Consider the following 126,644-nt stretch of genomic DNA (forward strand, 5'->3'; position numbering starts at 1 on the left):
GCCGTGGGGGTGTGGAAAGGCAGAGAAGGTTGGGCAGCCAGATATGGGGGTGCGCGAACGGGGAAGGGGGGAGGGATTCCCTAGCAGAACCCGCGGTCTAGGCCACAGTGGCTCACCGCGCAGAGGGAGGCACCCAGGTTTGTGGATGGAGACATGTGGTAGGGGACGGGCCGTCATGTCAGTCAGATGGAGGCTGTGGTGGCCGGGCAGCAGCAGACGCTAGACTCGGCGGCCCCGAGAGCTGGCTGTGTGAGGGGCTCGGTGGAGGCAGGGACTCCCAGGCCTGGGCATGACTGTTCCCTCAGATGCACCCCGCAGCGGGGCTGCTGGCCACTGGCGTCGGGAATGCCGCCCTTAGCAGCAAGGGCCTTCTCTGGCCACCCAGCTGGCCACGCCCTTTCTTGGAGGCCTTTGCTGAAAACAGCTACCCCCCCACGCTGCCTCTGAGGGGGTCCTCAGGGGCCACCTCCCACTCTGCCAGGATTGCAGGGCTCTGTCCAGGGCTGGCCCCCGTAGCGCCAACTTCTGTCACCACGCGACGCCAGCCACACAGTGCCCAAGGCCCCCGCCAGGCTCCCTGGGCCCGTCCACCCTTGCTCCCTCTGTCCCGGGCACCCAGGCTCTGCTTTGGGTTGGCTTCATGCCTTCCTTGGCTCGGTTTCTCTCCGTCCCGCGTGAGTGAGCACACTCAGATTCTGTCCCTCTCCTTCTCCTTGTCTCCCGTGGTTCGGCTCGCCCCCTCCAGCCCCCTCCAAGCCGTCACAAGGGGCAAGATGTCATCCTTCCTTCCCACCGGTGGGCGTTCTGTGGGATGTGCTCCCACTCCGTCCTTCCCCACGCATCTGTCGTCGGACACTTGGATGCTTTGCATCTCTCGCCTCTGTCAATGGCACTGCAGAGAACGTCAGGATGCGTAGTCTCTCTTTTAAATTAGTGCTTATATAGTCTGGAAGCACATCGCTGGGTCATACGGTCGACCCATCTTGCGTGTTGTGTAGTTTGGTTTAGCCTTGGGCGTGCTCAGCGCTCATTGCTGGGGTCACTCCCGGGGGTGCCAAGGATCACACTCAGTGGCCAGAGGCAGGGAGAGCACCTCAACCTGTGGACTCTCTCTCCAACCCCATCTGTCTTTGATACTGTGAGGAACCTCGTTCTTGTTCTCTGTAGAGGCTGCACCACAGACTCTCCACGATCAGAGAACAAGCAATGAGTGTGAGGGGAGGAGAGCGAGTCGAGATCAAGTACCCTGGGGGAGCAGCCCGGGGGCTCCTTCCAGCGAGAACCCCAGAGATGCCTTCCATTATTGGGGGGTTTCATGAAGATCCGCAGGGGAACAGGAGGAAAAACGAAGTGTGCACACAGCCCTCACAGGACCGGCAGGCTATCGGAGACAGAGAAGCAGAGAGGCGAGGCACGACCACAGACGGGGTAGAACAGAGATGAGAAGGGGCCGCCAGACCCACCCACAAGGAACGTCACATAGCAGCCGGGCCGCGCCTCGAGTCAGTGGGCAGGGGTGGGCAGGGACGCGAAGGAGCACGGCTCCCTTTCACGGGGAAAATCCTCAAGAACTCAGTTTTGCGGGGGAGTCACAGAGGGAACTTTCTGGAACCCGCAAGCAGCCTCACGGACAGAATCAGCCTGTGGGCCAAGTCCTGCTGGGAGTCAGACTCTGAGAGGGTCTTCAGGGAGGAGAACAAAGGTCTTCGGGCGCCTCAGCCCAGTTTCCCTTCAGCCACACACGCTTTCCTCAGAGAAACCTCTCCTCAAGGTCACCCACCCAGCAGAAGAGAGATGTGAACGGGCGGCATGCGCCACGGCCTGAGGGGCCAGTCCTGTCAGGGGGCAGTGTCTCGAGAGGAGAGACATGGTGGCTGAAGATGGGTGGCAGAGAGAGGGGGCCTGGGGGCAGGGGTTGGGGGAGCTGACCCCCTCACCCTCTGGCCACCTCAGGTATGGGCACCTCAAAGCTTGATGAAGAGAAGCCTTCCCGGGTTTCTGGAAGCATCTGAGAACAAGTCTGGGAAATGGATGGCCCGAAAGCCAGGGAGGGACTCGAGGTTCCCCCAGGTACAGGCCCTCCTCAGTCCGGTTTGCTCAGCTGCCAGGTTGGCCCCCAGGAGAGACAGGACTGAGCCCGTTTGGGCAGCTGCTCCCCTAGACCCAGTGGCGTGTCACGTGAGAGGCCTCCATGTGGCCCTGTCATCCGCTCAGCGCCCCCAGGGGGCAATGCCCCGTCTGCCTTCCACAGCTGGGGGCTCTCCTCGGCCATAAGGTCTGTGCCAGCCTGCTCTCCGGGGTCCAAAGGGTCCCCCTGCTGTGCCCCAGGAGACGCCAGGTGAAAAATCACAAAATAGGGCCCCAGCAGAAGACTGGAGGGTCAACCCAGCAGGATGACCCCTCCCCCGGAGGAAACAAGACAGAGAGGGCCACCAGAAGGGCTGGACAGGCACGCAGTGGAGTCCTGGGCTTGCAGAGAGCCCAAAGCCCAGTTTCAGGGTGTTCCCCTGTCCCCCGTGTCCCCCGACGAGCACAGCCCTATCTGGGCTGAGGCAACTCTGACCACCTCTGTGAAAGCCGGTCTTGGGCAATGAGCCCCCATGCCATGGCCAGGAACGGGGTTCTCCCAAGACAGGAGCTTCAGGAAGGGGACACCGCTGGCTTAGCTGTGACCTCGGGGCCCAGGAGACCACAGGGGCTTCCAAGTCATCTCTGCCCCTCAGGCACATGTCTCCAGGGGCACATATCCCCAGGACAGGGAACAGCAGGCAGAGGTAGCCCCAACTTCGTGCAGAGGAGTCAGAGGGGAGGTGGGGGTCCCTGGGAAGTCCTGGGGGTCCCCCAGTGCCACCAAAAGCAAAGCTGGCCTGAAGAGAAGATGCTGAGAGGCACAGAGCCAGGAGTGTGCCTGTTTTGCCTGGCATGTAGAATGTTCTGGAAATGTTTTTTAACTTCCTGCCAACATGCAGGGACTGGGAAATTCCATGTTAAAAACCAAGGCTTTCGGGAGTGTGGGGGCGACTAAAACCTCATGGGAAGGGGGGCGTTCCGGTCCGTCCTTCACGCCCTACCGAGGTCACCAGTTGCCCCCCACGAACGGCTCTCCAGCACGGCCACAGCCCCAGAAGCACAAGGGCTTAATGCAGAACCCAGCAGCTTGGAGCAGAAAAGTGAAAGGACTATGCGTTAATCCAGGCAATCATTTCTGCCCAGAGGGGAAAGGGTGTTGCTCCCTTCCGCCCTCCTCCCTCTGGAAAGAAAGATGGCGGCCACATGGGAGCCTTGTGGACAGCAGGTATGAGCCGGGGTTGTGGGGGCGACTAAAACCTCATGGGAAGAGGGGCGTTCTGGTCCGTCCTTCACGCCCTACCGAGGTCACCAGTTGCCCCCCACGAGCGGCTCTCCAGCACGGCCACGGCCCCAGAAACACAAGGACTTAATGCAGAACCCAGCAGTTTGGAGCAGAAAAGTGAACGGACTATGCATTGATCCAGGCCATCAAGTCTGCCGGAGGGGAAAGGGTGTTGCCCCATTCGCCCTCTCCTCTCTGGAAAGAAAGATGGCGGCCACATGGGAGCCTTGTGGACAGCAGGTATGAGCCGGGAGTGCGGGGGCGACTAAAACCTCATGGGAAGGGGGGCGTTTCGCTCCGCCCTTCACGCCCTACCGAGGCCACCGGTTGCCCCCCGCGAGCGGCTCTCCAGCACGGCCAGGACTCCAGAACACAGAAACCAATTTCTTAACTATCTGACTTTCAGTAGAAATACTTCCAGGGTCAATAGGTAAAAGAGCAGAAATCCAAAACCAACATTTAATTCTTGAACCCAGCCGTAGAAAGCAAATCACTTCACAATGCTTTTTCAGCATGTCTGATTTGGGGGGGGGGGGTAAACTCTAAATAATAGTGGTGAATCTTTTATTGAAACAATGAATCTAATCAAAGCAGATAGAGTGTTAACTAGAATTCATCTGCCTCACAGGGACGGGGAGGGGTGGGGGGTGGGGTTTTATTGGGGTTCTTCATGGTAAAAAATAAGTATTGGTAAAGGGAAATGTGTTTGATATTTGCATGACTGAGACATAAACCTGAAAGCTTTGTAACCTTTCCCACAGTGATTCAATAAATAAATTAAAAAAAAAATTCAAAAAAAAAAAAAAACCAAGGCTTTGAGCTCATCTTGAAAGTGTGGGGTCCTGGCTGCCAGCTGGAGCCGGGGCTCGGGGTCACTGAGTTCCCCGTGAGGAGGTGACATGGAGACACAGATTGGCCAAGAGATAGCGGGATGTCTTGGAAAAGCACCGGCTGCCCGGCTGTCAGCTGCAGCCAGCCCAAGGCCAAGTTTTAACTAAGTGTGACCCTCAGGGGCTTCATCTGTCCTGACAAGGCCGGAGGGGCTCAAAGCTCTCTGCCTGAGGAAGTCTGTGACCCACGGTCAGCTGAGAGCATTGCCCAAGACTTACAAAGGTGAGTTCACCCCAGGGGCCGAGAGATGGCCCAGTGGTTAGTGCAAGCCAGGCGGGCACCAGAACTGGCTGTCATTCTGGGCACTGTGTGACCCCCAAGCCCTGCCAGCTGTGGCCTGGGATGCCCTCAGTATCGGTGGGTGGGGTGTTCTTGGTTCCCCCCGGCACTATAGGGCTAAGTATCCTGCCCCCACTCCCCCGCCACTGACCATCAGCCTGATTGGCTGAAAGTTGCTCATGACCTCCTCAGAACCGCCTTTTTTCCTCTTGGGAGGTTTTCCTCCCCCATGAGAAAAAATAAAATAAAAAACAACCAACCAACCAGCCAGCCACTGTGGAATGTGTCCTGCCACTCACTAAGATCTAACAGGGCCGCTCACATTCCTCACCTGCCATGGCCTTTCGTTTGCTGTTGTCAAAGAACTTCTCTTGGTCTTTCTCTCTTCTTTTCTAGCAGGAAGGACCAGTTCTCCAGCCTCGGGCCCGTCTCCAGAGTCCAGATGCTTGGGGAGAGGTTCTACCCGTCCCCGAGAACCCCTGGGCCCGCGCTCCATGCCACCCTGTGGAACAGGAACTGAGCTCCTGCCACGAGCAAGAGTCACTCCCAGGTGGTTCTTGGAGACCAGGACGCAGCTGCGGCCCCTTGCGCTGCAGAGGAAGGTGAAGGCTGTTTCCATGATTGAGCTGAGGCTCATTGGGCTTTATTTTTCCTTCAATTTTTTTGTATTATTGTTTTTTTTTTCTCTTTTTTACTTTTTTAAAAAAATTTTATTCTAGGCACTGGAGCAATAGCACAGTGAGTAGGGCATTTGCCTTGCACACAGCCAATCTGGGTTCGATTCCCAGCATCCCATAAGGTCCCTCGAGCACCGCCAGGAGTAATTCCTGAGTGTAGAGGCAGGGGTGACCCCTGTGCATCGCCCGATGCAAACCCAAAAAGGCCACCCCCCCCAGAAAAAAGAATTTATTCTCTCCTCGGTTGCTTCTTTAAGTTAGATTTCTGGCAAGGAATTGGGGATCACTCCAGGGGTCACAAGATAGGATGTGGCACCAGCATGGTGGCACCAGGTGACCCAGGCCAGCTGCATACGAAGCAGGAGCTCCCATTCATTTTAAGATTTTGAAAATGATGCTTACCCAGGGCCAGGAGGAGTGGGGAGTTCATGTATTTTGATTTTGTTTATTTGTTTGTGCTTTGGCAGGGGGCAGGATGCTGGAATCAAACCCAGAACGCCCCCTCAGTCGTGAACTCCTTTCTCTTCCCATCACCTGGGTTTCCAGGAGGGATTTGGACAGCTGGGGTTGCTGATGAAAAGACTTGAGAGGAACCGAATCATTGCCTCTGTGACCCGTGTAGAGGACTGGGAGAGAGGGAATACAAGGAACACGTGCAGACCGAGGTGGAAACTGGCAGAGCTCATGCCGTCAGTCAGCAACCTTTAGTGAGCACCTACTAGGCACCAGGCACTGTGTGAGCTGCGGAGGGAGCCCCAGTTCTCACAGGGAGGATGAAAATGCCCTGTGCAAATGAGCAAGACCAGACTGAGGGCCAGGTGCACAGAGGAACCGAGGGCAGTGCCTGTGGGCAGGCTGGGAAATGCTCTCCCCGGAGCAAACTGAAAGGTGTGCAAAGTTCAGGCCAGCCAAGTTGGCGGCTGAGTATTGCCAGAGGAGGGGAAGGCCGGGATGAGCCCCTCAAGGCTAGAAGGCGGCTGCTCTGTTCTATGTTCCCAGAACAAATGCTTCAGGTGGCGCTGACCCAGGGCTGGCCTGGGGAAATGGGCAGGAACCAGAGCTCACCAGGGCTGACAGGCTCAGAATTTTATTCTGGGGTGCAGGTGTGGGGTGGTTTTGGGGGGCTCCGTTGCAAAGCACCTGTCTAGCATGCCTAAGGCTCCAAGTTCCATCCCGGCTGCCTAGCTGCGGACACGGTGGGCTCAGCCACTCAGCTCTCTGGGCTCCTTGCCGCCACAACCAAGGGGCAACCTCCGAGAATCCCCAACTGAGAAAGTGTGTGCATGCCCGATGCCACTCCTGGCCAGCACATGTGGGAACGCCACAGAACACTCCAGCAAAACTCCAACAAACAGCAGGAGCACCATGACGAAAGAGAATAGGGTGGGGTATGGGAAGGAGAGAGCAGCCCCTGGTGAGCACGCGTGCGTACAAGCACCACAGCACATGGCCCCCATAAACAGGAAACTCTGTGTGTGTGTGTGTGTGTGTATGTATGTGTGTGTGTGTGTGTGTAAAACCCCCTCGGTCATGCCACCACTGGAGCGAAGAGAAACAGAATAAACCAAGGCGTTTTGACTTATTTTATCGGGTGAGGGGCTGGGACACTCCTTATTCCCAGCTCTAAGCTCAGGGATCACTTCTGGTAGACTCAGGCGACTGTCTGGGATACCCAAGGTGGCACCCAAGTTGGCCGCGAGCAAGGGAAATGCCCTACCCTCTGCCCTACCACACTGGTCTTTTATTTCAGAGGCTGCCCGACTGAGTGTCACACTTGGACACATGCCGGGACTGGAGCTGTCAGGGCTGCAGGACTCGGAGGCAGGGAGGGAGGCTTGGGGGGCGTCGAGACAGGAAGCAAGGCTGACTTCTCAGTTCCGGTGAGGGAAGAGCTGTTTGCCGCGGGGGTGCCTGCGACTGTTCGCTGGCAAGTCTCTGGCGCTGCTCAGGTTGGGAGAAGCTGAGAAAGAGCATGTCCCATGTCTGGAGATAACAGTTCAGGAATGAACCCTGGGCGAAGCAACAGGGGGAAGGAGCAAGCAGAAACCTGAGAACCAAAGTCCCCAGGCCATGGATGGGGCCCAGGCTGCTCAGACAAAGGGCCAGGGGAGGCAGAGAAGTCTGACCCCTGGATATGGCTTGCCAGAGGTCAGCGGTGACCCTGGCTAGAAGCTTGAGTAGAGGGGTGAGGGCAACTTCCGCTCTGCGAAGGAGGCCCGCAGGGTGGGTGCTAGGTCCTTCCTCTTTCTCCAGCCTCATCCAAGCCCAGACTTTGGAACCAGGGTGCAGGTGGGAAAGGGTAAGGGTCTCGGGAAGATCAGAAAAGTGAGGGATAAGAAAAGTTATAATCAGAAAAGCTCTGCAAGCCAGAGTGATAGTCCAGCAGGGAGGGCGCTTGCCCTGCATGCAGCCAACCTGAGTTCACTCCCCAGTATCCCATCTGGTTCCCCGAGTCTACAGGAGTGACCCCTGAGCATAGAGTCAGGAGAAAGCCCCTAACAGAGCTGGATGTGACCCAAACATAATAATCACTGTCACTGCCACTGTGCTTCCATTGTTCATTGATTTGCTCGAGTGGGCCCAGTAACATTGTGAGACTTGTTGTTACTGTGTTTGGCATATCGAATACGTCACGGGGAGCTTGCCAGGTTCTGCCATGTGGGCGAGATACTCTCGGTAGCTTGCCGGGCTCTCCGAGAGGGGCGGAGGAATCGAACTCGAGTTGACCATGTCAGCCGCGTGCAAGGCAAACCCCCTACTTGCTGTGCTATTGCTCCAGCTCAAACATAATAATAATAATAATAATAATAATAATAATAATAATAAGTAAGGTAAGGTAAAGGTAAAGGCCCTCCCGTTGATCGTCAATTTGCTCGAGCGGGCCCAGTAACGTCTCCATTGGAGACTTTGTTGTTACTGTGTCTGGCATATCGAATACTCTCGGTAGCTTGCCGGGCTCTCCGAGAGGGGCGGAGGAATCGAACTCGGGTCGGCCGTGTTGGCCGCTTGTAAGGCGAACGCCCTACCCGCTGTGCTATCGCTCCAGCCCTAATAATAAGTAATGATGATAATAATAATAGATAATAACAAAAAGAGTTCTGCCATTTGGGAGTTCATTTGTCAACCAAGTTGTGTGGCCATTCATAGTCTTCAACATGAAACCCTTAAAGACCACCCAGGTGAGTTTTACCTCAGCCAAAGAAGCGATGAAAATCATGGCCAGGAGGCTGGGGGGAGCCAAGTGATAGAAGAAGCATCGAGATGATGCCAAGTGGCTCTTTCCAGCTCCCGTCCTGAGCAGATCCTTACTGGTCATTCCTAGGTATGATACCAAGTGGCCACCCGGCTGGCTGTCCAAGCTCCTCTGGCGGCAGAACCTGGGCCCTGCCCACTGCAAGGCAGGACACTCTCCAGGGTCAGAATAAGCCAAAGCAGCAGGAATCTCTAGACTAGATTCACGGAATCCCACCAGACGACACGAAACGCTTCCGTCTCCTTAACGATCAACTCTGCCAATACACAGCGTCCCGAATATGCCACTTACCATCAGGCTACCAAAAGTAGGCCCTCACAAGGTAACAAAGGATGCTCAAAGGCTGGGTTCAACCACCAGTCCTTGGGATAGAAAGGTTGGAAATCGCCCATCTGCCGCAGTGTTGGAACTGCCCGTCCCTGGGCTGGGACGCAGCCGGTGCGGTCTGCAGGTGTGAAAGGGTGAAGAATGCGGCTCTAATGGCCATGATGGGACGCCTCGGCTTCCCCAGGTTTCCAAGACTGCCCACCTGGGTCCTCAGCTCTAGTATGGGTCTGGAGAATCACCCTCATCCCCGCTTGGCTAGGTGCTCCCTCTCGGCCCCCACTGGGTCTCTGTTCCCTGTCCTTTGCAGCTGGAGGTGGCCACAGTATTTGTGGACTTGTTTTCAGTGGAGATTAACTGGCACCAGCCTGGAGGCAGGCTCAGCGGGTGATCTGATAGGGGCCGGTATCAGGGGAAGCGGATATTCTGGGCCAGAGTTCAGTCCTGGGGCTGAGTGGAACACACGCACGCACACACGCAAGTATGGGGAGAGGAGGAGAAAGCAGGGGAGAGGGTGACCTTCCCCTCACGCATCACCTTCCCTGCACAACTCCGCTCAGGAGACAGACTGATTGCCCTCCTCCTCCGGCTCAGCCCTGAGCCCGGGAGAACCCTGTCAAGGTTGATGGCCAGATTAAGTGAGCACAGGGATCGCGGCTCCCTGAGAACTAGGTACCTAGGTACGCTGCTCACGAGGGAAGGGTGAAGGTAGAGTGGAGGTCCTAGTGCCGCGGGCCAGCCACACCTCAGCCCAGCTGATTTCACTTTGCTGTAGGTCAGGTTCGCCGAGGAAGACTCAGAGCCCGGAGATCATCGGAATCTGGTGGACCCAGGAGTTCCTGCTTCTCCGGGACTCACAGTTCCTTAGAGCTTAGGCCTCTGTGGGAGTTTGGGGAACACAGCACAAGGCAGGGTTTGGGGGATTCAAATTATATCCCCCTGGAAGACTCCTGTTGCAAGACTCGGAGAGGGCTGGAGAGACAGAGGAGGGGTTACACCCATGCCTTGCACACAAGTGACTGGAGTTGGAGGCCTGAGCACAGGACCAGAAGTAATCCCTGAACACAGCCAGGTGTGACCCAAAAGCCTTCCTCCCCCTCCTCAAAAAGACTAATGAGATACATACAGTATGTTTTTTGGGGGGTGGGTGGGGGAGCTCTGTATAGGCATAAAGAAGCAAAACAGGGGAGACTGGCAAGGGCTGTAAACACACAAGGAACGCATCTCCACTGACTTTCTGTTGATGTCGGCAAGAAACTGTGGCAACTCTAAGCAACTCTAAGCGAAGGATCCCATTCGTGGCTTCAGGACAGGAACATGGGGAATCCACCACGGTCTCCATCCCAGACAAAAAGAGGGGGAACACAAGAGTTAAGACTCAACTAGGGACTGGAGCGACAGCACAGCGGGTAGGGCGTTTGCCTTGCACCCGGCCGACCCAGGTTCGATTCCCAGCATCCCATAGGGTCCCCCAAGCACCACCAGGAGTAATTCCTGAGTGCATGAGTCAGGAGTAACCCCTGTGCAATGCCAGGTGTGACCCAGAAAGAAAAAAAAAAAAGACTCAATCAGCTACTACATGCTGGAACCAGAACTCGGGCTCAGCTCGCTTGGCTGCAGAAAACCTGTGGTCTCTTTCCATCATGACCACATGGCCACAGGAGTTCATCTCCGGGGCAAAGTTCAGAGATGCTTCCAGAAAGCTCAGGCCACTGATATTTCAAACATCCAGTTTCGAAGCCGATCCTGGCTGGGGTGAGATAAAGAGGCCGATTAGAGGCACCTAGCAACAGAGCTGGGAACCAGAAATGGCTCGAGGGGCTGCAGGCAGCGATGGGGAGATAGAGGCCTCAGAGGGACAGTCACCAGGCAGCTGATTTCCAAGTCTTCCTTGGTTTCCTTCCCGCTGCCTTGCCCGCCACACCCTCACTTTGGTAAGGAGGCTGGTGGCTCGGGGCATGGGGACACCGGCAGAGGGACATGGGCGCTGGTGGTGGGATTGGGAGCGATAGCACAGCGGTAGGGCGTTTGCCTTGCACGCGGTCAGCCCGGCCAACTCAGGTTCAATTCCTCCTCCCCTCTCGGAGAGCCCGGGAAGCTCCCTGCGACATATTCGATATGCCAAACACAGTAACAAGTCTCACGAGGGAGCCGTTACTGGTGCCCGCTCGAGCAAATCGATGAACAACGGGAGGACAGTGCGACAGTGCTCCTGTAGGCCTAAAACTCGGCTCTCAAGAATTTAGTAAATCATGGTTCTCGAATGGAAATATTTAAGAACTGCAATACCGGGAATAAAAAAATCTAAGAATCTAGTCAAGAGCGGGAGAGATTCCCCTGGCAAAGCGCGCACTCTGCATGCACAGGTGCGCGCCGCGTGCTTCTCTGAGCACATCTGGGAGTGACCCGTGAGCCAGTGCTGGCAAGCCCCCCAAAAGAAAATCAGGCGTTCCTGAGAGCCATAGAGCGGACAAAGTCACAGGGAAGTTTCCCTCCTGGGAAAGGCGCCTGGCGGTGCAGACTGACAAAGCACCAGAAGGAGCCGGGTGTCAGGGGGTCCCCCAGGCAGCCCTCCTGCGCTCAGCCTGACATGCACTAGCAGGTAGAGGGGGCGGTGGCTCTGCTACTGGGTCTCCACGTGGCAAATGAAGAAACTGAGGCAGCACATTTGGTGCTTGGGCTAAAGACACCAGACCTGGAGCGTCTTAGGTGCCAGGCCCTGTTGCAGGGAGCTCCCATCTGTCCACCTCTAATGCAATGGACCACCTTTGACACGGGTGCTAGGGAGGACCCGGCCAATTTCCAGACTCCAGAAAAGCACAAAGGGAATACATTCTCTGCTGGGTTTCACTGGGGCGTTAGGGGTAAGGCAGGGAGAGGCGTTTCCGACCTGCGGGCGGTCCTCCCAGCACATGGCCATCATCTCGCCCCGCCCTCTCCCTTCTCTGCCCACTTTCCTCTGTTTTCGGGGGGCAGTAGCTAGAGTTTCCATTTCTCCACGGGTCCCAGAGGATCCAGAAGCGGCTCCTCCGGAGAGAACGGCTTGGGGGTGGGGATGGGGGTCTCTGCTCACCAGCTGCAAACGCTGGTGTTTCTGTTTGTTTTTAAATTCCTCTTGGGACCGTTTACCCGAAGGAGGATGGAGACATTACCATTCCTGGCTTCTTTGTTTGTACTTTGAGACCACTCCCAGAGGGGCTCCCAGAGGGTGCAGGTCAAGCGCCCGGTTCCCGGTACCACCTCCCCCACCCCAAGACAACATTTCTAGAACTTCGCCCTCTGGAGATGTTTGCTCTAGCCTGAAGCAAGTCAAGCCAAAGGCCTACAGTCGTGTCCTCTAGTCCGGCCGCTGGGCGCTGGCCTGTCCTCCCACAGGTGTCCTTCCGTGCGCCGGAACGCCGTGGCCAGGCACGGCTGCTCCGGCCTGGACGCGGTGCAAGGACAGCCGGAGTGGCCTGACCCGGGGGCAGCGCAATGCCCCCGCGCGCCCCTCTCCGCCGCCCGCCGCCGGCCGTACCCCCCTGCCCACTGCCCCAGGAAGGTGCAATGACAGTCCTTGCTTTCCTTCTGCCCCTGGCGGCGGCCGGTCACCCTCCCCGCCACGTCGACCCCCGGCCTGCGGCAAGCGGTCAAGCTCTTCTTCAAGGGCACAGGGGACAGTCTTGAAGAGGGCGGGGCTGCGGGGGGGGGGCGGAGGGCGCCCCCCGGGCGGGTGGAGGCGGGCGGCGGGGGCCTGCCGGGGGCGCTGCCTTCTCCCGCCGCGGGCGCACCCCACAGGTCGGCGGGGCGGGCGGGGCGCCGGGGGACCCCGCCCCGCCGGGGAGTCTGGGGCGCGCGGGCCGGCGGCTGGGCGGGCACCGACGGGCGCGGAGCGAGCGGTCCGCAGGCGCCACCAGGTGAGCTGCGCGCGGCCGGGGGGCGCGGGGCTGGGCCGAGGGGTGGGTGGCGGGGGGTGCGGGCGCCCCGCCGAGGGCACCGGCCCGGGACTCGGGGGCCAGCGCCCTGAGCGCACCGTCCTCCCGAGAGGCGGAAGCAAGTTGCAGGTGAAGCTCAGCCCGCGGTGTCCTCCTTCCGTCCCCAACCCCGCCCGTGTCCCCGAGAGGCCAACGCCCGCCCGGCAGCTTTGAACCCCGGGTTCTCAGAGCCGGGCGGTTGCGGTTTCGGCCCTGGGGCAAACCGTTGCTCCCCCAAGTGAAACCGCCGCGGCCTGGTACCCAGCCAGACGCTCCCCCCACTCTCCCCCTCCAAGCCCGGCGGTCCCGCGCCCTGCTCCCGGGAGCGTCCCTTGCTGCTCGGGCACCTCTGCCGGCCGCCCCTCCGCGCCCCCTTCGCGCGGAGCCCTCCCCGTCGCGCCCGGGCCCCGGGGACCCCTCTGGGGCGCTGGAGGCTGGAGTTCCGCTACCCGCGCGCGTCGCGGTTCCCGAGACCCCGCCCGTCGGGCGCTCGCCTCGGCTGCCTCCTCCGGGCCGGGGCCGCAGCCCCCCCAAACCCCCCCCCCCCGGTTCCCCAGCTTCCAGGGCCCCCACGCCCCCTCCGGTCGGACCCCCCATCCAGGCCCTCGCGGTTGGGTAGCGCCCGTCCCCTACCCCCCCACTCCCCACCCCCGGTCCCCTGCCCAAGCCCCTCCGGGCCTTCCTCCTTCCCAGTCCCTGGGGGCGGCCCACCCTGCCCAGCCCCTGGGGGCCGCACCCCTGCCCAGATCCTGGGGGCTGCACCCCTGCCCAGATCCTGGGAGCCCCCTCCCCGCGCCCAGCCCCAGAGGGCCGTTCCCCTACCCAAACCCTCCGGCCACCTCTCAGTCCCACCCCTGCCCTAATCCTGGGACCCCCTCCTAAGCGCCCAGCCCCAGAGGGCCGTTCCCCTACCCAAACCCTCCGGCCACCTCTCAGACCAACCCCTGGGGGCCGCATCTCTGCTCAGGTCCTGGGGGCCGCACCCCTGCCCAGATCCTGGGGGCGGACCCCCCTCTCCCCTCCTCTCCTAGCCCCTGAAGGCCGCCCCCACCCCGGCCCGGCCCCTGGGGGCCGCCCCCTACCCGGATCCTGGGGGCCGCCCCTGGCCCAGCCCCGGGGGCCGCCCCCTGCCCAGCCCCTCGGGCCGCGGTCCCCCGCCCAGCGTCCCCTCCCCCCCGGCCCGCCCGGCCCGCCGGAATCGCGGGTTGGGCGGTGACTCAGCCGGCGCCCGCCCGGCCGGTTCTTAAGCTGCGGCGCGCGGGGCGGGCTCCGAGTCGGGACGCAGCGGCGCGGGAGCGGGACCCCGAGCAGGAGCCGGAGCCGGAGCCGGAGCCCACCGAGCGCGAGCCCGAGCAGGAGCCCCCACCCACTAGCCGAGCCCAGGCCGCGCGCTCAGGTCCGCTGTGCCCCCAGGTGCGAGCACTGCCCCGCGAGGAGAAGAGCGTCCGGGAAGGAGGAATCCGCCGGGAGCCGAGATGCCGAAGCCGGTGAGTGACGGCGGGTGCGGCCGGGGCGCGCGGCCCCTCCCCGGGGCCCCGAAGGAATCACGCCCGCGCCCCCCCCCCCCCCAGACCCTTCTGTCGGCCGTCGGCCCTGGCACCCCCTTGGGAAGCGCCGCTGGCGAGTTTCTGCGAAAGTCGCGGAGTCGCGGGCCGGCAGGTGGCTCCCCAGCTCCGCACCCCACCCCGCCCCGCACCCCGACTCCGCGGGACGCCCCCGGCCCGGGCGGGCGTGTGCGGCGGGGGAGCCGGGCTGCGTGCTCCGGGGGGTCGGGGCGGGCCGGGGCGCGGTGGGGTTCCTCGGGGAGCGGAGCTGCAGGTGGAGGCGCCCCGGACCCCGGGGGTCCGACTGCCCCCACCCGCGAGGTCGCTCGGCCAGGCCCGGGGTGTTGGCGCCTTGACCGAAGTAGGGGAACAAAGCCGGTTCTTGGAAAGTTGGGTGGGTGCGACCTGCTGGGGCGCCCTGCGGGATGGGGGGGGGTGCCCCGAAATCTTTCTTGAGTTCTGAATTGCGGTGGAGGAAAAAAAAAAAAAGAGCTTGGATGTATTGAGCCGTTTGTTCTGGGAAGTTTCCTAGTTTTCCAGGCCAGTCCTCAGCGCCCTCTCGTTGTTTTAGGTGCTTTCTCGAGCCTGTCAAAGGAAGTCTGCATTAATAAAGTCCTATTGTTCCGTGGGCTTAAATAAATTACTGGGTTAATATGCTAATAGATTCAGAAGCCATTATAGTGTTTTTTTTTTTTTGCCGGAGTTACATCACCAAAGATGACTCATTCGTGATTCAGAAAAAATTCTTTCCTACACAAAATTCTTCTTTTCATTTTAAACTTGCCAGTGACACATGCCATCCGGGCTTCACAATGCCCACTCGACAGACTGACCCAAATACGGCCCTGTCCCTGCCTGGGCCAGGCGTGGGCTTGGGAGGGGGGGGTGGAGGGGGGGGAAACCCAGGGACATGGGCGTGGCTTTATTTCACTCATAGGGAAGTTTGGGGTTTAGACACAGTCACACCCATTTCCATCTTCCTTTCTCATTTCTTTAAATAAGCTGTAATTTCATATCTAGTTTCTGAGTGTTTTTTTTTTCTTTTTGGGTTACACCCAGCGATGCTCAGGGGTTACTCCTGACTTTGCACTCAGGAATTACTCCTGGCGGTGCTCAGGGGACCATATGGGATGCTGGGTATCGAACCCGGGTCGGCCGTGTGCAAGGCAAACGCCTACCCACTATGTTATCGCTCCAGTGCCTCTGAGTGTTATTATAACTATATACCTCACATCCCACACACCATCCTATTGAAGCGCCCAGCTCCTCAGGCCATCTCCCTATTCAATTCTAGAACCTTCTTCCCTTCCCAAAAAAGGCTCTTCCCAGGCATGCCCCCTCTCGCCCACTCTGGCCCCAACTGCGCCCCAGACCAAGGAGGAGTTCAATGGTGTCTGTCCCCGGCCACTGTGCCCCCAGCAGTCTCCCGGTGTCCGTCCCTAGGGTCCATCCAGGAGCTGGTTTCTGGGTCGAGTCACCTTCCCTTTCAAGACTTTCTGCCAGCAGATGTGTTGGCCTTCCTGGCTCCCGAGGCCTTTTATGGTGGGTCAGAAGCAGCCCTGACCCAAAATGACGCCAGAAGGGCACTTCCTGCCCTGAGTCAGTTACCGGGAAAACCTGCTGGCAGCCTTATTCAATAGACCATCCGTAGGCTGTAGTTTTGGAGAGGTGTTGAGGTCTCTTCCTTAGAGGTCAGTTTGAAAGGAAGTTCCTGCTGCCCCCTATGGTTGGGATTCCCTGGAGATTTTGTCCCCTGAAATCCTTAACTGAGCTCTTCTGGCACGGGAGCCCTTTTCAGTGGGGTACTTGGAGACTGTTACAGAGTAGCTTCTGTTTGTTGTGTTAGCTACAGTGTTGGTGCTAGCACCCACAGTCCACAGGGCTCTCAGGGTTCTCGGCCCAGCCCGGGCTTTTGTTAGGTGGTTTCCCAGCGATCGGCTGTTGGTCGCCAGGGTTGAACAGCAACTGAGCTTGGCTGGGCTTGGTGCTCCCGGCTTCCGCCCACCAACTGCTTCTCATTGGTGGGTTCAAACTGACTCAGGGCGTGACGCCTGTGCCTCCAAAATGAAGTGCGGTTCATTTCTGTTCCCACTTTGAGTCCAAAGTGGACTCTCATTCTCTGAAGCGAGTGTCCGAGCAGACTGCCGAGGACAGCCCGCAGAGAGGGACAGTGGACCTTGGCCCCTGGGAGTTCAGTGTGGGCCGCGCCCAGCTCGCCCAGGCCTCCCAAGGTCGGAGGTCTCCGACTGGAGCTGCCTACCCCTGGGGCCCGGGGGGAGGCGCAGACTTGCTTGAGGAAGCCCTGACCCCCGCCTGGTGCCATGCCTAGGACTAGAAGGACCCTCGGTCTGGCCCGGGGCTGGCTCTCGTGCTGTTGTCGGCCTGGGCTGTCTCGCAGCTGTCCGGGCCTGTGCTGGTGACTGGCTGACTTCCAAGGGAGGTGCTCGGGTCCAGAAGGCACCAGCCCCTTTGCCTGCTGGCTGTCCCGTCCCGGAGAACCCTCCCTTGGGTCTGGGGAGAGGTGTGCCTGGCCAGGCGGGTGAGGAGGAGGCTGGTGCAGCCCTATCACGCTGGTTTCGGGTGACAGTCGCAGTGAACTGCCTTTCAGCGGCCTCCCTGGTGCTCTCCTGGAAAGCGACGTCAGTAACAGGAGAGTTGACTTGCTGGTTCGGAGGGGCCTTGAAAAGCTCCCTTAAGCTGAGCCAGAATCCAGACCTCTGATCCTGAGGGTGCCTTGCCTCGGAAGGACACAGGCCTTGTGCGGACTATTTGAGCCTTGAGTGGGCATCTGTGTGACCCCCTATCCCAGCCACCCAGTGCATGCCGGCCCCTTCTGTAGTCACCCAGCTCCCCATGGGCAGATGGTGGGTGGGGAGCCGGGTCCCGGGCAGCAGAGGAGGATGCTGGCTGCACATGGCCATTTGTTGGCTCCCAGCTGATCCGCATGTTGGCCCACTCAGCCCTGCAGCGGATTTACCACCCCGTGATGGGACAGACCGAACCGCTGGAGTGTATATAATAACGGGAAGGGGGGCCGGGGTGGTCTGGGGGAGAATGTTAATCTGGGAGGCCAGCAGGGCACCCCAGGAGGTGACGGCTGCACCACAGAGCACTGTAGGGGACTCTGGTGTTCTGCAGGTGTGGGGGCAAGGGGGAGGTGTCGAGGGTGGGGTGGGGTGACGGCCCTGTGACAAGAGGGGTGCAGAGACCAACGCTCCAGACCTCAGGCCCTGCTCCTCACGTTGTAGCTCCACTGCGAGTTGGGCGGGAAGAGGCCGAGCAGCTGCCCCGCATGAGGCGGCAGGAGGGAGGTGGTGGGTTGAGGGGGCTCACCTGGTGGCAGGTTCTGAGTTTGGACGAAGCGGGCTACAGTGGACCCTTAAGCCACGAGGCTTTGGACTCTGGGGTCCACTGAAAGGTGGTTGGTTGTTGGTTCCATACTCAGGGATTCAGCCAACCTTGGATGTCAGTCGTGACTCCTGGGCTGTGGAAGCTGCCCCCTGGATTGGAGTGGAGGTGGGGGCCAGGCCCGTGACCCCCAGCATTGTTCAAGGTCCAGTGATATTCATGCACTGGGCGATGGCGCAGAGGTGCCGGGGCAGAGGGCATTGTGGAAGGCTGACCGCCCACATTGGCTCGCCCAGCTGCCTGGACCTGGGGACCCACCCACCCACCCCCGCTCCCCTGAGATGGGGGCCGGCAAGCGCACAGGTGTGGGAGGAAGGGTGGAGTGTGTCGCACACGTGGAGGTGGTTGCAAGGAGGCCTCGCTGCCTTCCTAAATGCTGCCCTTCCGCCCTGTCTAATGCCAGACCACCAGAAATGGCAGGAATTTGAAACCCGCGGAAGCTCATCCTAATCTGAGCTCCTTACTTCTCCCTGTGTGTGCGGGGGTGAGGGCGTTTGGGGTATCTGGGGAGCTGCCGCGCCTCCTGGTCCGCGTGGCTCAGCAGTGGGTCACTTGCAGGCCTCAACTGGGCAGTGACCTGAGGCCTCTCAAGTGCTGTCTGTCTTTAGTTTTCAGTTTGGGGCCACACCCAGTGCTCACCCCTGCGGTGATGGGAACCAAGGAAGTCCGGCTTCCTGCATGCAAAGCGGGTGCCAGCCTGCGGTTGTCTCCTGGGCTGCTAGTCTTGAAGGGGACAAAAAAGAGGCGAGATGGTTTCCTCCGTGGAGAGGCCGGGAAGGCACTCTTGATTCTTGTTTTTTGGTGCTTCTTAGCCCTCCCCCAGAACCCCAGTTCCTTTCATAGGCTTCTCTGGTCCTACAAACAAAGAAATTGCTAACAGAATTTGAGTAATTTTGTTAAGGTAAATTTTTTAAAGGTAAATTTGAGTAATTTTGTTTGGGTAAGAAAACATTTTTCATTTAATTTTTTGGGGGGTGCTACACCCAGGCTCTGTGTTCAGGGGTTACTCCTGGTGGTGCTCAGGGGACCATATGGGATGCTGGGGATCAAACCCAGATAGGCCACGTGCAAGGCAAATGCCCTACCCACTGTGCTATCTGTCTGGCCCCCAGGAAACATCTTCTAAATAATGGAATTTAGATACTTTTTTGGATAACCTGGACTTCTTGCTCACCTGCTTTCCTATAAATTAGTTTAGTGTTGAACAGCAGAGTGTGTATTTGAACTCAGTGAATGGATTTACACTTTACTCCAATTCACACTTAAACATGTCTGATGTTTCACTGTGATGAAGTGTGGGGAATTTATTGAAGGGCAGATGTTTGTATTTTCCATCTGACATCCTTACCTCTGTGTGTGTTGGTATAAAGAACTTCTTCCAGACTTCTGCACGTGGTCGTTTTTTGTTTCGTTTTAAAAGGAAATAGAACCTTGTGTTGCATATCATTTAGGCACTTTAAATGGCAATAAAATGTCTTTTGTCCGTCAACGTACCTACCAAATAAAATTAAAATGCCTAAAAACCTTCAAATTACCAGTTTTATAATTAGCTTCCTGCTCACTGAAGAACCTCAATCTTGCCATCTTTAAGATAGTTTTTTTTTTAAATAAATCTTTAAATGAAAAGAATGCTTTTTGAGTAAGCAGAGACTCTAAAGTTTGTCAGTGAAATCCAAATAGTTGATCTCCAGATGCTGTGAACTTTATAGGTTTCTTGTTTCATGTTTCCCTGGAAACACGCTTCGTAACTCTTTCCATGCAGTTGTCACTGGGGCTGAGTTTTAGTTCTGATTCGGTTTCCCAAGGGGGCTTCTCGGGGTTGCCTGGGAGAAGGGAGCACTGGTCTCCCCCCGGAAAGGTGTCATGTGCCGTGATGGGTGGTGATGTGGCACTGAGGATGGGGGGGGGGTCTCCTGGCAGGGCACTGAGGGATGAGAAAGAGCCCGTAGGTGAGCAGGACCCCAGGACTTCTCACGGTCCTTATCAAAATAGCATTAGTTCTTTTGTGAGGACCAGAAAACAGTGGCCGGAATATATTTGAGGTTTCGCTTCCCTTAAAGTTTCAAATCACCTTCTATAGCCTGAGAAAAGACCAGTGTGAAATTGTGTGTGTGTGTGTGTGTGTGTGTGTGTGAGTGAGTGTGCGCGTGCATGCGTGTGTGCATGCATGTGTGTCTGTGGTTACACATGCATGTATGTGTGTATACATGTATTTGGGCGTGGGTAGGGTTTCACCAGTGGTGCTCTGCGCTTAGGGCTCACTCCTGGTGGTGCCCAGGTGACTGTGTGGTGCCTTGTGCCAGGCAGGTGGCTTCCTGCTATGCCATGTATGTTTCTAAGTGTGTGCTTACATAGCAGTGCTGTTCTTCCTTTCAGATGGGGTGGGTGAAGGTACCTCTGACTGGCTTCTGCCAGCCAGTAGTGATTTTTAGATGACTTTAAAGGGCGGTTATGCAAGAGAGACCGAAGATGGCCGTTGAAGCCTCAAATGTTTCCCTCTGGCCCTTTGTAGGAAATTTGCCAGCCTGCTGTCACTGCTGTTGAGCGTTTGGTCTAAGCTGGGATGTCTTTTAGGTCTAAGTTAATAGTATCTGGAAGCAACTCCACCCCGTTGGTTCCGGCCTGAAGATGTTCTTCTGAGCGCCCAAGAAAGCCTTCTGCAGGCTGGTCTCACCCGTCGTGCTGGGTCCCCCAGCCCGGGAGCAGGCGTGGCCAGCGCTGAGGTTACGTTTTCTCCAGGGCTGCTGTTCCTGTGGGCTTTGTTGCTCGAGAGAAAGTGGTGGGATCCTGTGTCTCACTCGCTAAGCCATTGGCTAATGACAGGTTCCTGGCACGGGCTGAAAGAAAGCAATTTGTACCTGATATTTGAGTTGCTAAGAGAATGTTATATAAATGAGCTGCTTTTTCCTATTGTGAAAATTTAAACTTTGGGACCCAAGAGCTAGACGGGATAAGGAGCTTGCAGCTGACCTGAGTTCAGTCCTCCCCGCCATGTACGGTCCCCTGAGCACCACCAGGAGTGATCCCTGAGCACCACCAGGACTGAGCCCCAAAACAAAACCAGGAAAGAAAATTTAAACTTGAACCTCCTATAGTTTGTGAATGAGAATCCCATCACCTTGGCTGTGTAACTTGATCCCTAACTTCTACCACTGTAAAATAGAATTCTCCCCCGCTAAACACACACACACACACACACACACACACACACACACACACACACACACACACACCCAACCCTCTTCCCTCCATGCTCTTACTGGACTTCATGGGACTTAGTTTGTTGTTGTTTTTCAGCCATACCTAGCAGTGCTCAGGGATCACTCCCGGTGCGCTTGGGGGACCCTATGGAGTGTGGGGATCAAACCTGGGTCAGCCACGTACCATGGTAGATACCCTGTTAGCTTTTCGTGGCCGCAGATTGCAGAGTGATATTTTGAAAAAGGGATTGTTATCAGCTTCTAGAACAAACTTGAAATTCTTACTCTCTAGCAGATAAAGAGGGAGGAGTGATGCCCGGTGGGTAAACACTCCTGCCTCTCTCTGGGCAGCCCAGGGACTGGGTGCCTGCGGAGCTCGGGGACCCATGGGAGGAGCCCAGGCCATAGGGGACAGCCCTGACCCTGACAGCTGAGCGTGCAGCTCAGAGCTGATTGGCCGAGGGCCCTCTCCGGATGGCCGCTTCTGCAGGCCTACGGGGACCCCATGCCGTAGCTGCCACCTGGTGCTGGTGCTGTCAGCCCATACTGGCCACTCTGCCACTCGCCAAGGAGGCTCCCACTCGAGTCGGCCTTTGGGCGGTGAGCATGCACTTTCTAGAAGCTTCTCTTGTCATGAAGACAAGAGTCTAGCAGGGCGTCTTGTCACTGCAGCCACTGCCAGAGTGCTCCTGCAGGCTCCCAAGAGAGGCCCAGCCGCCTCCTTGCCTCCTTGCTTCCTGCCCCACCTCTGCAGGGGGAGGGAAGCCAGGGCAGTTTCGGGGATAGCTCTGCGCTGCTGTGCGAGCCCATCGATCAAGTCCTCCTGCCTGGATCCCCTCACAGGTGCAAGGAAGTGTGTCCTGCGAGTAACTCCCTTTGTGCACTCCTACGGGCGGACCTCAGCTGGCTCTGCCTGAACCCGTTTCTAGAAAAACAAGTCACAGAAGCACACAGGCAACGGTAAACTCTGGGCGAACACTGAGAGCGAACATTCCATGGCGGCTGCCTCTGTGAAAATGCTTTTAGTCTAGTTGACCCTTGCGGGGTGTGTGTGTGTGTGTGTGTGTGTGTGTGTGTGTGCGCGCGCGTGTGTGTGCGTGTATGTGTGTGGTGTGTCTAGTTCTGTGAAAATGCTTTTAGTCTAGTTGACCCTTGCGGTGTGTGTGTGTATGTGTGTTAGTCTACTTGACCCTTGCAGGGTGTGTGTGTGTGTGTGTGTGTGTGTGTGTGTCTGCCTCTGTGAAAATGCTTTTAGTCTAGTTGGCCCTTGCAGGTGTGTGTGTGTGTGTGTGTGTGTGTGTGTGTGTGTGTGTGTTGCGTGCCACCCTACTCTCTCCATCCCCGGCCTCAAGATCTCAGGTGCTTTATTGCTGTGATTCCGCAGTCCCGGCCCTGCCCCCGGCTCCTCGAGTCTCTGCTTCCATCACCCACTGCTATGTGGGTGACATTCTTAAGTGGGGCTTAGATGGCAGCTCGGGTGGGGGAACCTGATCTTCATTAAGAAACTGGCCAGACAGGGCCAGTCGGGAGGCTCAGAGTCCACGTGGGGCTGTTTGCGCGGATCAGAGGGCCGGAGCCGGGAGGCGTCTTAGGCTATTTGGACAATGAACCTGTGAAAAGGGACTTTGGAAGCCATGGGAAAAGACGAAATATTGGCTGCATTTTAACTACGGAGGAATCTGATCGTAGCATAGCGGCTGCGTGCACGCGCTAAGAAGGCCCAGCGACTTAGTGGACCCATTTACAGGGGGATAAAAGATCCCCCCATCCCCCCAGCTTGAGACCAGGCGAACACCTCTAAGCCATCAAGTGTAAGTGGGAGACAGGCCTCTGAGTGTGGGGGGTGGCGGTCATGCTCACTGGCCCCCTCTCTGCTGTGGTGTTTCAGATTTCCAAGATGCCAGGAAGAGTCTTAGAGCCAAGCTTGTTTCGGGGAGAGAGCAAGCTGCTTGCACGTATCCAGACCCCAGGAAGGGGAGTGAGCGAGTCGCGGGAGGCGTGTGCGTGCAGACACCCTTGCGGGAGGTCCCCAGACCCGAGGCCTGCCGGGGTGCGGGGTGCATGACTCACCGGGGCCCACGGGGCCCTCGCCCACCGCCTTTGTGTCCGGCAGCCCCGAGGCAGAACTGCAGTTGACTTGGAAACACACAGAACTGCTTGTTCCCAGGCAGCTCGGCGGTGCCTCTGAATTCCCACGATTTTGGGGGTGGGGGAGGGGAGCACTGTGACCCAGCTGGAAATAGGTCACGGTCTCAATAGCCGCTTTCTCAAGACCCAAAATTCCAAGGGAGCACAATCAAGTGTGGAGCACGGAGTGAAGTTTTCCGCAGCTGTCTTCAGAGCTGGGGAATGGGGGTGGGGGGTCCGGGGGGGGGGGGCACTGCAGGAAAAGAGGCAGGAGGGTGGCGAGTTCATGGGCCATGAACCCCTGGGAGCTGAATCCCCTGGCCCTTACACCTATGGAACCGACCTGATTGTGACCACGTAGGAAGGAGCTGGTGCTGGGTTTTCGAGTTGGTGTAGTTTCAGGAATGCAGGTATATATAGAAGCCGCAGCTTTCTTTGCTTATCCAAACAAAATTTGGAAGGCTTTTTGATGCAAGTTGGAAAACAAAAGCGGTTAGGCCAACAGACATCACCATGAACATGATTGTAATCATGTTTACACACAATAATCAATGTAAAAAGAGGAAAAAGACCACGCAGAGTCTTAGCATACTTGTTGATGAGTGGCAACACAAGAAACGGTCTTGGCCGAATTCAAAGCCAGCGCGGTTGAGTTTCTTGTAGAAGAAACGTTCTCTCGCCGATTTGTGTTCTTAACCAGGGATGAAGAGGTCAAAGATGCTTGGAAATAGCCCAAGACCAGAGTCTGACTCGGGACTGAAAGAGCAAGAGTGAAATACGCAGAGGAATTCAGTTCTTTGTTCTTGAGGCTCTGTGGGACCCTCAGCCTCCCACCCTGGGTTCAGGGCTTGGGTCAGCCTCTCCATCCCTGCACACCACTAGACTAGAAAGCAGAGGCTCTTCACAGCCATCGAGACTACAAAGGAAGGGCTGCCTTCCAGGGAGGCAGTGAGTTTAGATTCCTGCATTGACTTTCCTGTCTCCTGGGTTCAAGCCACGGTAGCATGGGGCAGACACCTTGGCCCTCTCTCGCCTTTTACGGGATCTGAAGTTCGTGGATATAATTAACCTCCGATTTTCAATGAGCTAAATCTGAAGTAGGTGTGACACATCTGGTGGAGCGGAAATCACATGTCACTGGCAGCCCGTCACCCTCACCAGCGAGAGCGAACGTGACCTTGAGTGGCCATTCATTCCGCCGGCAGTGGGCGGGGAGAGAGAGCCGAGTGTTTCTGGAAAGGCTCCTTTTTTAGATTTATTTTCATTTTGTTTTCTCGGGCCACTCCGCCCACGTTCAAGGCTTACTCCTGATTCAGTGCTCAAGAGTTACCCCTGGGGGCTCTTTAGGGGACCATATGGGGTGCTGGGGATCGAACACAGTTGCCCACATTCAGGACAAATGCCCTACCTGCATTCTGGCTCTCTGCAACGTCCCTCCCCACTTTTTCTTGAGCTGGGTGTGATATTCTTTAATTATTTCTTTCCCCTTTCCATTCTAAAGTAGTGTCCTAAGTGCCCTGTGTAATCCCGGAGAAGACACACACTTGCCGTGTGTGTGTGTGTGTGTATGTGGCCCAGGCTTTGATTTGATTCCTTGCACCACAAAAAAAATCAAAAGAGAACAAATCAGTGACCACACGTGTATACCGCCGTGGGAGCTCTTGGGCCTCCTTCTAGAAGCTCACCCGGAAGTGGAGCTTGCGGGCCAGAGAGATGGCACCAGGGGTAAGACGCTCGCTTTGAATGTGGGTGAGCCCGCTCTGATCCCTGGCACCCCATACGGTCCCCCAAGCACCTCCAGTGATCGCTGAGAACGGAGCCAGGAGTCAGCCTTAAGCATCACTGCCGTGGCCTCCCAAACAAAGCAACAAAAGTCGCGACCGATGAACAGGTGGCGGGTCAGCCGTGTTCTTGGCACAGGCCCGTGCTGATGAATTGCTCAGTAGCACGGATGCATGCAGCATCCTCCCAGCTGCCACCCCTGCCTCGGTTTCCCCACGCCGAGGCACTGCCTTTGCCGGGAGCTGAGGGGCCGGCTCAGCACAGCGGGGTGCTGGCCTCTCACCCACGGCCGCTGAGGCTGCTCTGGGCTCGGGCGTTCCCTGCTCTCTGCAGGAGGAGCACAAACAGGACTGGTCAGGCGGCTGGCCTCCCTCCCACAGGAAGTGGGTCGGGGACAGGAAGTGGGCTGCTTTCAGAGGCAAAGGAGCCCTTGAGAAAGATTTCATGCCAGGTGACTTTGGTTTTGGGGTTTGGGCCACACCCGGGGAGGCTCAGACATGACTCCCGGCTCCTGGCAGTGCTGGGACCACGTGTCCCCCAAGCGGGCTGGGCTGCAGCCAAGGAGCCCTCTCTGCGCCCAGCAGCCGTGTTCTTGAGATTCGGGGGAGGATTTGTCTCCATCTGGGCCCTCCAAGTCTCTGTGTAAACTTACAGGTAATTTTCACCACCAGCTCAGAAATGTTGACTTTGTAATTCAGACTCACCGAGAGGAACCGCCTTGAAGAGCTCTGCAGGCTGCGAGTCTGAGGGGCAGGGAGGGAGGGGGGTTGCCGGGGGAATCTTTCCTGGCCCCCATTTCCCCAGCCCTGGACAGAGGGAGCCTCGTCCACAGTGGCCGCCCCCTCACCGAGCAGCCCCAGAACCCCAAGGTTACGCCAAGGGGCGGGGGGGGGGGGGCAGCGGTCACTGGCTCTCCTCGGGGACCTGGGGGGGGGGGGTGCGTGCAGTGGCCGAGCCCTGTGGGGCAGGTGGCCACAGCCCTTCATGCCTCCCAGGAAAGTTCCAGGGCGAACAAGGCTGCGAGGAGGACTCTGACCTCATTGGGGCCATCGGAGCGGTCACCCGTGGACTCTCGTCCACCTGAACCTCTGATGGCTTTATTGTTCTTACGGGGCAATAAAAGATGACAACATTCCCCCTTGTGCCGCTGCCCGTATCTCTGCTGCCCACCTGGCCCCACCGCCCCGTTGGCACGTGGCAATGGTGACCCAGCAGGCTAACAGCTCTGTTATCTTGACCTGCAGCCTGCCCCCGGGAGGGGCGCCAACTGGGCTTCGCTTGGCCCGAGAGAACGCTGCCTAGTCCAGCAGGCCAGCCTCCTGGCCCCCTCTGTGTCTTCTCCTTCATTTAGTGTTTTGTTTTGTTTTTTTTCTTTTTGGGTCACACCCAGCGATGCTCAGGGGTTAATTCCTGGCTCTGCACTCAGAAATTACTCCTGGCGGTGCTTGGAGGACCCTATGGGATGCCGGGGATTGAACCTGGGTTGGCCATGTGCAAGGCAAACGCCCTCCCCACTGTGCTATTGCTCCAGCCCCCTTTTCCCGGCTTTGGAAAGCCCGACGTGACCGGGTGTAGCTGAAGCCACGAAGCTCTAGAGAAAGGGGGAACCAGAACATCACTGCTGGCTGCAGATGGGCTGGGGTGGCCATATCTATAGGATGTGCTTACGCTGGTGGTTCTCCCTGCTGAAGGTCAGCAGAGCCTCGAGCTCGAACATGTCATCTGGACTTTCCTACTTGGAGCCCAGCCCTGCTCTGGGCACCGAGATGGCCCTGGGTGGAGGCAGAGTGACCGGGCGTTCAGAACCACCACCCTTCCACTTGGCTCATCTTGGTTTTGATAATTGCCTTCCTACAGGAACCCGGCTTTTTATTTCAGCCTCTGTTCTTAAATGAGCGGCTGCAGGTGCTTTGGACGCTGCCTTATGGGTTAAAGCTGCTAACTCTGCTTCCCGGGTTCTCAGCCACGTTCACAGAATCTCCGCGTTCCGTGTGTGTAAACAGGGTTGCCCGAGGAGCAGGCCCCATGGCCAAGATCAACATTCCTTTTGTAGGACAGGTAGAAACAAAGTTACCTTTTAAATAGCCCTTTAAGGGGCTGGAGAGATAGCACAGTGGGTAGGGCGTTTGCTTTGCATGCGACCGACCCGGGTTCGATTGCCAGCATCCCATATGGTCCCCTGAGCACCACCATGAGTAACTCCTGAGTGCAGAGCCAGGAGTAACCCCTGTGCATCGCCGGGTGTGACCCAAAAAGCCAAAAAAATAAAATAAAAATAAACAATGCCTCTCTAGAGGCATTTAATTTAAAAAAAAATAGCCCTTTAAGAGTCTGAAATGGAAGAATTCACTTAGAAACAGAACATGTCTTTCCCCATCCTCCCTATCCAGTTATACTGCGGGGGCCAGTGTAGCTTCACCTCCCACTGGCTGTTTAGGTGCTTTGGGTCAGCCCAGGGGAGCACGGCAGGTTGCTTGTTTCCTGGCTCTAGTGGGAAATGGCCACGCGTGTCCACCTAGCACAGTGCAGGAGTCTCCGTCCTGCAGAGGGGTCGGACCCAGAGGGCTGAGACCGGGCACCTTCCCCGAATGGCTTCAGCTGGCCAGTGCCTGCTGGAGGCAGTGTAGGCCGGTGGCCTCCCCTGGGCCCAGCTGTAGTTTCAGTCTGCCCGTCTGGCCAGAGGCCTCAGCTCTGCAAACAGGCTCTGTTGGGGCCCAGGAATCGGGGCAAGAGAGAAGGAGGCCTGGGGAATCGCATAGATGCTGAGGCCCAAGTCCTTGATGACTCCCAAAGTGGCCATCACTAGGGAGACTCTGTCCTGAGATGCGGCTGGGGCTGCCACGTGTCCCTGAGCCGCCTGGCAGAACTCCGGAGAAGTGTCTGCTCATTCAGGGAGCCCGGAGCGGAAGCTGGTCTGTTGGCTGTGGTCGCCGGGAGCTTGCCGTGAGGGCGGGTCCTCGGGCGTGCTCTGTCTCGGCACCGCCTCGAATCCTCCGAGCAGATGTGATGTGGGGAGGAACGACCCCCACGGGACTGTGGGAGAGTCCAGCAGGAGGAATACAGGGTTCGAGTGTGCTCGCGCCCTGGCTTGGCCGCCTTCCCCAGACCACAGCAGAGCTGCAGTCCGTGCAGACAGCCCGCTCCCTTACGGCATTTCAGTGGAATTCCCTCTTCTTCCATCTCCGTTTTCCCCCATCAGTTTTTTCGGTCAGTTTGCGGTGCCCGTGTGACCACAGATGGCCGGGTCACACTGCCCTGTCTTCCAGCTGTTTCCTTATCGTGAGTGAGGCAGAGTGGGCAGCCGATGCGTGAGTGGACAGACTCCCTGGAAGTCAAGATGACAGTGGGGTGGCCTGAACCGGCCGCTGGGTCTGCCGTCTGGCTTCTCAGGACGCCCCGGTGATCCTGTTTCCAGGAAAGGCCCGGAACAGGGACAGCGCTCAGGACAGCGAGTAGCCCTGGTTGCCTGGGGGAGGGAGCGGAGGGGAGTGATGCCTAACGGCTCAGGGTTTCTGGGGGCTGGGGGCGGAGTGATGTCATGTTCTAAAATTAGATGCAAGAGAGACACTTGTGCAACCCAAACCACGGAGTTGCACATGGCAAATGGGTGAGTCTTTATGGGGTGTCGATTGCATTTCGGCAGAGCTGTCATTAACAAAGCATACAGGTGACTCACCCTGGAAAGCAAGAAACGCACCATCTTCCCTATGACTTTTCCATTAAGTGGACCAGAAATAGCTCGGGAAAAGGCTTTTCTAACTCATTTATCGTCTCCCCTCCCCGCCCCATTTGTCGGGGAAAGTTGACTCTCGACTTCCTATCAGAGTGTTTCTAAGTATTCGAAAGGTCTTGTCCAAATATTTGAAAGCTGTTCGAAGTTGCTGAAGTGGCGCCTTCCGAGGAAGACTGGAATGTTGGAAAACAGCGCTGACATTTGGAATGATTAGGAAAGGTCAGGCCCGTGTCGTCTTGGTGGGGCCGAGAGGCAGGTGTGCCCGTGTGGAGCTGGCAGTTACTGCTGCCCGGGAGTCCCGGCTTCCATGGAACATTTCCACTACTGTGGGTGCTGCTCCGGATTCTGGAGTACACAGGAAAGTGGCTGGGAACAGTGCAAGGTGCTAAGAGGAGACCTGGTTGCTTGCTTTTCCCTCTGTCTTCATTCGGTTTTATTAACTGAAAAGACGTGGTTGAGCGATCCTGGGAGAGCCAGTATTTCAGGAGGACATGAGCACTTTCCCTCGGGGAAAAGTCTATGGCAGTGTTTTTGTTTTTCACAAAGCCAGGGTAATAACTAGGATGTCATTCGACCGTCAACTCCAGTGCTCCCGTGGGTTAGACATAAAATAGAATATTTCATTGTCAGACAGTTGCAGGCTTGCCTCACGAGATCTCTCAGGCTTTGCTACAGGATGCTTGGGTACAACTCTGAGCAAAGTAAATCGGGAAGGTCTGAAATCATGGTTTCCAAAGTGCATCCTGAAAAGTAAGGTTCCTGGAGAATAAAAAGTCCCTGGGCAGAACAATTTGGAAATTGTAGGAAATGACACTATTCTGGGATTTTACAATTTGCACCGTCATGGCAGAGACTCTCAGACTTTCTGTTAAAGAGTGGGCTGGTGTGGGGGGGTGGGGTATACTACCGAGAACCTTAATTTACCTGACCTCACTCAATCCCAGGTCCCATCAACTCTTGATCCCTCTCCCTTTCAAGGCCAGATAATTTTGCAGGGTCCCCAGAGCCTGACTCAGAAGTGCCAGCACGCACTCAGTGGTTTCTAAATGACGGGATTTAGATCTGGAAGACTCCTAAATTAGTGCTAGCTCCTTCATTTTACAAACCACCATGAAGTGGGTTCTTGAGATGATGCGTGGGCTGAGGCAGGGGCGTGGCCAGGCCATGGGGCAGTGGGGAGTGTCCGGCCAGTGCCCTGGTCTCAGGCTAGCTGCGCTTGGTGCCCAGCCCAGAGGCTGGCACGGGCTGTCGGCTGGCTTGTCAAGGGCTTAGCACCTTTGACTGTGAAGGGACCTTGGCTGCATGGGCTGCCCTCCTGGGCCTGCCCCTTCCGAGCCTTCCCGACAGAGATGATGCCTGTTGCCCTGCCCGCGGCCCCTCCCCGCCTATCTGCATCTCATCCTCTGACTCAGTCCTTGCGTGTCAGAGCTGGAAGGCATCTCCGGACACCTGGTCCAGTGGGGCTCTGACCCAGGGGGAACACACCCTCAGCTTGGTGTCCAGGCACTCGCCCTGAGTGCAGGGTTCCCTGGGCCTGCAAGTGGGCCTGTCCTCAGAATTGTTTGAGTGGCTTTAAAAACTGCTGAGGGGCTTGGAGAGACAGAACAGCAGCGGGTAAGGCACTTGCTTCGCATGTGGCCAACCCAGGGTGATCCCCAAGCACAGAACCAGATGTAAGCTCTGAGCACCACTGGGTGTGACCGCAAAACAAACAAAAGTAACAATGAAATAAAAACTGCAGATTCCGGGGCGGAGACCCAGAACCTGGGGAGTGCCACACTTTCTCTGGGAGACTTAACGCCCATCGGTGCTGGCCAGCCTGAGCGTGAGTTCCTTGGTTCCTTTTCTGGACTTGAACTCCCAGGATGACCTGTGTCTCAGCACTCATGGGATAGCATTTGAAGGAGACACATGAATTATTAAATCTTCATCCACTCTGTGTGTGCAGGTGGGGAGGGTGCAGGAGACCAAGAAACTTTTTTTTTTTTTTTGCTTTTTGGGTCACACCCGACGATGCACAGGGGTTCCTCCTGGCTCTGCACTCAAGAATTACCCCTAGCGGTGTTCAGGGGACCATATGGGATGCTGGGAATCGAACCCGGGTCGGTCGTGTGCAAGGCAAACACCCTACCCGCTGTGCTATTGCTCCAGTCCCAGGAGACCAAAATTATTTAATCACCAGCCCCGTCCGTCCCCAACTAAGAGACTGGAAAGTAGATTCCAAGGACCCTCGTGCTGCCACAGGAGGGGCAGGTGCTTAGCAGCTCCTGCTTCCGCACACGTGGTCCTGATAAGGTGTGTGTGATCAGGGCGAGCCGGGCGGCAGAGAGCCACCACACACCCTTTCTCCCAAAGTTTGCGTTTGGAGGCCCACTGATGCCTGGGACCCGGCTTTCCCGAGGGACCACTCACTCTGAGTGTGTGGCGGACACGCCCACCGCTTTTCTGTGCAAACACGGTCTCTAGAGCACTAAAAACACTTGCTTCCTATGGACCCCTGGAACAAGGAAGAGGAAAGGCTTTAGTGCTTCGGTAAATGGGAGCCGGCATCTCCCCACGGCCCTGGAGCTGTGGGCCGGGATTTGTGTGAAAAAGTCCCTCACAAAAGAGAGCTAGAGCAGGGAGGAAGACTGTCGTCTTCTCTTTCTGAGTTTTGGGGAGAGAGAGAGTGTGTATGTGTGTTGTGTGTTGTGTGTGCATGGAGACATGCTTTTCCATGGGACAGGGACACTGGATCCAGTGGGAGGCTCAGGAATGCCAAGCACTCTAGTACTTGAGGTGGCCTTGCAAAATGGAGACTGCTGATGGCCAGACCTGTGAGACATTGGGGCAAATAGGATGGATGGATGGATGGATGGATGGATGGATGGATGGATGGATGGATGGACGCACGCGCATACACACACACACACACACACACACACACGTGCACGTGATTGTGTTAGTACACCTGTCCTTGCACCTCGCACCTTCCTGCCCAGCCTGTGGGTGAAGACTGTCCAGCACATACTGGTAGCAGTCTACACCCTTATCAAACAATCTGGATTTTGTAATTTAGGGAGCTGCTAAAAGTAAGAAATTCTGGGGCATTCTAGCCCGAGCCAGGGGCATGAGCAGTGCAGGGAATACCCACTGCTGGTCCCGGTTTTATTGTCCTTGTGGCCCCATCTTTGCCGGGCGGCACCCTGGCATCATGAGGACTGTGGCCTGGGCACACCCACCGAGAGTGCTGGGGGGCTGGGGCAGACCTGCGTGCTGGTCTGTGCTGGTCTGTGCTGGTGGGCGTCAGGAGCAGGCGTGGGGCCTTCAGCCTGGATTACTGCGATGTGCTCAAGTTTCCATCCCAAAGGCCACGACGGGCCAGGAGAGCAGATCCGGGCAGTGCTGGGTTCAGGAGACCGGAGGGCAGGACCCTCGTGGTGTCCAGGTGGGGCGTGCTCCAGAGATCCGTCCCCCCCACCCCCCAGAAACCTCTCTGAACCTTTGCCACGGATGTGGGGGTTCCCTCTGGGATGAGGAGGTAATGCATCGACTTTGCAAGCTCCTCATCCGATTCTTCTGGCTTTTCTTAGGAATTTGAAATGGGTTTTCCCAGGCCCACGGGGACTCGGGCACCCAGGCTTCAGGGTGCATCTCAGCCCCTCGCACCCTGATCTGTGCCGTGTGCTTGTCTTACTCTGCATTTGGACGCCTCTGCCTGTGTCTCCGTTGTCTAACCCCCCTCTGATTAGCACTCTCTGAGAGGTGTCTTCTGCCGTTTCTCCCACTGAGCATCCTGGCCATGGGACCCTCCTCTCCCTGCACTCACCACTGCAGTCAGTTCTCAGGAGTCTCCTGCCCACTGACCATTGGAAGGGTCCCAGCAGATGGTGTCTGGGAAAATCTCTGCTTTTGTGGGCAGAGAGCGGGGCTCATTGCATGGGCGAGTATGACCTCCCATGCTGAGTGCCTATGTATGCTCTCCTTTGGGGTGCTTACACACGCAGGTGTACATGTGTGCTGAGCCCCACCAGCCACGTGTGTGGCTACATGCCGAGCCTCTGGACTGTGTGCACGCTCTCACACGCGTGTCTGTGCACATGGTGAGTGGCGTGGGCAGGGCTGTCACTTCTGTGGAGACCGCGAGTGGCTCAACTCCTGTCTTGTTTTTTCAGATCAATGTCCGGGTCACGTCCATGGACGCGGAGCTGGAGTTCGCCATCCAGCCCAACACCACCGGCAAACAGCTGTTTGACCAGGTCAGTGGCTGTTCACCAGCGGGGGGGATTTGTTTGCTGCCAGATGCCACTGTCTCCCTGGTGGCAGTGAGTCCAGCTGCTGTGAGCGGGACCTGCCACCCTGCTGCCCCTCAGCACTGAACCCTCCCTACCCTGGGCCTCAGGAGTCCCCAGCTCGCTCGGGTTGGCACGGGGCACAGGGAAGGACGAGAACCTGCCTGCTGAAGGGAGTCAGCAGCCCTGGACTCCCCACCCAGGGCCCCCTGTAACACTTCAACTTTGCCAGCCCCTCCTGCAGGCCCTAGATGACAGCTGTGCAGGTGTGCCCGGGGGCTGGGGGTGCAGATGCTTCAAGTGACCCTGAAGTTGTCCCCTGGCAGAGGTCCCCATCCCTAGGTGCGGGACAGTGCAGGGGGAGGGCAGTCGGGGCTGTGCTCATTGGCACTAGAAACCCCAAAGTGGGCATTTGCATGGCACCTAGAGGTGTCTCTCACCCTGCACCACAAGATCCCATCTGCCTCCCCATTAAAGCGCATCTCACCCCTGGAGGCAGATTCCTAGTGGGAAGGGGGTGGTTCTCAGGGGGACCCTCGTGGGAGCAGGGAGCTGAACGGACAGGTCCTGAGCAGCCCAGGACTCACTGCTCTGCCCAGCTGTGCGCAGGCTCTCAGGGGTCTGCAGACTGGACACCGAGTCTTGGGGTGTTGTTGGGACTGGGTGGCCTTCTGCTCTCCTCGCAGCTGTGGGCGTGATGGGGACCCTCCTGACGGGTGCGAGAGTGAGGCGCAGTGGTGACCCCCATGGGCAGCTAGCTCCCAGCTCTGCAGGGAGCGGGCATCTGTGCTGGGTCCAGTGAGGCTGCTGAGAGCCCCCAGAAATGACCTGAGTTTGGTACCCGTGCAGGTGGGCTGCCTGGGGGGCCTGCCCAACCCCTCCCATCACCTTTCTCTCTCCCTGCCAGTGGACAGGCAGATCCCGCCCCGGGGAGCAGCCTGGAGGAGTGTGGCTGAGGGTGCCAGGGTGTGCCTGCCCGCCTGCCCCCGGGCTGCTCGGCCACGCCCCTCGGCCCGAGCGGTGCCATGGCGTGGAGGGCACCCCCTTCTTGCCTCGCCCACTAAGGATAAGGATTTACGGCCAGGTGGGGCTGGACTTGGGGCAGGAATCTAAAGGTTCCCCAGAGGTCAGCCTGCAGTGAGGGTGGAGTGTGCGGGCAGGGGAGAGGCCGTGCGGGCAGCTCTGCAGGGTGCCCCAGGACCCCAGACCCGTTTTTGCTTTTCATCTGCCTGTTCATCTTTGGTTTGGCTCCACCCAGGAGAGACCCCAAGCACTGTACTGCCAGGGACGGAATGGGCAGCTGTGGGCACCCTCAGCCCTGTGCTGTCGGGTTAAAGGACACATGCACAGAGCCGGTGCCTGGTCTCCTGGGTGTCCCAGCACCACCCCGACAGTGTGCCAGAGAAACCCCGGGCAGACCCCACTCACCCACAGCCCCAAGTTTTGCCTGTCCGGCCTTGGCCACTCCAGGATGATGAGGATACTCCTGCCCATCCTGTCATGCTGTCCCCAACCCTGACACACTGTCCCCCACCCTGACACACTGTCCCTCCACATGTCCATGTCTTTGCTTGGCATAGAGCCTTGCTCTTCTCTGTCAGAACCTTCTAAAAAGCTCCAGCTGGGTAAGCCGGGCTTCAGCAAGGTCTCCCGAGTAAGGCTGGTAAAAGGCAAAATTCTCTCCTCTCCTTGTGACCCACGGAAGCCTGGTGACAGCCACCTACACCCCCCACCCCCCCTGGAGGAGCAGCCCGCGTTAGGGGCAGGGTCTGGCCAGGCCTGGACTCTGGGCACTGGAAATTGACTTCTGCCACTTCGGATTGGAAGTGGAGCGAGTGCTCCAGACACCTGATTGGTCGGCTCGAGTGTGTCCGGACACCTGATTGGTCAGCTCGAGTGTGTTCACTTGATTGGTCGGCTCGAGTGTGTCCGGACACCTGATTGGTCGGCTCAAGTGTGTTCACTTGATTGGTCGGCTCGAGTGTGTCCAGACATCTGATTGGTCGGCTCGAGTGTGTCCGGACACCTGATTGGTCGGCTTGAGTGTGTTCAGCCCTTGCTCCCTTCACATTCACTAGAAGTATTATTTTTGGACAGTGGTCACCTGCTTTTCACGTTTTATATGTCGTGGGACTTGAAATCCCACAGCAAAGCCCTCCAAGCCCTGTTTGAGGATGTTCAGCAGGTTGCTTTCCTGTTTCCAACTTGGATTTTTTTTTTAATAACCCCCCATCAGTGCTCAGGGCTTACTCCCAACTCTGTGCTCAGGAATTACTCCAGGTGGTGCTCAGGGGAAGTCTGCCACTGGGGCTGAGGCTCTTTTTCAGATGGGAACTGCAGGTTTCTGCAGGCTGAGAGGAGGCTGGTCCCTCTGCCCGGGGTGCTCAGTATGCCCGCTCCAAGGCTGGGCACTAGCCTGCAGAGAAGAGGCGGACAGGGCCTACCCACACTGGCACCTTGGAATTCCTTCCTTGGGCTCGACAGGCAGTCAGTGTGTGTGTATGTGCTGATGGCGCGCACGCGTGCACTGACACACATAACACACGCTGTCTCCCGTAGGTGGTGAAGACCATCGGCCTCCGTGAAGTGTGGTACTTCGGCCTCCACTATGTGGATAACAAAGGCTTTCCCACCTGGCTGAAGCTTGATAAAAAGGTACGTCGGGGTTAAGTGCCCGCAAGCTCTGGGACGCAGACACTGCAACTGGAGTGCCTGGCCTCCCTCCGTTTTGTTCCTTTTTATTTGTGTAAAAGTTTCTGCAGACTAAAAGGTCGTGGGTTTCCCATCAGCTAGGGTGGAGATTGGAAACTCGATCCTTGCCAAGTGGGGGGCTCCCCGGGGCTTTGCTTTGCAAAGTTCTGGGCTTCCTCACCCCGCCTGGGAGACTGTTAATCTTCTAACCTGTGAATCATGCACTGTTTTGTAAGCCTATTGGGGCTTTGTTGGAGCCTGCGCTAGATTATCTCCCAATTTGAAAGCCAGGCTAATGCCACTAACAGTAACGAAGGGAAGTGGCATCTGACTGTTTCCTCCCCACCCCTGTCCTTGGGTCCCTGACAGGGCAGGAGGGCAGCTAGTTGGGGTGCAGGGGGTGAATCGTAAAAAGCCGGTTTTGTGGCACAGGGCAGAAGGCCTGTGTGGGCAGGTGCCAGCCACACGGGCAGATTGTTCCCAAAGTCAGTTTTTTTTTCTTTTTGGGTCACACCCGGCAATGCACAGGGGTTACTCCTGGTTCATGCACTCAGGAATTACTCCTGGCAGTGCTCAGGGGACCATATGGGATGCTGAGAATCGAACCCGGGTTCGGCTGCGTGCAAGCAAATGCCCTACCTGCTGTGCTATTGCTCCAGCCCCCAAAAGTCAGTTTCTTACCACTGAAAAAGGTGGTCGCACCATCCCTAGAAAACCTGGGCTAGTAATCGGGGCCGGTGACTGCCCGCTCAGAGCATGGCCGTGGAACGGGCCAGGCGAGGCCTTTGCGTCCTTGATGCCAGGAAGCCGACCTCCAGTGTAGAATCCTGGGCCCAGCCCCGAGGGGTGCTCTGGCGGGTGGGGCCACACCTGGCTGGGGCCGGGTGCTGAGAGCCTGGCTCGTCCCCCAGGTGTCTGCCCAGGAGATGAAAAAGGAGAACCCACTCCAGTTCAAGTTCCGTGCCAAGTTCTACCCCGAGGACGTGTCGGAGGAGCTCATCCAGGACATCACGCAGAAGCTCTTCTTCCTGCAAGTGAAGGAGGGCATCCTCAGCGACGAGATCTACTGCCCGCCCGAGACGGCCGTGCTGCTGGGCTCCTACGCCGTCCAGGCCAAGTTCGGAGACTACAGCAAGGACACACACAAGGCCGGCTACCTCAACTCCGAGCGGCTCATCCCGCAGAGGTAGGTCGGGGGGCAGTACACACAACCCAGTTCAAGTTCCGGGTGACCCTGATCCGGGCATGCCCACCCTGTGGTCGGCCACTGGTGGTCTCAGCAAAGACTTGTGAGGGATCAGAGAGCTGGTCCTCAAAGAGCCGGCCTTGTCTGTCTTGGTTCTGAGTCTGTCACCACGGGGGAGTGGGACCAAGGATTGTTTGATACGACATGGTGGGACACCGGGACACATCACTGCCCCTGCTGTGGATTGACCCTATCCTCCCCCACCCCTGTCTCTTGCAGAGTCATGGACCAGCACAAGCTCACCAGGGAACAGTGGGAGGACCGCATCCAGGTGTGGCACGCCGAGCACCGCGGGATGCTCAAGTGAGTGTGGACTCCGCTCTGGAAGTGCTCCCTTTGTCCTCCCTGTGGTCCGGAGGATGTGACAGGCTCGCGTCAGAGCTTGCTCTCCATGACGTGGAGGCCTGGTCTCCGCCTGACGTGGCCGGCCGGGTGCGCCCTGTGGGATCCCCTGAGCTTCTCCAGGAGTGAGCTTGGAGCCAGGAACGGCCCCAAAGCAAACAAACAAAACGTGGTTGCACTTTGGGGAATGTGGGTGCCCCCCGCTTTATGCACAGGGGTTCCTGCCCCCCACTTTCCCCAAGAGAAACAGCTGGAGTCCAGATGCTGGATGTCGAGGGAGAGGGAGGGACCAGGTGCCCAGCAATGCGGGTGACCGGACTCTGGCCTGGGGCTCTCCTGGGTGGTCTCCACGGCCCTCACACCGCTGCCCGCTTTCTTCCCGCACAGAGACAGCGCCATGCTGGAGTATCTGAAGATCGCCCAGGACCTGGAGATGTACGGAATCAACTATTTCGAGATCAAGAACAAGAAAGGCACGGACCTGTGGCTGGGCGTGGACGCCCTGGGGCTGAACATCTACGAGAAAGATGACAAGTGAGTCCCCTCCCTCCCGAGGTGGGTGTGGGCTGGGGTCGCCGAGTGACACTCGTGCCCGTGGGCCACTCCCCACTCTGCCAGCTGATGCCAGCCCGCAAAGCTTTGTGGGTTTTCCCCTGGGGACATGGATGTCATGTGTGAAACCCCCGGGGAATTAATCCCCACCACAAATTTTGGAAGCCGCAGGAGCCAACTGCCCTGGGCGTCAGCCCACCCACCCCAGAGTGCTCGCGGGGCCTGGATGGTTCTCTCGGCGGCCTCCCTGGCTGTCTGAACAGGCAGAGCGTGGACAGGAGCTGCCCGCTGCCCCCCTTCTCTCGTGTACCCGCCCCGCCCTGCCTCACAGCCACGCCCTGGAGGGAGGGGGCTCAGGTTCTCTGAGCCCAGGGGTCGGTCGGTCATCAGCCCCTCCTCCAGCCCACCACCAGAGCCCCCCAGATTTGAGATGGGGTCGGAGGAAGCATCTCCTGGGAAGACAAGGGTGGGGGTCCCCAGTTTTGGCCTGAGCAGCAGAGTGATGCCATGGGGTGCCATGCCCTTTGACCTGCGCCCTGCATCCCTGGGGGTGGGCACCGCGGCCCAGGTCCGGGGGTGGATGCACAGGGCCTGGCGCCTGCCCCTGCCCCAGACCCCCTTCAGTGATGCGCGCACACGTCCCTGGGGGCCGGCTCACCTGGTCTATGTGCTGACCACACCTCCAACCGCAGACCCTGTGGCTGGTGACCAAAGGCGGCAGTCCCCAGTCAGGCCCAGCCAGGCCTGCACGCCCTCACCCCTGCGCACGGCCTGCACTCCCCCGCCCCTGCCAACCCTGCTCACAGCCCAGGTGCCCTTACTCCTATTCAGGGCCCACATACCCTCACCCCTGCTTGAGGCCCACAGGCCCTCACCCCTGCTCGAGACCCGCACACCCTCACCCCTGCTCACGGCCCATGCACCCTCGCCCCTGCTCATGGCCACGCGTCCTTGCTCCTGTTTTGCGGCCTGTGAGCTCATGTCTGGTTCCCTCCATCCAGCCCGTGCCAGACCCCCAGACCCCCAGACCCCCTGCTTAGGCCTCAGTTTCCCACGGTGCCCCTGCCACCCAGGGCCGTCTGGTGGCTGCCAGGAGGGAACCCCAGGAGACTGGAGTGAGCTGTGGGCCTGGCCAAGGGTGAGCTGTGCCGAGCCAGAGGGTGGGCTGCCGTGCGGGTGCGGCCGTGGGAACCCGTGGACACCGCCCGAGCCTTTGAACTCGGTTCAGATCTTGTCGCCCCATTGGCCGGGGCTGTCCAGGCAGGTTTTTCAAGCTCCAGCAGGTAACCGGAGGCGGGGCCTCATGGTGTGCTCAGCTGGTGACAGGCCCCTCCCCACGTTCATCCTTACTCACCCAGAATGTTCTGGGCTTTCTTCAGTGCCCTCACGCCCCCTCCCCGCCCCCAAAGCTGTCAGTGCTGGGCCTCTGTCTCTGGGACATGTTTCCAGACACTTCGTTGGGGTTTGGGATTTGGGGCTACAGTGTGGTGCTCAGAGCTCACTCCTGTCTCTGCTCTCAGGGTCACTCCTGGGGGGATTGAACCCGGTCAGCCACGTGCGAGGCAATACCCGCCCCTCTGTATTAGGGCTACCCCGACCCTACTTTATTTCTTATTTAATAAACTGTGGGGCTGGAGCGATAGCACAGCGGGTAGAGCGTTTGTCTTGCACGTGGCCAACCCAGGTTCGATTCCTCCGCCCCTCTCAGGGAGCCCGGCAAGCTACCGAGAGTATCCCGCCCGCATGGCAGAGCCTGGCAAGCTCCCCGTGGCGTATTCAACATGCCAAAAACAGTCACAACAAGTCTCATAATGGAGACGTTATTGGTGTCCGCTTGAGACACACACACACACACACACACACACACACACACACACACACACACACACACACAGGTTCTCGGGGCCCTGCGGGAGGAGAGCCATGCATGACAGCCTGGCTGGGGGCTGAGTAGTGTGGAGGGTGTCGCTTCGCACATGACTGACCCGGGTTCCATCCCTGGCATCCCGTCTGGTCCCCTAGCAGCTCCAAGAGTGAGCCCTGAGTGCAGAGCCAGGAGGAACCCCTGAGCACTGTCGGGTGTGGCTCAAAAGCCCTATCCCCTTCCCCCCCACACACACTCCCCAAAAAGAGAAAGCGGTGGCCTGGGACCAGAAGTGGTTCCGTCTCCAGCACAGGCGAGGCCCTGAGTTCTGCCCCAGAACCCCAGCTCCACCCCCAACCCCACCCTGCCTCTGTGACCCAGCAAGGACGGCCCTTCCGATGTCTCTGTTCGAAAACTCTTCAGAAGGGTCGGAAAGAACGGAGCCCCCATCCCGAGCAAGGTGGGGGCTGCCCCCGTCTTCCGTCCCGTCCGAAGGGAGTCACTGCTTTCACAGCTGAGTCATCACCTGGATCACGGCTCACAGCGTCCCGTTACTCGAGGCTTGTGGCTAGCAGAGCCCAGCGAGCAGGGGGCACATGCCCGCCCCGGAGACCTGCTGGGGCCTCAGACCCCGCGCCCACACCTGCTCTGTGTGGGGGTCCCAGGCCCCGTGGCGCCTGGCCTGGCCCTGGCTGGAGTGTGTCGTCCCAGACCGGGCCCCAACTGGCACACCCGCAGCCCCGGCCCAGAGCTCACCAGCTCCTTTGTTCCAGGCTGACCCCGAAGATCGGCTTCCCCTGGAGTGAGATCAGGAACATCTCCTTCAGCGACAAGAAGTTCGTCATCAAGCCCATTGACAAGAAGGCGCCGGTGAGTTCACGGGCCGGGGCTGGTGTGAACGTGGAAGTGTCCAGACCGCAGTTGGCTTTCTCTGTCTGTGACCGTGAGCCGGGACATGCTCAGAATACCAGGCTGAGGGCACCCCAAAGCTAGCGGGGGAGGCCACTGCCGGCTGGGGCCACCCTGTGCTGTGGAAGGTGCCAGGGCCCTTCTTGTGTCACCTGTGTTTTGGTATACCCTTGTTCTTGCAAAGAAAAAATAGAAACGGCCCCAAGCTCTGTCCGCGTGCCCCAGAAATTGGCGTTTTCTGAGCTTGTGTGCGGCTTGTGTCCCCATGAGTCGGTGGCTGCTGTGGGTCCGTGGCCTGGGCTGTGGACGGGCAAGGCTGCCCAGAGCTGGCCTGGCCTCTCCTTGTCCCCCTGACCCCCCGGCTTCTCCACTCTCGGTCCTACTTTTCTTTGCGGACCTCCCCTCCATTCCCCCCAGATCTTGGTGCGCCCTGGCAGGGTGCTGGTGGGGAGCAGTCCCCCACAGAGAGATCAGCGGGGCCGTCATCCTTAGGAACTACTGGGCAGGGACTCAGAGCACCCACCCAGAGCACAGACTGCACCATGAGGGACTGGCTGGTTCTGTGGTCTGCTCTGCTGGTGTCTCCTGCTCTCGTCAACGTGCATGCAACAGTGCAGTGGGCTGTGACAGCCCCATTCTCTCAGTCTGACTTTGTGTTTGTTTTGTTTTTGCTTTTTTGGGTCACACCCAAAAAGCGATGCACAGGGGTTACTCCTGGCTCATGCACTCAGGAATTACTCCTGGCCATGCTCAGGGGACTATCTGGGACGCTGGGAATCAAACCCGGGTGGGCCGCATGCAAGGCAAACGCCCTACCCACTGTGCTGTCACCCCTCTTTCCTTGTTTAAGGACAGAAAGGCGGGCACGGGAAAGTCGGCCTCTCCCAGCCACATTCCTCTGCACAGGCCCCCGGGTACAGGTGATACTTCTCATCACCAGTCCCTACCCCCGGCCTGGCAGTGGCTGGCCCTCGCACCCCGAGCACTGCCCTTCTCTTTCCAAGGAGCCTGGGCAGCAGCTCACAAACCGCTGGCTCCTCCCCCGCCCTCCGGGGCTGGGCAACACCCTGACACCCGCCCCGTGGCATGACTTGGTGTGTGGGATTGTGACGTGTGTGACCTACGTGGCCCAAGGTGGCATGTGGAGTGGGACCCACGGTGCTGTGCTTGGCTCCCAGCACACTGAGCACTGGCCTGGAGGAGCACCTGGGGAGCAAGGCCCGGAGCCGGGCTGGTAGGGGCAGGCCCCGGGCGCTTCCGGTGTGGGGGAGGGAAAGGCAGGCGAGTGAGGGCTTGGGGTAGCCTTCCAGGGTGCTGGGCTGCAGCCTTGGCACCGAGTCCTGGAGCTGAGAGGCCGGTCCGGCCAGTTCCCCAGGCTGGGTCAGCGCCCAGAGGAGAGCAGGGGTCACAGGTCTTGGGGGAGGCCCGTGGCCGTCCATGAGGAGCCTGAACCTCCCGTGGCTCGGGGGACCTCCACCCTCACCCCGGGGACCTACGCCCTCACCCGGGGGCCAGTTGCAGGTGTCCTCTGGTACCCTCTGCCTCCGGGGTCGGGGACCCTTTGCTGGACGGGCCCCCGGGCCCTGCCTCAGCGTGGCCTGCTCTGCCCGTAGGACTTTGTCTTCTACGCCCCCCGCCTGCGCATCAACAAGCGCATCCTGCAGCTGTGCATGGGCAACCACGAGCTGTACATGCGCCGCCGGAAGCCCGACACCATCGAGGTGCAGCAGATGAAGGCCCAGGCCCGCGAGGAGAAGCACCAGAAGCAGCTGGAGCGGTAAGCCGGGGGTTGGCCCGGGACGCGCCAGGGACGGGCCCCAGAGCTGCCCCTGCCTGGGCAGAGATCGGGCGCCGGGCACTGGTTGGTGCTGACAGGCCCTTGGTCCAGGCCCCCAGAGGTGGGACACACTTGTGATGTTCTCCTGGACGGTGTCAGGGTTCACAGTGCTCCCGAGCACGCAGTCCTAGTGTGGAGCTGCCCGGATGGAGCGTTCTGGGGTCTCTTTGGAGGGCATGCTGCTTTGGGGCGTTGCTCGGGGGACCAAGCGGTGAGGGGCGCGATCCCATGCTCCCGGGAACCCGGGAAAGGCTGACGGGCAGAGGAGTGTGTGGGCAAGCACCGAGCCGGACTCTGCCCTCGTGTTTGGATCTGGACCTCACAGCGGGAGTCTGAGGGTCAGCGGGGGCCGGCAGGGGGTCTGGGGGGACTCCTCGGCAGTGAGGACCCCGCTGTGACCACAGGCAGATGCTGGAGACTGAGAAGAAGAGGCGCGAGATTGTGGAGAAGGAGAAGGAGCAGATGCTGCGGGAGAAGGAGGAGCTGATGCTGCGGCTCCAGGACTACGAGCAGAAAACCAAGAAAGCTGAGAAAGGTGAGTTCAGCGGCCACGTCCCCCAGAGCTGGGCCCGCGCATGCGCACTGGTGCGAGAGGCTCGGCTGCGTCCCTGAGCGCTGGGTCCGCGCATGCGCACTGGGGGGGGGGGAAGCCCACGATCCTGAGCGCTGGGTCCACGCATGCACGCCGGCACTGCGTGTGTGCCTACAGCCCAGGGCATCTCCTGGCACCCAGTGGGACAAAGAGCGGGAGGTGGCTCGAACCGGAAGTGCCCTTGGCCTTCTGGGTCCTGAGCTCAGCAGTGATATCCTTCCCCCTCTCCTCCCCATCCCTGCTTTCCATGGGGGTGTGTCTAGGCTCCCCCCAGCCCCCCGGAGCAGGGCTGTGCTGCATAATCCCCTTCCCCCCAGCCATGCCTTATAAACTGAACTCGAGGGATGATGGGGTGGTGATGGCCCCAGTAAGTAAAACCACCTTGCGTGGAAATTTTGGGGTCTGTAGAGCATGCTGGGCCAGGGGACGGCAGCCTTGGCCGGGCTCTCATCACCGTGTCCCTGGAGAGGGGGATTGGAGGGGGGATGTCCTGGGAACCACGCCCAGTCTCAGGAGACCAGGGCATGCACAGGCCACTTCCCCGGGCGAGCTCAGAATGTGGACGTGGTTTCTGCAGAATCAGAAGCTCCCCACTCCGGGGGTGGGACGGGACTCGGTACTCCAGCAGCGCCCTTAAAGCCCCGCGTGTGGGGTGGCACCGGCACCTGCTGGCACCCAGGGAGCTGTGGCTCAGCCCGGTTTCCCTCGCAGAGCTCTCGGACCAGATCGAGCGGGCCATGAAGCTGGAGGAGGAGCGGCGACGTGCCCAGGAGGAGGCCGAGCGCCTGGAGGCTGACCGCATGGAAGCCCTGCGTGCCAAGGAGGAGCTGGAGCGGCAGACGGTGGACCAGATCAAGAGCCAGGAGCAGCTGGTGGGAGCCTGCGGGTGTCGGTGGCCCGTGGGAGGGGGTCGGGATCCCCGGAGGTGGGGGGGGCTTCCCAGGCAGGCCGTAGGGGGGTGTCCCGGCAGTAAGGGGCTGGCTCTCTCATGTACAGGCTGCCGAGCTGGCCGAGTACACCGCCAAGATCGCGCTCCTGGAGGAGGCACGGAGGCGCAAGGAGGATGAGGTGGAGGAATGGCAGCACCGGGTAAGTGGCAGCTCCCGGGGTGGGGGGTGGGGAGCCTGGTGGTGGGGCAGCCCGCCTGGCAGCTTGGCCCTTGTGCAATCCTGCCAAGGCCGGTTGTTCCCCCGGGCAGAAATCCCCGGAGGAATGGGCTTGCCCCGGGCACCAGTGAGTGCGGTCGGATTAGCAGGGGACAAAGAGCGCCCTGTTCCCTTCCACCCACTCTGGGCGACCCCCTGGACTGTCCTTCCCCGCTGGGCAGCCCCGGCAGGAACCTTAACCCTGACTATGTGCAGTGCAGGCCCCCGGGGCAGCGTGTGGACTGAGCCCTTGTGTCCAGGGAGGGGACTGGTGGGCCCCCGCACCGGGTGGTATGCCTTGTGACCGGGTGTGGCTCTGCTCCCTGGCCCAGCACCCAACAGGCTGTGTCAGCAGTGGCCATTCCAGTGAGAGCCGCTGCCCAGTTCAGATTTGCTCCCCGAGCGCCTTCCTACCTCCTGCTCCCCGCCCCCCGTCCCCCGCCTGACCCTTCCAGGGCCTCCCGGCCGGGCCTTTGCCCACCCACCCCCAGGTGGCCTGTGGGAGCTTCTGGGCTGGGGACACAGGTGCAGACTGAGCCCAGCCCCAGTCTGGGTGGGCAGCGGGGGGCAAGCCAGAGAGTTGCTGGGAGGATTGGGGGTCCAGGCCCATGTGGGTGCCGTGCTCCCAGGCAGCGGGGCCAGAGAGGACAGGGCAGGCACAGGGACAGCCTTGCCCACTCTCCCAGGGGCTGGGGCCTTTCACAGACCCACCCTGAGCACAGATAAAGAGGGCAGAGAGGGTCAAAGCTCGCTAGGGTTTAGTGTGCACACCCATGCATACACACACACACACACATAACATACATAAGCATACACACATGCACACACACACATGCACACACACATAACATACATAAGCATACACACATGCACACACACATGCACACACACACACACACACATGCACACACACACACACACACACACACACACACTAACTGCTGCCATGTTGTGTGCAAAACGGCCCAGAGCACCGGCTAGAAACAACTCCCAAGATTGCGCAGGGTCACTAGCGGCCAACCTCGGGTCCCCACCAGCTGATGAGCAAGGCCAGGAGAGCGGGCTGGGCTCCGGGGCCACGGGGAGCTGTGCTCAACCGCCTCCTGTGCTCCCCAAGGCCAAGGAGGCTCAGGATGACCTGGTGAAGACCAAGGAGGAGCTGCACCTGGTGATGACCGCGCCGCCGCCGCCTCCACCCGCCTCCTACGAGCCCGTCAACTTCCACGTGCAGGAGAACCCGCAGGAGGACGACGCGGAGTACACGGGCTACAGCGCCGAGCTGTCCAGCGAGGGCATCCTGGACCACCGCAACGAGGAGAAGCGGGTCACCGAGGCCGAGAAGAACGAGCGCGTGCAGCGGCAGCTGAAGGTCAGGCCCGGGCGCAGGGGTGTGTGCGTGCATGTGCGCGGTACAAGTGGGTGTGTGAGTGCGTGAGTGGTTGCATGTGTGTGGGATACTGGGTCCGTGAGTGCATGCATAGGAGTGGGTGCGTGTATGTGGCAGGTTGGGTGAGTGGGTGCATATGTGTGCGTGTGTATGCGTGTGTGTCCACGTGTGTGTCGCGTGAGTGGGTGCATGAGTGGCTGCATGTGTGTCACGGTGCGTGGCATATGTGCGGCATGAGTATATGCCTGTGGTTGAGTGGGTGCGCGCACGTGTGCGACGTGTGTGCGTGCATGTGCGCGCGCGTGTGTCGGGCGCTCTGCCCACCGTCCTCACTGCTGGTGCTCCTCTTGGCAGACCCTGAGCAGCGAGCTGTCCCAGGCCAGAAACGAGAACATGAAGACCCACAACGACATCATCCACACCGAGAACATGCGGCAAGGCCGGGACAAGTACAAGACGCTGCGGCAGATCCGGCAGGGCAACACCAAGCAGCGCATCGATGAGTTCGAGGCCATGTGAGGCCGTGGGCGCAGACTGGAGCCCGGCTGCGTAGTTCCCCGATCTAGACCCCCCGCTCACCTTCCAGTTCCTTTAAGAAGTAGTTATTTCAGGGGGAATATTCTGGGGCCGGGGACCGCTGAAGGCTCCCTGGTTTATCTTTCCCAATTGTATCGAGTGCCAAACAGGCCTGATTATTATTATTATTATTATTGTTATTGTTATTACTGAATCACTTCCTGTTTTGCGTTTGGAACCTGATCAACTGAATCCTGACTGACCAGAAAGAAAGAAACCTAGCGGACAAGAGAGATCTACCAGAAAACAAAGGGACCTACCAGAAAAGAATGGGATCTACCAGAAAAGAATGGGATCTACCAGAAAAGAATGGGACCTAGCAGAAAAGAAAGAGGCCTACCAGAAAGAAAGTCTACTGAGTTCGCGTCAGACTTGACGTTGGCACCTGTGGTGGCTTCGGATGATTAAAGATCACCACATCGTGGCCTGTCCTCTGTGCCATATTTCTCATGCTGTCTACCATGCGTTCAGATTAATTCATATTGATTCCTTGGAAGCATCCACCTCTTTTGGCGGAGAGGGGTGAGATTTAGTGTGAAGACGGACGGAAGCACTCTTAGACCCATATACGCACTGTTCCCATGCCCTACCGGGACCCTGCCCGGTCCATGTTGGCCGCACCCGCTCCCCAGAGATCGGATTGGTTTGTCTTTCATGCTGCGAGCGATGCCTAATCAGCGATCATCTATTGAGAGGAGTATTTATACGGGAGAGATAAAATGTGTTTGTAACATTGGCCTTATAAAGGGAAAATTTTGTTCTGTATATTTTGTTACCTTTTACAGAATAATAAAACTCATGAATATGGACACGTTGTCCGTGCAGTGTTGTGGGCATGTGGAGGGCACGCTGGGTCCATCCGCGGAAATGGATCCGGGGCCGAGTGGAACAGCAGCCACGGTCACGCTGCCCCAAGCGGGGGCCCGGGTCTCCCTTGCAGGCCCAGGGTGGGGGGCCACTCAAATCCCACTGTGGCAGCTGGCAGGGAGCCGGGGGGCGGGAGGCGCTGCCCCGCGCGAGACGAGAGCTGCTGAACCTTTATGGGAACCATGTGTGCTGTATCTCTCGGCTGCAGTGATCTGCCCCGCGGCTGCACCCCCAGAACAGCTTCCGTCCTGAGGCAGAGTGGGGGAGCCAGAGTGCAGGCAGGGCTGCCACGGGCAGGGGGTGCCCCGCACCCTCCTGGCCTGGGTTTCCAGCCCCGCTGCCGCTTCAGTGCAGGCTGAGGGTCATGTCGGTCCACAGGTTCGGGTTGGAAAGAACTTTGTGCCACTGAAGGTTGGGCTGGGAGCCGGCATCCGTGCTGCCCGCAGCGTCCCCCTCTACGGTGACAAGAGAGGTCAGTCAGCAGGGGGGGTGCCCTTGGGTCACCCCTTTACTCTGCGTCTTAAAAAAGGAAGATCAAGAAAAGTCAGGCTCCCTCAGGACAGGCACGGGGTGGGGAGAGGTACCATGACAGGTACAGGGTGAGGTGAGACCCCCAGGACAGGTACGTGGTAACCCCCAGGGGTGAGGTGAGACCCCCCAGGACAGGAATGGGGTGGATAGAGACCCCCAGGATAGGCAGGGGTGGGAAGAAACCCCTGGGACAGGTACAAGGTGACCCCCAGGGGTGAGGAGAGACCCCAGGACAGGCAGGGGTGCTGGGAGACCCCTGGAACAGGTACAAGGTGACCCCTGGGGGTGAGGAGAGACCCCAGGACAGGCAGGGGTGGGGGGAGACCCCCGGAACAGGCACAGGGTGACACCCCCGAGAACAGGTACCCGTATCGGCCCCCACCACTGGGGCCCCCCAAACTGGCATCCTCCTAATTTCAAAACGAGGACACAGCATCTGGGCAGTTGGTCCTTCTGGACATGATGCTGACTGTCTATGCTCAGCCTTGTTTTGGGGGAGGGGCTCAGACTGGGGGAGACAGGTGTGTCCACAGGAGGGGCTTCCGGATAGGAGAGCACCCGAAACCCAGCACCGAGGAGGTGTCTTCTGCAGGCCTTCGGGGGTCCTGGCAGGTGTGGGGGAGGAATCACAGCGTTGGGGCAGCTCTGCTGAGGACCAGCAGGCAGGGCGGGGGCACGACCGTGCCCAGAGATGACCCTGTCCGCCCAGTGCAGCCTCTCCCGCAAGTGGGTTAAGTCCGTGTTTTCCTTTAAGGCAATAGTCCTGCAGGGACAGAGGGGACCTGGCCGTGCTGATCCGCCCCTGCTCTCCGGCTGACTCCAGCCTGGTTTAGATTGTTGAGCTGCTCAGGGGCACGACCAACCAGCTGCCGTGTTAGACCTGTGGCGCCCAGTTCCCCGGGAGCAGTGGGTCCTGTCCACGGGGCCCCCTGGGAGCCGCACAGCTGCGCAGCACAGAACTTACTAGAACCCAGCCTGGCGCGTCCCAGCAGGCGGTCGCTCAGCCCGAAGGCCGCCTGGTCCCAGACAGTAAGCTCCAGGCTGGACTGCCGCAGCTGGGCGGTGGTCAGCCCGTTGAACACGAAGGAGTGCTTCCACTGGGGACAGGCCTGCTTCCTCAGCACCGGGGACTTGAGCCTCAGCCGCTGCTGGTCGGGCAGGGTAAGGCAGCTGTGGGTGGAACGAGAGGCCCATGACACGCGCCTGTGGCCCCGGCCCCGTGGGCAGCTGCCAGCTGGGTCGCAGAGGAAGAAGCCACACACCAAGCATACGGACGGGAGTCGTGGCATTGCCCCGTGGTCCTCTGAGGACAGGTAGAATTTTTCTTTTTTCTTTTTTTTTCTTTCTTTTTGGATCACATCTGGCAATGCACCGGGGTTCCTCCTGGCTCTGCACTCAGGAATCACTCCTGGCAGTGCTCAGGGGACCCTATGGGATGCCGGGAATCGAACCGGGGTTGGCCACATGCAAGGCAAACGCCCTACCCGCTGTGCTATCGCTCCAGCCCCCCCTTTATTTTTAGGCCGAATTTTTCTTCCAGCTGGATTGTGTGTCCACCACTTAGACTCCCAGGACACGTGGCCCCAGCCTCTGCCACTGGAGCTGAGTAGGGCCCTGAACCAGCCCCGGTCTCACTCATCCCGGTCATTCAAGGCACAGGGGCAGGGAGCCCACTCGGCCTGGCTCCATTTCCCCCCCTCCCCCGAACAGTTCTAGCAGGGAGTTGGCACCTCAGGGTGCCCCAAAACGTGTTTGCTTTCCTCTGTGAAGTGTGGGCAGCTCAGGAAGGGAGCTGGGCCTGCAGTCGCCCTCCTGAGCACCCCTGGGGGCAGGAGCCAGCAACAGCGCCCCACGGGCCCTTGTATTGAACTCTTCCCCATGAAAACTGTCTGGGGGGCTCACAGACACCCCCCCCTCGCACCCAGAGCACTGTGGCATCCGGAGTCTGAGCAGTAGTGCAGGTGGGGGGCTAGCGGCACGTTTCCCAGGCCATGCTGCCTCCCACACCCGGGGCTCGAAGACTCCCGTCGGCCTGCAGCCTCTGCCCACCCGGTCTCAGGAACTCTTGGAAGTCAGCGTTTTGTTGGGTTTTGCCTGGACGCTGACAGGAGCTCGAAACGGTCGCCACCTCCCCTGGAGGGAGCATGAAGCCTGGGTCAGCGTAGACCTGAGCGAGCAGCACCGGGCCACGGGCCATACGTACCCCCTCACGAAGGAGTTCAAGGTGCCGTCGGAGCGTGCAGGCAGGTTCCTGGCGCCCAGCACCACCAAGCAGAGCTGGCCGCCCCGGGCCGATGGGTCGGGCTCTGCAAGGGAAACCAGATTGGCCCTCCACGCGCACTGCAACTCCCCCAGCCCCTGAGAGCATGCCTTCCCCCCGCCCCCCCCCCCGTGACATCACTGCCCACCCCTCCCCCACCCTCCGCAGGCCTGGCCAGCCCGGCAATGCTGGAGGAGGACAGGAGGCTGCTTGGGTGGAACCATGAGCAGGGGTGGCACAGAGAAGCCCAGGGTAGAGACGTGGCAGCCCAGTGGTGGCCGGTTTGGGGGGACTCGGGGCCCCCAGCCCCATGCCGGGGGTCCAGAGTCAGCAAAGGCCTCCTGGCAACACCGAACTTGGGCAGAGCTTCCCCATCCAGATCTGGGGGGAGCAGCTCCTGAGGGTGGAGTCCTCCCCGCCGTGCTCCCCACCCCAGCCTTTCCACACACCCACGTTTACTCAGTGAGCTGAACCTGGGGAGACCCCCAAGGACATGCATGGACTGGGCCCCCTGAGGCCAGCGCCCGGCCTTCAAGGCTGCTTCCCAGGGAGAGGGAGCGACCTTGGGGTCACTCCCTTCCCCTCTGAGAGGCCTGGGGGTGAAGGGAGGAGCCCGGCTCCTGGTTAGAGCTGCTAAACACGCGAGGGCTGGGCTGGAGCAAAAGCACAGCGGGTAGGGCGTTTGCCTTGCACGAGGCCAACTCGGGTTCGATTCCCAGCATCCCATGTGGTCCCCCGAGCACCGCCAGGAGTGATTCCTGAGTGCAGAGCCAGAAGTAACTCCTGTGCATTGCTGGGTGTGACCCAAAAAGCAAAACAAAACAAAACAAAAAAATACATGAGAGGTGGTGAGAGGCCAGAGACGGTTCCCTCCTGGGCACCAGAGTCAGGAGGAGCGTCCCCCACAGTCTCCCTGCCCCGCCCACCCACCAGGTCTGGCCCCAAAGCAGAACCTGCCCCCATCCCCGCTGCCGCCACGTCAGGCTCTGGGGCCGTGACATGGTGACAGTGGTCCTTCGTGCTGAGCTCACCCACCTTCGTCAGCCCCGGGAGGTCTTCCAGGCCACGCCGGGAGGACCAGCTTGGCACGGACGGCAAGTTCCCCGTGGTTCGCAGGGCCGGAGCTGTCTCCACATGGCTCGGCCTGGGTACGAGACGAGCACTGAGGCAGGAGCCGCGGGACCCGGAAACTGCTGGGCTCTGCTCAGCCCTGTGGGAACTGGTTGGGGAGGGACGACTCCTGGGCCCCACCACCTGGTGCCCACCCAGTAGAGGACACAGGAAGCCCAAGGGGCTCCGAGGCACCTTCCTGAGAGGCATCAAGGAAGCCTGGACACAGCCCGAGCGGGGAGGGACCGGGACCAAGCATGCGGACCCTCGCTGCCCTGTGCGTCCAGGCTCTGGCTTGATCTGCCCCTGTCCCTGGGGCCGGGGCACCCCCATGCTCCCCGCGGCAGACACGACCCCGCCGCTGCCCTGCCAGAGTGAGGGTGAGTGTGAGTGTGATGCCATGACAGGCTGCAGCCAACATTACTTCTTAGCTAGGCCTCAGTTTCTGTTTCCTGGAACAGGACTTGCAGTTGCTGGTAAACTCCCAGTTGAGCAATGCGCCAAGATAAGGAATTGGGCAGTTGGGTCTGGCCAGTCATGAAGGGTCGCTGTACCCTCCTTAGAAACCGTTACTAACCATTGCCTAATGGCTGGCCACTGTTGTAATCGGGCCGACGCTAAAATTAGACCAGGATATAACTTGCTTCTCAACTCCGAACCCTGTATAAACCGCTTGTGGTTTGGAGTTGGGGGTCCTTGTCAAGGCTCCTCTGCGTTGGATGAGACTCGGACCCTAGCTTGAGCTAGCAATAAAGTTCGTCTGCTTCTGCTTGATCGTGTGTGGACTGGGTCTCTCCACAGTTGGGGATCCGAAACTCGGGCACGATGGTGAGCAGCTGGGGCTGAGTCCTGAGCTCCAGCCGAGAAGATTCCAGAGCCACCCGGGGTGCCCCTTGGTAGGGGACACCGAGGGCCACTGGACAATAGCAAACCCCACCGGGGAAGCCCAGCCCTGAGCCTGCTCAGGGACGCCCCTTCCGGGGCCACCTGCAGGAGCACGACGATTCCATCCAGCTCAGCCCGCCCCGAGAGGCCCTGTGCGCTCCGCGTGGGGACCCCAGACCTCACGTCACCTTGGCCCTGAGCGGGTAGCAGCGGAAGGAGCAGGCGGCACTGTCTTCAAAGTCCCACGAGGCCAGGGGAAGGGTCACCTCTCCGAGAAACACCCTCCGGGACAGCGTGCCCAGGTGCCACACGGACACCTGCAGCTGCCGGGCGCTCAGCTGGCCCGGCGGCACCTGGTACTGCGGAGGAGAGGGAGGCGTCAGCTGGGCCCCGCAGGTTCCGAGAGTAAGGGGGGAGGGTCTGCTGGAAATCACGCAGACCTGTCCCCCCTCGGCTCTGTGTGTGGCCAGCACCGTGTCCGGCCACACTTGGCCCAAGCGGAATGCGAGAATTTGAGCTTCGAAAGGTACAAAAAGTAGTTTAGGGCCCTTGTTTGCATGGGTGGGCAAACACAGCTCCCCAGCCCCGCCCTTCCTCGAAGCCACGGGGGTCTCTGACCCCACCGGAGAGACGAGGCCACTGTGTGCATAAGACCCACCGGCCAGGCCACATTCAGGGACACAGCGGAGCCTCAGCCTCTCGTCCCTGCTCATGGTGACAAGTTACAGACCCCTCTGCCCTCAGACTCTCTGCCCTTCAGCAGCTGCTTCAGGAGAGCGGGTGGTCAGGCCCCACCGTACTAGTGGGGAAACTGAGGCTGGGCCAAGGCGGCTGTCAAGGCTGCCCCAGTCCTGCTTGCTCGGGTTCGAGTCCAGGGCCTGCTCCTTCCTATCTCCCAGCGGGAAGGTCAGGGGTTCTAAACAGGCTGGGGGGCTTGGCAGGCAGCCCTGGGCTGGCTCTGCTCCTCAGACATCCCCTAACACTGTCTCCAGACATGCAGGGGGCCCGTGGCCCCCACCAGGATGACACCTGCCATAGGGTCCCACGTTGTCATGTGGCCTCAGTGGGTTTTTTAGGTGCTCATGCCTGAATCCACCCTGCTTCCTCCCTCCGTCTTTCATTCTAAATCCACCGTCTTGGCCACATGCCCGGTCAGCTAAGCCCCGTCAGATGGTCTCTGGGGTGCCCCGGTACCCCCACATCCAGGATCACTTTGCAACTTTCCTGCGGTCTGTCTGTGGGCGACTCTGCAAGACCCAGTGATTCCTGCCCACTCAGGGACAAGTCCTGTTTCCACCACTCCAGGCCCTGCCTTGGGCTTTGGGTTGGCACCATCCATGCCGAGTCCTTGATAGACAGAGTCTCACCCAGCCCACCCAGACCTCACCTCCCCAACCCCAGCACCAAACCCCCCCTCAGAATATTTTTCAAGTAGGATGCAAATATCCCAAGAGCGTGTTGCTCAGGAAACGTGAAAGGTTGTTTCTAGAACTTCAGCTTGGCCTTCTCTCAGAAGCGGCACAAGATGGTTCTGGAATCTCACCTGGTACCTTCCCCAGGTGTACAGACGGCCCGTGTGCCTTCCACATGTGAAATGGGAAATGCTGGCAGTACAGGAGCCTTGCTGGGGTGAGGCCATGCCCAGCAGTGCTCAGGGGCTGTTCCTGGCTCGAGAGTGACCCCTGACAGTGCTCTGGGAGCCAAACGGGGTTGGTCACTGCAAGGAATCACCTGACCCACTGTCCTATCTCTAGTCCAGGGCTCAAACCCGATCAGCTGCAGGCCTACAAGCCCTTTACCTGAGTAGGATCACCCGTGGCCCACCCCAGCCCAGAATTTTTTTTTTTCTTTTTGGGTCACACCCAGCAATGACTCTGCGCTCAGGAATCACTCCGGGCAGTGCTTGGAGGATCATATGGGATGGTAGGGATCGAACTCGGGTCGGCCTGTGAAAGGCAAATGCCGTCCCGGCTGGACTATCGCTCTGGCCTCCCAGCCCAGAATGCTTAATGATCACTCTGGCTTCTCCATCTCCTCTCTCCCGCCTTCTGTGAGGTCTGTGAAGGAGAAGGTATGGGCAGGGCAGGTACCGCACCCTTCAGCTATGTCAACAACGTTGATCTCATGTAAGTCCCCCCAACCCCCCACAAATACTCAAAATATGTTAGAGAAAAGCTATGGAGAAGAATCTCAGGTGATCCCTTCGAAATTCTGTGCGCATTCTAAATGGGAACAAACAGACAGACAGAGACAGCTTATGCTTGAACATTCAAATCAAGTATTTCCCTTGCATAGTGAATTCTTGTCTCTGTTTTATTCCATAAAACTTAAGTGCCTGCCTCTCTGTGGGAAAAAAAAGGGCTTCGTTAAACGTCTGATAAGCCATTTCAGAGGCCAATTTAATCTCTAAACTGTGTGTCTAAGGTTCCACACAGAGAAATGTGTGACTGTATGGATAACAGATGTTAATGAGAGGCACCATTCCACAATATACACAGTGCCTGGAAGGAACACGGGGTTCTGTCAACGGCACCACCCCTGACAAAAACGTGCGAGGGGGTGTGGCTTCTCAAATTCTTCCAGCAAGTTGGAGCTGGAGCCATAGCACCGTGCCGAGGGCCTTCCCCTTGCACGTGGCCAACCCAGGTTTGATCCCGACGTCCCATCTAGTCCCCCGAGCACTGCCAGAGGTAATTTCTGATCCAGAGCAGGAGTAAATCCTGAGCACCAGGTGTGCTCCCCAAGAAAAAATTTTTTTGCCAAAACGTGCCAGAGCCTTTGAAGACCGTGCCAGTGGTTTGTGCCTACAACGGCCCCGTCCACGGCAGCCAAACCACATCAGGAGACAGGTAGCCACAGACTTTCAGCGGGGACGGCGAAGTCCCGGACACTGAGAACTGTTCTGCTTTGGAGAGACGGTGCAGCAGGTCGGGCACTTGGTGTGTCACTGGCCCCGTTTGCTCCCCAGTGGCACCATGTGGAGTCCCCCACCCCCCACCCCCCACCTGGAGTGATCCCTGAGCAGAGTCGGGCATAACTCCAAAACCAAATCAAAACTGTGTTTCTCCATAACGTCCCACAGGGGGAAGAGAGAGAGAGAGAGAGACAGAGACAGAGAGAGACAGAGAAAGAGACAGAGACAGAGACAGAGACAGGGAGGGAGGGAGAGAAAGAGAGAAGAGGGGGGGGAGGGAGGATGGGAGAGAGAGAAGAGGGGGAGGAAGGGAAGGAGAGAGAGGGGGAGAGAGAGAGTGGGAGGGTAGGAAAGAGAGAAAAGGGGGAGGAAGGGAGCAAGGGAGGGAGAGAGAGAGACAGAGAGAGGGAGGGAGGGAGAGGGAGGGAAAGGAAGAGAGAAGGAAAGCCCCTGTCATAGAGGCAGACGGGGGTGGGCGGCAGGAGGGCACCTGGGGTCACTGGTGCTGGGAAATGTGCACTGGAGGAGGGTCGGGTGTTGGAACAAGAAATGACTGAAACCCAACCATGATCAGCTTTGTAACTCTGTATCTCACGGTGACTCAAAAAACACATAAATAAGCTGGAGCACTGTCCTCCCATTGTTCATGGATTTGCTCCAGAGCGGCCACCAGTCACATCTCCATTGAGAGATTTGTTGTTTGTTTCTGTTTTTGGCATTTTGAATAATGTCTCGGGGAGCTTGCCAGGCTTTGCCCTGCGGGTGGGACACTCTCAGTAGCTTGCCAGGCTCTCCGAGAGGGGCGGAGGAATCAAAACTGGGTCAACCACGTGCAAGGCAAACGCCCTACCCGCTGTGCTATGGCTCCAGCCCAAATAAATTAAATGAAATAAAAATAGTCATCTCAGAGTCTCGGTTCTCCCAAAGGTGAGGAAGGACCCCCAGAGCTCGCTCAGGGAGCAGGAAAAGCCGGGCGGGTGCAGAGACTCTGCCCGCTATCGGCTACGTGCGAACAGGCCGGCCCCTCTGTGCTCCTGCCCAACGTGGCCTCCCCCAGTGCCATCCCGTCTCCTCCCTGATGCACAGCCCTCAGCATCTGGTCACCTCTCCCCGCCTCCAGGCACCAGGTGCCGGCCACACCGCACTCCGACACCCCCCACCCCGGATCCCCCCATCCTACTTCTTAGGGCTTCTTAGCGTTCTCTAAAAAGTACTCCTACAGAGAGATAACAAAAGGGAATGCCCTGCCACAGAGGCAGGGTGGGCCGGGGGGGATGGGGGTGGGAGGGATACTGGGACTGGTGGTGGTGGAGAATGGGCACTGGTGGAGAGATGGGGACTCGATCATTGTATAACTGAAACCCAAGCACAAAAATGTGTTAGTCTACAACTGTACCTCATGGTGTTTCACTAATAAAAATTTTTTTAAAAATACTCCTATAAAGTGAACAATGCTTTTTCATCAAACAACATGCCACCTGGTTTTGCCAGCTGTTGAGGCCGGGGAGCATTGGGGACTGGGAAGCTGGGGGACAGGGGATCGTTCTATGCACAGCTCCCTGGGCACCCCCCCATGCAAGCCCCTGGGTGGCCCCACTGGGGTGGGGAATCATTCACCCGCCCTGCTGGGCCCTCGGACTCTACCCTCCCACTGGACACACCACAGTGGACATCCACTTCCCAGGCACTCATTGGCCACACCGTGGACCTCGAGGGCATCTGTGCCTGGATTTCACTGACTCAAGAGTCCGGGCACTGGACTCTGGCCAGGGTCCAGCGGGGGTGGGGGACGGCCCAGGGCTCCCATGGCCAGTACCTGCAGGGACTCCTGGAAGGCGGGGTTCACCGTGTTCCTCTGGACCCGGGTCTTGCGCTTTCCCTGCGAGGACCTGTCGGGCAGCAAGTAGGTCTTCACGTACCTGGGGGGACACAAGAGGGGAGGGTGGGTGGCAGGAGGGACCCGGACAGCACTTCCTGGGCGTGGTTGAGGGGGATGGTGACACGCCTTGGTGGTCCTCTGGGAAGCTCCTGGGGTGCGAGCCCAGGTCTCCTGGTGCCATGCTGGAGACTGCCTCCCGGGCCCCAGCTGGGCGGGGGCCACACTCAGGTCTCCCGAGCTGGGAGCCGGGGCCGCGGGTCCTCCTTACTGACTTTCAGTGCTCCCCAAGGCCCCCAAGACACTGCTCACACTTGCTTCCCTGCTAGAGCCTCAAAGCCTCTCTCATGAGCACTGAGGTCGGGGTCATGGGCATGGGCACACCCCCCGCACCTTCTCCTGATCTAGGCTGGCCCTCCACTAGGCTCCCCTTCCTCCCCCATCCTGGGTAGCTGTGACCCCTGCCCAGGTCCTGCCCAACAGCCACAGAGCTCACGGTGCCCACATGCCCAGGAACCTTCGGCCTCGGCCTCCTTCTCCTTCCGGTCAAGACTTCTGGAAACTGCTTGACTCACGGCCTCCGGTTCCTCACTGGTCACTGACTGGCCCTGGCCCAACAGCGACCACACAGGAATAAAGCAGGAAGGAGCTTCCGGGAGCCTGAGTGACTGTACACTAGGAGGACATTTGCTTTGCACGGGGCTGACCAGGTCTGGGCCTGGGCCAGCTCCAGGGTCCAGAGCTTCCGTGGCAGGACACACAGCCCCGTGTCATGCAGACACCTAGCAGCAGTGCCCGCATCTGCAGACCAGCACTTCCACTATCCTTGCTGCTTCATCATTACTGGGGGGAGTGGGGGCCACCAGAACCGCCCCGGGTGCTGCTGGGTGGGGGTCTGCAGAACCAGGTATGGGACCTCACATAAGCCAGGCAGTTGCACGTGTGTGTGTGTGTTTGTGTGTGTGTATGTGTGTGTGTGTGCATGTGTGTGTTTGGGGCACACCGGGAGTGCTCAGGGCTCACTACTCCTGGCTCTGCAATCAGGGATTAATCCTGGCAGACTTGGGGGGGCACAAAGAATACGCTGAGGAGTGAACCAGGTCGGCAGCATGCAAGGAAGCGCCCCGCTTCTATATTATTGCTGTGACCCCTATTTTCTGTCTTTGCTCTTGTTTGGGGCCACACTGGCTCAGTGCTCCAGAGTCTCTCCTGGCTACACTCAGGGACCTAGTGCAGGCCCCCAGTGTGCAAAGCCTGTGCTCCCGCCCTGAGCTAGCTCGATCCCTCAGGGAACCTTCGTCTCAGTTGTTCAGTGTCGGCTTCACGCTTCCCTTCCTGCTCTTTAGAATCGACTTTCCGTAGAGAAGTCTGTCTCTTCCTTCATTCCTGATACGACCATTTATGCTCGCTCTCATTCGCTCTTTCTCCCTTTATAGGTCTACATAATAGAACCCACACTTCATTTTTCTCAAAAGTTTCTTACATCATTGATTTCAGGTTTGGGGGGTGCTCCTAAGCAGTGCTCAGGAGGTCCAGGGGCCCTGCCAGCAGTTCTCAGGCAAAGCAAGAGCTGGTGCTGCTCGGGCCCCGCAGTGCCGGAGGCCTCCGGGGCTGGCCCTGGCGATGCTCAGAGGACCACGGAGTGCCAGGAATCGAACCTGGGCCAGGTGTGTGCTCAGCTCTGCACAGAGTCACTGTATTATCTCCCAGGCCCCAGACTTGGCATTTTCCTCTTTCTATCCTTGTCTTGGCATTAGTCTGTGCTTCTGGACCACTCAACTAAGTGTGTGTGTTGGTCTGAGTCTGGGCTTTTGATTCTTCTCTGCAAAGCTGCTTGCGCAGCCTCACCCCTGTCTCACTGCTGGAATCACCTCACCCCTGCCTCACTGTTGCAATCACCTCATCCCTGCTTGTTGTTGGAATCACCTCACCCCTGCTTGTTGTTGGAATCACCTCACCCCTGCATCAATGTTGGAATCACCTCAACCACTACTTGTTGTTGGCACCACCTCACCCCTGCCTCGCTGTTGCAATCACTTTACCCCTGCCCATTGTTGCAATCGCCTCACCCCTGCATTGCTGTTGGAATCACCTCACCCCTCCTTGTTGTTGGAATCACCTCACCCCTGCCTCACTGCTGGAATCACCTCATCCCTGCTTGTTGTTGGAATCACCTCACCCCTGCCCACTGTTGCAATCACCTCACCCCTGCATCAGTGTTGGAATCACCTCACCCCTGCCTCACTGTTGCAATCACCTCATCCCTGCTTGTTGTTGGAATCACCTCACCCCTGCTTGTTGTTGGAATCACCTCACCCCTGCATCAATGTTGGAATCACCTCACCCCTACTTGTTGTTGGCATCACCTCACCCCTGCCCACTGTTGCAATCACCTCACTCCTGCATCAATGTTGGAATCACCTCAACCACTACTTGTTGTTGGCACCACCTCACCCCTGCCTCGCTGTTGCAATCACTTTACCCCTGCCCATTGTTACAATCGCCTCACCCCTGCATTGCTGTTGGAATCACCTCACCCCTCCTTGTTGTTGGAATCACCTCACCCCTGCCTCACTGCTGGAATCACCTCATCCCTGCTTGTTGTTGGAATCACCTCACCCCTGCCCACTGTTGCAATCACCTCACCCCTGCATCAGTGTTGGAATCACCTCACCCCTACTTGTTGTTGGCATCACCTCAGCCCTGCCTCGCTGTTGCAATCACCTCACCCCTGCCTCACTGTTGCAATCACCTCACCCCTGTCTCACTGCTGGAATCACCTTACCCCTGCTCGTCTGGGATCACTACCACTTAGTTGTTCCTAAGACACTTTCGGTTCTTCATTGCTTCCTGTGGCTTTGCTCATTCTTGGGTCTGTATTTCTCCACCTAGGTCTCGGAACCAATAAATCCATCACTGGTGTCAAGATTTAGAAACTTACGGATTGCATTTTTTCTTCTTTTCCTCCCCATAGGCAAGGTTCTTGCAGGCCTTGATACAGACTTCTAAAGAGTGAGTTTCGAAGCAGTAACGAAGGGCAAATTCAATCTCTCCGGTGACATTAGCGTTGTCAAAATTCCCCATCTCTGTACAGGTGCTGTTGATGCTGATTAAACTCCCCTGAAACCAAGAACAAGAGAGCGAAGTGTTTCACAGGTAGTTTAGCGGGTTGGGTTTTGTTTAGCTTTGTTTTTGGTGCAGCTTTTTGTGTTTGTGTGTTTGCAGTTCTGTTTTTAAGATGCCAAAGAAGCTCAAATTCATGGCATGCACGATGCCCCCTCAGGCAGCACTGACGGAGCACTGCAGCTTGCGAAGTCAGCTGCCACCTTGCTCTGCCTGGCGGAAGTGAGGGCATCCCTGAAGGTCCCATGGACCTTGCAGTCAGGGTGGCACTCTCCTCTGCCCAATGTCGGGGTGACACTCTCCTCTGCCCAGTGACAGGGCGGCACTCTTCCCTGCCCACACTCGGGGTGGCACTCTCCTCTGCCCCACAGTGACTTAGTGCCTGGGTCTGTATCGGACAGAAGTCTCCAGAAGGCAAGCAGCATCCAGGCAGAAGGAGGGAATGCTGAGGACTGGGCACTGGGACTGGGGTCCCCAGGGTGGGTCTGGGAGACTCGACACAGCGAACGATCAACCGTGTCAAACAGAGATGGAAAAACGAACCTCTGAGTCCCGGGGTGATGGTGAGAAAATGGACAAAGTTTCAGAAACTAAGCCAGAAATGTGCAAGAAAACACAATCTCACTGGAAGCAAGAACCCTGGTTGCTGGCGAGAGGACAAAGGGGTACGAGCACGGGTGGGGGGGGGGGGGTGCGGCCTCAAAGACATGAACTAGCCTGGGAAATCTGCCCGGAGTCGGAGGGAAAGGGAAACCCAGTGCCATTCAGAGGCAGAGATAGAGACAGAGACAGAGAGTGAGAGTGAGAGAGACAGAGAGGATGGGGAGAGAGCGGGAGGAAGGAGAGAGAAGAGAAAAAGAACGATCCCAGCAGCGGTCCCCGGGCTGAGTGAAGGTCACAAACGCCCACTCCCACTCCTCCAGCCCCATAAGAACAGACACAGCCACCCCCTCCCCCCCTGGGTGAGAGAGTAACCCCATTTTTAAATCCAGGGGTGTGAACACGCAAGAGACAGAGTGAGGAGAGAAGTTGCTGCCGTAGGGATGGGGTGGGGGTAATGGGGTGCTGACGGGCCCCCTGACTCCGGGCTGTTCCTTGGGGGGGCTGCACAAGGGCGGAGCCCGGCTCCCTTATGTCACACTCATTTCTCCGCGAAGGGGAAACTGAGGCTCAAAATGGCCCAGGAGCGCCAGGTCAGTCAGGGGCACTCCTGTGACAGGAAGCGGGTCCAGGAAGGAGAGGGGTGTCCTTCTGCATCCCCTGTGGGGCTGGAAGAGAGGCCAAGAGGCCGGTTGGGGCTGGCAGTGCTGGTGGGCCAAGCAGCTAAGAAACGCTTTCAGCAGAGGTGCCCCCTGAGAGAAGAAGCTGGCCTCGAGAGAAGAAGGAACTTTGCCCTGTGTCCCACGGGGATGGAGCGAGCCCGAGGGGAAGTAAGTCAGGGGGGAAAAGTCTAACCCGGGTGACGTCACTCCTCGACGGGCTCTAAAGAGACAAAGCGACAGACCGGAAACCGCCCCCATTCAATACAAAGCCTTAGACGCGACCCTCGGAACGGAGGTCAGCGGGTCTGGGGTTTGGGAGGCAGGCAGGGTGCAGGGGAGGGGTGCGTGAGGAGGGCTGGGCACTGGGGTGGGGAGATACGGGGCCTCGGGCGCTGGGTGTGGTACAGCCATTGTGTGCCCAGAGCATAAACATTAACACTAATGTAAACTGTGTCACCTCAATAATCCATCCATCAGTGAGAAGCATTCGCCCCGCCCAGTGTGACGGAAGCAAGATACGTTCCCTCAAGGAAGATGCAACCCCCGTCTCCCTCTCACCCGGGACCCCTGGGTAAGTGGGGCCCCCAGATTCCTGTGCCTGCTGCTGGCTGAGAGAGCCCCTCAGGCACAAGGGGTGCAATGGAACAGACGAAGCCCTGTCCTGCCCTGCGGCCACGGGGCCCACTGTCCGGTGGCCCCAGCAGGTCACGAGAACGTGGCCGCAGGCTCCCCGCACATGCCTGGGCAGGGCGGCCCTCGCATGGCCTGCGGTCACTCACGTCCTGCTTTGTAAGCAGACACGGAGAGGCCACAGCAGCCGGAGTCCACGCCGACACGGGGGCCGTCAAGTGGCCACCAAGTCCTGCCGCTACTCCCGGGAGAGATGCCCCCGATAACGTGGGAGCAGCCACATTCCTCCCCGATGACCCGGGTCCTCCCGGGCACCTGCACTGTCGTTGCTTTCAACTCGGGAGAAAAGTCAGTCTCAGCCCACGACGACACAAGGAGAGCGACTCCAGCGGGTGACCAAAGAGAGTGACTCCGCCCGGTGACCAGCCCAGATCACTTCGGGGCCAACGATGACTCACAACTTGGTGTTCTTCGAGAGTGGCGAGCTAGGAGACGGCCTCAGGCCCGGCTCTACCATCCCAATCCTGCCCCTGGAAAGAAGGTCCCAGGGAGAGAGGCAGGGGTCTGGGGAGAGAGGGGCCGCAGCGTCTTAGCCAGGCAGAGCAGCCCCTGATGCCGTGTCCCTAAGGCGGGTCTGCTTCCACGGTCGCTGCCAGGCAAAGGGGCCCCTGAGTGTAAGGCTTGGTGCCCCGAGGAAGCTTCCTCTGTACACAGGACACGCCGCTGCAGGTCAATCTGTCTCCTTTGAGGATACCACACAGTATGGCTGCACTTTCCAAGGGAAAGAATCATTTTCTCTGTTCCTCCTCTCCTTTGTTTTGGGGCCACATTCAGCGCACCTAGGGGCTACTTCAGACTCAGCGCTGTGTAGGGAGTGCTCCCAGCAGTGCTCAGGAGACAGGTGGGGGGGGGTAAACTTGGGCTTCCCACACACAGAGCCTGAGTGCTGTGAGTGCTGGTCCTTTGAGCATTCTCTCTCTCTCTCTCTCTCTCTCTCTCTCTCTCCCCCCCCGCCCCCTTCTTTCCTTCTCCTATTTTTCCGTTTCCTTTAAGTGCAAAAGGTCTTTTTAAAGGGAACATATCATGGTTCCCCTGAGCCCCGCCAGGAGTAAGCCCTGAGCACCACTAGATGTGGCCCAAAACTTAAACAAAATTACACATCACAGAGCGTTACAGTGAATAAATCCCTGAGAGGTGCCAATCCCTAGACCACCCCAGCTCGGTTTGAAAAATAACCAGGATCCAAGATGCTCCCCGACCTCCTCTCACTCCTGTTCTTCCTACGGCCAGTTACATCCCTGTGGTTCTGGTGGCTTTATCGTGTGTGTGTGTGTGTGTGTGTGTGTGTGTGTGTGTGCTTGTGTGTGCATGTGTGTGTGCGTGCATGTGTGCATGTGTGTGTATATGTGTGTATGTGTGTGTGTGCGCATGTGTATGTGTGCATGTGTGTGCATGTGTGTGTGTGTGTGTGTTCCCTAGCAAATAGGTCAGTTCACTGCCTGAGTTGGAGAGCCATGCTTCATGCATATACTCAGGAAACTTACCTGCTTCGATAGCAACTTAAAAGAAAAAAATCCACCCGTGCGGGTAGGAGCAGTGTGAGTTCTTTCAACACCCCCAAAATATCATTCATCTCCCCCTCAACATCATCCCACTAGGGGGATGTTTCTGGAACCTGCTCGTCCAGATGTGAGTGTGTTTTTAATGCAAGCACATTCCCATGGGAAGTGGTCAGACCCGCCTTAAAAAGGAGCAAGGCCAGAAAAGCTCAGAAATATGCAGGAAACTGGGAGGTGGGTGGGGGGTGTTGAAACATTCCTGAGCGCTGTGTCCTGCTTCGAGCGGCTCCTGACTTAGGAGCGGCCCAGCGCCTCACCAACAGGCCACAGCCACCATTTGTTATGTACCGGAAGCAGCCTGGCCAACAGAGCTTGACTTCTGGGGTGATTCCTACCCACTCTCCTACCTCCTGCCCGTTGTGTGTGTTTCGGTGCCAAGGCCTCCCCTCTGCCAGGCACATGCTCTACTGCTGAGTGCCACCCACCCCAAGCTGGGGTTCACGTGTGCCCCCACATGGAAGATGTTAGCTCTGGGCAGATGCTGACATAAATGTATTCCTTTGGGGAATTTTGGGGGGGCAGGGGTTGGGCCACACCCAGCGATGCTCAGGGGCTACTCCTGGCTCTGCACTCAGGAATCACTCCTGGCAGTGCTCAGGGGATCATATGGGATGACAGAGATTCAACCCAGATTGGCAGCATGCAAAGAAAGTACTCTAACCACTGTACTATCTCTCTGGCCCCTCCTTTGAGTATATATATATATATATATATATATATATATATAATAAATTATATATATTAAAACAGAAACAAAACAGAAGGGAAAATAAGAAACGTTAATAGGAGTTTTCAATTTTGTTTTGGGGACCATACCCAGTGGTGCTCAGGGTTTACTCCTGGCTCTGAGGTAACCTACACTCAGGGATCTTGAAAGATAATTTTGCTAACATAACACGAGACTGACACTGAAGGACAGTAGACTCATGGGGGGCGGGGCAGGGGGAGAGGCGAGGAGGAAGAAGGCAGCTGGAATAAGAAGGGATCGCTAAGAAAATGAAGGTTGGAGGGATTGGTCGGGATGGGAGATGTGTGCTGAAAGTAGATAAAGGACCGTACATGATGGCCTCTCAGTAACTGTATTGCAAACCATGATGCCCAAAAGTAGAGACAGAGAGAGTATGGGGGAAATTGTCTGCCATGGAGGCAGGGGAGGGTGGGAAAGGAAGGGGAGGGATACTGAGGACATTGGTGGTGGGGAATGTGCACTGGTGGAGGGAGGGGTGTTTGATCATTGTGTGACTGAAACTCAATCATGAAAGCTTATAACTGTATCTCATGGTGATTCAATAAAATTTTTTAAAAAATTTAAAAAATATATTTTTTAAATTATTATTAGTGAAACACCATGAGGTACAGTTGTAGACTTACGATTTTTTGTGCTTGGGTTTCAGTTATACAATGATCGGGTACCCATCCCTCCACCAGTGCCCATTTTCCACCACCACTGATCCCAGTAGCCCTCCCACCCCATCCCCCCCACCCCGTCCTGCCAAAAAGATAATTTTGAAAGGTAATTTCTGAGGACAGGTCTTGTTGCCAGCAAGGGAACACCTCCAAAGGCCAATCTTTGCCGTGTGGCCAATGCCCGGCCCCTCCTCCCGTTCAGTGTCAGCCACGCCCCATCAGTGCTGAGCTGGACGGTTGTTTCCACAGGGCCCCACCTCACAGTGCTCAGGGTCTGGCAGAGCCCAGCAGAGCTCAGCCTGGCATGGGCTGGTGTGCTTGGTCCCCACATCCTACAGAGCCCAGGGCCCCCCCAGAGCTGAAGCTTGAGTCCAGGTCCCCAACTTGGACCCCCACCATTTGAAATATCTCTAAGCTGTATCTGTGTGTGTGTGTGTGTGTGTGTGTGTGTGTTTAATCTTAAATTTGGGGTGGAGGGTTGGGCCTCACCCAGCTGTGCTCAGGGCTTGCTCCTGGCTCTGTGCTCAGGGATCACTCCTGGCAGGCAGGGAAACATACTGGGGATCGGACCAGGGTCTGCTACCGCAAGGCAAACACCCTGTCTGCTGTACTATCACTCTGGCCCAAGCGTTTGTGTTTTTAATGAAATTGTGATCATTGAAATATATTTATAAATATTTACACAATTGGATAGTCTGACAGAAGCACTTACACAGTCTTAGAAAAAAATGTGAGAAATCTCTGGAGAGCAAGAGAATTTCCTGTGATTTCCTTAGGCGATACTTAACACATTCGTACGAGAGAATGCGGCGGCAGGGAGTTTGCCTGGTGCACAGGGGACCCCAGCCTGTTCCCTGGCACTGCATGGTCCCCTGAGCACCAGCAGGAGCGACCCCCAATCACAGAGCTTGAAAGGCCGTCTAGGCAAGGGCTAGCTGGGGACTGGGAGGGTCCCTTGGGAGGTGTCTCCCATGGGCCAGCCCTTGGTTGGAATGTTCTGGAGCAGCCTGGAGATGTGTTCTGCAGAGCTTCTGCCCTTCCGAACTCCCAGAATATAAACTGCCCCGATAACCTGCCTATAAACTGTGTCTCCCCTGCAAGCGAGTCCCCAGCACCCACCCTCACAACAGCGTTTCCCAAAGGCAAGAGAAGAGGAGGAGGGGGGTAGAGAGAAAGAAGGGGTGTCCTAGGAGAGAGGGGGGAAGAGGGGATGGTCCCAGGCCCCCCGGTGATGTTCTAAAAGCACAGAGAGGCTGAGCTTAGCAGTTGAGTCCTTCCTGTCACCCGCCCCTGGTTTGGTGCCTTCAGCCGCTCCCCAAGCCAGAAGTTTCTGGAAAGAGCAGCGCTGCCGTGAGTTTCCTTGAGACACTGAGGCTCAGGCTTTGGTGACTGTCTCCATCATTTAATGACCTAAAAGCTCTGACTGGGGTTGAGCCGCCCCCAAAGCTCCTTTATCCAATATGCCACAATCTTAGGTGCTCAAGTTCACGTTCAGTGAAGCGTTTCCGAATAAACAGATGAAGGCACAAGCTGACCTCACTACAAACACACTCCGGGAAGCATCACAGAGCAACTGGCAAAAGCAGGGCCAAGGCCGAACCCTTGACACGCGACAGCCCACAAAGTCCATCAGCGCGATCTGTCTGAGGGTAGACAGATCAAAGAACCCAAAGAATGACCCCCCAGGTATGGCCAATGGTTGTCTAGAAAGACACAAAACTCAATGTGGGTGCTGGAGAGACAGTTCCGTGAGTCGGGTGCTTGCCTTGCACGTGGCTGACCTGTGTTCAATCCCCGACACCCCACATGGTCCCCCAAGTCCCACCAAAACCAGATCTCAATGGGGGAAATGAGAGCCTTTCTATAATTGTTCTGGACGCCACGTCTGGCTGTGCCCAGGGCTTATTCCTTGCTCTGTGCTGAATAAGTCACCCCTCATGGGGCTCCGGGGACTGTTTGTGGGCCAAGAGTCCAACCAAGGTCTGGGGCGAGCAGGTGAGCACCTCAACCTCTATACTATGTCTCTGCACCAATTTGAACTTCTGTTTGGGGGCCACAGCCAGCAATGCTCAGGGGTTACTCCTGGGTCCTGCATTCAGGAATTATTCCTGGTGGGCTTAGGGTCACACCTGGTGATGCACAGGGGTTCCTCCTGGCTCTGCACTCAGGAGTTTCTCCTGGCAGTGCTCAGGGGACCATATGGGATGCTGGGAATCGAACCAGGATCGGCCACATGCAAGGCAAACGCCCTACCTGCTGTGCAGTCTCTCCAGCTCTCAGTTTTTGAATGATGCTGGAATAACTGAATATCCATAGGCAAAAAAAAAAAAAAAAATTAAATCTCAACCTCTACCTTGCCCCATTCTGAACCAACAATCGAGCTGGAGTTTAGTCTCATACACTGACGCTAAACTTGTAAAATATTTGAGCAGCAAATATGGGCTGACTGAGGGGGGAGGCAGGACACAGAAATAACTCACAGGGAAAGTTCTATGAGACTTCAGCATGGAAAACTCTTCCTCCTAAGACACAGTTCTTCCGTGATGGGTTACTCTTGTGTACATGTGACTTTGTTGTAAAGGCAGGTCCCGAGAGAAAGAAAAATCAGTTCCCGGGGACGGAACATTTCCTGCAGCCCTGTCCTCAGCATAGAGGGCCCAGCAGACCCCGGCCACCTCCCGCCTTGACCCCCAGTCCACACCCACAGTCCCCGGGACCTGCGTCCCATGCCACTCACATGTCTTGAGCTTCCTATGAGCGAAGTGTCAGGCTCTGGGCCGCGGGGGAGATCATGCAGCTTCAGAGCAGGGCAGCTGGGGCGCCTGGGACCCTCGGGGTCGGGGGGCTTCAGGAGGTCCGGCGCGCTGCCCTTCTGGGAAGGAACCACACAGTTAGTAGCGGCGATGGCAGAGCGCGTGGAGGGATGGCAGAGAGAGTCCCCAAAGCCTGACGGAGGAGCGTGCCGACTTCTGGGTGCTCAGAGGCACACTTGGTTCTCGTGACTGTGCCCGCACACCCCCGGCCCCCCAGACAGCCACAGTCAGGACTGAGGCATCATTGAATGGGGATATCTGGGGCCCTTTCACTGTCCTCCCGTGGTTCATCGATTTGCTCGAGCGGGCCCAGTAACGTCTCCATTGGAGACTTTGTTGTTACTGTGTCTGGCATATCAAATACTCTCGGTAGCTTGCCGGGCTCTCCGAGAGGGGCGGAGGAATCGAACTCGGGTCGCCCCAATTGGCCGCGTGCAAGGCAAACGCCCTACTGCTGTGCTATCACTCCAGCCCATCTGGGGCCCTTATGGACGAGTAAAGGCCTTAGAGAAGTTGAAGATCGCGTGCAGGCTTTCATCAGAGCCCTGGCATCTGGTCAAAGGAAATAGAACACACACTCCAGGGAGAGATTTGGCCGTGGTGTGGACATGAAAAGAAGAAAAAGCGGGACCAGGGCTATTGGCAGCAGGCAGGGCGATTGCCTTGCATGAGGCCAGCCTGGGGTTAGTCCCCGGAATCTCACAGGGCCCCTCAGCACCACCAGGAGTGACCTCTGAGCACAGAGCCCGTAGTCAGCCCTGAGCACCACCAAGAGTGAGCCCTGAGCACAGAGCCGGGAGAGATCTCTGAGCACAGAACCGGGAGTGAGCCCTGAGCAGAGAGTCGGGAGTGAGCCCTGAGCACATAGCCGGGAGTCAGCCTTGAGCACAGAGCTGGGAGTCAGCCTTGAGCACAGAGCGGGGAGTGAACCCTGAGCAGAGTTGGGAGTGAGCCCTGAGCACAGAGCCAGGAGTGAGCCCTGAGCACCATGGGGTGTGGTCCAGAAAAGGGAGAACCCTTCCCCCTGTTCTCTATGAAATGTCCTTGCTCCTGTGGGCTGGACCCCTGGACCCCAGGGGCGCACGTGGCTATATCTATATCAAATTTCCCAGAGCCTCGAATCAAATCAAATCCATTTCAAGTGCCAGCTGCTATGTGGTAGGGAGCGACGGGCCCACGCCGGGGCAGAGAGAGGGTTGCGGGAGGGTCTCTGCGTGAGACCGGGCTGGCAGCAGCCCTGGGGACCCCGCGCCACTGCACACCCATGTTCAGCCCGAGGTGAGCCCCATCTCCCGGGGGCCCTGTGGAAGAAAGGATTCCTCCGGGTCATCCCTTCCTCTCCCTCCCCATCCCTCCCACTATCACTCCCTCCCCTCCCCCTCCTCCCCTCTCTCCTCCCCCTTCATCTTTCTCCCTTCTTCCTCCTTCCCTCTTCCTCCTTCCTCCTCCTCTCTCCCTCCTCCCTGTCCCTCCTCTTCTTCCTCCTCCTCCTGAGTCTCCATTCCTGAGCACTCCATAGCAGAGCCACCCACTCCCCCCTGACCACAGGACCGAGGGAAAGGGCGGCTGCTGCAGAGTGACAGGGACAGGGGAGGGGAGCCGAGAGGGCAGCCCCCAGTCCCAGGCATTTCTGGGGCTCCAAGCCAGGTGGGTCGGTGGGTGGGGCTGCAGACACAAGGGCCAGAGAGGGCACAGAGACGGATGGATTCCAGGAGCCGGCAGGGCAGGTGGGGCTTTCAGGGCTCTCCCTGGCAGTGCTCAGGGGGGCAGAGGACATGTGGCATGAGAGATTAAATCAAGGCCCGCCCACATACAAGGCACCCACTGGCCCAGCCCGCAGAAGGACCAGCTGCATGTCCCCATGGACTGAGGGTCCGACCCCGTGGCTTCTTCTTCCTCCTCCTCCTCCTCCTCCTCCTCCTCCTCCTCCTCCTCCTCCTCCTCCTCCTCCTCCTCCTCCGCTCAGCTCAGAGGTGATGCAGGCAGGGGAGCAGGTACGGGCAGGTCCTGTAAGGGGCGGGGAGGCTGCCCGTCGCGCTGGGGTCTGAGCCCTGGCCACTGGGAGGGCCTCTCCCCTCAGCACCCTGCCCCGTCCTTCCTGCTTAACTGCTGCATCGTCGAGGGCCCTTGTCATCCACATGAGGCTAATGACAGGTGCCACCAGACCCGGGAGAGGCCCAGGAAGTCCCAGGCAGCCACGGGCATCACTGGATGCAGTGGGGGGTAATCTCTGCTTGAGCCATTTCAGAAACCAGCTCAGGGGAAGTGCCTGGAGACCCGGCAAGGGAGGGGCCCCAGCTCTCGGCCACCTGTGGCTTTAAGAGCTCCACCCACATGTCTGGGCCTTGGTGCAGGCCCCTGCAAAGAGGGTGTCCCCCTGTGGAAGCCCTGTAGTCCAGGCGCCCCTTAGGGCCCCAGGGCAGTCATGCGTGTCATCTCTGGCGCTGACCTGCGAGGGCGTGGGTGCTCATGGCCAGGCAAATGTCCTATTTAAGGGCTCTCTCTGCCCGCCCCGTCATTATAATAGCATTTATGGATCCTGCCAGGCCGGCCCGTGCCCCAGGAACAGGGGCTAAGCTGATCCCTAGGGTAGCCACGTCCGGGGGTGGGCTGCCGTCACCCACATCTGTGCCTCAGACACCGACACTGTCGCAGCCATGTTCGTAATGTTTTAAAGAAGAACAACCACCTCTCAAGTAAGGTGGCACCATCAGGAGCGTGGCAGTGGCCACGAGAGTGTGGCATCCTTGGGCATGGGTTCTTAGCCAGGCCCTGGGAATCCTGCTGTCTGGGGTGGAGCCTCACCCCCTGGGCCAGCAGCAGGGCAGGGACGGTGCCACGAATCCACCACAGGTAATACAAGGCCACAGGTCCACAGACACCATCAGCATTACCTTGCCTCAACTTCCCATGGCAGCAACTACACATCCCAGTGCCAAGGACACACAGGCCTGCCCCCTCCCCGCCTCTCCTTCAGGGCTCAGGACGCTCCGTCTGGCCGTGCCATCCTGAGCCACAGCACCCGGGGCCCTCTCTGTGCCCGTGTCGTCCTTCCTGGGGACGGCAGCCGCACAGCCTTCACGGGACTGGGGCTCTCTCAGACCCTACGGTGCTCAGAGGCTGTTTCTGGCTCTGTGGTCAGGAGTGATCCCTGGTGGAATTGGGGGACCATCTGTGGTACTGGGGCTTGAACCCAGGCTGGTCACAAGCGAGGCAAGCACTGCCCACGGCATCTCCCTGGCCCTTCCTGTGGCTCTTTGAAAGGTGGGACCACAAAGATCTGCGAGGACTCTGCTTGGGAAGGGCCCTGCATGGGCCTCAGAGCTCACGAGTAGCCATGGGGTGCCGGCCTCTTCCCTGGCCCTCACTGCCCAGTGTGGGGGTGCCCAGTGCCCAGGTGGTGCTCAGACACCCGCACTCCCCCTGCATCTGGGCTCAGCCCCCGAGGAGAAGTCAAGGGGAGGGAGCACTTCCAAAGCAGGGCCCCTGCCTGCCTGGGCACCGCGGCTGTGGGTACAGATGGTGCCACTTGGCCCTGAGGAGCCAGTGGGGGCTCCCTCGGGCATTTCCAGATTCCCAGCTGCATTGCCCGTGCCCTGGTTGCTGGGGGCCCCTGCAGCCCTGCCCACCCGAGAGCCTCCCAAATGCTCCCTCCCAGGACCCACCTTGAAGCTACACGCACGGGCGACTCGCAGACACACACAGACATGGCCACAGCCTGCAGCCTCCAGACCAGGCCTGTCCACAGTCACTCTCTGGCTCCATGGGCAGGGTTGGGCCTTCCGGGGCCTCCACAGGTGACCCGGAACCAAATGTGGACCCGCCTCCCTGGGTGGTATGAGGCTAAACGTGTCCACTATCGAGTCTGGCCCAGTGTGAACACTGCTCACCCAGAAATAATCCTGACATGACCACATGGCCATTTGGAGGCCTTGGGGTCTCGGGTGGCGGTTAGGGGGGTTCAGAAGAGCCCTGGGTCCCCCAATCGGTAGCCTCTACCTTCCTGGCCCAGGAAGGGTATGCCTGAGGCAGTGGGCAGCAGAGGACCCCGGGAATGACAGCCCGAGCCTGTGCACCCAGGCCCAGCAGGGCAGCCTGTCCAGAGAAAACCACCACAACCCAGAAGGACCGTCCACAACCAGGTTAGATCAGGGGACCAGCACCCAGGGTTCTGGGTCAAACTCGACTTCTTCCTGCCAGCCTGTGGCCCCCCATGCGGCCCCCAGCCTCCTTCCCGGGGACATGGGCAGCCTTGCCCACAGGCCTCCTTAGTGGCAGGTTGGCCCACCTGAGCCAACGGGATGCGATTCCCACATCCTGTCTCTGTCAGATTCCAGCAGGGGGCACCGCACGCCCGGCCCCTGGGGTTAATGGGCCGTGTCTGTCCGGAGAGTGTAGGACCAGACCCAGCTAGCAGTGCCCAAGGACTTGGGCTCAAGCAAGGCGAGCACCTCACCCACTGCACTGTCTGACCCGAAACAGAGACGGGTTCCATGTGGGGGCGGAGGCGTCAGGCACTCCTGGGTGCGCTCAGGGCTCCCTCCCAGGGCTGAGGTGCTCAGAGGACAGTGCTCAGAGAATAAGGATCACGCAGTCCCGCTCTGTGTGCTTCTCCCATCTTCCCCCAGGCTGTGGGACCCTGGCCTGGCCGTGGCCCCTGCCAGGAGCTCCCTGGGGCAGTCGCTAGAGATCAGCAGCTGGGAACAACCCTCCCATCCAGGCTCCCTCCCAGAGCTGCCCATGACATTCCCACAGGCCACACTCCCCCGCGGGCTCTGCCCTGAGCCCAGAGCTATGGAGGGATGTGGCAGCAGGCGGCCGTGGGTACCCTGGCGGTGGCGGCGGCAGCGATGGCCGTGTCCGACTGACTCCGGCGCTCTGGCGTGCCCACACTGTGCCCCAGGCAGGCGGCTCCAAGATGCTTCTCAGAGGTCATGTCATTCTGGGACTTGGAGAGTTCTAGAAAACAAACACACACAGGGGTGATGAGGGCATGGATTGTAGGTGTCTGCTGGGGCGTGGAGCCTCCCCAGGCCCAGGGGGACCCCCGAGGGGCTGGCACAGCAAGTCCAAGGCAGAGTGGGGTGCACCAGGAGAACCCCCGGAGACGGCAGGAGGACAGCAGCTCTGGGCAGGGGTGTTCTGTGTCTGATGCCTGTGTCTTGGGCGTGTAGTAGCCCGACTGACTCCCACCCAAGTTCTTAGACTCCCACCCACCATCTCTCTGGAGCCCTTGGAGGGAGGTGACAGCGGATTTGGGGACCCCTCGACTATAAGCTTCAGATCCTGCAGACCTGGACTCTCGTCTCTGGGTTTGGAGTACGAGGTGGGACAGTTCCAGGGGTGAAGGAGAAGGAAGGACCCACCCCACCCAGACAGGACCCCGTCAGAGCCGGTCTCGCCCCCAAACCGCCGCCTCGGACCTGCTCCCTACTCTGGGGGGTCTCCTGCCACTCCTGACCTCTCGTGGGCTAGCAGGTGACCACGGCCATCAGGTCAACCCTCCTAGGAGCCTTGTTTAGAGAAGTGAAAAAGAAACAGACAAAATTCAAGTTTGTGTGTATCTGTGGGCCGCACACAGCCGTGTTCAGGGCTGACTCCTGGCTCTGTGCTCAGGGAGTCCTGGCAGGGCCCTACATGGCAGCAGGTCAACCACATCAAGGCAAGTGCCCTAACCCCTGAGCCACCTTTCTGGCCCGCACTGTTGATTTGTCCCCAGTCTTCTCCTGTGAGCCCTGCCTGAGCTGCTCCCCCGCAGCCCTGCGCCAGGCTCCAGCTTGGCTCTTCCCAGCTCCGCCTCTGGAGTCTGTGGGCTTCACCCCTCCTGGGTAGCAGCCTCGACCCCCCCACCCCCATGTATGTGGCCCCTCTAGGCACCCCTGTCTCCCGACCTGCCCTGGAGATGCCCTCGGTGGTACCCAGCTCTCCTGAGTGTGCTGCTCAGGGCATCTCTGGGCTCACCCGTCTCTCCAGAGACCATGACTGTACCCCAAAGTCCAGGGGCGTTTGATGCGCCCCCCCCACCCCGCCCTGGGCAGTGTTGAACCGTCTCCTCCTGGGCCGGGCCTCGACACTGTTTTCAAGTTCCCCAGCCAGACTGTGGGGCACCCCCCACCCCAGCTCTGGGAAGCCCCCGGCAGAGGGTTCCCCGGCGTCCCCACTGGAGAGGGCAGGTGAGCCCCAGATGGGCTGTCCCCTCAGGGCCCCACTCTCACCCCACGCCAGTACCAGCCCCTCCTCTCACATCCTTAAGGGGGCCACGAGAAGCTCCTGGGGCCGGGTGGGGGCTCAGGGCTGGCAGTCTGGGGGAGAGGAGGGGTCGTGCACTACACCTGGTTGCCCCTCCCTCACCCGCAGTGGCCTGGCCTGAAATCTCGTGGCATGGCCCAGGGAAGGGGCCGGGAGAACCCCCCGGGGCTGGGGTCGTGGCAGCCAGTGGTCAGTGTCCCGCTCTCCAGCTGCCCCCACCATCCCGGGTGATGCTTCTCTAGGGACCAGGTGGCAAAAGTCACCAAGAGAAACAGGTGCCCGACGCGCCCTGAGCCGGCCCAAGGGGCCACAGATCCCCCCCACAGACAGCGTCTCAGTGGCCACAGGTTGTCCCGCGGAACCCATAGCCCACGGCCACCAAAGGGCCCTGGCGGACTGTCCCTTTGTCCTGAACCTGCCGAGCCTCACGTCAGGGGGCCGGTGCAGACTGGGGATCCATCAAGGGCAGAGAAGGGGCTGTGCTCTCGGGGGTCGCCCTGCCAACGCCCCCAATGTCCGCACACTGTGTGCGTGTCGTGTGTGTGTATGATGCGTGTGTATGTGCCACGTGATTATGTGTATGTGTATATTGTGTGTGTTGTGTATGTGCATGTGTGTGTGCCCTGTGTGTATAATGTGTATGTGTCTGTTCATGTTTGTGTGTGTGATATATATGTGTGTGTGTCATCTATGTGCATGTGTGTGTAATATGTCTGTGTTGTGTTTGTGTTCATGTGTATGTGTGTGTCATGTGTGTGTTATATGTGTCATGTGTGTGTATCTGTGTCATCTTTGTGAGTGTGATATGTATGTGTGTATGTGTCATGTGTGTAATACGTCCAAGTCATGTTTGTGTGTGATATGTATGTGCGATGTGTGTATTGTGTATATGTGTTGTGTGTGTATGATATGTGTATGTGTCATGTGTATCATGTGTTTGAGTGTGTGTATTACGTGCGTGTGCCGTGTGTGTGCTGTGTCTGTCATGTCTGTGTGTTGTGTGTGCGAGTGTGTGTCTGTGTCCTGTTTGCGTGTGATGCATATGTGTGTGTGACGTGTGTGTTGTGTGTGTAAGTATGTATCCTGTGTGTGCATGTATAGATGAGACTCGTGGGGCCTCCTTGTACCCACACATGTGCAAGAAGGCAGGTGTCAGGTGAGCAAGATGTGTGTCCCCACGGTTCCAGGGGTGAGGGATAGCAGGACAGCACCGAGTGGGGTCGGGGCAGAGGTGCTGTCCCGACAGGCCAACAGGAAGAGGGAGCAGGGGGGTGCTGGGGCCCTCGGGCTCCGTGAGGGGAGGCCGCTCCCTCCCACTGCCGGCCGCTCTCCCCCTCCCCTGGAGCCCAGAGCGCTCCAATCACCCAACTCTGCCCAAGCAGGCTCGGCAGAAGCCAAACCGAACCCCAACACTGAGGCTCCCCAGTCCAGGAAATCCTCAAGCAGGGGAGGAACTGACAGACGGGCGCAGAGCAGAATCTCCGAGCGACTCCCAGGCTTCCCCAGGGGTCCGTCAGCTCCGGGCAGCGGACAGACACCAGATTTCCAAGCAGGGGCAGTTCTGGGTCAGTGTGTCCCCCAAACACAAGATGATTGCTGACAGGAGAAAATTAATCTTCCTGGCAAAGGAGAACAGGCCAGGGATTCCACGCCGGTGTTAGCAATGGCACGAGGCTGGCCCGGAGGTTTCTGGGGTTAGAGTCCTTGGCACCAATCATTGTCCCCAGGAACCCGGGGGGCTGGGGCAGGGCTGGGGAGATGCAGCATCGGCTGTCGAGCAGGACTGGGCTGGGGTCCCCCAGCAGTGGGGGCTGGAGGCAGCGGCCCCGACCACCTTAGCAGGGCGGTGGAGAGAATAAGCCAGAGATACTTACTTCTCATGTGAGTGGTGACAGACAGAAACAGGTTTTCCACTGACTTGTTGAATCCTTTAAACTGACCAAGTTCTTGTAACTAAAACAGAGAGAGAGAGAGAGAGAGAGAGAGAGAGAGAAAGTTATGTGGGACAGTGTCTGTCACAGTGTCTGCTGGGGGCTTGGGGAGCAAGTGGGGGCACCGTCTGGCCAAGAGGAAGTGGACCTCTTTACGTCGCTTTTCTCCTTTGGCTTCTGACACCACATAAAGGAGGAGTACGGGGCATCCCCCAGATCTGGCAACCAGATAACAACCACCTCTTAGAAATAATGACCGACACACCGTTTGCTCGAAGATTATACTCAAGTAAATTATTGCTTCCTTGACCTCCTTTCTCTTATGGCCTACTGTCTCCACAGTGAAAGGTTTCCCTTGGGTAATAATGCCTAAGACATGGGGGCGGTGGGCTTACCAGACACAAGGACCCCAGGCGGAGCCAAGTAGAAGAGAGAAGAGAAAGGGAAGCTCCATACATCCACCTAGTCAACCAATACATTCCCGTCCATCCATCCAAGCCAACGCTCCATACACCCATCTATCAGGGCCAGAGCCTAGGATAGTGACCAGCACTCTTGCCTGTACACAGCCGGCCCAGGTTCAATCCCCACCAAATGTGGCTCCCAAAGCCTTGCCAGAAGTGATCTGGGAGTGCAGTAGGAAGCCCTGAGTACTGCTGGGTGTGGCCCCAAAACGAAAAAATAAAACCTGTTCATCCCTACAACCATAGAGTCATCCATCTGTCATCCATAACCCATCCATCCATCAATCATCCATCATCCATCATTCATCGTCCATCACCCATTCACCCATCCACCCATCCATCATCCATCACCCATCTACCCATCCATCCATCATCCATCCATCATCCATCATCCATCACCCATCCACCCATCCACCTATCCACTCATCCACCCATCCATCATCCATCATCCATCCATCCATCGTCCATCATCTATCACCCATCTACCCATCCATCCATCTATCCATCCATCATCCATCACCCATCTACCCATCCATCCATCATCCATCATCCATCACCCATCCACTCATCCATCCATCATCCATCACCCAACCATCTATCCATCAACCATCACCCATTCATCTATCCATCAACCATCACCCATTCATTTATCCATCCATCCATCACCCATCACCCATCTACCCATCCATCCATTCATCCATCCATCCATCCATCATCCATCATCCATTACCCATCCACCCATCCACCTATCCACTCATCCACCCATCCATCATCCATCATCCATCCATCCATCATGCATCATCTACCACCCATCTACCCATCCATCCATCCATCCATCACCCATCACCCATCCACCCATCCATCATCCATCACCCATCTACCCATCCATCCATCCATCCATCCATCCATCCATCATCCATCACCCATCTACCCATCCATCCATCCATCATCCATCATCCATCACCCATCCACCCATCCACCTATCCACTCATCCACCCATCCATCATCCATCATCCATCCATCTATCATGCATCATCTACCACCCATCTACCCATCCATCCGTCCATCCATCCATCCATCATCTATCACCCATCTACCCATCCATCCATCCATCCATCATCCATCACCCATCTACCCATCCATCCATCCATCCATCTATCATCCATCACCCATCTACCCATCCATCCATCCATCCATCCATCCATCCATCATCCATCATCCATCACCCATCCACTCATCCATCCATCATCCATCACCCATCCATCTATCCATCAACCATCACCCATTCATTTATCCATCCATCCATCCATCCATCATCCATCGTTCATCACCCGTCCATTTATCCATCCACCCAACCATCATCCAGTCAGATCTCAGCCCAACAATGCATCTAACTATTTACCCATATATCCAACCATCACCCATCCACCCACACATCCACCCAACCATTCATCCAATTACTCACCCATCCACCTAACCATCCATCCATCACCCACAAACCATTCATCGTCTTGACTATACACCTGAAACTCAATCATAAATAACTTTGGAATGCACAACAACCCAATAAGAAAAATTTTAAAAATCAGTACGGTTTGAGTATTTTGGTGCCGGAATAACAGTGGAGAGTTTAACAGCTCTGGAGGTAGAGCAAACTTCTGAAGGTCATTCTGGGGTTTCCCTTTGAAATTGGCAAAAGAATGCACAAATTTTCTCTCCTAGCAGCAGTTCTGAATATCCACCTGTATACAAACATAATTACTCCCCATAACTCACAGAACAGCAGGAACAGAAATAATCAAGACCATATATTTTCCTGGCTCTTTACAGTTTCCAAGCACCAGCCAGACATTTCATTAACTTCCTACAACAGCCGTGGGAGGCCACCCTGATGATTTCCACAGTCACTCCACCTCCCGAGGGGCGGAGGGGGGCAGGAACTCCAGGGATTGCCTGACTAATTCCTTGGGTCAGCAGGATTCCCGGTTTGCTTCACATTAGCAAGCATGTGCACGTACACACACACACACACACACACACACACACACACACACACACACCTATGGTTCACAGAACTGAAAGTCAACCTGTTTCTCTTCAGACAACATACTGCAGCCTGATAGCCTGTTCAGATACACACACTCACATACACACACACACACACACACGGAATCAGACTAACCCCCCTCACACATACAGGCCTATCCAGACCCTCCCACAGTGTACTCAGGCCCCCAACTCAATCACACACTCACATATATACACAGACAACCTACCCATACTCCACACACCACACATGTGCACACCCCAGCCAGAACCACCTCACACTCACACGGCTTTGCAGACCCACACACTCACACAGACTATCCGGGACCCCTCTCTATACCAGTCTATCCAAACCTTCATGCACAGTCTACCCAGACCCTCGCTCACACCCTTACACACACACACGATCTATCCAGACACACACACACATTCACATACATGTTCTATATAGACACACTCACATTCACACAGAGCCTATCCAGATCCTCACTCACACACACTCACATATACTCACATGCACATAGCCTCTCTAGACAACAAACACACACACTCACACACATTGCTTATCCAGACCCTCCCTCATACACACACTCACGTATACACATGTCCTATCCACGCACCCACACACTCACACACACACTCACATGCATGGCCTACCCAGACCCTCCCTCACACACATAACTCATACACACTCATACTCACAAACTCACACACACTCACACACATGACCTACCCGTACATGCCCATACATTCTCACACACACTCGTACACACACACTCACATACAAACACACACTCACATACACTAACACAGTCTCACATGCACGGTGCCTGTCAGGGAAAACAGCCTGTGAGTGAAGGAGTTAAGACAGGGGAGCATGGGCCGGTGAGGTAGGGGAGACTGTCCTTGGCCCTCAAGACCCTTAGACCTCGGACCCTCAGGCCTCCCTGCCCCCTCCGGGCCTCCCTGGGGACTTGGGATGCACATACCTGGCCGGGGCCGCTGCACTGGCTCTCACTGAGCGGAGGCGGCGTGGGGGGCACCACGGAGATGCTGCTGCTGGGAAGAGACCCGGGGGCCGTGAGTGGGGGCTGCTCTCGCCTTCCTGCTGCGAGGGCCGGGCCCCCAACACACTTAGGGCTCCGGGGGGACTCCAGGCGTTTCTCAACCAGTGCTGAGTCCAAGGGGGTGTGAGTGAGGGCTGAGGGGCCGTGCTGTGTGGGGGGCACATGCTGGGGAGCAAACCCCAGTTCCCCGCAGGCAAGGCATGTGCCAACCTATGCCAGCTTCCGCCCGCCCTGCCTGTGTCCTCTCCAACACCCTCACTTTAGCGGGGGCTCGGCTCAGGGGACCGCCAGCTCCCACCTCACACCCATGGCTAGTTCCTGCCTCACACCTGTGGCCAGCTCCCACCTCACACCCATGGCCAGTTCCTACCTCACACCCATAACCAGTTCCTGCCTCACACCCTTGGCCAATTCCCACCTCACAGCCATGGCCAGTTCCCACCCCACACCCATAGCCAACTCCTGCCTCACGCCTGTGGCCAACTCCCACCTCACACCCATGACCAGTTCCTGCCTCACAACCTTGGCCAGTTCCCGCCTCACACCCATGGCCAGTTCCCGCCTCACACCCATGGCCAGTTCCTGCCTCACACCCTTGGTCAGTTCCCACCTCATACCCATGGCCAGCTCCCGCCTCACACCCATGGCCAGTTCCTCTCTCACACCCATGGCCAGTTCCTGCCTTACACCCTTGGCCAGTTCCCACCTCACACCCATGGCAGTTCCCACCTCATGCCCATGGCCAATTCCCACCCCACACCCATGGCCAACTCCTGCCTCACTCCTGTGGCCAACTCCTGCCTCACACCCATGGCCAATTCCCACCTCATACCCATGGCCAGTTCCCGCCTCACACCCATGGCCAGTTCCTGCCTCACACCCATGGCCAGTTCCCACCTCACACCCATGGCCAGCTCCCACCTCACACCCATGGCTAGTTCCTGCCTCATGCCTGTGGCCAGCTCCCGCCTCTCACCCATGACCAGCTCCCACCTCACACCCATGGCTAGTTCCTGCCTCACGCCTGTGGCCAGCTCCCCCCTCACACTCATGGCCAGTTCCTGCCTCACACCCATAGCCAGTTCCCACTTCACACCCATGTCCAGTTTCTGCCTCATATCCTTGGCCAGTTGCCACTTCACACCCATGGCCAGCTTCCACCTCATGCCCACGGTCAGTTCCCACCTCACACCCATGTCCAGCCTCTGCCTCACACCCTTAGCCAGTTCCTACCCCACGCCCATGCCCCCAGCATGTTCTAGAAGAGCCGGGCCAGCGCCGGGCCAGACTTGAGGGAGCCGTCCATGTGTTGGCACTTGAAGCCACTGTAGTGCACCCATCTGCCTGGGGGTGGGCTTGGGGGGCTTGGTGGAAAGAAGGGAGCAATGAAAAGGGAGACTGGGAAAGTCTCCCGGGGCTGAGAGACGCAGGCCCCCGAAGAAATGATCTCGCGACCCTCTTGGCTGCTTTCCGCACAGCTGCCCTGGTTTCCAGGGGGCCTGAGTGGATTCGCTCAGTGGGCTGTGGTGGGGGGCTCTGGCCTTGCTTGGGACCATGAGATGAGGCTCTCCTCTCAAGGGCCATTAGCCCACGTGAAGTGCCTCCTGTGCCCGCCCCACGCGCAACCCCCACCCAGGCCGGGGCCCGCCCCCGGGTGCTGCAGGTGCACAGGATTCGTCGGAGAAACCAGTCACAGTGAGGACACTTAGCGTGGCCACAGGGACTGTGCTGGCCCTCGAGGCTGCATCTCCGCGAGCACTTTATCGTGAGGGAGACAGAGAGAGAGAATAGAAACAGATGCAGAGAGACAGAAACAGTGACAGACAGAGAGAGGCCGAGAGAGACAAAGACAGAGCGACAGAGAAATGAAGAGAGACGGGATGAGAACCAGAGAGGGACAGAGACGTGCACAGAGGGAGGCCCAGAGAGGTCGGTGAGGGCGGCCACACGCCTGCATTCCGAAGCTCTGACAGGGCCGTGGAGAGGTTTCAGGGCGCCCTTTGAGCCGCTCAGGGCAGGGCCGGGACTCGCCGTCCTTCCAGCCTCACCTCAGCCTCTGATAAGATTGCAGGAGCCTTGCGCCGGCAGTGTCGTGTCTGCCTGGAAGAGACCCACAAAGGGCATCAGTTAGTCGACTCCTCCGAGGGCGCTGCCCGTGCGGGAAACTGCAATTGGAAATGAAGACTGCGGGGGCCCAGAGTTGCACTAAGGGTTAAGCGCTTGCCTGGCCTGCAGCCCACCCAGGGCTCAACCCCCGGCCCTGCAGAGGGTCCCTGAGCACCGCCAGCAGTGAGCCCTGAGCACCGCCACTCTGGTTCAAATAACAATGATGGTAGTAACACAGTGAAGGCTTTACTAGTGTCACTTCTTGGGATTAACTGCACACCGACTGGCTGCCACAGAATGGCACTAAACGTGTCAGCTGGTCTGAACATCCTGAGGACCGTGGCCCTCCCGGCTCAGGAGCCTGGAATCCGCTTCACACGGTCGTGGTCAGACTCCAGACTCGCCTACACCACAGGAGGACGTGGTAGCTGTGTGATGGGGGAGTTCGGCAACCTCAGGCTTCCTACATTCCCTCAGCAAAGTGACTGTTTCTTTAAACATTCCTCATTGGGGAGATTAACTTAATCTCCCTGAAAAGCTGATCCCATTCCCAGAGGGCACCAGCTTCCTGAGGAAGAACATGTTTGCTCTGGGGAGAATTTTTGTTTCAAGGGAGGGGGATTGTTTGGAGCTTTCAGGGCCCCCATGGCACCCACTAGCCCCAGCATGGCGAGTGTCCAGGGCAGAGGCCAGGGCAGAGAGTTCCTGCAGGGGGGATTCCCGAGCGGGACTGTCAGCCCCCTGTTGACTCCCTTGTCCTCAGGCCTCTCGGCCCCTCCAGAGACTTTCCAGCTGCATCCCGGAAGGGCAGGCAGGGGCGGGTGCAAGGGAGGGCAAGGTGATGCTGTCTAAGATTCAGGCCCAAACCTTCTGTCCAACAGAGCACACAGTCCCTGAGGGACCCTGCGCCCAGCCTGGCCTGTGAGTGCCCAGGAGCCCCCTAGAATTATTCTGCCCCATCCCAGGCATCTCTGGGGCTCTTAATGGTGTGCACCAGATTCTCCAAGGCCCCAAGAGCATCTGCCCCTGGAAGAAAATCCTTCCATGAGGTGACCAGACCCTCCTGTGAGGCGAGCTGAGCCACTGTGAGGTGAGTTGACTCTGAGCGTGAGATGAGTAGACCCTCCTATGAGGCCAGCAGACCTTCCTTTGAGGCGAGTAGACCCCACTCTGAGGTAGCTGACACCATTGTGAGGCAAGCAGACCCCCACTCTGAGGTAACTGATCCCACTCTGAGGTAGATGACCTCACTGTGAGGTGAGCTGACTCCAACTGTGAGGTGAGTACACCCTCCTGTGAGGCCAGCAGACCTTCCTATGAGGAGAGTTGACCCCACTATGAGGTAGCTGACCATGCTGTGAGGTGAGCAGACTCAACTGTGAAGTAGCTGTCCCCACTGTGAGGTAAGTTGACTCCAACTGTGAGGCGAGTAGACCCTCCTGTGAGACCAGCAGACCTTCCTATGAGGCAAGCAGACCTTACTGGTGGGCAAGCAGATCCCTTTCTGAGGTAGCTGACTCCCACCCCCCGTGAGGTGGCAGACCCCACTGTGAAACAAGCAGACCCCACTCCGAGGTAGCTGACCCCACTGTGAGGCAAGCAGACCCCACTGTGAGGTGGCAGACCCTACTGTGAAGTGGCAGACCCCACTGTGAGGTGGCAGACCCCATTCTGAGGTTGCTGACCCCACTGTGAGGTGGCAGACCCCACTGTGAGGTAACTGACCCCACTGTGAGGCAAGCAGACCCCACTGTGAGGTGGCAGACCCTACTGTGAAGTGGCAGACCCCACTGTGAGGTGGCAGACCCCATTCTGAGGTTGCTGACCCCACTGTGAGGTGGCAGACCCCACTGTGAGGTAACTGACCCCACTGTGAGGCAAGCAGACCCCACTGTGAGGCAAGCAGACCCCACTGTGTGGTGACTCCAACTGTGAGGTGAGTACATCCTCCAGTGAGGCCTGCAGGGAGGCTGGAGGGAACCAATCGGCCGCTGCTGTCTGCCACTGTGATCTTTCAAGGGAGAGGAAACAGAGTGACTTGGAGCGACAGTTTGTCCAGACACTTCGCCCAGGGACAGTGACCTCTGAGCCCTCTGGGGGTGGGTTCCGGTTCCTCAGGCAGGCCTCCCCCAAGGCCCCTGGATTGCTTCACAGTGGGGGGCACCCCCAGAGGAGGCGACTGTCTCTCCCAGCAGTGCCCAAAGTCCAGGCCCCACGTGGCCTCCCTCCCTCCAGGGGGCACCCCCACCCCACTCTGTTTCCTGTTTCTCACTGTGGGAGGGTCCCCGCCCTATCGCCCCGTTCCCCCACATCTCCTCCCCGGTTGTCTGGGTTTCCACCTCACACCTCCTCCTGATGCCCTGTTAATTGTCTAAATGCTCCCTGGGGTCCCCAGGAAGGTGGGGGGGGGGGGGGGGGCGGCGGGGAACAGGCCAGGGAGTGGCGCTCTGCTGCCCCCTGCTGGCCAGTGTGGGGCCTCTGCCCTGGTCACCAAGGCCTCGGGGGTCTGGGCAAACCACAGTGGGGTCTGCCACCTCACAGTGGGGTCTGCCACGTCACAGTGGGGGTCAGCTACCTCAGAGTGAGATCAGTTACCTCACAGTGGGGTCTGCTACCTGACAATGGGGTCAGCTACCTCAGAGTGAGATCAGTTACCTCACAGTGGGGTCTGCCACATCACAGTGGGGTCTGCTTGCCTCACAGTGGGGTCAGCGACTTCAGAGTGGGGTCAGTTACCTCAGAGTGGGGTCAGCTTGCCTCACAGTGGGGTCTGCCACCTCACAGTGGGGTCAGCTGCTCCAGGTGGCTGTGGTCTGTCTCGTGCCATGGCAGCCCTCTAAGGAAAGCCCCCTGCAGCCAGGCAGGACCCCTGCCGGGCAGCCTCAGGGAAACTGAGCACTTTATGTCCTCCTCTATGTCCACTCCCAGGACTGGAAAGATGAGCGCCACAATGTCCTGGCCCCTTCCAAAGAGGGTAGAACAGGGCAGGAAGTCTAGTGCCCTCTCAGACACGGCCCCTGGAGCAGTGCCCACCACACCGACCTCGTGTGTACCCTCGGCATGCCAGGGAAGGATGAGAACGACCACGCTTTGGACCAGGCGTGGTGGACGAGAACCAAGTGCTCAATTTTCTGTTATTGTTTTTATTGGAGGGGAGGGAGTGTTTGTGGTGCTCAGAGGCTCCTTCGGACCCTGTGCGCAAGGGTCATCCCGGTGGTGCTCAGGAGCCTGTGGGTGGTACCGGGGACTGGAATCAGAGTCAGCCACATGCAAGGCCAGCGCCTCAGCTCCTGTTATCCTTCAGACCCAACGACCAGGTTTTACCAACCTTTGAGTCACACAAAACTGAAAACCACGTCGGACATTTGACCTCAAAAGCGCATCGACCTCTCTGACCCCCGTTCCCGGCCGGCCCCGAGCTGGGCATCTGGGCACTCCTCAGCCCTGAGAGCCTGGACCCTAGAAGACAGAGCGACAGTCACGGCTCAGCGGCCACCACGCCAGGACAGCAGGCACCGATGCCAGTGAGCACCATCCTGCTGGCAGAACGGATGGCCCGGCCGGCGCTTCCTGCCACCAGCGTCACTCTCCTGCCTCGCTGCCACGGAGAGGGGTGACTTTTCTCCTTAACTCAGCTGCTCACAGTCCTCCCTCAGAAACTCAGAGGCGGGTCTGGAGCCGTAGCACAGTGGGTAGAGCCTTGCATGCAGCCGACCCAGGTTCGATTCCCAGCATCTCATATGGTCCCCTGGGCAGCGCCAGTAGTAATTCCTGAGTGCAGAACCAGGAGTAACCTTTGTGCATTTCTGGGTGTGACCCAAAAAGAAAAAAAAAAACCAGAAAAGAAATGCAGAGGCTTCCATGAGAACAGTATCACCCAGGGCTGGGCGCGGCTCACAGCTTCCCTGGGGCTGGCCAGTGGGTAGCCCTGACCTGTGTCCACCTGGAAGTGGGTTTTGTGGGCAGCACTGACCTGTGTCCACCTGGAGGTAGGTGGTGTGGGCAGCACTGACCTGTGTCCACCTGGAGGTAGGGGGTGTGGGCAGCCCTAAACTGTGTTCACCTGGAGGTGAGGGGAGCATGGGCAGTCCTGAACTGTGTACACCTGAAGGTGGGGCGCGTGGGCAGCCCTGGCCTGTGTCCATGAGAAAGTGTGGACTTTTCCGAGGTCACTAGCCTACAGACTTTGGGAACCCATCCCTGACCAAATGAGCCGCATGAGAGAAGTTCGTCACTTTGAGTTGCTGTTTCCTCGCCCTGGCGCTGCCCTGGGCGCCCATCTGCTCACCCGGTCAGTCTCCTGCTCTCCGGCCTCCCCTGCCACAGGCAGACAATCCCTGTTCTGGACAGTGTGAGCTGCCCGCCGGCTCTCTTCTAAGTGCATTACTGTGTAGGTCTCATTTTTAGGTCTATTTCTGCTTGTTTTGGAGCCGCCCCTAGGAGTGCCAGGGGCTTACTCCTGGCTCCGTGCTCAGGGACACTCCTGGTTGGGCCTGGAGGTGCCCTGTGTGGTGCCAGGGACCCAGCTGGGGTCAGCCACATCCAAAGCAAGTGTCTCTCCCCTGGGCTGTCTCTGCCCTGGAGGGCCTGGAGTCACCTGGTTTACATTTTTGCCCTTGGACTGAGACCCTGAACTCAAACTTCTCCATGATCACTTGGGCTGAGTCTCCCAGCACCGTTATGAAAATCTCAGCTTTCCCCCGTGGAAGCTGACGGCCCCTCACCAAGTGTCTGACCACTGTAGGAGTTTCTTTCTGGGCTGCGTCCCCTCTCCTTGGTCTGTGTGTCTGTCACCCGCCCAAAGCTTCCCCCTTCCCTCCCCCATTGCCAACAGCTGAGGCTGCTACAGAGGTGCCAGGAGTGCTGAGATCAGAATGTAGCTCCTCACAAGAACAGCAGAAAAGCACCTGCACGCCCAGGGGCATTGCAGCGCTGCTCACAGTCGCCAGGGCCTGGGAACGGCGCAGGCAGCCAAGGATAGACAAAAGGGTCAAGGAACCACCATGGCTCAGCCACACGGGAACACTATGCAGCCACCAGGAAAGAGAAGTCGTGAAACTCGCCAACAAATGGATGGACACGGAGAGTCTCGCGCTGGGTGAGACGAGGGAGGGAGAGGACAGACATAGGGCGACGGCCCCATTCGCGGCATTCAAACAACCAAAGCGACAGAGGACGTGAGTGATATCCACAGACAGCAGACGCGAGGGCCAGGACTGGTCCGTGGTCGGGATCTCACCACCGAGGGGAGGGGGAGCGCAGTGAGGACAGAGAGGGGACCCCTGCGACAGCGACGGCTGGAAATGAGCACTGGATGAGAACGGGTGCTGGAGGGAAAGTGATGTGCATGGTACCTCTTCAGTAACAGTACTGCAAACCACAGAGAGAGAGGGAGGGAGGGAGGGAGAGAGAGAGGGACAGAGAGGGAGAGAGAGACAGAGACAGAGATGGAGAGACAGAGACAGAGACACATAGCAAGAAGAAAAGTGCCAGCCATAGAGAGGCTGTGGGGGCAGGACGGGAGGGAAACTAGGGACATTTGTGGCAGGAAATGCGCCCTGGTGAAGAGACAGATGTTGGAACATTGTATAACAGATGCAATCACACCCTTTGTAACAGTGTATCTTACAGTGACTCCATTTTTTAGATTAATTAATTCATTTTTTTTACAGATGTGTGGGTGCTCCGGTTTTCTCCTCCTTTTCTGAGGAATTGCCCAAATGGCCCCACTCACAAGGGACGTGCAAACGGTCAGTGACCATGGAGAGATGCCGCGGGCTCTGCCGTCCGGGGAGATTGGCTCAGGGTGTCGCCTGCAGAAACTCAGCCCGGTAGACAGACACCCCATGGGCGCACAGGCCTGCAAGCCCCCAAGCACCACCCTGAGTGACCCTGAGCACAGGACCAGGAGAAGCCCCTGGGTACTGCCAGGTGTGGACCAAATGCCTTCCCCACGCCTGACTAAGGTGCCCCGATACCCAGAGCCCCCCTTCTGGCTGTCTATGCAAAGAAGACAAAATCCGCGACTCCGGGAGAACTCAGCACCCCCTACGCCCGCTGCACCGCGAGCCCCGATAACCGAGACAAGGAAACAACCCAAATGTCCAGTAACAGGCAGTGCCCGGGCGTGGGGGGATTCTCATCCCAGCAGGGTCCTGACACCCAGGACCTTAGAACAAGTGAAATCCGGCCGGAAAGGACACAGAGAAGAGTCCACTCACTAAGGGGCCAGGCCACAGGGAGTGTGGGTGCTGGGGCCCGGAACAGGGGGCAGGGACTGTGTTTCATGGAAACTGGGCTTAAGTTCCACCAGGCTCTGGAGACGCGGGGCAGTGGGCTCGGACATGGGCATGATTGGTCACTTTTTTTTGGGTTTATTTTTTGCTCTTTGGGTCACACCCGGCGATGCACAGGGGTTACTCCTGGCTCTGCACTCAGGAATTACTCCTGGCGGTGCTCAGGGGACCATACGGGATGCAGGGAATCGAACCCCGGTTGGCCGCATGCAAGGCAAACGCCCTACCCGCTGCGCTATCCTTCCAGCCCCATGACTGGCCACTTTTTGTCATCGTTTTGGGGGCCACGCCTGCTGTGCTCAGGGCATACTCCAGGCTCTGCTCGGGAATGACTCCGGCAGCCTGAGAGGGGGCTTTACGGGGTGCCGGGCTTGAAGCCGTGTGGCTGTGTGCCGGGCCATCCCTACTGTCCCTGTGTCCTACCCCAGTGACTGGAGTTAGACCCCATACACCTCAGCACAGTCAAGAAACCGATAGAGTGTTCATCATCGGATGACTCCCATTTCACAGAAAGGGTCCGGTTCTTTAAACATTTATTCCTTGAAAGATGTAGCACTGTCGCACTGTCCTCCTGTTGTTCATCGATTTGCTCGAGCGGGCCCAGTAACGTCTCCATTGGAGACTTTGTTGTTACTGTGTCTGGCATATCGAATACGTCACGGGGAGCTTGCCAGGCTCTGCCGTGCGGGCGAGATACTCTCGGTAGCTTGCCAGGCTCTCCTAGAATTATAAAAAATAGTAAACTAATGATAAATTGATAAAGTATAATTGTTTCAGAACTAGATTTTGTATGCTCGAGGCCCTCCCGTTGATCGTCGATTTGCTCGAGCAGGCCCAGTAACGTCTCCATCAGGAGACTTTCTTGTTACTGTGTCTGGCATATCGAATACGCCACGGGGAGCTTGCCAGGCTCTGCCGTGCGGGCGAGATACTCTCGGTAGCTTGCCGGGCTCTCCGAGAGGGGCGGAGGAATCGAACCCGACTCAGCCAGGCCGGCTACGCACAAGGCAAACGCCCTACCGCCGTGCTATCGCTCCAGCCATTCATCCTTGAAAGATGAATAATGAATAATACATTTGCCAAGCGGGTCCCTGAAGGCTGCTCTGAGCAGGAGTTTGACCACAACAGATGAACTCTCCGTCTTGACTCAGAAACCCTGCTCAGCTCGACTCTCCCCTGGGTCCTGTCCGCTCACGCTCCCGGAAAGAGGAAGATAATGCTGGCCTTTATTTCGGTGGAGTTTTGTTTTGTTGCTCTTTGTTTGGGGGCCACACCCTGCAATGCTCAGGGCTCTTCCTGGCTCTGCACTAAGGAAGTACTCCAGGCGGTGCTCAGGGGACCCTAGGGATGCCGGGGATTGAGCCAGGGTTCGCCACGTGCGAGCAAACACCCTCCCCGAAGTGCTATGGCTCAGGAACACAGGACAGAAGCTTCCTGTCACCAAGGACCAGGTGGAATGGTTTAGGGACCACAAGCCTCAGATGGATGTTGCAACTGCTCAGCCACTATGTGGCAGAGGTAGAAAGGAGTGAGTGGCTGTGTTGCAGTAGAAAGGAAGGAAGGGAGGAAGGAAGGAAGGGAAAGGAAGGGAGGGAAAGGAAGGGAGACGGGAAGAAGGGAGAGAGGAAGGAAGGGAGGGAGGGAGGGAGGGAGGGAAGGAAGGATGGAAGGATTGAAGGAAGGAAGGAAGGAAGGAAGGAAGGAAGGAAGGAAGGAGAAGGGAGGGAGGGAGAGAGGGAGGGTGGGTGGAAGGAAGGAAGGAAGGAAGGAAGGAAGGAAGGAAGGAAGGAAGGAGGGAGGGAGGGAGGGAGGGTGGAAGGAAGGAAGGAGGGAGGGAGGGAGGGAGGGAAGGAAGGAAGGAAGGAAGGAAGGAAGGAAGGAAGGAGGGAGGGAGGGAGGGAGGGAGAGAGGGAGGGAGGGTGGGTGGAAGGAAGGAAGGAAGGAAGGAAGGAGGGAAGGAAGGAGGGAGGGAGGGAGAGAGGGAGGGAGGGAAGGAAGGAAGGAAGGAAGGAAGGAAGGAAGGAAGGAAGGAAGGAGGGAGGGAGGGAGGGAGGGAGGGAAGAAGAAAGGAAGGAAAGGAGGGAGGGAGGGAGGAAGGAAGGAAAGAAGGAAAGAAGGAGAAGGAAGAGGAAAGAAGGAAGATGGAAGGAAGGAAGGAAGGAAGGAAGGAAGAAGGGAAGGAAGGAAGGAAGGAAGGAAGGAAGGAAGGAAGGAAGGAAGGAGGGAAGGAGGGAAGGAAGGAGGGAGGGGGAGGGAGGGAGGGAGGGAGGGAGGGAGGGAGGGAGGGAGGGAGGGAGGGGGGAGCCGGCAATGACTCCGTGGGGAACCTTCTGCATGAGCGGCTGAAGGCCCCGTTTGATCCCTGTGCTGCCGTTTCTCCAGACATGGTTGTGGCACTGTGCTGTCTGGGATGATCTGGGAGTGGCCTCCAGGGCACCGCCAGGTGTGACCCACGCGTCCACGGGAAGAGGGCCCCCACAGTCCCTGGATACCACTGTGGATGAAAAGGCCCAGCCACAAAGAAGCCACGAGAAGACCAGCTTCCTTAGGGGAAGCCACGGAGCACAGCAGCCGCGTGAACAGGAGCAACAGCATGAGGCCCCTCTGTGAGGGACTGGCCGCTCCCCTCTCTGCATCCACACCCTGGGTGCTTAATCACACCCTGCCGGCAGGCTGCCCTAGAAGCACACGGACCCACCCAAACCGCCGCAGACGAGCAAACTCCAGAGACACTCAGGCAGCAAAACCACAGGCCCTTGTGGAAGGAGCCCAGAGGGCAGGAACAAAATTGCATTGAAAGCAGGAAGTGTGTCACACAGCAGGATGTGGGGCGGGGGTGGGGGGGTGGGGGGGTGGGGGGGGTGTTTCCCGTGGGTGGGCCCTGGCGCCTGCCTCTCACTCAGTGTTTCTGCTCCAATCCCCAAGCAGAGTCACAGAAAACTGCAGAGCTGTTGCATTTGCCATTTGTTCTAGAAAGCTGTAGTATGGCCCGCGTGAACAGTCACCGGGGTGGGGGGTGTGGCTGATTTGAATCACTGAGAGACACAGTTACAAGATGGTTCACAATTAGGTTTCAGTCATAGGATGTCCCAATACCAGTGCACATTCTCCACCACCAGTGTTCCCAGCTTCCCTCCAATCACCCTCCCCATCTGCCCCCTTCCCCGCCAGCCTGCCTGGTTCTGTCTCTGTCTTGTCTCTGTCTCTGTCTCTGTTCTCTCCTGGCTATTATGGTCTGAAATACAGGTATGAAAGGTCACCACGTATGTCCCTTCCCCTCCTTTCAGCACTCCTTGTCCAGAGTGATCATTCCCAACCATCACTGTCGCAGTGGTCCCTTCTCTGTCCTAGCTGCCTCCCCCACCCCCACCCCCCATGGCAGGCTTGCAACCATGGAGAGTCCTCCTGGCCAGTTTCCACTGTCCTTGTGCACCCTTGGTCAGTATTGGTCTCCTGTGACATGTTCTAGTTACATCCCACAGATGAGTACAACCTTTCTGTGCCTGTTCCTCTCCTTTTGACTCGTCCTGATCACGCCTCCTCTGTTCCCCTCCTTATCCTCAGCCTGATACTCTCCATGTCTATCCATTTATGAGCAAATTTCATGACTTCATTTTTTTCCTGGTGGCCGCGTGGTTAGTATACAGAGCATTAACTGCCAAGTGGCCTTGCAATTACAGACAGCGACCAGAAGAGGGCACTAGCTATCCGCTTAGCTGCCCACCAACCCCCAGGCCCTTTTTCACAGGCTTGCTTATTCAAATTCTAGAAAACTCCCAGTTAATTGTCTGTCAAAGAGGCAGGGTGAGGACTGGGAGAAGTGGGGGGAGAGACTGGGGACATTGGTGGTAGAATATGTGCAGTGGTGGAGAGGTGGGTGTTCCATCATTGTATGGCTGAATTTCAAACATGAAAACTATCTCACGGTGTTTCAATAAAATAATTTTTTTTTATTTTTTTATTTTATTTATTTACTTATTTTTTGCTTTTTGGGTCACATCCGGCGATTGACAGGGGTTATTCCTGGCTCATGCACTCAGGACTTACTCCTGGCGGTGCTCAGGGGACCATATGGGATGCTGGGAATCGAACCCGGGTCAGCTGCGTGCAAGGCAAACACCCTACCCGCTGTGCTATCGCTCCAGCCCCCTATTTTTATTTTTTATAAGCTACTTTTTTTTTCTTTTTTTATTAATTAATTTATTTTGAATACCCATCCCTCCACCAGTGACCATTTCCCACCACCACGGATTCCAGTATCCCTCCCACCCCCCCACCCACCCCCATCCCACCCTGTCTCTGTGGCAGGGCATTCCCTTTTGTTCTCTCTCCTATTGGGTGTTGTGGTTTGTATCAGAGTTAAGCCTGATTTTCAGGGAGAAACGTTGGATCATTTACTTTCCATTGATCACTTTGTATATAGGGAGATGTCGCAAGGCCGCATAAGCGGCCATGCAGTTTGGAGTAAAAGTCCTGGTTCCCACAAACTCGAGCTATGCTTGTAGAGGTTCATGGTCACCGGGGTTCCATCTGGAGGAGGCGGGATGCGGCACCTACCGCATCTGGGACTTCCCGGTGATCTCGGCTCTTTTTGGGACCTGGTGCATTCTCCAGGAGCTGTGGAGCTGCCCAACGGCCTTAATTTTTTTTTTTTTAAAAGAAAATTTCCAGAGTAATTTTTATGAACGCTACTACTTCGCCATAACTCTCAGGCTCAAAGTGATTGGAAGGTGTCACCGGGGACGTGTCCCGCAGACACGGGGCCCAAAGCTGGAGAGAGTTGGTCTCGCTTGCAGAGGCTCACGGGGCAGGGGCCCGGGGTGCAGTCAAGCCCCCACAGGGAGGGTGTCCGCAGGCTCTGCCAGGACCCGGGAAGCTCCGTGAATGGCTATTTTGCTGAGGCGCCCAGATGAAGCGTAACGGTGACATAAGGAAGGGTCAGGACAAGAAGAGGAAATGTTGAACTACAAAACCGTCAGAGCGAAAAATCAGTTTACAGTCATTAAAATCATTTAAAGTCATCACTTTCGATCACTCAGATTGTTTTTTAAAAAATCGAAGGAAATAAAAAAATTGAAATGGTTCTTGTACCATCTCTCCACAAAATCAAGAACATGGGCCTTTCAGGGGGGACAGGAAGAAAGCTTGAAGGTCCAGGGTTCGTGCTTGACATGCGGGGCCCCGTTTCTAGCCCCAATGCCACAGAGTCCCCGAGGACTGTGGCTGTGGCCCCCAGACAGAAGGAACCTGAGTTCCTTTCTTCTTGTTCCTCAATTTTGTGACCACACCTGTGGGAAGGTGATGGTGGCCTGTAGGACCAACATCAGGGATGCTCACGGCCATTAGGGTGACAGCGCGGGTCGGGGGCCACTGGGGATGAGACCCAAGCAAAGCAGGTGCTCAGCCACTGAGGACTTTGCTTTGATTTGATTTTTTTCCTAAAAATATCAACTTCTTAGTTTCTCCCTGAACCTACATTTTTTTTCTTTTTGGGTCACACCTGGCAATGCACGGGGTTACTCCTGGTCTGCACTCAGGAATCACCCCTGGCGGTGCTTAGGGGACCATCTGGGATGCTGGGAATTGAGCCTGGGTCAGCTGCGTGCAAGGCAAACGCCCTACCCGCTGTGCTATCGCTCTAGCCCAAACCTACATACTTTTTAAACTTTTCTTTGGAAGGGCCACACCCGGCAGTACTCAGGGCTCACTCCTAGCTCTGCACTCAGGAGTCACTCCTGGTAGGGCTCAGGGGACCATATAGGGTGCCAGGGACCAAATCCAGGTTGACTGTGTGCAAGGCAAGTTCTCTGCCCACTGCACCATCTCTCCAGACTCCAACATACTTAATTTGCATGCATGTGTGTATAAATATGGACGTGCAAACATGTATTTGGGCATGAGTATATGGAAACTCTCGTTATCCACATTCAAAGAGCAGAAATGATTCACACCCAAATGTTGGGGATGGTTCTCAGGCCCAGTCATTATAGTGGCAGTGGTTTTTTTTTTTTTTTTTTTTTTTTTTTCTTTTTGGATCAGACCTAGTGATGCACAGGGGTCAATTCCTGGCTGTGCACTCAGGAATTATCCCTGGCGGTGCTCAGAGGACCATCTGGGATACTGGGAATCGAACCTGGGTGGGCCACGTGCAAGGCAAACACCTTACCCCCCTGTGCTCATCTTTTGAAAAAATCAAACATCAATCTACTCATTAAATTGCTTTTTTATTTTTTTGGATTTTTGGGGGGCCACACCCAGCACTGCTCATGGGTTACTGCTGGTTCTGCATTGAGGAATTACTCCTGGCAGTGCTTGGGGGGACCATATGGGATGCCAGGGATCGAACTCAGGTCGGCCGTGCACAAGGCAAATGCCCTACCTGCTGTGCTATCAGTCCAGCCCCATGGTGGCAGTGTTTACAGGGCACACTGTGGGGCTGGGGACTGCAGACATCAGGCCTTGTGGTACCCAAGGCAGGTCACGTCCCCCCACCCTACTCCACCCTGCCTCTCTCCTTCTCTTCCTGAGCTGAGTCAGCACTCTCAACTCCCTTTGTCAGGCTTTGTGTGGTTCCGACACCCCATTTCTCCTACATTCTGAGCCCGCTCACAGATGACGTGGGCACCCACATTCCACAGGCTCCCAGGGCAGAGCGGGGAGTGGTGGCAGGCAGCCCCCTGCCCTGTGATGGGCGGCACACACTTCCCAGAGGGAACCGGCTGAACACTGCAGAGCCTGGGACGGCTGAGAACTGACCGGGCCTTCTCAGAGCCCGCAAAGGAGATAAATAGGCAGGACCCCAGCCTGCCGGAGACCCCCAGACCCCCCCTCCCACCGCCGGAGCCCCCAGTCCATCCAGGGGCTGCCATGCTGTGGGCTTGGACTGGGCCACCCCTGCCCTTGACCATCTGTTCCGCCAGTCTCCTACTGATGTCTTGGTTCACGGCGCCTGGCGTGCCCATGTTCCCTGCTAGGCCTGAAGAGGGGTCTCCCGGAGCCCCGCTAGACCTCCACCCTCTGTCTCCCTTCCCTTCTCTTCTCCCCCTCATCCCCTCCCCTGGGACCCCAGGCCTGGAGAGTGACGCAGAGAGCAGGAGCCCCGGAGGGAAACGTGCACCCAGGCCCAGCCCTGCTCACTTCATCCTCCCAGCATGCTCACACGGTCCAGCAAAGTCACCGGGCAAGAAGGAACCCAGGAGGTGAGTGTCACTCCACCCCTCCTCTGCCTCTCCTGCCAAGCGAGTCTCCATGACAACCGACTTCCCTTCCTGGAAGAGCACATGCTGGCCGCACAGGAGATGCAAGAACACGGGCGCTGATGCTAGGACGCTCTTGGGGGCCAGGCGGGAGGCCAGGCACACGGCAGGAGGGGACACGCAGGCACATAGGCAATCCTCACGCGCACAGACACACAGATATGTGGGAGCAATGCACAGCACCCCAAGGGCAGGCATGCATGCAAGCATGTGCACAGCATCGCACGGGACATGGATGCTCACACATGCAACCATGCAAGTGTGTAAAATCTTAGCACGCTGAAGGTTGTGTGTTCTGGACAGCTCTGTCTCACTGCCCGCGTCCGGTGCTCTTGAGCCCTGTGTGTGGCCTGGATCAGGACGGCTGTTCTCTCTCTCAAGCTTGAGCCCCTCTCGCTCTGCTCTGACTCTGGATCTCTCCTGCCTGGGCCTACAGTCTTAGTTTATATAGCAAAGGTCGCTTGAACATTAACAAATCAACAAAGAGAGGTAAGACCACTCCTCCAAGAGATTAACTCAAGGATAACATCTCATCTAAAGAGATTACTCCAGATTACTAGGAGATTCGCTGAAGGGTGGGAGCCCAACAAGGGTGTGTTCTTTCCTCAGCTAGTAATCTACTGAAATAGTTGTAGTAAATCTACTTCTGATATTTCTAGCAATGTCATTCTGTATGAGCACAGTAAGGGACATAAATTTACAGTTTGGTTCTTCCTGAGGACATCTCACTATATATTCTGCAGTCCTTCAGGCCAGGTTAGTCTTCCTAGCCCCAGCAGGGTCCTAGTCTCGTCATTACTTTTGGATCATGACAGTATTTGTCAATGATCATGTCCTCAACTTATAGTTGAGTATCGTGGTGCTTTGGCCTGGCCCATTTCGATGCCAGGGTAGCTCACAGCTTGCCCTGGGCCCATTCAGTCCCTTGTCGGGGCCCTGCTTTTGGGGTGCTAGGAACTAGGGGCAACTGAGTCAAGAAAGCAGATGCCCAGGAGTAAATATTATTCAGAGTCAATCAACTCCCAAGTTACAAAGCATAATATTAACTGTCTTCCTGTGTCCATACAGAAAGGACATTGCTTTAAGGTAAACTATACAAAAGACATAAGGAGAGGAGAAAGGCAATAGTAACTTATAATATGAGTTCAGTGCCCTGGGATGGGTGTGACCCGATAAACGTAAGCTACCTGAGGAAGGACAAAACAGTGTTATCCTACACAAGTGCATTGCAGGGATGTACACATCATGCTGCCTGGCACACAGGAGCACACTGGTAAGAATGCACACAACCATGCATGGCACCCACATACAAAGTATGCCTGCATCATGATACACGGCACAGGTGCACATGTGTGTGAACGCACACAACCATGCCTGGCACACACATGCACACCACACGCAAAGCATGCACACACAATAATGCTTCCAGGCATGGAGTCGGCATGTAGGAGCACAACCACGCCTGCACATGTGTTCTCTCTCAAAGACACGAGCTCAGCAGTCTGGCTCCCGTGCAGACACACAGTTCAACCTAAAGGAAAGTGTCCAGCAGACACAGACATAGTGACCCCAAAGCTTCCACCGCGGGTAGTCACCCCCTGCAGTCTCGCTGAACCCTTACGAAGCTTTCTCCCGCCTGAAGAAAACCCCAGCCCCGCAAAAATAATCTTGTTTGGTTCAGTGTGGGGCAGGGCCGTGCCTGGCCACGCTCTGAGGCTACTCCAGCTACTCCCGGCAGGTCTCGGAGGCCCCTGCATGGGAGGCATTGCACTGGCCTTTGTGCTCCATGCTCGGACAAGGGCTCAGGAGAGGCAAGTGAAGGGTCACGCTGAAGGGCCACGTTGCTTGGCTCCAAGCCAGCTCTGAGCTCCTCCAGCGGGCAGAGCTTGGTCCCCGGAGGAGAGCCGGAGCCCCCAGGCAGGAAGGAGCAGAAGTAAGTGCTCCCGGGAGTCCCACTCTGACCACGGTCTCCGTGGGGGTGCTCTGTGCACTCCCTGCAGATGGCTGGGGTCTACCTGAGGGTCGCAAGGGTTGAGGGGCAAGCAGAGGTGATGGGGGGAAGCACGGACAAGCAGGAGGGTGTGGATGGGTGACAAGCACCCCTGGGACAGGCAGGCTGGCTTCTGGTTCTTTGTTTTGTTTTGTTTTATTTTGCTCAGGGCTCACACCTGGCTGCACTCAGGGCTTCCTCCTGGCTCTGTGCTCAGGGTCACTCCTGGCGGGGCTGGAGGGACCCTATGCAATGTCGGGGATCAAACCAGCGTTGGCATTGTGCAAGGCAAACTAACCCTGCACGGTCTCCCCCGCTGGGAAGGGTCGATCTGCACCCCAAAGCTTTTGTTTGTCTGTCTGCTGTCCGTCTGCCTGTTTGTTTGGGGCCACATCCAGCAGTGCTCAAGGCTTCCTCCCGGCTCTGCACTCAGGGAATCACTCCTGCAGTGCTGGGGATCGAACCCAGGTCAGCCACACGCGAGGCCAGGGCTGGTGTCTGTCTCTCCCCTGCCAACACTGATTCTTTCTCCACTGGGAATGAGACATTCACCTCAGGGAACGGTTCGAAGCACCTACCTTCCGCTGGGAACTTCTTGGCTCGCTCCTCAAAGAACCATTCCCCTGTCTTTATTTTCACGTTCCTGAAAAGCAAACAGAAGGAGCCCTCAGAGATGTGTCTGGTGCCCTGCGAGCTCAGGGGAGGGAGGGAGAGGGACCCCAAACATTAGCCCCCTGAGGGGCCGGAAGTTCGCCTTTCTGGTCCAAACCCTGATGTGACAGATTTTCCAGAAAGATTCAATGAATGGCCAGGAAGGCCGGGGCCAGGGCGGTGCCGTTAGAGCACGTTCTGCCCTGTAAGAGGCACGGTCATAGACTCACAGAACGCACGCATGTGTGTATGTGTATATATGTGCATGTGTGATGTGTGCGCGTGTGTGCATGTGTGTGCATGTGTGCGCGCGTGTGTGTGCATGTGTGTATGTGTGCGTGCGTGTGTGCATGTGTGTGCGCGCATGTGTGTGTGCATGTGTGTGCGCACATGTGTGTGCGTGTGTGCATGTGTGTGCACTGTGCATGTGTGTGCATGTGTGTGTGCACGCGTGTGCGCATGTGTGTGCATATATGTGCGCGTGTGTGCACACACGTGTGTGTGCATGTGTGTCCGTGTGTGTGCGTGTGTGCGTGTGTGTGCACGTGTGTGCATGTGTGTGTGCGTGTGTGTGCGTGTGTGCGTGTGTGTGTGTGCGTGTGTGTGCATGTGTGTGTGCGTGCGTGTGTGCATGTGTGTGCATGTGTGTGTGTGCGTGTGTGAGCATGTGTGTGCATATATGTGCGCGTGTGTGCGCACACGCCTGTGTGTGCCTGTGTGTGCGTGTGTGTGTGCATGTGTGTCCGTGTGTGTGCGTGTGTGCGTGTGTGCGCGTGTGTGTGTGTGCATGTGTGTGTGCGTGTGTGCTTGCATGCGTGCATGCGCGTGTGTCCAATACAGAGTAAGGCATTTGCTGTTTCTAGAATAAATATACAAACAAATTCAGAATCACCGTGAAAATGATCCATGTCTCATGTTTGCAGTCGGAGGTCGAAGTTGAAAGACATTCGAAAGTGGGGTCAGGCCAGAGGGCCAGAAAGCAGGGTCGAGGCGCTTGCTTGCACACGGCTGACGCCAGTTGGTCCCCAGAGCTGCTCTGGTCCCTGGAGTGTCACCAGGAGTGAACCCCGAGCTGAGCCAGGAGTGGGTCCTGAACCCATGCTGGGCGTGGCCGGAAACAAACACACAAACCCTGTCTTTCCTGACAACTGCCAGCTGGCCCCTGTTTAGTCAGAAACTGTCCCCTGGCTAACGGCACTTCCCCATTGAATCAGGCCATCCTGGGTGACACCAGTTCCGAGCTGGAGAAAGAATTTCAGGTCACTCCCCCCTGACCAGAGCCACAAACAGAGGCCATTCCCCCTGACCCAGAGCCACTAACAGAGGTCACTCCCCCCTGACCCAGAGCCACTAACAGAGGTCACTCCCCCCTGACCCAGAGCCACTAACAGAGGTCACTCCACCCAACCCAGAGCCACTAACAGAGGTCACTCCACCCGACGCAGAGCCACTAACAGAGGTCACTCCACCCGACCCAGAGCCACTAACAGAGGTCACTCCCCCCTGACCCAGAGCCACTAACAGAGGTCATTCTCCTGACCCAGAGCCACTAACAGAGGTCACTCCCCCCTGACCCAGAGCCACTAACAGAGGTCACTCCCCCCTGACCCAGAGCCACTAACAGAGGTCGTTCCCCTGACCCAGAGCCACTAACAGAGGTCATTCCCCTGACCCAGAGCCACTAACAGAGGTCACTCCCCCCTGACCCAGAGCCACTAACAGAGGTCACTCCCCCCTGACCCAGAGCCTGTAACAGCACCCAACCATGATTATCTGAGTGGAAGTGCCCTGGGCCGGGGGAGGCTAAGGCTGAGGTCTCACTGAGCCTGCGGGAACCCAGATCCGTCCACGGTCCCCGAGAACCATCAAGAGGGACCCCATGCACTGAGCTGGGAGACAGCCCTGAGCAATGCCAGGTGTGGTCCAAAACAGAGGCAGACAGACAGACAGACAGACAGACAGACAGACAGAGGGCATTTGTGGCCATCCAGGCAGAAACTCAAATATCTCCTTCCCTAAATGAACATAGAGAACCTTCCGGAGAACTCAGCATCCTCACAGAAGCACCCGCGACCATCTTGGCACCACAAAGTCTGGGCACCGTCCAGGCCATGCTGGCCCCTGGGGCAGGCTGTTCACGCACGTGGGGCAGCTGCCAGCATCCTTATCGCAGGACAAGCTGCAGCAGGAGCCGGGGAACACAGTCAGATGGGGGAAGCGGCACCTCCATCTGATGGGACCCGCCACTGGCCACCTCGCCTGGCTCACTTAGTCATCTGCTTTCGCTCTGGTGTTATGTTCTTTTTGTGGGCCACACCCATGCATCAGCAGCTCCTCCTGAAGCAGTGTTCAGAGCCCCCGAAGTGGGGTGGGGACCTGGGGGTCTGAACCGGGCCCTGGGCCTTGTGAGGACACCTGCCTTCACCCCTGCGCTCTGCGTTGGGTCTGACCTTCATTGTTTTTGTTAGTGATCCGAGACAGTTTGTTTGACCACCGTGCTTTGGGGTTACTCTGGAGTTACTCCTGGGGGTGATGATGCTGGGGGCAGGGGGACCATACGGGGTGCGGGGGATCAACCCTGGGTGGGCTGCATGCAGGGCAAACACCCCCACCTGCTGTGCTATCACTCTGGCCTGATGCAAGGTAGTTTTCACTGGTTGAAACTAGCTTAGAAAGACATGAACGGAGAGATGGAGGAGAGATGTATTCAGGGGGTCACACGGGCTGGTCAGAAGTGGAAACAGGCAGAGACAGAGACAAGGGAGCAAGAAACGGGTCTGAGCGCGAGGACGTGGCCTATACCCGGCCCCGTTGCAGGGCCCAGAATCCCCGCCCCCCTCATGCCCTTCAAGGCTCACTGGCCCTCACCTGCAGCCCCTGGGCGCCAATGCTTGAGCAGGGGCTCATGGGCACAGGGAGCTTTGCCCACTAGGGCACGTGTTGCCTGGGCACCTCGTGACTCTGGACAGAAGGGCAAAAGGACAGAAGTCTCCATCTGAAAACTCTATCTGAGCCCAGCCTGTCGCCATACTGGAAAGGATTGTTCATGGGACCACAGGTAAGGCACTTCCCTGGCACCTGGCACCTGGCTGACACAGATTCAATCCCCGACACCACATCCGACCCCCCTGAAACACCATCAGCAATGACCCCTGAGCACAGAGCCAGGAGTGAGCCCTGGCCACCGCTGGGGATGGCCACAGGAGGACCATGCATTGTCAGTTAAGACAGAAGATTCCAGGGACTGAAACCATAACACAGTGGGTAGGGCGTTTGCCTTGCACGCAGCCGACCCGGGTTCGATTCCCAGCATCCGAGATGGTCCCTCAAGCATCGCCAGGAGTATTTCCTGAGTGAAGAGCCAGGAGTAACCCCTGTGCATTGCTGGGTGTGACACACACACACACAAAAAACAGAGGATTCCAGTTTTTAGAGCTTCATCAACCCCGCCTCCTCCACCCCCACCCCCATGCCCTTGTCTTCATGAAAAGCCAAGGGAGGGGACGTTTCTGTCTCAGATGACTCAGAATCTGGTGTGATATTTTGGGGCGTCTCTTAACTCCAGCATCATGTCCAGATAGGATAGATAAAACACTGCGCCAGTGATTATAGTGGTCACACAAACGGCCTTGCGTGCAGCTGATCTGGGCTTGAGGCTGGGCATCCCATATGGCCCCCCCAAGTCCACCAGGAGTAACTCTGAATGCAGAACCAGAAGTCACACTGACCACTGCTAGGTGTGCCCCCTCTCCCACCCCCAAAAAAGAAGCGTGACGTTTTAAAACCATCCACAAGGCTGGAGCGATAGTACAGTGGGTCAGAAGTTTGCCTCGCACATGGCCAATCCAGATCCGATTCCTGGCTCCCCCATAGGGTCCCCCGAATTGCCAGGAGTAGTCCCTGAATACAGAGTCAGGAGTAAGCTCTGAGCACAGCCAGGTGTGGCTCCAAACCCTAAAATAACAATAAAAATTTAAAAAGACACTTTTGTCCATAAAGACATCTCAGAAGTCAGGGTGACGGGAAGTCGGGCGTCTGAGGGGTTCCCAGAGCTCTCCACAAGCCCTCGCTGGGGTCTCTTGTGTCATAAACACAACACTGGGGTGCTGGAGGGGCTCTGGACCACACATCCTTTCTGAGTGCTCTGAGCACTGCAAGCTCTTAGCCTTTTCTTAGCCACAAAGAAAGAACAGGTGCTGGCGACCTCGCATGTAACGATGCTGTTAGCAGAACTGGACAGCAGGGTGGCCCTCATGTCCTTCACAAGCAGTGCAGCCTCTTAGAAGCTTTGCTTGGCTGGCTGGTTGGTTTGGTTTGGGTGTGAGTGTCACACCTACAGTGCTCAGGACTTAGTCCTGGCTCTGCTCTCAGGATCACTTGTGGTGGTGATCTGGGGACCATATGATGGTGCTGGGGATTAAGTCTGGTTCGACCATGTTCCAGGCCAGTATTTTCTCCGCCCCACTGTCCTACTTCCAGCCTCTTAGACCCTATTTTTATTTTGTATACAAAGAACTGGCACAGGTTAGAGGGTTCTAGAACCCTGACTCAGAGACCCTGGCTCCAGAACCCTGGCTCCAGACCCTGGCTCAGAAACCCTGATTCAGGAACTCTCACTCCAGAACCCTGACTCAGGAATCCTTGCTCCAGATCCCTGACTCCAGAACTCTGGTTCCAGACCCTGACTCCAGACCCTGACTCTAGACCCTGGCTCTAGAACCCTGGTTCCGGGCAGCATGCCTGAGACAGCCTGGGGGCTCCCAGCCCAGCCAGCTGCAGAACAAAGAGCCAAGCTTGGGAAACTGAGACCCACCTGACTTCGAGCAGCCTTGTCCAGCGCTCGGCATTTCCCCCTGGCCTGTCGGCACTGGAGAACTGGTTTACTTCAAAGCATTATATATCTATAAAGGGGTTTTAGTTACAAAGCAAAAATAACGGGGTTCTTTCACCCCTATCGGCTTGGTTGATCTGATTTCAACGACTTACAGGAAAGAAGATTGATGGTCGTGATTAGGGCCTGAGGGAGGATAAGGAGCGGCCCCTCGCCTGCTGCAAATCACAAGCCTGTTTGGCCGCAGAGGAAGGGCCGGGTCTGAGCTCGGTTCACAGTCACCGCAGGAACTACATGGCCGAGGCGGGGGACAAATGATACCACGTGGCCAGGACTACCCTGAGAAGTAGCGAGAGACGGGTGGGAGGTTGTGACTGAGCTCTGGCGTGGGGGCCACACGGGCACAGCTGGGGCGGGGGGTCTAAAGGCACTGAAGTCTGCTGAAAGTAGACTATAGACCAAACATGATTGTCACCCATTGCCTCTTTTGCAAACCACAACACCCAATAAGAGAGAGAGAACAAAAGGGAATGCCCTGCCACAGGGGCAGGGTGGGATGGGGGAGTGGGGGGTGGGAGGGATACTGGGATCCGTGGTGGTGGGAAATGGGCACTGGTGGAGGGATGGGTATTGGATCATTGGATATCTGAAACCCAAGCACAAAAATTTGTAAGTCTACAACCGTAAAAAAAAATTTTTTTTAAATAAAAAAATTAAAAGATAAAAAAAAAAAAAAATAAAGGCACTGAAGTGACCGGCATGAGGGCTGGGGCTGCGGGCAGACTGTGGCCACTCAACAGCTGCAGCACATGCGTTGGATGCAGGAGGCCCGATCCCATCCCCCACACCACACAGGGGTCCCCCGGGAGTAACCCCAAGACACCAACCCACGAGAGACCCTCTCACACACACTGAGCCACAGTGCTCTTCAGGAACCAAGCACAGAATAGGCCCCGGGCACCGCCAGGTGTGGTCCCAGAGCAAAAGGAAGATGAGACGATCAATACCAGGCTTTGCTGCACCACTCCGGGGCCCCGGAGGGCAGCTGGACACAGCTCAGAGCACTGGCTGGTCACGTGACATTGTACAGGTCCATGAAGGTAAGGGGAGCCCAGCTGCCCTCAGCCGGGCTCTTAGGGCTCATCAGAGCCTTTCTTCTCCCGGACCTGAGAAGCTGCTCCACCAGGCAAGGGAGGGGGAGAAGGCGGAGGGCAAGAGAGAACAGTCTGGATGCCTGAGCTCCTTGCCAGGGGAAGGCCCACAAAGCAGAGAAAACGCTAGAGCATCCTGGCAGGGGAGTCGGAGCGACTCCCGCAAGTGAGCCCCAGGCACGGGGGCAGAAGGCAGGGCAAGAATTAGGCTGAAAACCCTCAGGCGTGAATCCCAGGAGGCCAGCGCCAGTGGTCACTTGGGTCAAAGGCAAGTGATGGCCCACAGAGAAGGGCAGGATCAGAACCCAGAGTTTCTGGCTGCAGTGCTGTCCCCAGAGACACTTCCCGGAATCAGATCCCGGAGTGTCCGTCTGCAATGCTGACTCCAGACACGCTTCCTGGAATCAGAACCCGGATTGTCCGTCTGCAGTGCTGACCCCAGACACACTTCCTGGAATCAGAACCCAGAGTGTCTGTCTGCAATGCTGACCTCAGAGACGCTTCCTGGAGTGGAGGAAGCAGAGAGGAACATGGGTCGGCCAAGGGAGCATGATGGCCCCATCGAGGAGGGCCGAGCAGGTGGACAGCGATTCAGGTTATTCCCAAGAAGCCACCGGGCACTGGATAGTGAGTGCCACCCCACTTCACAGCACCAGGAATGCCACCACCAAGACCCCAGGAGGGAAAGCACTGTCCTGGCTGTGGCCGCAGCCCCGCGTGTGCAGGCGGGGATGTTGATGGGCTCTCACCAGGCGAGGAAGGACTCTCTGCCCCGCCACAGCACAGAGGAGCCTGGAGGAGGAACGGGGTGAACGGGGAGAGACCGGGTGCAGCCACGCTGGCAGGAGGGGCCGGGAGAGGCAAAACTGCAGAGACAAAAGGAGCAGCCGGGTCCTGGCAAGGGGACGGGGGCAGGGAGCTACCTGGAGCAGACGGAGTTTTGGTTCTGCCAGCTGAGAATGTTCTAGACACACTGGGACGGTGGGCACACACAGAGCCAGGGAGTTCCAGCTCCACTGGCCTATGCTGAGGGGCCGAGGGCCAGAGGGTGGCCAGGGTTAGGGTGTGTATCCCACGACCAATCCCGGAACTGCATATGGTCCCCTGAGCGATCCCGGAAGTGATCCCAGAGCACAGAGCCCGGAGTCAGCCCCGAGCACTGCTGTGTGTGGCCCCAGCACTAAAGGAAGAAAGGAAAGAGAGGAAGAAAGCGAGAAAGCAAGTAAGAAAGCTTCAAACAAAGATTTCCCGCTCCCAGCCGCCACCCCCCAGCTTCCGGTGCCAGTTCATTCATAGCAGTGCAATTATCTCGGGTTTTGAAAAACATCCTTATTGCGGAATCAGGAAGCTGGGTTTGGGAAATCCCCCTTTGTGTACTTAGGGGCTCCGGTTACAGGGCACAGGCGGGTGGACATTACGCCAGGCTGGCTTCCTGGAGACTACTTCAGGCCCCGGCTATCCTGTTCTGATTTCCAGCCGGTCATGAGCTCTGCAGGATGGAGCCGGGCTGAGGGTCTCGCTCCTCCCCAGGCCCACCTCCTCCCTCAGCCTGACAACAGCTACTGGGGGTTGAAGGGTGGGAAGCCGCCCAGTTCTGGAATCCTTCTCGGGACTCCCTGCAGCAAGGGCAGCCAAGGTGGCTCAGGAAAAGAGCTTCTTTGTCTCTTGCCCTGAGCTAAAGACACTCAGTGGGCAGGACAGGGCAGGGGGGTCGTGGCACCGAGCCCCCTGTGAGAAGGCGGGGTGGCAGGTGGCTCTCAGAACGGAAGGGCTAAGAAACCTGCTTGCACAATTTGGCCTTTCCTTGCAGAGCTGGTTAAAAAGCGTCTTTAGAGGGACGGGAAGTTCCAGGAGGTTCCTGACATGTTCCCGCAAGCCCAGCCCTGAGGAGGTTGGGGGGAGGCAGCCTATGCCCACCCCGGCTTGGGCAGCCGCAGCTGTTTGCAAATCCCCAAGCAAGCTACTTCTTTTCTCTTTAAATCTTTTTTCCTTTTTTGGGTTACACCCAGCAGTGCTCAGGGGTTCCTCCTGGCTTTGCACTCAGGAATTACTCCTGGCGGTGCTCGGGGGACCATATGGGATGCTGGGGATCGAACCAGGGTCAGCAGCGTGCAAGGCAAATGCCCTCCCTGCTGGGCTATCACTCCAGCCCCTCTATTTAATTTTTTAATGAGTGTTTCCTGAACATTTTTTTTTCTTTTTGGGTCACACCTGGCCATGCATAGGGGTTACTCCTGGCTCTGCACTCAGAAATTACCCCTGGCGGTGCTCAGGGGACCATATGGGATGCTGGGGATCGAACTCAGGTCGGCCGCGTGCAAGGCAAACGCCCTACCTGCTGTGCTATCTCTCCGGCCCCTCCTAAACATTTTTTAATTTTTAAATTGTAGTTTAAGGGGGTTGGAGAGATTGTACAGTGAGTGGGGAGCTAGCCTTGGACACGGCCAACCTGAGTTCGATCCCTGGCACCCTATATGCCCCGCAAGCCCCTCAGGAGTGATTCCTGAGTGCAGAACCAGGGACAGTCCCTGAGTATAACTAGAGTTTCTGTAATAGAGTTACATTCACTGCCACTGTCCTCCCGTTGTTCATCAATTTGCTCGAGCAGGCCCAGTAACATCTCCATTGTGAGACTTGTTACTATGTTTGGCATATCGAATACATCACGTGTAGCTTGCCAGCTTTGCCATGTGGGCGAGATACTCTCGATAGCTTGCTGGGCTCTCTGAGAGGAGCGGAGGAATCGAACTAGGGTTGACCCAGTTGGCCGTGTACAAGGCAAATGCCCTACCCACTGTGCTATCACCCCATTAGTGGTCAAATTTATGGCATTGATGTAAGAAGTTACTGCACACCACCCCTATGATCCTCCACTTCTGTCACTATGTCACCTCTGGTCCTACCTCCCCCCATCCTGGTCATGATTTGGTGCTTGCTGTTTCCAGCCCTGTCCTGTGTCCCCATGCCACTGCCAGGGGACCTATTCTTGTTTATGTTTTTAATGTAAAGGAAACAGTTCCATGTAGAAACAGGAGGAGAGAGAGAGGGAGAGAGAGAGAGAGAGAGAGAGAGAGAGAGAGAGAGAGAGAGAGAGAACCATCAGGAAGCAATGACACGTGAGAAGGCGACTCATGGCCACGAGCCCTTCCTGTAGGGTCCCACTTGGTGTCCTTCACGGCCTCCCCCAGATGGGCCTCTACACACACACACACACACACACACACACACACACACATACACACACACACCGCCTTCCCCCAGCTGTTCTGACTCTGAACCGTGAAAGTGTGAGCCAAATATTTTCTTTCCTCTTCAAAAGAGGCAGCCCAGGGGCTGGTGCAAGGGGACAGAGGGCTGAGGGGACACTTTGCATGGTGTGGGGGGCAGGGGGGCCTGGCTTCAATCCCCTGAGTACTGCCAGGAATGACCCCCAAATCCAAACCAAAACCAAACACAAACGAGGACGTTCAAAGCCAACAGTCTCCACATTCGAAAAGATTTTAAACCTCACTGCCCCAAAATGTTTAAGTAAACACTGAGGAACCGGAGAGCTGGCACGGAGAACTGGAATGTGACTCCGCGTGCAAGAGCCCCGGGGTCCACGCATGGAACCGCATATGGTCCCAGCGCCCACCACGAGTGACCTCTGAGCATCGCTGGCGGTGACCCCGATGCCAAAACACAAAAATGAAACATGCAGATCCAGTCTATCACTAAGAAAAAAGAAGCCAGTTTTCACTTGAGCATCAAATACAGTCAGACGAGGAGCTCGTCTCAAGCGAAGGACTCGCAGAACACGGCAACGAAAAGCCAATAATCCACCCACCCCCCAACATGCAGAAGGGCTGAGAAGACGCCTCTCTAGAGGAGACACCAGCCACCAGGCACAGGGTAAGGCATGTCGGTGCCCACAGTGGCCGTCCACGCGACAAGGGCTGCACACACACACACACACACACACACACACACACACACACACACACACACACCACAGCCCTGCCACGCAGGTGGAGAAAGGCCCCCGTTTCCTGTCGGGGGGACGCGGAGGGGCTCAGCCTCTCTCAATCACAGCATGGGAGGGCCCAAAAATGTTTTAAAAATAGGCTTATCATAGAATCCAGCATTTCTGCTCCTAAAAGGAAGAATCTGATTTTTGGGTCACACGCAGCGATGCTCAGGGGTTCCTCCTGGCTCTGCACTCAGGCAGCACTCCTGGTGGTGCTCAGGGGACCCTACGGGGTGCTGGGAATCAAACCCGCGTGCAAGGCAAACGCCCTCCCCACTGTGCTATCACTCTGGCCACTCGCTGAAGAATCTAGAAACGTGGATGGGAGAGGATCCATGTGGGCTCCCTCACTGCATGCAGTGGACGAGCACCAGGCTGGGCACGAGGCATGACCAACAGCAGGCCAGACGAGGACATGGGTGACGACAGTGTGGAGGGCCCAGAGCGCCTGCCTGGCATCTGCCCCGAGTAGGGCCCCTGGTACCACGGGGATCCCCTGGTGGCCCCAGCACCGTGCACCACCCCCCACCCACAGCGCCATATCACCAGCTCCAAACTCTGAGGTCCCAGGCCCACACAGTCGTGCAGGAATGACCTCTGCCCCCCTGAGAACTGCCTGAGTGGGCGGTCCCCCTCATGGGGCCTACAAACACCATGGACAGCACTCAGCCGCTCAGAAGGGGGAAATGGTGCCTTCCGGAGCAACTCGAATGAAGTGGGAGGGCGTCACGAGAAGAAAAAGTCAGAAAGAGAAACTATGTCACTAATCATATCATTTAATACATGTAAATAGCATCAATGTAAGCTCTAGTTTAGTTATGCTTATACACTGCGTTACTTAGTATGGTACTCTATTTCGGAGGTAGAAGTGTGTAGAGTATCCGGACACAGAACACAGGGGAGAGGGGAACTGGGTGCGCTCGTGGGTTCTGACTGGAGCTGCACCCCCTAGGGGCCCGCTCTGAGCGCAGAGCCGAGAGTAAGCCCTGAGCACGATGGCGTGTGGCCCCAAGAAACAGATCAAAAGCCAAGGGAGGGGCTGGAGCGATAGCACAGCGGGTAGGGCATTTGCCTTGCACGCAGCCGACCCGGGTTCGATTCCCAGCATCCCATATGGTCCCCTGAGCACCGCCAGGGGTAATTCCTGAGACCATGAGCCAGGAGTAACCCCTATGCATCGCTGGGTGTGACCCAAAAAGCAAAAAAACAAAAGCCAAGAGAAGCACAAGAGGGATGAAAAGGGCAGAGGATCCCGGGACCCGAGTGCACGGGGATGAAGGCGCCCACCTTGCACGCTGCTGACCCTTAGGGCCACACGGCCCCGAGCATAAGCCTGGCGTGACCTCCAGTGCCAGCGCTACAGATGGGCCTGGCCCTGGAAACCCAAGGAAAGGAAGTGGCCGGTGGTGGGGGTAAGGGGCGTTGGCACCCAGGCCGTGGGTATGGGGCGATGACAAACACTTAACAGGTATTACCCCTGACTGGGCTGGCATCCAGCACTCTGTCTGTCACACATGCCTCAGCCTGCCCCCCGGGGAACTCTCAAACTCTCAACCCTCCCTCTCAGGAGCTCTCCACGTTGGCTGGGCCTCAGACATCAAGCTCTAAGCAAACTAAGGCACCTGCCCAAGCTCCTAAGGAGGAAGTGTGGGACGGCTCCGTAGACACAAGTGTCTGCCTTGCAAAGCGTGAGGTCATGAGTTCGAGCCCCAGTGCCACGACATGCCACATCCCCACAACTGTACTGCCTGACCCCCGGCAAGGCCTGCAGGAGTGACCGCAGGCACACAGCCAGCCCGGTGTGGAAACAGAGACAAGGAGGGGAAGGCAGATGAATCTGACCTCCTGGGTTAACCCACTCTCAGCCGTGACAAATACTTGTAAATGTTTCTGGGGTGTGTGTCGGGGTCAGGGGCTGTGCAATGCCTCCCAAGTGGTGTGCCCGGGGCTCTGGAGGTCCTTGGGTTCCAGGGACCAAACTGAAGTCAGATGTGGGCAAGGCATGAGCCCTAATGCTCTGGACCATCTCCTGGGTACCAACTTTTGTGAATTTAAGATATTAAGCGGGACCCAGGTGTCGTGGCCGGCAGCAGAGCACCTGCCCCACGCGTGACTGAACCCAGGCACAGGGGTCTGGCGAGAGCGACACCTTTTCCATAGAACAAGACCCGTTTCGAGGCGCATCAACGAGGCACCACGCGGCCCGTGGGACTCACCTGTCCTCGAAGCACACGGTGCACTTCCAGACGCAGCTGGCACCCACGGGCACTCGGCAGCCATGGCACACGCGGTGGCTGCAGCCCTGGCACACGGCTCCCCGGTTGAGCACTCGGCCCAGCGCCTGCTGGCAGCGGGCACATGTCTGTTCCCGCCGCATCTCGCCCGGGCCCTTTGCCCCCTTCCAGCGCAGATGCTGTAGCTGCATCCTCAGCTTCCTGCGGCCAGAGCAGAGGTCAGAGGCGGCATCAGGGCGGTCCTCGCTGGGGACAGACCTCACAGCAAGAGGGATGAAACGGGGAAGGTCCAGGCACCAGACTGTCCACGCCGGATGCCCAGGAGCCTGTCACTGAGTTGGTTCTGGAATCACCCTTTGTGTCCAGCGTGCCCTGGGTCAGAAGCAAGGATGGTGCCGGGGGACCCGCTGAGAAGCGCCTGTGTAACTCTCAGGACCATGGCACAGGCAGACACGCCTGCCGGGAGCCCTTAATGCTGGCTAGCATTTAATTGGGGGCTTGTTATTTGGGGGGAGGGGGCTCCCAGCGACTCTCAGTCACCTAGACTGGTGGGTCAGTGCAAGGGCCCATGGGTTCTGCAGGGCTGGGGGTCTCCTGGGACACCTCCAGGTGTGGACGGGTGACTTTTGGGAGGCCAGGCCGTGCGGTGCTGGGGACTGAACCCAAGATGTCACCCCCGTGCCATCTTTCCGTCCATGAATGGTTTCTAATGGGGGAGGGGAGAGTCCTTCCAGTCCCCTGGCCCCTCCTGCAGTGGTCCTAGCGCAAAGGGGGATTCCGTGGCACCCTGCGGAGGCGCCCTAAACCAGGAACTCTTTCAAGAAATGTCTGTTTTCTTGTTTTCAGAAGGGAAAAGCCCCTCCCGGAAGCCAGCCTGGGAGATTCATCCCCAGGGAAGCCAGCGTTTGTCCTTTTCAGAAAGGTCTGCAGGCAGGCAGGGCTGTGAGAGGCTCTGCACAGGGCATTGTTTGAGCAGGAGAGAATGCCCTGAGCTTTGAGATGGCAAGGGAGGAGAGAAAAAGTCTGTCCCCCACTTCCTGGAGTGCTGGGTGGTCTCCAGGGGCATTTTCCTGGGAGATTCATTCCCCCAAGGGCTGGGGCAGGCACTGTGAAGCGAAGTGAAACAGTAGCAGGTGATACCTGCTACAAAGAGACAAAGCTTCTATTCAGGGCTGGTCTGACCCAGGCCGGGCCGGTCAGGGAAGCTGTTTGAGCGGCTTAGTGAGCGCTGTGGGGAGGGCCGGGGTCCCCCTCTCAGACCCCAGCAGGCTGAGCGGGCCTGACCCAAAGCCAGCTGGAAGCAGAAAGCACAGGGGGATAAAGCCCCCTGTCCCAGTGCATCTGCTGTTTCGACATGACTTGCTTTTAAGTCGTTTTCTTTATTGAGGGGTGGCCTTGGGCCATATCCAGCCGTGCTGGGTCTAGGCTGCTCCTAGCTCTGTGCTCCGGGGTTGCCCCTGGGGACGGGGTGGGGGTGGGGGTGTAAACCTTCTGGAGAAGGGCACTTGGGACCCTGAGCATGGCTTTTGAATTCATTCATCCTGCAACACAGGCAAGTGTGTGTGTGAGGGGGAGGGGGGAGGGGGAAGGGGGAGTGGGGGGGAGGGCGGGGAGGGCGAACGTGACACCATGCCAAGAGGGGCTCGTTTTTCCTGGTGTGAAATGCAGCTAGACAGCAAGGGGAGACCCCCTCAAGCCAGACAGGGGGCCATGCAGCGGGGAGCCATGGACCCCCCCTTACCCCCTCCCGTTCCCTCCTCCCCCACCCTCCCCCCCCCACACACAGCCCCAGCCCCCGCAGGCCGACCCACCGGATCCTGGCCTCCTCTCGGCTCTGCACCGCCTGGTCCCGGAGCAGGACCTGCAGGATGGCATCCCGCTCCCCTGCCTGCAAGAGGCTCAGGCTGACTTCCTGCATCATGTCCATGCACCTTCTCGGGCCCGCGGGTAAAGCCTCCCTTGGCAGCCGACAGGGCCCTCGTTCACTCCGCAGAGCCCGGCTCCCCGGCTCCTCCTCGGCACCCGCGTGGCCAGGGACGCTGCCTTGTCTTCTTCTCACCGCATCACACTCTTCAGGCCGTCCTGGCTCCCGGGGTCCTGCCCAGGGCCACGTGCCATGCAGAGGCTGAGGGTGCGCTGGGCCCCGCTGCCGCCAGCCGGACTTTCTTCTGAGACTCTGCCAAGATCGCTCTAAACTCCGCAGGACGCCGGGCAGATAATAATTTCTGCAAAGCAGAAGTAATCCCTGATTGGAGCGATCTGTGCGGCAGGAAGAGGGTGCGGGCGCGGGCAGCTAAGCCTCCTGCCAGCCCCGAACAGGCCCCGTCACCCGCAGAGGAAGGCGACGGGGCCTCACTGGCTCTGAGAAGCACAGCCCCGGCACCCGGGACTCGCTGAGGACCTCGAGTTCTAAGTTTTATCCAGCTGGGCTTCTCATATTTCTAAAACCCTCCAGCTTCCCAACGTGATTGTTTTCTTTTTCTTTTTCTTTTTTTTTCTCCCTCTAAATATCGGCTCTGTATCTCTGTGATTACCATAAAGGTCTGTATGGAATACATCATCCTAATTGAAAACACATTAAAAGCACGCGGCTTTCCGCGGTTAGTTATTACTTTTACAATTAACTTCCCAACTCAGAAGCGCTGGATCAATTAGTGGCGGTTGAAGGGGGAAGCACCATGAGTTCAACTGATCAATAATGGACGTTCCCTAATGGAGCCCTGGGCAGTCTGCAGGGGAGGCAGGGAGGGTTTGGGGGGAGCAGGCTCGCTTTTCTGTTGCTGGAAGGTTCTGCACATATTCTCCTGCCTGCCTTGCTCATGCCCGCGGTGGGGCCCACGGTACCTCCGCCTGTGCCCCCACCAACCAGGCGGGTAGGGTAAGTTGACAACATGCTGGTGTGATGTCCATCATGCAATAGAGAAAATGCAGAATTTGAATCAATGCGCTTTCTATCAAGCCAACACGAGCTGGCAACAGCAAAGCTTCTTTCCAATGTCTCTGGGGCTAGTGTTGCTTTGCTGGTCTCCACAGAGAGTCGCGTGGTTCTGGTTCACGTTTCTCACCAAGCAGTGAGGAGCAAGTGAAGACCAGGGATCTATTTAAGCAGAAGTGCCTGTTTCCCCCTTTGGTCCTTGGGTCCCTGCTGGCTGTGCTGACGGTTCCCCTGAGTTCCTGCCCGGCCGTGTCTCAGGGACGCTTTCCTCGATGCCCGTGAGTAGAGACTCAACCTTTTCCCTCGTCTTGGCAATATGATGAAGCCCCTGTGTTTAAATGCATAACATGGGAGCTAGAAAGATGGTACCATGGTTGGGCACTTGTCTCCCACACAGCTGGCACAGGTTCAATCTCCGGCCCTCCAGAATCCCTGAGCCCACCAGAAGTGATTCCTGAGTACAGGTGAGGCCCCACCAACAAAAAACAGAGGCATGAAACAAAGCACATTGAGTCCCAGAGGAAATAGTTTCTACTGAAGCCTGTCTACATGTCCGCGCATTAAATAGATCCACTGGTGGGTGAGGTGAAGGGACACATGGGTGAGGTCTCTGGGGCCTGCCCCGAGAATGTCTGTGCTCTCCCTGCTGACTGCTAACCGCACTGTGCTTTGATGCTCCTACTGCTTGAAGGAAGAAACACTGCACTTCAGTCAGAGGTGGCTGAAAAGAAAACTGTCATCTCTGAAACCCGTCCTCACGGCCTTCCGGGCTCAGGATCCCTGGCTGAGGGGATTCGATTGGTCAGTTTCATGGTAAGATCAGTTGTAATTGGGGCCAGAGAAATAGTAGAGTGGGTAGGGCGTTTGCCTTGTACGCAGTCAACCCAGGTTCGATTCCCCGGAATCCCATATGGTGCCCCAAGCACCACTAGGAGTGGTGAGTGCAAAGCCAAAAGTCACCTGAGTATCGCTAGGTGTGGCATCCCCCCCAAAAAAGATAAGTTGAAATCTACAGCTTCACCCAAACTGCAGGGCCTTCCTCAAGAGGCGATGTCCTGGTCTCCTGGGAGGAGGGTCCCTAACCCAACCAAACAGAGAGGGGTGGTCCTGGCCCGGGCCTCAGCCCACCTCTCACCAGTGCTTGCCTCAAAGGGCTTCCTCTCCAGACTGCAGGGAAATGAGAAGTCACGTGGCTTTGAACCTGGCCCTGCCCACCGGTTACTCACCCTGCCACCAGGAGCAAAGCCTCGGCCTCCCAAGTCGGTCCTCAGTTTCCAGCTGCGAGGATTAAACCCTGTGGGTCTCAGTGCCTGGAAAAGAGGAAAGCAGGATGGAACAGCGTGTTCTAAGTGGTGAGGAGGGGATTGGATATTGTCTCCCATCTCCCCGGGGTGCTCCTCCCAAACTCACCCCTGACTCTTGCTTTCTCCTGATTTCTAAACTGGGCCAGTGGCCATTCAGTTTATCCAACTCTTAAGTCAGACACTTTCGCCGGGCTCCAAACACTTCCTTTTTCTCTTTTGGGGGGTCACACCCAGCAATGCTCAGGGGTTACTCCTGGCTCTGCACTCAGGAATTACTCCTGGCAGTGCTCAGGGGACCATATGGGATGGTGGGGATCGAACCCGGGTTGGCCGCATGCAAGGCAAAGGCCCTACCAGTTGTACTATCACCCCAGCCCCCAAACACATATTTTTAATTTATTTGGTTTTGGAGCCACACCTGGCTGTGCTCAGGGCTTACTCCTGGGTCTGAGCTCAGGGATCACTCCTGGCAGACTTGGGGGGCAGGGGGCACATGCGTTGTCAGGGATTGAACCCAGGTCGGACACCTGCAAGGTAAGCACCTGACTCCCTATACTATCGCTCTGGCCCCACAAACGCTTGGACTTTGTATTGAACTTGATTTCTGTGGGGCTGTGAGGACGCTGCTGTCTGGCCTGGGCCTCACGCCCAGGGTGTGCGTGACTGTGGCCATTTACAAACCAGATGAAACTAGAAAGAGCAGGCAAACCCAGCTCAACAGTTCTCACATTTCTTTCTTCCTTCTTTCAACTACAAAACATTGAAAAAATGAAAACCACCGAGAGAGACGTCTGTTTCATCTGCCTTTTCAAAAATATGAAAAGAACGGGCAGTGGTTTCTGATTTCCGGCCCACATCGGTTGATGAGGAGCAAACTCTGTGACGTGTGCTTTGTAACTGGAAGCAGTGCAGTTCTCTCGGATGCTGCATTGTGGCCTGGGCTGCCGCGAACGGCACTGAACATCCGAGAAAGCTTTAAGAGCAAGAGCACTGACTTTTTTTTTTATGAGTAATTTGCCATCATGGGACCACCTGCTTCTCAACAATTAGGCTCTGCACTAAGGAAGTTTTCAGCAAACTGGAGACAATAATGGAGGGAAGGTGTAATGGTAAGTGGGATTGCTGTTGAACGCTGTAACAAATCATCATGAACAACTTTGTAAACCACAGTGTTTATGTAGTGTCGGGGGAAAATTTTATATATTTAGGCCTGACCTATTCCATGAAAACTCCAAATGATATTAATACAGAATTGCTTTAAAAATATTATTAACAATAGGTGAGACATGATTATCACCATAATGAGATCCAGGTTATAAAATTAAATTTTGTGTAATATACTTTAGATTCCAGAGTTGAAAACATATATTACGTAAATGAGATGGGCATTTTATTATTATATTGTATTGAATGTCTTTAATTTTCTTATTTATATAGTCAAAATCATAGAGTAATCATAAATTGGCTCTTATTGATTTACTTTCTCAACATTCCCGCTGCCGTTTCTTAAAGTTTTGCTGGAATAAGCAATATAAAGTAAATTTGTTACGTGGGGTTGGGAGGGAGACCAGGGACACTGGCAGAGGGAAGGTCACACTGGTGGTGTTGGAACACAAAATGCCTAAAACAACTGTATAATAAACAATTTTGTAAATCACGGTGTTTTTAATAAAAGTTAATTTCAAGGGGCTGGAGCAATAGTATAGTGGATAGGGCGTTTGCCTTGCACGCGGCCGACCCGGGTTCGATTCCCAGCATCCCATATGGTCCCCTAGCACCACCAGGTATAATTCCTGAGTGCAAAGCCAGGAGTGACCCTGTGCATCCCTGGGTGTGATCCAAAATGAAAAAAAATTAATTTCTAAAAAATAAAGGAAGTTTTCAGCAGGTCATTGTGAGGATATTCCAAAGTCACATCTCCACTCCGGGCCAGCAAGACTGGGGCTGACTCAGGGGGTCCCTAAGACACTTCCCAGCTCATCATCCCACACACCCCCGCAGAGCCCTCTCTGGTAGCCACCCGGAGCTCATCCTCCCGCTGCTGCCACTCTGCCCACCAACAGGGCCCCTGGGTGCCGGTATGAGGGGGGCACCTTCCAGGCCAGGCGCTGTCCTGTGCTTAGGGCACAAGACTCCGGGAGGGGCACTTGGCTCCCTGATCACCTCTGATGAGGATAAGATGCAGCGGACAGAAAAGCACACACAGACAAAAATAAAATAAGGAGCCCCCACAGGGTCACGGCGGGCCTGCCTGGCATAGGGCAAACCCCTCCCCCCATCCACGGCATTGCCAGGAGCGAGCCCTGAGCACAGAGCCAGCAGTCTCTGGGCATCTCCTGGGCGGCGGGAGAGCAAACCCAAATAAAAACAAGAGAATAATATTGGGCGACGCCCAGGTGGGCAGTCAGAGCTGAGGAGGCGGTGGCCGTCCTTGCAGACGGGCTGAGCGCGGCTTCTCTGCCCCCCACCAAGGCCAAGCAGAGCCAAACGTTACTCAAGACTGCGCCGGTGCTGCCGGGCGGGAAGGGAGAAGGAGCAGGTGGGCGCAGACCCCCACCAGAGCGCTGGGCTGCAGGGGAGGCAGGAGCCGGAGGGCACCGCGCCGCGACCGCGCACCTTGGCACGGCGCCGTGACCACGTGCCGTGACCGCGCACCAAGGCCGCACGCCGTGACCGCGTGCCGTGACCGCACATTGTGACTGCGCGTCATGACCACGCACCGCGAACACGTGCTGTGGCCACGCATCATGACCGCTTATTGTGACCGTGCGCCGTGACCGTGACCTCGAGCCGTGGCCGCGCATCATGACCGCGCACCACGAGCGCACACCGTGACCGTGCATTGTGACCACGCACCGTGACCGTGACCGCGCGCGCTGTGATCGCACATTGTGACCTGAACCGCGACCGCGCGCCGTGACCGCTCTTTGTGACTGCGCATTGTGACCTCACCGTGACCCCCTCCCGGCGAATCCCTCTGGTCAGGGTCCGACAGAACCCGGGAAGGCCTCTCCACCGCCCCACCGTGGGCCTGACCGGTGTGTTTCGGGGACCCCTTGCTGCTGGTTCTCACCGGCGCGTGTTCAGGATTTTCAGCGTTTCGGGTTGTTCAGGAAGACCCCGCTTGTTTCTCCCAGAATGGGGGGGTGCTTTTGGTGGCCCCGTTTTAATGTGGAGGAACTGTCACAAGGAACTGGATGTCCTATCAGGTCATTTAATTAGGAAGCTGGTATGAGCATCTGACGGAACTTAATTCTTAACTAAGCACAAAACATTGCAGGGTTGAGAGGATCACCACTGTATGACTCAATGCAGACTGTGTTTATCTATTTTTCTTTTTGGACCACACCCAGTGATGCACAGGGGTTGGTTACTCCTGGTTCTGCACTCAGCAATTACTCTTGGCAGTGCTCGGAGGACCATACAGGATGCTGCGGATGGAACCTGCGTTGGCCTAGGCAGATGCCCTACCTGCTGTACAATCTCTCCGGTCCTGTATTTTGTTTTATTTAGAGTTTCAGCAAGAATGACTTATTTCAAAAAGTGGCACCCACGCAATTGCCGGCACCCGTGAATGGCTGATCTTCCTTTGTAGACACTCTCAACCTGATTCTAGCTTGGTCCCCCAAGCACCACGAGGGATTACTCCTGAGCACAGCGCTAGGAATGGCCCTTGAGCAGGGCAGCTCTGTGTGTGTGTGTGTGTGTGTGTGTGTGTGTGTGTGTGTGTGTGTGGCGGGAGCAGGGGTAGGGGCAGGGGGCTCAATGCGTGGATCCGTGTAAGTACTTCGAGAGCCGCTGTGAGTCTGCAGCCAGCCCCCCTCAAACATTTCCCACGTTCCTAGTATCAGTCATAGGAGACCGTGGATTCACAATTATGGTTCATCCCTCAAGGTGCAGATGAATCACTCCCTAATTTAGCAACTTTCTCGTACTATTATTATTTTGGATTTTGGGCCACATCCAGCAGCGTTCGGGGCTTACTCCTGGCTCTGGAATTGCTCTCTCAGGAATTACTCCTGGCAGTGTTCAGTGCACCATATGGGATGCCAGGGATTAAACTCCAGGTTGGCCTTGTGCAAGACAAATGCCCTCCCTGCTGTCCTATCGCTCTGGCCCCAACTTTCTCCTTACTCACCATCCACGCCCTCTGCCCCGTCCCCCATCGCCCTTCCACTTGGCACATGCTTCCAGCCCCACCCGCCTTCATTCGCGATCATCTGAGGGAAGGATCATCCTCGGGGCAGCCCCTTTGCACGGCCCAAGTCCTTGGGGATGGGCTCGATTGAGAAAGCCAGTGGAGGTTGCCACACGCGTGCTGGCTTGCCAAAGCAGGAAGCTGTGAACTGAGTGGGAAGTCAGGAGAGTCGGCAAGTCTGAGGTCGAAGAATCAGGGTCACATCGGACCCAGAGAAGCGTGCGCAAAGGATCCACGCGCCTCCCACAAAGCCGCCCAGTCTCCCTGCTCAAATCCCCGGCTTCCCTAGATCCATCCTCCTCCCCTGAGCTGGATTCAGTCCTTCTCTGGCCCATCAACAGTGCTGGGTTGGTCCCCAGCAGCAGAGACAGGCCCTCTCCCCCCTCCCAGAGCTGAGTCAGCCCCCACAGGGGCCTTGCACCCAAATATTTCCACTTGGTCTGAATCCTCCCTGCAGTGCCCAGTGGGATGCCGGCCCCCAGAGAAGCACCCTCCAGTGATGGGCTGAGGTGTCCACGGGCAGCCCCCTTCCCCCTGGCCCACTCCGTGACTGGTGACAAGACCCTCTGCATTCGAGATGCTCCCTTTTCTGGGGCTGTAAGACAGTACAGCACCGAGGGCACATGCTACCACCCAGTTCCACTGCCAGCACCACGTGGTCCCTTGAGCACTGTTGGGTGGAGCCCTAGAGGCCCCCAGCACCGGGGGGGGGGGCGGAATCCCTCACAGTTCAGGGTCCAGGCTGCAACGCTTCTCAGGCTCTTGCACCGAACCACTGACCTTACTGGCTGAGAATCACAGGTGGACCTGGTGACTCTGAGCACTGCTTTAGGAGTCCCCTAGAAGAAGTTCCAGTACCAGGTAGAAGTGAACAGAGCTCAAAGACGGCAGGATGAGCAGGACCACAGAAGGGTGCAGAGAGGAGGAAATGCAGGTGACTGGGGGGGTTAGCAGAGCCCCCACTGGAGAAAAGAAGGGGACAGCCACCGATGGGCGGGGGCTCCTTTTCATACATTTCTGGGCCACACTCAACCAGGCTCAGCACTTCTCCTGGGTCTGTGCTCAGATTTATAGCTGGAGGAAGCACGTGTGGCGCTGGGCTTAAGCCCCGATAGATGCTATGCAAGGCTAGTGCCCCATCTGCCGCACTCTCGGTCACTAGGGGTTCCTTTTGGGGGCGTGGGCGGTGGGGCCATACCCTGAGATGTTCAGGGACTACGCCCAGATCGGGGCACTGAGGGTTGCTCCTGAGGTGCTCCGTGGAACACGCGATGGGGGTGGAGGGAATCGTACCCAGGCCTCCAGCGCAGGGGCTACATACTCAGTCCTCAAAGTCCAGGAGACTTTCCGTGCGGTCCAGTGTCCTGGGGCGCTGAGCCCAGGCCGGGAGGGGCGCTGAGCTGAGTGACTTTCAAGGAAACCAGCAGGTTCTGCGCCCAAGCGCCTGCGGGGTGGCCACCACAGAGGCTGTTTCCTTCCTTCGAGGCGCTCATAGTTTCCGAGAGCCACTCTCCGGGGCCTTGTGGGCAGACCAGTGGCCCCAAGTGGTTTCTAGGCAGGCGAAAGCCATACCTCGGGCTCATATGCGCAGTTTCCGGAAGTCTCTGCGAGGCCCTGGAACACCACCAGGGAGGACGGAGAGCAGAGAGCAGCTCCGTTCTTCAGCACCCCGGAACCCACTCACGCCCACAGGCCCCCTTGAGTCAGTCCATCCCCACTTCTGAGTGGGGCCCCTGGCTCTGTGCCTGGGGGTAGCTCCGTGGGGACCAGGTGACGCCCGGGACAGAGCCTGGCCTGCTCCAGCCTGGTGCTTCTTTCTTTCCATCCCCAGCTGCTCATTTTTTTGTGATGCCACAGCACAGTGCTCCGTGTACAGAGAAGTTAAAGAGTCACGACGTCCTGCTTTCCCGTCCTGATCTCTCCTCTTTGTTTTTTCCTGATCTTTTCCTCTCTACATTGTTTTAATAGGGGCCATCCCTGACCCTGGGGGATGCAAGCACCACTGGGACCAAACTCAGGGCATCAAACATGCTGGACATGTGCTCCACTGCTGAGAGGGCTTCCCGGGCAACCCTAACCAGTGGTACAGCAGGGAGGGCGTTAGCTTACGGTAAGCCCTGAGCTCCACTGGGTGTGGCCCGAACAACAACAGAAAGAAGGAAAGAAGGAAAGAAAGAAAGAAAAAAAGAAAGAGAGAAAGAAAGAGAGAGAAAAAGAAAGAAAGAGAGAGAGAAAGAAAAAAGAAAGAAAGAGAAAGAGAAAAAGAAAGAAAGAAAGAAGGAAAGAAAGAGGAAGAAAGAGAGAAAAAGAAAGAAAGAGAGAGAGAAAGAGAAAAAGAAAGAGAAAGAGGAAAAGAAAGAAAGAAAGAAAGAAAGAGAAAGAGAAAAAGAAAGAAAGAGAGAGAAAAAGAGAGAAAGAGAAAGAGGAAAAGAAAGAAAGAGAGAGAGAAAGAGAAAAAAGAAAGAGAGAGAAAAAGAAAGAAAGAGAGAGAAAGATAAAAAGAAAGAAAGAGAGAGAAAGCAAAAAAGAAAAAAAGAGAGAAATAAAGAGAGAGAAAGAAAAAAGAAAGAAAGAAAGAAAGAGAAAGAGAAGGAAGGAGGGAAGGAAGGAAGGAAGGAAGGAAGGAAGGAAGGAAGGAAGGAAGGAAGGAAGAAGATTAAAAACCCAACTCTAGTTATTTTTTAAAATTTTGTCTTTAAAATTATTTTAATTGAGAGCCTGTGGCTTGGACTGGAGCGATAGCACAGCGGTAGGGCGTTTGCCTCACAAGTGGCCAACATGTTTCGATATGCCAAACACAGTAACAACAAGTCTCATGATGGAGACGTTACTGGGCCCGCTGGAGCAAATCTATGAACAATGGGAGGACCGTGACCGTGACCGTGAGAGCCTGTGGCTTACAATTCTGTCAACAATGGTTTCTCAGGCACATAATCCCAACACCTTACGCGCCACCTTAGTGCCCACATCCTTCCCCAAAGAGCCCCAGCCCTTCCCCCCCTCAAGCCCCCCAACTCAGTTGGGTGGATCGTTTCCCACCATGTGCCTTCCAGTTCTCACTTCTTCAGTTCTTGATATCAGTATCCAGTTTCCAGTCATTTGGGAGGAGAGACTTAGGAGAATTTCAATGAAAAAAAATTTAAAGTAGACCCTAATTTGATTTTGTTTTGTTGTTGTTTTAAAGTTACATTTAGGTACTTGACTTGTGGACCAACCCTGACTCTACCCCCAGCATCACACATTCCCCACGAGCACCACTTGGAGTGAACCAGGAGTAAACTCTGAGCACAGCCAGATGTATTCCCAAGACCTTGCCCCCCAAAACCAAAGAAAAATAATAAAATCACGTTCATGGTCCACCTTCAAAACTTATAGACAGTACAGTGAGCAGGGTTCTTGCCTTGTATACAGCTGACCTGCAACTTAATTCCTAGAACGCTATTGATCTCCCGACCACCACCAGGAGTGATCCCTGAGTGCAGAGCCAGGAATAAGCCCTGAGCACCACTGGGTGTGGTCAAAAAATAAAGAAAATAAAATCTAGAGATTATAAACAATCAAAGTCAATTCAGAACAAACTAGCACAAATTCAGTGAACATTCTATACTGTTTTTTTTTAACCCATATAATTTCATTTTGGGGTATTGGGTTTTGGGGGGGTTTGGTTTAAACAAACTCAAAAGCATTTCTTCTGTTTCACTGACATCATCTTCGCGTGCTGTTCAGTTCAATGACACGGCCATCTCTGATCTGACTTGGCAGAGTTTTGTCCCCCCTGGACAGTCACAGGGACATCAGTCTCAGACAAACTCCAGCTGCTGTAACGTCAGCTGCCCCCCCCCCCCCCCCGGGACCACACCGGTTCCCACTTACCTGAGCAGCTGCTTCAGGAGACGCCACAGGGTTGCCGCTCTGGAGAGAAGGAAGTGGCTCTTTCTGTGTTCGAATCACTGACGTACTTCTCCTTCCTTCCTTCCGGTGGTGCTCAGGGTTGAAAGCTGAAGCTGTGAGCCTTTGGGTCCAGCCCTAAGATTCTCCGTGGTCCCCCCAGCTCTCGAGAGCCCGGGGAGCAAAGTCACTCTAAAACCACACGTAGAAACCGCTGGGCGTTCTGAGCTGGATGAGAGGCTGAGTCGAGGCCACGGAAATGTTTTACTAAGGAAACTGCCACGGAGATGACAGCTGACTCAGAGATTCAGAGCCAAATGTTCTTGCATGGTTTCACGCTGATCTCAGTGTGACTGACGTGCTCTGCCCACGGCTGCTAAGTCCGACCAAGTGCCCCCCGGGGCTGGCGTGGACACTGCACGTGGGTACCAGGGGGCACATCTCCCAAAGGGCACATGCCCCAGCAAGAATCGAAGAGCCCCCTCAAATGACCTTTGCTTTTTTTTGGGGGGGGAGTCAGACCCGGCAATGCACAGGGGTTACTCTTGGCTCTGCACTCAGGAATTACTGCCGGCCGTGTTCGGGGGACCATATGGGATGCTGGGAATCGAACCCCAGTTGGCCGTGGGCAAGGCAAACGCCCTACCCGCTGTGCTATTGCTCCAGGCCCTCAAACTAATCACCAACCCAGCAAAGGAAATTTCCCTCAACTATTGTCCTACCACACATGTTATTCTAACTCTGTCCACGGGTTTGTTGTTCTGACTTTGAGCTTTTTGTCTGTGGGGTCGAGTTATAGTCATCCTTCTGCATCTGGCTCCTTCTGCATCTTCACTGTGGTTTTATATTTAATTATGTGAACATATCAGAATGTATTCACCTGTTGTACTATTGATGGGCATTCGTGTCAGTTACAATCTGGATTATTATGAATCACATTGTTATGGACATTCCTAGAGTCACTAAAATTTTTGTACATGATTTTGACATTTACGTGCCTCAGAGACTGACTATTCAACATGAATAAAAATCCACCAAATTTCCCCCTGGCCGTTCTAGTGACTTAGACTCCTACCAAGTTCCAGTGGCTTGTACATCCCCCCAGTCTCCAAATGATCTGGCTTTCTGCTTTTATCTATTCCTGTGGGTGTGTGGTGGCTTCCTTTGCTTACTGCGGAAAACGTTTTCCGGTTTGTGGTCGTTGGCCATTGGATAGCTATATCGGTAGAGAATGTGCTCAAGACTTTTGTCTGCTTTGCCATTTGCTCTCTGTCTTTCTGGAATCGATTTCTAGGCTCTTCCTGTCTTCAGAATATGAGTCCTTGGCCAGATGTTTCTCTGACACACGTCTGTGGATTTGCCCTTTTCCCTCTCCTGGATGGGCCTTTTTCAGGGCCTCAGACTCACTCTCAACGGTGAACTTGTTTGAGCTCAGTGGAGAGGAAACAGCTGGCCAAGATGATGGGGGCTGTTGGTGACGTGTCCACGATTCCTCCCGGACTGCTGGGGCCTCATGTGTGAATGTGGCTTGTTCTGCTAATCCCGTTGACTCTTCAGTTCTAAAATCTCATTCTCCTGAGGCCTGGGGCTGATGGTCTCCTGCTGAGGTCCACCAAGGAGGGACAGGGCTGGGGGCAGCTGGGAGAGAGCACTATCTGCGGGGCACTAGTGGGAGTCAGGAGCCAGGCCGGAGAAGCCCTGGGCAACCCGCTTGGCTTCTGGGACCCATTTCCCCTTGAAGCTGTCAGGACTCCAGTTCCCGCAGCCACTCACTCCCGCCTCCCTGAGAGTCTGCTAGGCCCAGCTCTGCCACCACCGTCATGGCGACGGCCTCCTGCCCTACAAGGGCCTTCCTAAGGGTGACCCATCACTGTGTACCTTGGAGTGACCTTGGAATGTTGCAGCAGAGGAAACTGACTCCACTCAGGGTGGTTTGGAGGAAAGCGTTTCTGGAATGAGGGTGACCTGAAAGAGTTATTGACAAAGTAAATATGAAGCACTGTCAGGTTGCTGTGGCAAATGCCATAGACTGGCCCACAGGCAGATTTCTTCACTCTCCTAAGGTCTAAAAGTTCTGGTGCAAGGTGTCGGCTGGTTGGTTTGCTCTAGAGGCCTCTCCGTGGCCTGGAGGTGGTCACTCCTCTGGGCCTGCACGGACTCTTCCTGTCCTCATCCCAATAGCCCCTTCTTGCCCCTTCTGTGCTCAGGGGTCACTCCTGGCAGTGCCAGTGACCACTGAGTACTGCAGACCAAACTGGGCTCAGTCCCATGCAAGGCAAATGCCTTCACCCTGGACTGTCCTGCCGGCCCCAGAGCTGAAGCTTTATGTTGAATAAATGGTCCTAGGGTGACTCTCGAAGAGTTGAACCCCGAGCAGAGGCTTTGCTGAAGATTTAGTCTGTGGTGGAAGGGGGACGTGTGGCCACCACACAGCACGGCTAGTGGAACTGGCACCTGGACAAGCCCCAGCGGAGATCGGAGTTAGGGGCATAAGCAGGAGGCCCCTCGGAGGCTGAGGACTCCGAGGCAGGCAAAGGGAGGTGACTGACGAACGTCCCCTGTCCCCTGAGGGTGCCAGGTGTGTGGCAGACCCTGGCAAATGCCCCCAGACCCCCTAAGAATGCCAGGTGCACAGCAGACCTGAAACAGAGGGAGGGAGGAGGGAGTGGCGTTATCTCGGGAAGCAGAAGACCAATGTATATTTGAAAGAAATCACGCTGTCACGACCTAAAGGTGCCCAGAGAACATGAGAGCCAGACCCCTAGTAGTGCCCAGAGCCAGTGGGACCCTCGGGAAAAGAAAAGCTCCAGCAGGAACAGAGGCTGCAAGAGGAATAGGAAGGCAGACGACCCAGACTTCCCTGCTCCTGGGGCCTGGAAGATGATCCAGGGGCAAGGCCGACCCCGGTTTGACCCCTTGGCACCCCATCTGATTCCCCGAGTAGTACCAGCAGTGACCCAAGCCCTGAGCACTCCTGGGTGTGGTGCCTGCAAAAAAAAATAATAGTAAGTCCATAATTCTTCCCCTTGCCAACGTGGCCGACCTGGGTTTGATTCTTCTGTCCCTCTCAGAGAGCCTGGCAAGCTACCAAGAGTATCTCTCCTGCATGGTAGAGCCTGGCAAGCTCCCTGTGGCGTATTCCATATGCCAAAAACAGTAACAACAAGTCTTACAACGGAGACGTTCCTGGTGCCTGCTCGAGCAAATTGATGAACAACGGGAGGACGGTGCTACAGTGCCGATGCCCTAGCGAAAGACCACATAGGAAACCCCAAGTGGGGGAGCTTTGGCAGAAAACCTAGACAGCCAATTCTGCAGAGACAGGCCACACTTCCCTGTACTGAGGGTCGCCTGCTTGCAGCCTGGGCTGTGCCATTGCTTTCTTCCACTCTGGAGAGAGAACGTGACCCCCATTCTCGCCCCTATGGGGAAGCCACATTCCCTCCCAAACACACGTTATCTTCCCCCCTCCCCGCCTCCCCCCTCCCCCACTCTTTCTCCTCATAACATGGTCTCCAATGCTGCTGAGACTTGCCCTGGATGATGAAATGTAAAGGCAACAAGTAGCCCCTTCCTGGCCCGCACCCGGCCCCCAGCCCCTCAGCGAAGCCACACCAGACCCTTGGCGGTCACAGGGTGAGAATGACGCGGCTGTCTTTTGCTGTGGTCTCCAGCCTTTTGCTTCTGCAGCTAATCGAGCCCCAGCTGGCCCCAGAAGTGAATGTCCTGCTCGTCTGAGCAGAGCTGATAAGCGACTGGGCCGCTTCTCTAGATGGAAACCAAGTCGCTGAGCCCACGGTGGCTCCAGGCAGCCAACAGTGACCCGCAGATGCAGTTCAGGCATTTCTCGGCCGATCTCACAGTTTGCGAGTCTCAGTCCAGGACCCTCACCTCAGAGGCGCTGCTGCTCACACATTTATCTTCACTTCCACTGGGAGCTTCAGATTCCTCAGACGGACGCCTTTGCCACTGCCCTCTTCATCTCCCTCACATGCTGTCATCACAGTTCCTATTTGATCATCTTTGATCGTCTCACTATTGACTCAGTGTGACTGTCCGGCCATGTCAGGTCACACTCTCAGGGGCAGGATGGGCAGGAAAACTCGAACATCCACAGAATAGACTCTGAGGGGTGTCACTGTCACTGTCCTCCCATTGTTCATCGAGCGGGCCCAGTAACGTCTCCATCGTGACAATTGTTACTGTGTTTGGCATATCGAATACGTCACAGGGAGCTTGCCAGGCTTTACCGTGCGGGTGCGATAGTCTCGGTAGCTTACCCGACTCTCCAAGAGGGGTGGAGGGATCGAACTTAGGTCGACCATGTTGGCCACTTGCAAGGCAAACGCCCTACTCTCTGTGCTATCGTTAGGGGAGCAAAAAAATTTGCCCCCCCCAATATGTCTTTGGCAAAGGGTGAGTGACTTCTGGCGGCTGCCTTTGCAAAGGGCCCAGGAGTGACTTCCATGGTTGAGCAAATGTCTAGGCAAGCCTCAGAACATAAATGTAATTCTTGCATCTAAACGGTGATCACCTTCTGGGAAAGGAAAAATTGAAAGAAGTAGAAATAAGGGGGGAAGGGGCCAGAGCGATAGCACAGCTGGGAGGGTGCCTTGCATGCAGTCGACCCGGGTTCAATCCCCAGTTTCCCATTGTCCCCCAAGCAATGCCAGGAGTAATTCCTGAGTGCAGAGTCAGGAGTAACCCCTGAGCACCGCTGGGTGTAACCCAAAGAGAAAAGAAAAGAAAAGAAGGAAGGAAGGAGGGAGGGAAGGAAGGAAAGATAGAAAGAAAGAAAGAAAGAAAGAA

General features: G+C 57.2%; 2 protein-coding genes across 2 annotated transcripts; one reads left to right on the forward strand and one right to left on the reverse strand.

The window, feature by feature from the left end:
• The first annotated feature begins 14,106 nt into the window (after positions 1-14,106).
• EZR (ezrin) lies at positions 14,107-46,744 on the forward strand. Its single transcript, XM_056125929.1, has 13 exons — positions 14,107-14,216; positions 32,678-32,761; positions 35,354-35,449; positions 36,397-36,671; positions 36,951-37,034; positions 37,461-37,607; positions 40,263-40,359; positions 42,012-42,175; positions 42,640-42,770; positions 43,539-43,699; positions 43,824-43,916; positions 45,090-45,341; positions 45,714-46,744. Exons 1-13 carry the CDS (start codon positions 14,205-14,207, stop codon positions 45,876-45,878), a joined length of 1,761 nt encoding a protein of 586 aa, XP_055981904.1. The 5' UTR covers positions 14,107-14,204; the 3' UTR covers positions 45,879-46,744.
• Positions 46,745-47,134: 390 nt separating this feature from the next.
• SYTL3 (synaptotagmin like 3) lies at positions 47,135-111,431 on the reverse strand. Its single transcript, XM_056126148.1, has 15 exons — positions 111,322-111,431; positions 109,493-109,711; positions 97,216-97,280; positions 81,038-81,089; positions 78,912-78,978; positions 75,356-75,434; positions 72,061-72,191; positions 67,157-67,291; positions 59,320-59,498; positions 56,319-56,421; positions 51,777-51,947; positions 50,629-50,737; positions 49,537-49,639; positions 48,298-48,503; positions 47,135-47,257 (listed from the first exon to the last, which is right to left on the reverse strand). Exons 1-15 carry the CDS (start codon positions 111,429-111,431, stop codon positions 47,148-47,150), a joined length of 1,839 nt encoding a protein of 612 aa, XP_055982123.1. The 3' UTR covers positions 47,135-47,147.
• Between the last annotated feature and the right edge of the window lie 15,213 nt (positions 111,432-126,644).

Source organism: Sorex fumeus, unplaced genomic scaffold (genome assembly GCF_029834395.1).
Source record: "Sorex fumeus unplaced genomic scaffold, SorFum_2.1 ptg000061l, whole genome shotgun sequence".
NCBI lineage: Eukaryota > Metazoa > Chordata > Mammalia > Eulipotyphla > Soricidae > Sorex > Sorex fumeus.

Excerpts from the sequence above, each read along its gene's own strand:
- EZR (XM_056125929.1), top strand. Across the intron at positions 37,035-37,460 it reads GAGCACCGCGGGATGCTCAA|AGACAGCGCCATGCTGGAGT; the intron begins GTGAGTGTGGAC and ends CTTCCCGCACAG. Across the intron at positions 42,771-43,538 it reads AACCAAGAAAGCTGAGAAAG|AGCTCTCGGACCAGATCGAG; the intron begins GTGAGTTCAGCG and ends TTTCCCTCGCAG.
- SYTL3 (XM_056126148.1), bottom strand. The coding sequence starts at position 111,431 with ATGATGCAGGAAGTCAGCCTGAGCCTCTTGCAGGCAGGGGAGCGGGAT. Across the intron at positions 97,281-109,492 it reads ACCGTGTGCTTCGAGGACAG|GAACGTGAAAATAAAGACAG; the intron begins GTGAGTCCCACG and ends TTTGCTTTTCAG. Across the intron at positions 51,948-56,318 it reads CCTTCCAGGAGTCCCTGCAG|TACCAGGTGCCGCCGGGCCA; the intron begins GTACTGGCCATG and ends TCTCCTCCGCAG.